Source organism: Salminus brasiliensis, chromosome 4 (genome assembly GCF_030463535.1).
Source record: "Salminus brasiliensis chromosome 4, fSalBra1.hap2, whole genome shotgun sequence".
Classification (NCBI taxonomy): domain Eukaryota; kingdom Metazoa; phylum Chordata; class Actinopteri; order Characiformes; family Bryconidae; genus Salminus; species Salminus brasiliensis.
Window position 1 is genome coordinate 18,372,517 of NC_132881.1, and position 140,943 is coordinate 18,513,459.

The following is a 140,943-nucleotide window of genomic DNA, read 5'->3' on the forward strand; positions in this document are numbered from 1 at the left end:
AAGCTTAGCATCTTTTGTTTAGCCTTCAGGTTCCATTTAAACATCTTTTAATGGATCAGCAAACATCATTCTGATTCAGAAAAGGCTAAAATCCAAAATTTCAAACTGCTTCCTCTCACTTTTCACAAATACATGCAGAATCTTCTGCAGCACAAATATGTTTCAATACCCCAACATCAAACAGAATATTTCTGAAAGTTTGAAATTGCTATTAATTAGGTAAAAAGACTAGACAAAATCTTGTAAATAAAAGTACAAAAAGGTAGTAGACAGAGCTATAAAGAAGAGGAAACACTCTCGACTCCGGTGGGACTCGAACCCACAACCTTTGAATTGCCCCAGCTATTTATCTAGAAGTCCAATGCACTATCCATTGCACCACAGAGCCCAGGTTAAGAAACTGGTTCCTTGGCCAACCTTCCTATAAAATAACAGTAGTGCTGCTAATATTTGAGGCAAATAATGAATTTACTATGCATATGTAAATCCCAGTGGTCTGATGATTATCTGCAAGTCTAAGCACACACCAAAGCTCTGCATACTGTTAGTCATAGTCTGACGCCAATAAAAAAAAGGGTTGATTTACTCATTGTAGCAGTTACTGATTAAAGATTACCCAAGGAAAAGGCACAGCTGGGATTCAAACCCAGGACCTCCTGTTTACTAGACAGGCGCTATAACCAACTAAGCCACGGCGCCCTACCTCACTAGTTTTCTATATCAATACAATATAGCTTCAGGCAAACTCAAAAACATTCTCTTGCACATAAACTTCACAAAGACAGCAAAAACAACTTCCCTGATTAGGAACCTCTGCATTTTCCAGAAACAAATAACATCAACTCTGATAGCTTGTCTCATTTGCTTAAACCTATCATATACATGTACAGAGTACTAGATCTTGTCACACAGAATGTACACACAAAACTTAGCATCTTTGGTTTACCCTTCAGGTTCTGTTTTAACATCTTTTAATGGATCAGCAAACATCATTATGATTCAGAAAAGGTTAAAATCCAACATTTCAAACTGCTTCATCTGTCTTTTCACAAATACATGCAGAATCTTCTGCAGCACAAATATGTTCCAATACCCCAACATCAAACAGAATATTTCTAAAAGTTTGAAATTGCTATTAATTAGGTAAAAAGACTAGAGAAAATCTTGTAAATAAAAGTACAAAAAGGTAGTAGACAGAGGTATAAAGAAGAGGAAACACTCTCGACTCTGGTGGGACTCAAACCCACAACCTTTGATTTTCTCCAGGGATTTACCTAGACGTCCAATACGCTATCCATTGCACCACAGAGCCCAGGTGAAGAAATTGCTCTAGCTATTCATCTAGAAGTCCAATGCGCTATCCACTGCTACACAGAGCCCAGGTGAAAAAACTGGTTCCTTGGCCAACCTTCCTATAAAATAACAGTAGTGCTGCTAATTTTTGAGGCAAATAATGAATTTACTATGCATATGTAAATCCCAGTGGTCTGATGATTATCTGCAAGTCTAAGCACACACCAAAGCTCTGTATACTGTTAGTCATAGTCTGACGCCAATAAAAAAAGGGTTGATTTACTCATTGTAGCAGTTACTGATTAAAGATTACCCAAGGAAAAGGCACCGCTGGGATTCGAACCCAGGATCTCCTGTTTACTAGACAGGCACTATAACCAACTAAGCCACGGCGCCCTACCTGACTGGTTTTCAATATCAACACAATAAAGCTTCAGGCAAACTCAAAAACATTCTCTTGCATACAAACTTCACACAGACAGCAAAAACAACTTCCCTGATAAGGAACCTCTGCATTTTCCAGAAACAAATAACATCAACTCTGAAAGCTTGTCTCAATTGCTTAAACCTATCATATACATGTACAGAGTACTAGACCTTGTCATGCAGAATGTACACACAAAACTTAGCATCTTTTGTGTACCCTTCAGGTTCCATTTAAACATCTTTTAATGGATCAGTAAACATCATTCTGATTCAGCAAAGGCTAAAATCCAACCTTTCAAACTGCTTCATCTCACTTTTCACAAATACATGCAGAATCTTCTGCAGCACAAATATGTTCCAATACCCCAACATCAAACAGAATATTTCTGAAAGTTTGAAATTGCTATTAATTAGGTAAAAAGACTAGAGAAAATCTTGCAAATAAAAGTACAAAAAGGTAGTAGACAGAGCTATAAAGAAGAGGAAACACTCTTGACTCTGGTGGGACTCGATCCCACAACCTTTGAATTGCTCCAGCTATTTATCTAGAAGTCCAATGCGCTACCCACTGCTACACAGAGCCCAGGTGATGAAACTGGTTCCTTGGCCAACCTTCCTATAAAATAACAGTAGTGCTGCTAATATTTGGGGCAAATAATGAATTTACTACGCATATGTAAATCCCAGTGGTCTGATGATTATCTCTAAGTCTAAGCACACACCAAAGCTCTGCATACTGTTAGTCATAGTCTGACGCCAATAAAAAAAGGGTTGATTTACTCATTGTAGCAGTTACTGATTAAAGATTACCCAAGGAAAAGGCACCGCTGAGATTCTAACCCAGGATCTCCTGTTTACTAGAAAGGCGCTATAACCAACTAAGCCACGGCGCCCTACCTGACTGGTTTTCAATATCAACACAATAAAGCTTCAGGCAAACTCAAAAACATTCTCTGGCATACAAACTTCACACAGACAGCAAAAACAACTTCCCTGATTAGGAACCTCTGCATTTTCCAGAAACAAATAACATCAACTCTGAAAGCTTGTCTCAATTGCTTAAACCTATCATATACATGTACAGAGTACTAGACTTTGTCACGCAGAATGTACACACAAAACTTAGCATCTTTTGTGTACCCTTCAGGTTCCGTTTAAACATCTTTTAATGGATCAGTAAATATCATTCTGATTCAGAAAAGGCTAAAATCCAACATTTCAAACTGCTTCATCTCACTTTTCACAAATACATGCAGAATCTTCTGCAGCACAAATATGTTCCAATACCCCAACATCAAACAGAATATTTCTGAAAGTTTGAAATTGCTATTAATTAGGTAAAAAGACTAGAGAAAATCTTGCAAATAAAAGTACAAAAAGGTAGTAGACAGAGCTATAAAGAAGAGGAAACACTCTTGACTCTGGTGGGACTCGATCCCACAACCTTTGAATTGCTCCAGCTATTTATCTAGAAGTCCAATGCGCTACCCACTGCTACACAGAGCCCAGGTGATGAAACTGGTTCCTTGGCCAACCTTCCTATAAAATAACAGTAGTGCTGCTAATATTTGGGGCAAATAATGAATTTACTACGCATATGTAAATCCCAGTGGTCTGATGATTATCTGCAAGTCTAAGCACACACCAAAGCTCTGCATACTGTTAGTCATAGTCTGACGCGAATAAAAAAAGAGTTGATTTACTCATTGTAGCAGTTACTGATTAAAGATTACCCAAGGAAAAGGCACCGCAGGGATTCGAAACTAGGATCTCCTGTTTACTAGACAGGCGCTATAACCAACTAAGCCACGGCGCCCTACCTGACTGGATTTCGATATCAACACAATAAAGCTTCAGGCAAACTCAAAAACATTCTCTTGCATACAAACTTCACACAGACAACAAAAACAACTTCCCTGATTAGGAACCTCTGCATTTTCCAGAAACAAATAACATCAACTCTGAAAGCTTGTCTCAATTGCTTAAACCTATCATATACATGTACAGAGTACTAGACCTTGTAATGCAGAATGTACACACAAAACTTAGCATCTTTTGTGTACCCTTCAGGTTCCATTTAAACATCTTTTAATGGATCAGCAAACATCATTCTGATTCAGAAAAGGCTAAAATCCAACATTTCAAACTGCTTCATCTCACTTTTCACAAATACATGCAGAATCTTCTGAAGCACAAATATGTTCCAATACCCCAACATCAAACAGAATATTTCTGAAAGTTTGAAATTGCTATTAATTAGGTAAAAAGAATAGAGAAAATCTTGCAAATAAAAGTACAAAAAGGTAGTAGACAGAGCTATAAAGAAGAGGAAACACTCTCAACTCTGGTGGGACTCAAACACACAACCTTTGAATTGCTTCAGCTATTTATCTAGAAGTCCAATGCGCGACCCACTGCTACACAGAGCCCAGGTGAAGAAACTGGTTCCTTGGCCAACCTTCCTATAAAATAACAGTAGTGCTGCTAATATTTGAGGCAAATAATGAATTTACTATGCATATGTAAATCCCAGTGGTCTGATGATTATCTCTAAGTCTAAGCACACACCAAAGCTCTGCATACTGTTAGTCATAGTCTGATGCCAATAAAAAAAGGTTTGATTTACTCATTGTAGCAGTTACTGATTAAAGATTACCCAAGGAAAAGGTACCGCTGGGATTTGAACAAAGGATCTCCTGTTTACTAGACAGGCGCTATAACCAACTAAGCGACGGCACCCTACCTGACTGTTTTCTATATCAACACAATATAGCTTCAGGCAAACTCAAAAACATTCTCTTGCATACAAACTTCACACAGACAGCAAAAACAACTTCCCTGATTAGGAACCTCTGCATTTTCCAGAAACAAATAACATCAACTCTGAAAGCTTGTCTCAATTGCTTAAACCTATCATATACATGTACAGAGTACTAGACCTTGTCACGCAGAATGTACACACAAAACTTAGCATCTTTTGTTTACCCTTCAGGTTCCGTTTAAACATCTTTTAATGGATCAGCAAACATCATTCTGATTCAGAAAAGGCTAAAATGCAACATTTCAAACTGCTTCATCTCACTTTTCACAAATACATGCAGAATCTTCTGCAGCACAAATATGTTCCAATACCCCAACATCAAACAGAATATTTCTGAAAGTTTGAAATTGCTATTAATTAGGTAAAAAGACTAGAGAAAATCTTGCAAATAAAAGTACAAAAAGGTAGTAGACAGAGCTATAAAGAAGAGGAAACACTCTCGACTCTGGTGGAACTCGAACCCACAACCGTTGAATTGCTCCAGCCATTTATCTAGAAGTCCAATGCGCTATCCATTGCGCTACAGAGCCCAGGTGAAGAAACTGGTTCCTTGGCCAACCTTCCTATAAAATAACAGTAGTGCTGCTAATATTTGAGGCAAATAATAAATTTACTATCCATATGTAAATCCCAGTGGTCTGATGATTACCTGCAAGTCTAAGCACACACCAAAGCTCTGCATACTGTTAGTCATAGACTGACGCCAATAAAAAAAGGGTTGATTTACTCATTGTAGCAGTTACTGATTAAAGATCACCCAAGGAAAAGGCACCGCTGGGATTCGAACCCAGGATCTCCTGTTTACTAGACAGGCGCTATAAACAACTAATCCAGAGCGCCCTACATCACAGGTCTTTTATATCAATACAATATAGCTTCAGGCAAACTCAAAAACATTCTCTTGCATACAAACTTCACACAGACAGCAAAAACAACTTCCCTGATTAGGAACCTCTGAATTTTCCAAAAACAAAAAACATCAACTCTGAAAGCTTGTCTCGATTGCTTAAACCTATCATATACATGTACAGAGGACCAGACCTTGTCACACAGAATGTACACACAAAACGTAGCATCTTTTGTTTACCCTTCAGGTTCCGTTTAAACATCTTTTAATGGATCAGCAAACATCATTCTGATTCAGAAAAGGCTAAAATCCAACATTTCAAACTGCTTCATCTCACTTTTCACAAATACATGCAGAATCTTCTGCAGCACAAATATGTTCCAATACCCCAACATCAAACAGAATATTTCTGAAAGTTTGAAATTGCTATTACTTAGGTAAAAAGACTAGAGAAAATCTTGCAAATAAAAGTACAAAAAGGTAGTAGACAGAGCTATAAAGAAGAGGAAACACTCTTGACTCTGGTGGGACTCGAACCCACAACCTTTGAATTGCTCCAGCTATTTATCTAGAAGTCCAATGCGCTATCCATTGCGCTACAGAGCCCAGGTGAAGAAACTGGTTCCTTGGCCAACCTTCCTATAAAATAACAGTAGTGCTGCTAATATTTGAGGCAAATAATGAATTTACTATGCATATGTAAATCCCAGTGGTCTGATGATTATCTGCAAGTCTAAGCACACACCAAAGCTCTGCATACTGTTAGTCATAGTCTGACGCCAATAAAAAAAGGGTTGATTTACTCATTGTAGCAGTTACCGATTAAAGATTACCCAAGGAAAAGGCACCGCTGGGATTTGACCCCAGGATCTCCTGTTTACTAGACAGGCGCTATAACCAACTAAGCCACGGAGCCCTACCTGACAGGTTTTCAATATCAACAAAATATAGCTTCAGGCAAACTCAAAAACATTCTCTTGCATGCAAACTTCACACAGACAGCAAAAACAACTTCCCTGATTAGGAACCTCTGCATTTTCCAGAAACAAATAATATCAACTCTGAAAGCTTGTCTCAATTGCTTAAACCTATCATATACATGTACAGAGTACTAGACCTTGTCACGCAGAATGTACACACAAAACTTAGCATCTTTTGTTTACCCTTCAGGTTCCGTTTAAACATCTTTTAATGGATCAGCAAACATCATTCTGATTCAGAAAATGCTAAAATCCTACATTTCAAACTGCTTCATCTCACTTTTCACAAATACATGCAGAATCTTCTGCAGCACAAATATGTTCCAATACCCCAACATCAAACAGAATATTTCTGAAAGTTTGAAATTGCTATTAATTAGGTAAAAAGACTAGAGAAAATCTTGCAAATAAAAGTACAAAAAGGTAGTAGACAGAGCTATAAAGAAGAGGAAACACTCTCGACTCTGGTTGAACTTGAACCCACAACCTTTGAATTGCTACAGCTATTTATCTAGAAGTCCAATGCTCTATCCATTGCGCTACAGAGCCCAGGTGAAGAAACTGGTTCCTTGGCCAACCTTCCTATAAAATAACAGTAGTGCTGCTAATATTTGAGGCAAATAATAAATTTACTATGCATATGTAAATCCCAGTGGTCTGATGATTACCTGCAAGTCTAAGAACACACTAAAGCTCTGCATACTGTTAGTCATAGTCTGACGCCAATAAAAAAAGGTTTGATTTACTCATTGTAGCAGTTACTGATTAAAGATTACCCAAGGAAAAGGCACCGCTGGGATTTGAACAAAGGATCTCCTGTTTACTAGACAGGCGCTATAACCAACTAAGCGACGGCACCCTACCTGACTGGTTTTCTATATCAACACAATATAGCTTCAGGCAAACTCAAAAACATTCTCTTGCATACAAACTTCACACAGACAGCAAAAACAACTTCCCTGATTAGGAACCTCTGCATTTTCCAGAAACAAATAACATCAACTCTGAAAGCTTGTCTCAATTGCTTAAACCTATCATATACATGTACAGAGTACTAGACCTTGTCACGCAGAATGTACACACAAAACTTAGCATCTTTTGTTTACCCTTCAGGTTCCGTTTAAACATCGTTTAATGGATCAGCAAACATCATTCTGATTCAGAAAAGGCTAAAATCCAACATTTCAAACTGCTTCATCTCACTTTTCACAAATACATGCAGAATCTTCTGCAGCACAAATATGTTCCAATACCCCAACATCAAACAGAATATTTCTGAAAGTTTGAAATTGCTATTAATTAGGTAAAAAGACTAGAGAAAATCTTGCAAATAAAAGTACAAAAAGGTAGTAGACAGAGCTATAAAGAAGAGGAAACACTCTCGACTCTGGTGGAACTCGAACCCACAACCTTTGAATTGCTCCAGCTATTTATCTAGAAGTCCAATGCTCTATCCATTGCGCTACAGAGCCCAGGTGAAGAAATTGGTTCCTTGGCCAACCTTCCTATAAAATAACAGTAGTGCTGCTAATATTTGAGGCAAATAATAAATTTACTATGCATATGTAAATCCCAGTGGTCTGATGATTACCTGCAAGTCTAAGAACACACTAAAGCTCTGCATACTGTTAGTCATAGTCTGACGCCAATAAAAAAAGGTTTGATTTACTCATTGTAGCAGTTACTGATTAAAGATTACCCAAGGAAAAGGCACCGCTGGGATTTGAACAAAGGATCTCCTGTTTACTAGACAGGCGCTATAACCAACTAAGCGACGGCACCCTACCTGACTGGTTTTCTATATCAACACAATATAGCTTCAGGCAAACTCAAAAACATTCTCTTGCATACAAACTTCACACAGACAGCAAAAACAACTTCCCTGATTAGGAACCTCTGCATTTTCCAGAAACAAATAACATCAACTCTGAAAGCTTGTCACAATTGCTTAAACCTATCATATACATGTACAGAGTACTAGACCTTGTCACGCAGAATGTACACACAAAACTTAGCATCTTTTGTTTACCCTTCAGGTTCCGTTTAAACATCGTTTAATGGATCAGCAAACATCATTCTGATTCAGAAAAGGCTAAAATCCAACATTTCAAACTGCTTCATCTCACTTTTCACAAATACATGCAGAATCTTCTGCAGCACAAATATGTTCCAATACCCCAACATCAAACAGAATATTTCTGAAAGTTTGAAATTGCTATTAATTAGGTAAAAAGACTAGAGAAAATCTTGCAAATAAAAGTACAAAAAGGTAGTAGACAGAGCTATAAAGAAGAGGAAACACTCTTGATTCTGGTGGGACTCGAACCCACAACCTTTGAATTGCTCCAGCAATTTATCTAGAAGTCCAATGCGCTATCCATTGCGCCACAGAGCCCAGGTGAAGGAGCTGGTTCCTTGGCCAACCTTCCTATAAAATAACAGTAGTGCTGCTAATATTTGAGGCAAATAATGAATTTACAATGCATATGTAAATCCCAGTGGTCTGATGATTATCTGCAAATCTAAGCACATACCAAAGCTTTGCATACTGTTAGTCATAGTCTGACGGCAATAAAAAAAGGGTTGATTTACTGATTGTAGCAGTTACTGATTAAAGATTACCCAAGGAAAAGGCACCGCTGGGATTCCAACCGATGATCTTCTGTTTACTAGACAGGCGCTATAACCAACTAAGCCACGGCGCCTGACGGATTATTTGTGTGTAAGAATGCATTATGTACTCATAAACATGTTTAGATGTGTATTCTGCTATAATGACCATGCCTGAGACAGTCAGCATTTCTGTACTCAAGATTAGTGTAATGCCCTTGGGGGGCTAGGCAGAGCCCACTTGGGGTGAATTAGAGGTAAACTGATTGGAAAAACCCAATCGTGAGATATTATGATAAAAAAATATGCGTGGGGGTAGCCACAGCTAGATAAGGACAGTATATAAGGCCCAAGAGGAGCCCCACTTTTTAGACTGCTTTGGGAGAGTGCTGGCTGTCTCAGGCTAACGCATTACATGTAGTGCCTTAGTCTTGACTTATTTTATATACTTTATACAGAAATAAAGGTTGCGCTCTGCCTTTCTATTGACTACGGAGCTGGATTCTTTTATGCACCATTTCTAAATGCTTATTAGCTGATTGGGGGATTTATAGAGAAAAAGAGCCGACATTTTGGTGGCCCGTTGGTTGGCTTCGCTCTACGCGCCTTGCGTCCTGTTTGACTGACGCCGCACCTGTGCCTGGCCTGTTCCTGTCCTCCTGTCCTTCAGCGCGCCCGTTTCAACTTTAAGGTAAGCCGATCTTTGTATTCAAAAATCTGCTTAAGGGGGGATAGGGCCTGGCTGTCCACAGGCCTCAGTGGTGTTCAGCTTCCAGTATATCTGGCTCCGAGTCAATGAGAAATGCTGATAACTGTTATTAGAAAACCAAATAAAAAGTAAATAACTTCTAGAAAACCACAGAAAAAGGAGTAACATTCAGAAAAACAAATAAAAAAGTGATGATAAAATGGCATAGAGAAAAGCCAGGAGAGAGAAAAAAGGGTTAAGGGAATAACCCTCAGAGATAAAGCCATTAAAGAAAAAGGCCTAGAGAAAAAAGGAAACAGTGCACAAGTAATAGTGGTACCAAAGTATATGTTACACGGGTTTGTCTTGTTTTATTCTGCTAAGTGCTTGCTATTCTTGAAGTTTCGTGTTTAAAATGTCTAATGAAGTTTAAAAGATAATGGGAGGCACAGGCAATGGTATTATTATCTCTCATACTGTGGTCTCTATTGATATAAGACCTTTGAGGACATTTGTCCGTGTTGTTATTAAGATCCTAACATGTATTAGGAGAGGGAATAAAGTGACAGAGCATACCTTGAAGTGTACTGGATATAGGTAATTAGAGATATACGGAACTAGAGCTGACCTTGCGGGCCCACAGGCCTAGGCCTGCAAGAGTAGTGTGTATCCTATATCAATTGATAGTTGAAAAGCCTTAGAAGGTGTGTTGATGGATATATGGTAAAGTGTGTTGATGGTTAATGAACACCAATGAACACCAAGAATCAACTGCAACCCAGTGCCCACTGCAAGTGACCACGTGGACCGAGGCTGACATGGAGATGGAAATGCCAGGTATGGTCAAGTTCAAAGTCAAAGATCAACCAGATTCCACAAGCACACCTGCAGTCCCTGAGAGTCACTATAAGACTCCAACCCCATGTCCATCCAGAGAAGAGGTGAGGCAGCCCGAGAGGGGGGCTGAGAGACCCACAGCAGTTTCTCCAAGTCCACCCAAGCTGACACTACACAGCCTGTGCACAAGAGATGACTCACTAAAGAATGACACCCCAGCAATAACTCTGAATGCACCTGATGACGAATGGCTGTATAACAATGGAGGTTCTCATCAAAAGCCTTCAATGCAGAGCACACCTCATGAACAAGAAGACACAGCAAGTGGCTGGATGACCAAATTAATGCAAGACAACACTGACATCATGATCCCTCGACGAGTGCATGGTGAACTGATGATTGAGTCAGAGCAGCATGCAAGACACAGACGTGAGGATGAACAAACACATTTCAACACATTGATGAGGGAGACAGAAGAACTGGCAAAACAGACTGAAGCAGAACTGAAGCTCCTGCAAAAACAAAAAGACCAGATCCAGAGACCACATAAAACCAGCTCACTACCCCGAGACATGAGAAGAGAAAGACAAGAGATGAACTACCAAGAAGAACAACAGAGTGACACGGCTGAAAGCTTATCAGAAGATGAAGAAGTAAGAAAACTAATAGATGACACCTATGTACCAAGACGATCAAGACGTATCAAGGACAAGAAGGGCAAGAAAGACAAAGCTTTCCTATATCCCATTCTTTACAAGGGATCTGAACAAACCTATGTCCCATGGTCCTTCCTAGATCTTAAAGGCCTGATTGACCAACTACCCAGCATGCATGATGGAGGCCAAAAGTGGATCACAGCCTTTGAAGAACGCACTACAGGTCATAAACTGGCTGTAGGAGACCTGAAGGCAATTCTCTCCTAAACCATAGGGAAAGCAAAGATGGAAGAAATCTTCACATTGGCAAGAGAACCAGACCTGGTAAAAAGAAATTACTATGATGAAACCTCAGCTGACAGGTACAGAAACCTTATCTGGAATGCCATCAGAAAAGAATACCCATCCAACATGGACCCAGGACAACTGAAAGCCATGGAACTGAAACCTGACACATGCATAAACGAACACATCAGTAACTTTCAGAGAAAATGGCTGGAAGAAACAGGAACTGCCTGGAATCACAATCAGACCAATCGCAAATTTTTCCAGATGATGCTGAAAAAGAGCCTTCCCCAAGAAGTACAAGAAGCCCTAGAAGGCGTCGTGGGATTAAGCAGCATGCCGTGGCAAACCTTTAAAGATCATGTGGTTCACCATGTGGAAAGACACAGAAAAAAGAAGGAACAAGACAAAGAAAGCCTGGAGAAGTTGACTGCCCTATTACAAAAAGCGCAATTGACTGAATTAAAGAAAAAAGAAAAACCAAAGAAAGAAGACAAAGCTGACCCAGCCTATCAAGCTGCAGTGCTAACCCAACCAGCCATGATTCAACCCAATCCAGTTCCAGTAGCTAGCACCACGCAGACTGTAGTGGCTACTCAACAGCCTCAAATAGTGACTACATCCCAGCCTCAAGTAATTTCACCAGCTGTGACAATGCCAAACCAGCAACTGATGACAACACCAAACCAGCAAATAAACATACCTCCAAATATTAGCACACCTTTCATGGCCCCCATCAACTTCTATGTTGGTGGAGCGAACCGGGGTCACAGAGGAAGAGGAAGAGGTCGAGGAGGCAGAGGAGCAAGAGGAGGTAGGCCACCCTACTATGCACCAATGACAGGTGGTGGACCTGAAGCTGCTGAACACCCAGTACAACAACCTCTTCAAACCGCTGCTCCATACTCAACTGCCCCACCAAGACAATCCCAGGTTGAATGCTGGACATGTGGACAACCAGGTCACATAAGCCATGTCTGCCCAAACGGGGCAGTGCCAACTCAAGATTGGTATTGACGAGGCCTAGAGAATCCTAAGGGGGAGTATCAGCCCTGCAACTGGAGAACCAAGAGTAAAACTCTCAATAAATGGTCAACAAAAGACGTCATTTCTAGTGGACACTGGAGCTACATACTCGGTGATTGGCCATGAAGGAGCTCAACTCCCCCTGTCCAACAAAAAGATCAGGACTCAAGGATTCTCTGGGAAAACACAAGTCTTAACCTTCACTGAACCACTAGAATTGACCCTAGACACCAAAACCATTGTTATGCCAATGTTATTTTCACATTCAACTCCAGTAAATTAAATTAAATGCCGACATCAAATGCACCCCGGACGGGGTGAAGATTGAATTACCACCAACTGCGTTGCAAATGCTGATGACTGAAATTGAGCAAGGCCCTGAACAACCCACCGTGTACTGGCTCAAATTAATGGAACCAAACCTGATGAATAGCTTCAACAGCTGGAAAACCTGGATCAAAGCAGTATGGCCAAACATGACTGATGTGATGGATGACCTCCACTGCACTCTATATTATGACCCAACAAACACCAACACAGAATATGATGCAGCATGGACACAAAGTATGCAGGACTCCAACGTCCTCCTCACTACAGGAGACATCTTTATCGGTCCTCAAGGGGTGGCAGCTGCAGCGGAGCTAGACTCCCAAACTGCCCAATGGTACAGAGTGGACAATGCAGTTCCACATGTTTCCTTGATGACTGCACAAGACAGCCAACCCCAAGACCTAGGACCCATGATGAAGGCATGCAGAGAAATCAATTGGGTGAAAACTGACAATAGGTTCATACATAGGTCAGCCGATGGTTCCTATTATAGGATAGCTGTAAAATCAGTAGATAGAACAGTTGCAGAAAAGGTCCTTGTTGACAGAACACTCACAGTTGGCCAATACAGACTCACTCAAGAGCAGGAAGACATTCTAGCTAAAGTACCACAGAAATTGTGGACAACACATGACACTGACATAGGCCTAGTGACATCAGGAGGTGAAGTCGAAATTCAAGTCAAACCAAATGCTCGTCTACTGTATCAACACCAATATCCACTCAGTAATGCAGCCTACACTGGAATCAAGCCAACCATAGAAGGTTTGATTAAAGCAGGGGTATTAGTTGAGACCAAAAGTCCATGTAATACACCTATTTTTCCGGTTCGCAAACCTAACTCTGACAAATGGCGATTAGTACACGACCTTCGTGCTATAAATGCAATAGTAGACGCTGAAACACCAGTAGTACCTGACCCTCACACCTTACTCAGCAATATACCACCCAACACAGAGTGGTATACTGTTATTGATTTATGCTCAGCCTTTTTCAGTATTCCACTGAATGAAAAGTCCAGGTCTTTGTTTGCATTTACTTATGGCGGAAGACAGTTAACATACACCCGCCTACCACAGGGATTCAATGAGTCCCCTTCTGTATTTAACAGAGTATTGGCCATGGATTTGGCTGATATAAACGTAACAAGCACTGTCTTACAGTACTGTGATGACATTTTACTAACTTCTCGGAGTAAAGAACAGTGTGAAGCAGATTCACTAACAATCCTAACAGCGCTGGCGGAAAAAGGGCATAAGGTAAGCAAATCAAAATTACAGTTCTGTCAGAAAGAGGTAGAATACCTAGGCAGAAAGCTAAGCGGAAGCCAGAAAGCCATCACCACGGCTCACATCACAGCAGTAAAAAATGCACCTAGACCCACCACAGTCTCTGAAATGCTAACCTTTTTAGGTATGGCAGGCTACAGTAGACAATGGATTTGTGACTTTGCACTAAAGACATCTCCTCTTAGGAGGTTAATTCGAGCAGCAGGCCAGCAAAATTTGAAAGGGCAGTTAGAGTGGGATGAGGAAGCATTGCAAGCCTTTGAGGCCATAAAAGTGGACTTATGTACTGCTCCAGCACTAGCAAACCCAGATTATTCTAAACCATTTCAACTGTTTGTAGCAACCAAGAGTGGGTATGCAAATGCCGTATTGACACAGGCATCTGATGGAGGGTATCAGCCAGTTGCATACTTTAGTTCCCAGCTTGATAAAATTGAACAGGGTATGCCCCCTTGTTACCAAGGCTTGGCTGCAGCAGCCTTTGCCTATGAAAAAGCTACTTCTATCACCCAAGGGCACAAGGTTGATTTGTATACCAACCATGCATTGCATTCATTGTTAACATCCAATTCATTTGTTTTAACTAATGCCAGACGAACTGGGTATCACATTATACTTTCTGCACCCGAATTGACCATCCACAAGTGTAATAGGGTCAACCCAGCAGAAAGACTGACCACACCAGACGAGGGAACCCCACATGACTGCGAGGTACTGACCTCCAACTTCCTGAAACCAAGGGAAAACATGTACAGTGATCCTCTCCCAGACACAGAGCAAACCCTATTTGTTGATGGTTCCAGTTTCAAGGGCCCAGACGGTAATTTAGCAGGGTTTGCAGTTGTACAGTACAACCAGAATACTGATAATTTTGAGACTCTATATCAAGCCTCTATCCCACAGCCATGTTCAGCTCAAGTAGCTGAGATCAAGGCACTTACCACAGCCTGCCAACTAGCAGGTGGCAAAAAGTGCACTATATTTACAGACTCAGCTTATGCCTATGGAGTCTGTCATTTGTATGGGTCAATATGGGCCCAAAGGGGTTTTGTAAGAGCTGATGGGACTCAAATAGCACATGGGGAAGCCATTTCTGATCTGTTAGCGGCCATTCAATTGCCTGCAAAACTGGCTATTGTCAAGTGTGCAGGCCACAAGACAGACCATTCCATAGTCACTAGAGGCAACAATTTTGCAGATCAACAGGCTAAAGAGGCAGCCTCATCCGTCCTACAGTGCCTAGTAGGCCCACTTGGCAGGGAATACAGTATCCCTGATGACCAGCAGGCCTATATTGCTGATCTCACTAGCCTAAAAGAAGCCCAAGATAGTGCTAGTGTATTGGAAAAAAGTGCCTGGAAAAAAAGGGGTGCCATGTGCATCCATGGTCTATGGTACGGTCCTAACGGACTGTTTCTGGCCCCTTGTAAGTTATTAACAACACTCATTTCAGACGCCCATGGGCCAGCCCACAAACAAAGAAAAGACATTCTGAAAGAAATTAAAAGGGACTGGTGGTCACCTTACTTGGTCCCAACGGTAGATCACTTTTTATCCAATTGTGCAGTCTGTATTGCTTACAACTACAGGAAATCATTCACAGCACCTTTAGGGCACATTCCCACTCCCGATGGTCCATTCAGACACATCATGATGGATTATGTGGACATGGGAACCAAAATTAGAAAATGCAGGTACATCATCATGATCATTGATGTTTTCAGTCGGTGGGCAGAAGCCACTGCCACACGTCATGCTTCAGCAGCAGCATTCGCCAAATTTTTACTTAGGGATGTGATCCCCAGATTTGGAATCCCAGACAAAATCAGCTCAGACAATGGGCCTCATTTTGTCAACTCCACTATCCATTACCTTACTCAAGCTTTACGAGTAAAGCAGAGACTAGGATGTGTCTATCATCCTCAGAGTCAAGGCCTTGTAGAAAGATACAATGGCATGTTGAAAGACAAAATAGCCAAGATCATCATGGACAGCGGGGACAAAATTAATTGGCTAGATGCATTGCCACTAGCTTTGATGGCTATGCGGAGTACCACAAACCGCATCACACATTTAACCCCTCATGAAATGATGACGGGTCGGCCAATGCCTGTTCCATACCTGAGAGCCCCTCAAACTTTTGATGTGGCATGTGACCAGTTGCAGGCAGATTTGGCGCAGTATACTAGGGCCCTAACACGAATTCACAGAGAAATCTACCAAGACGTGAAAGGGGCCACAATCAATAGGAAAGGACTTTCCTTAGATGATGACATCAAGGAGGTACTTCCTGGTGATCTGGTGTACATTAAAACTTTCAAAAGAAAGTGGAGTACACCTAGGCGTGAGGGACCGTTCAAGGTAATAATAACTACCCCAACAGCCCTGAAAGTAGAAGGACGTCCTCACTGGTATCACATGAATCATTGTTCCAGAGCACCTGAATTGACCATATCGGACCAGCCAGCTGAGCCTGCCTCACCACAAGCCGAAGCACAACCAGGTGACACTCCTACGAAGACACCCTCACCAACTGACGAAAGTGAGAAAGCAGGACCAAGTGGTGTGTCCAGACCGGTCACTAGAAGCATGACCAGACAGCAGTCACAATCTGAAGACTCAGACAGCAGTTAAGTAATTGTGCACTTACATCTACTCACAATTCTCTAAGAAGTCCCCTTCTCATCAGTCCTGATTAAAGCGGGGTCGGGCCATAAATAGGGGCCCTCGTCGCTTTCCAGGTGAAGAAATTGGGCAGCATCCAAAAACTTTGAGAGTTGAGTAGAAAACAGAACAAACATGTATATATGGATTGTCTTGCTGTACTTACTAGCGGGAGATTTTGCTGACATATCAATCACGACACTCCACGATGACCACAACAAGTCAAGCCAGGAACCTGACTGGTTCCCTGGGCAAGAAATCTGGTTAAACAGAACCGAAGTTGTGACCAATGACACCAAGGTTATCTTACATGGAAGAAAATACAATATGTTATATCAATACCTTCTATTTTCTGCTAAATCATTTACTAACCAACCTTGTATAGCTTGTCATAATGTAGGACTAAAACCTCAAATAGCACCGCTAAGTAGCATTAGTATGTGTAGAGATCGGAGACACTTAGAGAAAAAGTGTATCCTACGTTGTCTGTTGCATTACATGGATCCTCGTCAAATGGATGACAATTTACAAAAGTGTGATCCATTTCTGTTAACAAGACCAGCTACAACACTGCCAAGTACTATTGTAGCACCTGACCAATCTTACCCACTTTGTTTCTGTTCTACCTTGGGTAGCACTCAGATGGCCAAACTTTGTAAAACAAGATATGATGCAGTAGGCAGAAAGATCATTGTCAAAGCAAACCGCACTTTAGTAGCTGGCACTAGTTTTATGTTAGATTTCACTGAAGGTACTTTACCTGTCACAGATATCTTCTGGGTTTGTGACAAAACAGGACTCATACAAACCATCCCACCTAATTGGTATGGTTGTTGTGCCCCGGTAGTACTAACAGGAAGCGTTATCCTGTTTAACTCTGACTTCTTAATTGATTATGATGTTGCCCCCACAGCTAGCCCAACCATCAATATTCCTCAGAACACACCTGTAGATTCTGTCAAATTTTTGGAGTTACTTTTTGCCAGTAACCCACTTGTATCACCAGAACAATTTTCATGGGCACAAGTCATAAATAATTCCTTATTGCATTATCTGTGGTATAATCAACAGCATTTCTTAAACTACACCATTGACTCATTGCAGGAAAACGGACAGCTGAGTGACATTGAGAAGCTTGATCTCTCAAAACGATTTACTAATGATGTATCCAAGGCCAATAATGCAGATACCTGTGTAATGTTTGGCAACCATTGTTGTACCTACATCCACCCGAGGGGGATAGTAGATAACCTCACAAGTATACTGAATATATTGACTAAGCGTCGTGATCAATACCTAGCCAGTATTGATCCACAAGATAGCTCTTGGTGGGCCTGGATGAAATCGCAGCATTGGCAAACAATGCTGCCTCAAATTCTCGTCACAATTGTCACTATTCTCATACTGCTTAGTTGTATTGTTCCTACTGTTAAGCATTTCTATGAGAAAGCTAGATTAACGTATCCTGGTCAGTGCATTGTTATGCAATATACTGAGGTGTAGCCCTATTTTCACCAGTTGAATCACCATATTTTCTTTTTCATTTATGTCTGGACAGTGTTTGTTTTCTTATTTAAGGTACAGCCGGCAAGGCAGGAAGTGAGCCACACCAAAGAACAATAAGCTGAACACACTCTCTATAACCAGTATAACAAGGAGGTGGTTGAATACCCCCTCCACCACCTAAGTGACCCTGGAGTTCAAGTGTGATTTTAACGTATTTGAAGGAGTAGACTGTGCAGCAGTCTCTCCCATATCCACCCCGGGAAGGCCTACGGAAGGGGGTTTGCCGGTCCAGTGGCCACAACCTCATAGCTTCGGCCCAGCATCACACGACTTCCCTAGCTATATCAGAACCTTCGCCAAACCCAGTACTGCTGCCCGCCTGCTGAAGAGAATAAGGCTAATCCTGGGTGATCAGCCTACTAAAGAAGGGTTCGAGATCCATACCAGGCTCCCAGGTAAATCTATCTGGTTGAATTACACTGTCACCAAAAGTAGTGGAGCTGTCCTCTACACCTGGACTTCGTGTGCTTGGATGCCGGAGTGTGGACTGGTTCTATATCGCAACACCCGCCCTGTGAGTTGCAAACATTCAAGATTCCCTGTTCAGCAGACCGAAGCCTTGTTTGATCTGAATTATCACCCGTATTCTGATCCGTCCACGTCATCTTACCAGTCCCCTCCAGGAGCATCTGCGGTCTGTGAATCCTCAACCCCTTTCCAGCATCTTTGTGGCCTAAGATGGACATTGTTGATTTTAACTGTCATTTCAATTCTTGTTGTCCTGCCTATCATTTTGTCAACCGAAAGGAAAGAATTGACAAATTATCCCTACCAGCCGCACAAAAATTTCACCAACGTGTCTCTCAAAATCATGTCATTCCGGTTGCCCAGAAGTGTGACAAATAGTCTTTATACATTATTGAACACGCTCAAGACACAGCCTAATGTAGACGCCTCTGTTCAGGTCACAAATGTTTGGATGTCTTATATGTCCTTCATGGCCTGCTCCCTCACAAAAGACAATTGTGTGGTGTGTGCAAGAGGACGCACACACCCTTTAATTTGGCCTGTCCCATTTAACTCTACTGAATGTAATAATAATCTTGATGTCTCATCCCGTGACCTGTGCCCATTTTGGTGTCTGATGTATAAGGGTAACTCATGGTACCATAACTTTCAGAGTGAGGCCCTTTGTTCTAAATACCAAAACATGCCCACCCCAGTTGTTACTGGTAATCAAACCAATGTACTGGCATCTTGGCTTAACAATACTGTTTTCCCTGATTGTTTTTATGCACCGACTGGCACAGGTCCCGAGCTGAAAAACTTCACAGGACAATGTGAAAGAATTTGGATGGTAGACAGGACTGTCTCACCTTCACAGACTGGATCTCGTATGTTTGAGACGCCCACCAACACATTTGTTGAGTTTGTGCAACCCAATTGCCCTCATTGTCATCTCTGGGGATTTTAATCATGTGTCACTCTCAACCACGCTGCCTAAGTTCCACCAGTATGTTGACTGTGCTACCAGGGAGAACAGAGTACTGGATCTTCTGTATGCAAATGTTAAGGATGCATACAGGTCCTCTGCCCTACCTCCACTGGGGAGATCAGATCACAACCTGGTTCTGCTGACACCCACATACCGCCCAGTGGTTTTAAGACAGCCTGTGACAAGGAAGGTGATCAGGAAGTGGTCACCAGAGGCTGAGGAGGCTCTGCAGGTCTGTTTTGAGACCACAGACTGGGAGGTGTTGTGTGAATCAGCTGGTGAGGACATTGACAACAGGACAGATTGTATCACGGACTACATCAATTTCTGCACTGACACTATTGTTCCAGTCAGGAGGGTGCGTTGTTTTCCTAACAACAAGCCTTGGATCACCAAGGACTTGAAGGAACTTCTAAACAAGAAGAGACACGCATTCCAATCAAAAGACAAGGAACAACTGAAGAGTGTGCAGAAGGAGCTGAAGGTGAGACTGAGAGAGAGCAAGGAAGCCTACAGGAGAAAACTGGAGGGTAGGCTCCAGCAAAACAATTCAAAGGAGGTGTGGACTGGGATGAGGCAGATCACTGGCTTCAAAGGGAAGCAGCAGACTGTTGGGGGCAGTTTGGACAAAGCCAACGAGCTGAATGTGTTCTTTAACAGATTTAGCATGACACCCTCCCCCTCCACCAGCAGTGGCGGCGTCTCCCCCACCCCCTCACCATCATCACCGCCTCTCCTTGCTCACTCACGTCTACCCCCCCTCACCCCACAAACACAAACACTGTCTGAGGAATCACAGCAATCACCCACCCACTTAGAAGTGACAACTGGCCAGGTGAAGAGACAGTTGGAGAAGCTGAAACTGGGAAAAGCTTCAGGACCTGATGGGATCAGCACAAGGGTACTGAAGGTCTGTGCTACCCAGTTATGTGGGATCCTACAGCACCTCTTCAACCTGAGCCTCAAACAGGAGAAGGTGCCAGTGCTGTGGAAAACATCATGCCTGGTTCCTGTTCCAAAGAAGTCTACCACCTCCTCCTTGAACGACTATAGACCTGTGGCCCTCACATCACACGTCATGAAGGTCCTGGAAAGGATTATGTTGACACACCTCAGTCCTCAGGTCAGCCCTTTCCTGGACCCCCTCCAGTTCGCTTGCCAGCAACAGGTCGGAGTGGATGATGCTATCATCTATCTACTGCAGAAGGTGCACGCCCATCTGGACCACAACAACTCCTCAGTGAGAATCACTTTCTTTGATTTCTCAAGTGCATTCAACACCATCCAACCTCTGATGCTGGGGGGAAAGATGGACAGAATGCAGGTGGACAGGTCCACTGTTGCCTGGGTCATGGACTACCTGTCTGACAGACCCCAGTATGTGCAGCTAGGATCCAACCGGTCTGAGTGCTTAGTCAGCAGCACTGGAGCACCACAGGGAACTGTTCTCTCTCCCTTCCTCTTTACCCTGTACACCACTGACTTCCAGTACAGGTCAGAACTCTGCCACCAGAAATTCTCTGATGACTCTGTGGTAGTCGGATGCATCAGGGATGATGAGGATGGAGAATACAGGGACCTGGTTAACAGCTTTGTCGTGTGGAGTGAGAGGAATCACCTGATTCTCAATGTGGCCAAGACCAAGGAAATGGTGGTGGACTTCAGGAGGAAGAGGACCACGACTGGTCCCATTACCGTCACGGGTCAGGATGTGGAGCGGGTAGACACCTATAAATACCTGGGTGTCCTCCTGGACAGCAAACTGGACTGGAAGGCCAACACAGAGGCTGTGTACAGGAAGTGGATGAGCAGACTCTACTTTCTGAGGAAGCTCAGGTCCTTTAATGTGTGCAGCAATATGCTGGAGACCTTCTACCAGTCTGTTGTTGCTAGTGCTGTCTTTTTTGCTGCAATCTGCTGGGGAGGCAGCATCAGGAGTGGAGATGCCAGAAAGCTCAACAAACTGATCAGGAAAGCTGGATCAGTCCTGGGCTGCTCTCTGGAAGGCTTTGAGGTGGTTGTGGAAAGGAGGACTCTGAGCAAACTCACTGCCATTCTGGAGAACACTTCCCACCCCCTCCATGATCTACTGGTCAAGCAGCGGAGCACTTTCAGTAACAGGCTCCTTCAGCTCCGCAGCAGTAAGGAACGGTACAGGAGATCGTTTCTCCCAACAGCGATCTTGCTGTACAACGCCTCGTCACTGTGCCGGGACATTATTGTGCACTGAGTGTACTAATAGAACAGTCCCGCTGTTTCTCAATCGGACACTATTCTGTTCATTAGTATGTACTGCCACACAGCTCTGTCATCTGCACTGCCACTTTAAAACTCTATACTGTAATGATACCCCAGGATGCCTTACATCACTACATTATATTAATGTAGTTACTGCACTGTTACATTACACATAATTCATTCTGTATATTACATTATATTAATGTAATTATTACTGCACTACAATCACTTTTTACGCTTTTATGCCTCTATCATGCTGCTCTCTTGTTTGATTTTGCTGCTGTAAAAACTGACTTTCCCTGTGGGATAAATAAAGTAATCTATCTATCTATCTATCAATCACCCCTTTATTTGCCCTTAAAGATAATACAGTCTCTGTCCCAGACGTATACTGGGTATGTGGAGATCCTTGGCTGTATGTTACCCTAGATGATGGCTGGACAGGTCTATGTGTTAGAGTAATGTTAATTGTTCCTTTCACACTAGTTCCAGTTTCACAAGAGGAGCTGGACAAAGGCATTTTGAACCCAGCATCCACTCCCGATAAACATAGAGTTCGACGTGATACCCCTCTATCCAGCTTTGATGACAAAGTTTATATTGACGCTATAAGTGTCCCAAGGGGGGTCCCTGATGAGTTTAAGGCAAGAAATCCAATTGCTGCAGGCTTTGAATCCATATTATGGTGGGTTACTCTCAACAAGAATGTTGATTGGATAAATTATATCTATTATAATCAACAGCGTTTTGTCAGCTACACTCATGATGCCCTGTCCGCCATTGCTGAACAATCCATGCTTCCTCTTTAATGTCATGGCAAAATCGTGTTGCTCTTGACATGTTGCTAGCTGAAAGAGGTGGAGTATGTGCTATGTTTGGAGACTCGTGTTGTACAATCATTCCAAATCATACTGCCAGTGATGGAAGCATCACCAGAGCCCTATCATATCTCAAGAGTCTCCGCAACAAACTAGCTGAGAATTCTGGCGTCGACTCCAGTTTAACTGGCTGGCTGGAATCTATGTTTGGCAGATGGAAGGCCTTTGCCATTGCCATTCTGTCAAGTCTGATTGTGGGCATCTCATTGTTGGCTTTGTGCGGCTGTTGTGTCATCCCCTGCATTCGAGGCCTTATAGTCAGGGCAGTAGACAAATCTGTGTCCAAAGAAATGTATGCAGGCCTTTACAATCTGCGTCCCAGCCCCAATTATTATTTGTCAAGACCTATCCTCCAGACCATATCATCCTCTGACGATCTCTTTGCGGATGATTTTCAGCCACCTGATCCCTCTGACTATGTTCCCATGTCTTCCCTTCATAAGTCCTAAACTCCCCCACCTTATTGTTTGTTGTTATCCTTCGTCTGATAGTTCCTAGGGGGAAATGATATAATGTTGTTTTATGTGTTGTGTGAAATTGTGTTTTTGCCTAATGTCAAGTGTTGTGTTGTGTGAAATTGTGTTTTTGCCTAATGTCAAGTGTCCATATTATATCAATATCAATAATATCAACATTATAATCACAATTTGATATAATCATGTAGCAAGAAACTAGCTAAGCTATGTGCATTGAACCTCTCTGGGAAGTTATCAACCAGGGATGAATAAGCTTTAGCAGTCACAACATTTTGAGGTGACTTTTTACTTTTTACAATATAATGTTTTTGTTTAAATCATTATATCCACTTGATACATATATCCACCTGGTGTGTTTTCCACAACCTTGTACGCATATAAGCATATATCCTACTGTGTTCACATATATTCATATTCGTACCCTGATATATTGTTCGTAACATAAAGTTACGAAAGGGGGGAAATGATGGATTATTTGTGTGTAAGAATACATTATGTACTCATAAACATGTTTAGATGTGTATTCTGCTATAATGACCATGCCTGAGACAGTCAGCATTTCTGTACTCAAGATTAGTGTAATGCCCTTGGGGGGCTAGGCAGAGCCCACTTGGGGTGAATCAGAGGTAAACTGATTGGAAAAAACCCAAAATTCTGCAGTAGTGTGATCGTCAGCACAAATGGCCTTGCAGGTGTTAGCACTCTTTTAAAAAACAAAGTCGTAAGAACGAAGGACATAAGCGAATACAAAAGTGACAGGATTAAGGGGTAAGGGGCTTCCCATAGTAATATAAGCGGACCCAATCGTGAGATATTATGATAAAAAAATATGTGTGGGGGTAGCCACAGCTAGATAAGGACAGTATATAAGGCCCAAGAGGAGCCCCACTTTTTAGACTGCTTTGGGAGAGTGCTGGCTGTCTCAGGCTAACGCAACGTGCCTTAGTCTTCACTTATTTTGTATACTTTATACAGAAATAAAGGTTGCGCTCTGCCTTTCTATTGACTACGGAGCTGGATTCTTTTAAGCACCATTTCTAAATGCTTATTAGCTGATTGGGGGATTTATAGAGAAAAAGAGCCGACACGCCCTACCTGACTGGTTTTCTATATCAACACAATATAGCTTCAGGCAAACTCAAAAACATTCTCTTGCATACAAACTTCACACAGACAGCAAAAACAACTTCCCTGATTAGGAACCTCTGCATTTTCCAGAAACAAATAACATCAACTCTGAAAGTTTGTCTCAATTGCTTAAATCTATGATATACATGTACAGAGTACTAGACCTTGTCACGCAGAATGTACACACAAAACTTAGCATCTTTTGTTTACCCTTCAGGTTCCGTTTAAACATCTTTTAATGGATCAGTAAACATCATTCTGATTCAGAAAAGGCTAAAATTTCAAACTGCTTCATCTCACTTTTCACAAATACATGCAGAATCTTCTGCAGCACAAATATGTTCCAATACCCCAACATCAAACAGAATATTTCTTAAAGTTTGAAATTGGTATTAATTAGGTAAAAAGACTAGAGAAAATCTTGCAAATAAAAGTACAAAAAGGTAGTAGACAGAGGTATAAAGAAGAGGAAAAACTCTCGACTCTGGCGGGACTCAAACCTACAACCTTTGAATTGCTCCAGCTATTTATCTAGAAGTCCGATACACTATCCATTGCGCCACGGAGCCCCGATGAAGAAACTGGTTCCGTGGCCAAACTTCCTATAAAATAACAGTAGTGCTGCTAATATTTGAGGCAAATAATAAATTTACTATGCATATGTAAATCCCAGTGGTCTGATGATTATCTGCAAGTCTAAGCACACACCAAAGCTCTGCATACTGTTAGTCATAGGCTGACGCCAATAAAAAAAGGGTTGATTTACTCATGTAGCAGTTACTGATTAAAGATTACCCAAGGAAAAGGCACCGTAGGGATTCGAACCCAAGATCTCCTGTTTACTAGACAGGCGCTATAACCAACTAAGCCACAGCGCCCTACCTGATAGGTTTTTTACATCAATGCAATATAGCTTCAGGCAAACTCAAAAACATTCTCTTGCATACAAACTTCACACAGACAACAAAAACAACTTTCCTGATTAGGAACCTCTTCTTTTTCCAGAACCTCTTCTTTTTCCATGTACAGAGTACTAGACCTTGTCACACGGAATGTACACACAAAATTTAGCATCTTTTGTTTACCCTTCAGGTTCCGTTTAAACATCTTTTAATGGATCATTAAACATCATTCTGATTCAGAAAAGGCTAAAATCCAACATTTCAAACTGCTTCATCTCACTTTTCACAAATACATGCAGAATCTTCTGCAGCACAAATATGTTCCAATACCCCAACATCAAACAGAATATTTCTGAAGGTTTGAAATTGCTATTAATTAGGTAAAATGACTAGAGAAAATGTTGCAAATAAAAGTACAAAAGGGTAGTAGACAGAGCTATAAAGAAGAGGAAACACTCTTGACTCTGGTGGGACTCGAACCCACAACCTTTGAATTGCTCCACCTACTCATCAGAAGTCCGATGCGCTATCCAATGCGCCACAGAGCCCAGGCAAAGAAACTGGTTCCTTGGCCAACCTTCCTATAAAATAACAGTAGTGCTGCTAATATTTGAGGCAAATAATAAATTTACTATGCATATGTAAATCCCAGTGGTCTGATGATTATCTGCAAGTCTAAGCACACACCAAAGCTCTGCATACTGTTAGTCATAGTCTGACGCAAATAAAAAAAGGGTTGATTTACTCATTGTAGCAGTTACTGATTAAAGATTACCCAAGGAAAAGGCACCGCTGGGATTCGAACCCAGGATCTCCTGTTTACTAGACAGGCGCTATAACCAACTAAGCCACGGCACCCTACCTGACTGGTTTTCTATATCAACACAATATAGCTTCAGGCAAACTCAAAAACATTCTCTTGCATACAAACTTCACACAGACAGCAAAAACAACTTCCCTGATTAGGAACCTCTGCATTTTCCAGAAACAAATAACAACAAATGTGAAAGCTTGTCTCAATTTCTTAAACCTATCATATACATGTACAGAGTACTAGACCTTGTCACACAGAATGTACACACAAAATTTAGCATCTTTTGTTTACCCTTCAGGTTCAGTTTAAACATCTTTTAATGGATCAGCAAACATCATTCTGATTCAGAAAAGGCTAAAATCCAACATTTCAAACTGCTTCATCTCACTTTTCACAAATACATGCAGAATCTTCTGCAGCACAAATATGTTCCAATACCCCAACATCAAACAGAATATTTCTGAAAGTTTGAAATTGCTATTAATTAGGTAAAAAGACTAGAGAAAATCTTGCAAATAAAAGTACAAAAAGGTAGTGGACAGAGCTATAAAGAAGAGGAAACACTCTCGACTCTGGTGAGACTCGAACCCACAACCTTTGAATTGCTCCAGCTATTTATCTAGAAGTCCAATGCGCTATCCATTGCACCACAGAGCCCAGATGAAGAAACTGCTTCCTTGGCCAACCTTCCTATGAAATAACAGTAGTGCTGCTAATATTTGAGGCAAATAATAAATTTACTATGCATATGTAAATCCCAGTGGTCTGATGATTATCTGCAAGTCTAAGCACACACCAAAGCTCTGCATACTGTTAGTCATAGTCTGACGCCAATAAAAAAAGGGTTGATTTACTCATTGTAGCAGTTACTGATTAAAGATTACCCAAGGAAAAGGTACCGCTGGAATTTGAACCCAGGATCTCCTGTTTCCTAGACAGGCGCTATAAACAACTACGTCACAGCGCCCTACCTGACTGTTCTTCTATATCAACACAATATAGCTTCAGGCAAACTCAAAAACATTCTCTTGCATACAAACTTCACACAGACAGCAAAAACAACTTCCCTGATTAGGAACCTCTGCATTTTCTAGAAACAAATAACATCAACTCTGAAAGCCTGTCTCAATTGCTTAAACCTATCATATACATGTACAGAGTACTAGACCTTGTCACACGGAATGTACACACAAAATTTAGCATCTTTTGTTTACCCTTCAGGTTCCGTTTAAACATCTTTTAATGGATCATTAAACATCATTCTGATTCAGAAAAGGCTAAAATCCAACATTTCAAACTGCTTCATCTCACTTTTCACAAATACATGCAGAATCTTCTGCAGCACAAATATGTTCCAATACCCCAACATCAAACAGAATATTTCTGAAGGTTTGAAATTGCTATTAATTAGGTAAAATGACTAGAGAAAATGTTGCAAATAAAAGTACAAAAGGGTAGTAGACAGAGCTATAAAGAAGAGGAAACACTCTTGACTCTGGTGGGACTCGAACCCACAACCTTTGAATTGCTCCACCTACTCATCTAGAAGTCCGATGCGCTATCCAATGCGCCACAGAGCCCAGGCAAAGAAACTGGTTCCTTGGCCAACCTTCCTATAAAATAACAGTAGTGCTGCTAATATTTGAGGCAAATAATGAATTTACTATGCATATGTAAATCCCAGTGGTCTGATGATTATCTGTAAGTCTAAGCACACACCAAAGCTCTGCATACTGTTAGTCATAGTCTGACGCCAATAAAAAAAGGGTTGATTTACTCATTGTAGCAGTTACTGATTAAAGATTACCCAAGAAAAAGGCACTGCTGGGATTCGAACCCAGGATCTCCTGTTTATTAGACACGCGCTATAACCAACTAAGCCAAGGCACCCTAACTGACTGGTTTTCTATATCAACACAATATAGCTTCAGGCAAACTCAAAAACATCCTCTTGCATAAAAACTTCACACAGACAGCAAAAACAACTTCCCTGATTAGGAACCTCTGCATTTTCCAGAAACAAATAACATCAACTCTGAAAGCTTGTCTCAATTGCTTAAACCTATCATATACATGTACAGAGTACTAGACCTTGTCACACAGAATGTACACACAAAACTTAGCATCTTTTGTTTACCCTTCAGGTTCCGTTTAAACATCTTTTAATGGATCAGCAAACATCATTCTGATTCAGAAAAGGCTAAAATCCTACATTTCAAACTGCTTCATCTCGCTTTTCACAAATACATGCAGAATCTTCTGCAGCACAAATATGTTCCAATACCCCAACATGAAACAGAATATTTCTGAAAGTTTGAAATTGCTATTAATTAGGTAAAAAGACTAGAGAAAATCTTGCAAATAAAAGTACAAAAAGGTAGTGGACAGAGCTATAAAGAAGGGGAAACACTCTCAACTCTGGTGGGACTTGAACCCACAACCTTTGAAATGCTCCAGCTTTTTATCTAGAAGTCCAATGCACTATCCATTGCGCCACAGAGCACAGGTGAAGAAACTGGTTCCTTGGCCAATCTTCCTATAAAATAACAGTAGTGCTGCTAATATTTGAGGCAAATAATAAATTTACTATGCATATGTAAATCCCAGTGGTCTGATGATTATCTGCAAGTCTAAGCACACACCAAAGCTCTGCATACTGTTAGTCATAGTCTGACGCCAATAAAAAAAGGGTTGATTTACTCATTGTAGCAGTTACTGATTAAAGATTACCCAAGGAAAAGGTACCGCTGGAATTCGAACCCAGGATCTCTTGTTTCCCAGACAGGCGCTATAACCAACTAAGCCACGGCACCCTACCTGACTGGTTTTCTATATCAACACAATATAGCTTCAGGCAAACTCAAAAACATTCTCTTGCATACAAACTTCACACAAACAGCAAAAACAACTTCCCTGATTAGGAACCTCTGCATTTTCCAGAAACAAATAACATCAACTCTGAAAGTTTGTCTCAATTGCTTAAACCTATCATATACATGTACAGAGTACTAGAACTTGTCACGCAGAATGTACACACAAAACTTAGCATCTTTTGTTTACCCTTCAGGTTCCGTTTAAACATCTTTTAATGGATCAGCAAACATCATTCTGATTCAGAAAAGGCTAAAATCCTACATTTCAAACTGCTTCATCTCGCTTTTCACAAATACATGCAGAATCTTCTGCAGCACAAATATGTTCCAATACCCCAACATCAAACAGAATATTTCTGAAAGTTTGAAATTGCTATTAATTAGGTAAAAAGACTAGAGAAAATCTTGCAAATAAAAGTACAAAAAGGTAGTGGACAGAGCTATAAAGAAGAGGAAACACTCTCGACTCTGGTGAGACTCGAACCCACAACCTTTGAATTGCTCCAGCTATTTATCTAGAAGTCCAATGCGCTATCCATTGCGCCACAGAGCCCAGATGAAGAAACTGCTTCCTTGGCCAACCTTCCTATGAAATAACAGTAGTGCTGCTAATATTTGAGGCAAATAATAAATTTACTATGCATATGTAAATCCCAGTGGTCTGATGATTATCTGCAAGTCTAAGCACACACCAAAGCTCTGCATACTGTTAGTCATAGTCTGACGCCAATAAAAAAAGGGTTGATTTACTCATTGTAGCAGTTACTGATTAAAGATTACCCAAGGAAAAGGTACCGCTGGAATTCGAACCCAGGATCTCCTGTTTCCCAGACAGGCGCTATAACCAACTAAGCCACGGCACCCTACCTGACTGGTTTTCTATATCAACACAATATAGCTTCAGGCAAACTCAAAAACATTCTCTTGCATACAAACTTCACACAAACAGCAAAAACAACTTCCCTGATTAGGAACCTCTGCATTTTCTAGAAACAAATAACATCAACTCTGAAAGCTTGTCTTAATTGCTTACACCTATCATATACATGTACAGAGTATTAGACCTTGTCACACAGAATGTACACACAAAACTTAGCATCTTTTGTTTACCCTTCAGGTTCCGTTTAAACATCTTTTAATGGATCAGCAAACATCATTCTGATTCAGAAAAGGCTAAAATCCAACATTTCAAACTGCTTCATCTCACTTTTCACAAATACATGCAGAATCTTCTGCAGCACAAATATGTTCCAATACCCCAACATCAAACAGAATATTTCTGAAAGTTTGAAATTGCTATTAGTTAGGTAAAAAGACTAGAGAAAATCTTGCAAATAAAAGTACAAAAAGGTAGTGGACAGAGCTATAAAGAAGAGGAAACACTCTCGACTCTGGTGAGACTCGAACCCACAACCTTTGAATTGCTCCAGCTATTTATCTAGAAGTCCAATGCGCTATCCATTGCGCCACAGAGCCCAGATGAAGAAACTGCTTCCTTGGCCAACCTTCCTATGAAATAACAGTAGTGCTGCTAATATTTGAGGCAAATAATAAATTTACTATGCATATGTAAATCCCAGTGGTCTGATGATTATCTGCAAGTCTAAGCACACACCAAAGCTCTGCATACTGTTAGTCATAGTCTGACGCCAATAAAAAAAGGGTTGATTTACTCAATGTAGCAGTTACTGATTAAAGATTACCCAAGGAAAAGGTACCGCTGGAATTCAAACCCAGGATCTCCTGTTTCCCAGACAGGCGCTATAACCAACTAAGCCACGGCACCCTACCTGACTGGTTTTCTATATCAACACAATATAGCTTCAGGCAAACTCAAAAACATTCTCTTGCATACAAACTTCACACAAACAGCAAAAACAACTTCCCTGATTAGGAACCTCTGCATTTTCCAGAAACAAATAACATCAACTCTGAAAGTTTGTCTCAATTGCTTAAACCTATCATATACATGTACAGAGTACTAGAACTTGTCACGCAGAATGTACACACAAAACTTAGCATCTTTTGTTTACCCTTCAGGTTCCGTTTAAACATCTTTTAATGGATCAGCAAACATCATTCTGATTCAGAAAAGGCTAAAATCCTACATTTCAAACTGCTTCATCTCGCTTTTCACAAATACATGCAGAATCTTCTGCAGCACAAATATGTTCCAATACCCCAACATCAAACAGAATATTTCTGAAAGTTTGAAATTGCTATTAATTAGGTAAAAAGACTAGAGAAAATCTTGCAAATAAAAGTACAAAAAGGTAGTGGACAGAGCTATAAAGAAGAGGAAACACTCTCGACTCTGGTGAGACTCGAACCCACAACCTTTGAATTGCTCCAGCTATTTATCTAGAAGTCCAATGCGCTATCCATTGCGCCACAGAGCCCAGATGAAGAAACTGCTTCCTTGGCCAACCTTCCTATGAAATAACAGTAGTGCTGCTAATATTTGAGGCAAATAATAAATTTACTATGCATATGTAAATCCCAGTGGTCTGATGATTATCTGCAAGTCTAAGCACACACCAAAGCTCTGCATACTGTTAGTCATAGTCTGACGCAAATAAAAAAAGGGTTGATTTACTCATTGTAGCAGTTACTGATTAAAGATTACCCAAGGAAAAGGCACCGCTGGGATTCAAACCCAGGATCTCCTGTTTACTAGACATGCGCTATAACCAACTAAGCCACGGCACCCTACCTGACTGGTTTTCTATATCAACACAATATAGCTTCAGGCAAACTCAAAAACATTCTCTTGCATACAAACTTCACACAAACAGCAAAAACAACTTCCCTGATTAGGAACCTCTGCATTTTCTAGAAACAAATAACATCAACTCTGAAAGCTTGTCTTAATTGCTTACACCTATCATATACATGTACAGAGTATTAGACCTTGTCACACAGAATGTACACACAAAACTTAGCATCTTTTGTTTACCCTTCAGGTTCCGTTTAAACATCTTTTAATGGATCAGCAAACATCATTCTGATTCAGAAAAGGCTAAAATCCAACATTTCAAACTGCTTCATCTCACTTTTCACAAATACATGCAGAATCTTCTGCAGCACAAATATGTTCCAATACCCCAACATCAAACAGAATATTTCTGAAAGTTTGAAATTGCTATTAATTAGGTAAAAAGACTAGAGAAAATCTTGCAAATAAAAGTACAAAAAGGTAGTGGACAGAGCTATAAAGAAGAGGAAACACTCTCGACTCTGGTGAGACTCGAACCCACAACCTTTGAATTGCTCCAGCTATTTATCTAGAAGTCCAATGCGCTATCCATTGCACCACAGAGCCCAGATGAAGAAACTGCTTCCTTTGCCAATCTTCCTATAAAATAACAGTAGTGCTGCTAATATTTGAGGCAAATAATGAATTTACTATGCATATGTAAATCCCAGTGGTCTGATGATTATCTGCAAGTCTAAGCACACACCAAAGCTCTGCATACTGTTAGTCATAGTCTGACGCCAATAAAAAAAGGGTTGATTTACTCATTGTAGCAGTTACTGATTAAAGATTACCCAAGGAAAAGGCACCGCTGGGGTTCGAACCCAGCATCTCCTGTTTACTAGAAAGGCACTATAACCAACTAAACCACGTCACCCTACCTGACAGGTTTTCTATATCAATACAATATAGCTTCAGGCAAACTCAAAAACATTCTCTTGCATACAAACTTCACACAGACAGCAAAAACAACTTCCCTGATTAGGAACCTCTGCATTTTCCAGAAACAAATAACAACAAACGTGAAAGCTTGTCTCAATTTCTTAAACCTATCATATACATGTACAGAGTACTAGACCTTGTCACACAGAATGTACACACAAAACTTAGCATCTTTTGTTTACCCTTCAGGTTCCGTTTAAACATCTTTTAATGGATCAGCAAACATCATTCTGATTCAGAAAAGGCTAAAATCCAACATTTCAAACTGCTTCATCTCACTTTTCACAAATACATGCAGAATCTTCTGCAGCACAAATATGTTCCAATACCCCAACATCAAACAGAATATTTCTGAAAGTTTGAAATTGCTATTAATTAGGTAAAAAGACTAGAGAAAATCTTGCAAATAAAAGTACAAAAAGGTAGTAGACAGAGATATGAAGAAGAGGAAACACTTTCGACTCTGGTGGGACTCAAACCCACAATCTTTGAATTGCTCCAGCTATTTATCTAGAAGTCCAATGCGCTATCCATTGCGACACAGAGCCCAGATGAAGAAACTGGTTCCTTGGCCAATCTTCCTATAAAATAACAGTAGTGCTGCTAATATTTGAGGCAAATAATGAATTTACTATGCATATGTAAATCCCAGTGGTCTGACGATTATCTGCAAGTCTAAGCACACACCAAAGCTCTGCATACTGTTAGTCATAGTCTGACGCCAATAAAAAAAGGGTTGATTTACTCATTGTAGCAGTTACTGATTAAAGATTACCCAAGGAAAAGGAACCGCTGGGATTCGAACCCAGGATCTCCTGTTTACTAGACAGGCGCTATAACCAACTAAGCCACTGCACCCTACCTGACTGGTTTTCTATATCAACACAATATAGCTTCAGGCAAACTCAAAAACATTCTCTTGCATACAAACTTCACACAGACAGCAAAAACAACTTCCCTGATTAGGAACCTCTACATTTTCCAGAAACAAATAACATCAACTCTGAAACTTTGTCTCAATTGCTTAAACCCATCATATACATGTACAGAGTACTAGAACTTGTCACGCAGAATGTACACACAAAACTTAGCATCTTTTGTTTACCCTTCAGGTTCCATTTAAACATCTTTTAATGGATCAGCAAACATCATTCTGATTCAGAAAAGGCTAAAATCCTACATTTCAAACTGCTTCATCTCGCTTTTCACAAATACATGCAGAATCTTCTGCAGCACAAATATGTTCCAATACCCCAACATCAAACAGAATATTTCTGAAAGTTTGAAATTGCTATTAATTAGGTAAAAAGACTAGAGAAAATCTTGCAAATAAAAGTACAAAAAGGTAGTAGACAGAGCTATGAAGAAGAGGAAACACTCTCGACTCTGGTGAGACTCGAACCCACAACCTTTGAATTGCTCCAGCTATTTATCTAGAAGTCCAATGTGCTATCCATTGCTCCACAGAGCCCAGATGAAGAAACTGCTTCCTTGGCCAACCTTCCTATAAAATAACAGTAGTGCTGCTAATATTTGAGGCAAATAATAAATTTACTATGCATATGTAAATCCCAGTGGTCTGATGATTATCTGCAAGTCTAAGCACACACCAAAGCTCTGCATACTGTTAGTCATAGTCTGACGCAAATAAAAAAAGGGTTGATTTACTCATTGTAGCAGTTACTGATTAAAGATTACCCAAGGAAAAGGCACCGCTGGGATTCGAACCCAGGATCTCCTGTTTACTAGACAGGCGCTATAACCAACTAAGCCACGGCACCCTACCTGACTGGGTTGCTATATCAACACAATATAGCTTCAGGCAAACTCAAAAACATTCTCTTGCATACAAACTTCACACAGACAGCAAAAACAACTTCCCTGATTAGGAACCTCTGCATTTTCCAGAAACAAATAACATCAACTCTGAAAGCTTGTCTTAATTGCTTACACCTATCATATACATGTACAGAGTATTAGACCTTGTCACACAGAATGTACACACAAAATTTAGCATCTTTTGTTTACCCTTCAGGTTCCGTTTAAACATCTTTTAATGGATCAGCAAACATCATTCTGATTCACAAAAGGCTAAAGTCCAACATTTCAAACTGCTTCATCTCACTTTTCACAAATACATGCAGAATCTTCTGCAGCACAAATATGTTCCAATACCCCAACATCAAACAGAATATTTCTGAAAGTTTGAAATTGCTATTAATTAGGTAAAAAGACTAGAGAAAATCTTGCAAATAAAAGTACAAAAAGGTAGTAGACAGAGCTATGAAGAAGAGGAATCACTCTTGACTCTGGTGAGACTCGAACCCACAACCTTTGAATTGCTCCAGCTATTTATCTAGAAGTCCAATGCGCTATCCATTGCGCCACAGAGCTCAGATGAAGAAACCGCTTCCTTGGCCAACCTTCCTATAAAATAACAGTAGTGCTGCTAATATTTGAGGCAAATAATAAATTTACTATGCATATGTAAATCTCAGTGGTCTGATGATTATCTGCAAGTCTAAGCACACACCAAAGCTCTGCATACTGTTAGTCATAGTCTGACGCAAATAAAAAAAGGGTTGATTTACTCATTGTAGCAGTTTCTGATTAAAGATTACCCAAGGAAAAGGCACCGCTGGGATTCGAACCCAGGATCTCCTGCTTACTAGACAGGCGCTATAACCAACTAAGCCACGGCACCCTACCTGACTGGTTTTCTATATCAACACAATATAGCTTCAGGCAAACTCAAAAACATTCTCTTGCATACAAACTTCACGCAGACAGCAAAAACAACTTCCCTGATTAGGAACCTCTGCATTTTCCAGAAACAAATAACATCAACTCTGAAAGGTTGTCTCAATTGCTTAAACCTATCATATACATGTACAGAGTATTAGAACTTGTCACGCAGAATGTACACACAAAACTTAGCATCTTTTGTTTACCCTTCAGGTTCCGTTTAAACATCTTTTAATGGATCAGCAAACATCATTCTGATTCAGAAAAGGCTAAAATCCTACATTTCAAACTGCTTCATCTCGCTTTTCACAAATACATGCAGAATCTTCTGCAGCACAAATATGTTCCAATACCCCAACATCAAACAGAATATTTCTGAAAGTTTGAAATTGCTATTAATTAGGTAAAAAGACTAGAGAAAATCTTGCAAACAAAAGTACAAAAAGGTAGTAGACAGAGCTATAAAGAAGAGGAAACTCTCTCGACTCTGGTGAGACTCGAACCCACAACCTTTGCATTGCTCCAGCTATTTATCTAGAAGTCCAATGCGCTATCCATTGCGCCACAGAGCCCAGATGAAGAAACTGCTTCCTTGGCCAACCTTCCTATGAAATAACAGTAGTGCTGCTAATATTTGAGGCAAATAATAAATTTACTATGCATATGTAAATCCCAGTGGTCTGATGATTATCTGCAAGTCTAAGCACACACCAAAGCTCTGCATACTGTTAGTCATAGTCTGACGCCAATAAAAAAAGGGTTGATTTACTCATTGTAGCAGTTACTGATTAAAGATTACCCAAGGAAAAGGCACCGCTGGGATTCGAACCCAGGATCTCCTGTTTAATAGACAGGCGCTATAACCAACTAAGCCACGGCGCCCTACCTGCCTGGTTTTCTATATCAATACAATATAGCTTCAGGCAAACTCAAAAACATTCTCTTGCATACAAACTTCACACAGACAGCAAAAACAACTTCCCTGATTAGGAACCTCTGCATTTTCCAGAAACAAATAACAACAAATGTGAAAGCTTGTCTCAATTTCTTAAACCCATCATATACATGTACAGAGTACTAGACCTTGTCACACAGAATGTACACACAAAATTTAGCATCTTTTGTTTACCCTTCAGGTTCCTTTTAAACATCTTTTAATGGATCAGCAAACATCATTCTGATTCACAAAAGGCTAAAATCCAACATTTCAAACTGCTTCATCTCACTTTTCACAAATACATGCAGAATCTTCTGCAGCACAAATATGTTCCAATACCCCAACATCAAACAGAATATTTCTGAAAGTTTGAAATTGCTATTAATTAGGTAAAAAGACTAGAGAAAATCTTGCAAATAAAAGTACAAAAAGGTAGTAGACAGAGCTATGAAGAAGAGGAAACACTTTCGACTCTGGTGAGACTCGAACCCACAACCTTTGAATTGCTCCAGCTACTTATCTAGAAGTCCAATGCGCTATCCATTGCACCACAGAGCCCAGATGAAGAAACTGCTTCCTTGGCCAACCTTCCTATAAAATAACAGTAGTGCTGCTAATATTTGAGGCAAATAATAAATTTACTATGCATATGTAAATCCCAGTGGTCTGATGATTATCTGCAAGTCTAAGCACACACCAAAGCTCTGCATACTGTTAGTCATAGTCTGACGCAAATAAAAAAAGGGTTGATTTACTCATTGTAGCAGTTACTGATTAAAGATTACCCAAGGAAAAGGCACCGCTGGGATTCGAACCCAGGATCTCCTGTTTAATAGACAGGCGCTATAACCAACTAAGCCACGGCACCCTACCTGACTGGTTTCCTATATCAACAAAACATAGCTTCAGGCAAACTCAAAAACATTCTCTTGCATACAAACTTCACACAGACAGCAAAAACAACTTCCCTGATTAGGAACCTCTGCATTTTCCAGAAACAAATAACAACAAATGTGAAAGCTTGTCTCAATTTCTTAAACCTATCATATACATGTACAGAGTACTAGACCTTGTCACACAGAATGTACACACAAAACTTAGCATCTTTTGTTTACCCTTCAGGTTCAGTTTAAACATCTTTTAATGGATCAGCAAACATCATTCTGATTCAGAAAAGGCTAAAATCCAACATTTCAAACTGCTTCATCTCACTTTTCACAAATACATGCAGAATCTTCTGCAGCACAAATATGTTCCAATACCCCAACATCAAACAGAATATTTCTGAAAGTTTGAAATTGCTATTAATTATGTAAAAAGACTAGAGAAAATCTTGCAAATAAAAGTACAAAAAGGTAGTAGACAGAGCTATAAAGAAGAGGAAACTCTCTCGACTCTGGTGAGACTCGAACCCACAACCTTTGAATTGCTCCAGCTATTTATCTAGAAGTCCAATGCGCTATCCATTGCGCCACAGAGCCCAGATGAAGAAACTGCTTCCTTGGCCAACCTTCCTATGAAATAACAGTAGTGCTGCTAATATTTGAGGCAAATAATAAATTTACTATGCATATGTAAATCCCAGTGGTCTGATGATTATCTGCAAGTCTAAGCACACACCAAAGCTCTGCATACTGTTAGTCATAGTCTGACGCCAATAAAAAAAGGGTTGATTTACTCATTGTAGCAGTTACTGATTAAAGATTACCCAAGGAAAAGGCACCGCTGGGATTCGAACCCAGGATCTCCTGTTTAATAGACAGGCGCTATAACCAACTAAGACACGGCGCCGTACCTGCCTGGTTTTCTATATCAATACAATATAGCTTCAGGCAAACTCAAAAACATTCTCTTGCATACAAACTTCACACAGACAGCAAAAACAACTTCCCTGATTAGGAACCTCTGCATTTTCCAGAAACAAATAACAACAAATGTGAAAGCTTGTCTCAATTTCTTAAACCCATCATATACATGTACAGAGTACTAGACCTTGTCACACAGAATGTACACACAAAATTTAGCATCTTTTGTTTACCCTTCAGGTTCCTTTTAAACATCTTTTAATGGATCAGCAAACATCATTCTGATTCACAAAAGGCTAAAATCCAACATTTCAAACTGCTTCATCTCACTTTTCACAAATACATGCAGAATCTTCTGCAGCACAAATATGTTCCAATACCCCAACATCAAACAGAATATTTCTGAAAGTTTGAAATTGCTATTAATTAGGTAAAAAGACTAGAGAAAATCTTGCAAATAAAAGTACAAAAAGGTAGTAGACAGAGCTATGAAGAAGAGGTAACACTTTCGACTCTAGTGAGACTCAAACCCACAACCTTTGAATTGCTCCAGCTACTTATCTAGCAGTCCAATGCGCTATCCATTGCACCACAGAGCCCAGATGAAGAAACTGCTTCCTTGGCCAACCTTCCTATAAAATAACAGTAGTGCTGCTAATATTTGAGGCAAATAATAAATTTACTATGCATATGTAAATCCCAGTGGTCTGATGATTATCTGCAAGTCTAAGCACACACCAAAGCTCTGCATACTGTTAGTCATAGTCTGACGCAAATAAAAAAAGGGTTGATTTACTCATTGTAGCAGTTACTGATTAAAGATTACCCAAGGAAAAGGCACCGCTGGGATTCGAACCCAGGATCTCCTGCTTACTAGACAGGCGCTATAACCAACTAAGCCACGGCACCCTACCTGACTGGTTTTCTATATCAACACAATATAGCTTCAGGCAAACTCAAAAACATTCTCTTGCATACAAACTTCACGCAGACAGCAAAAACAACTTCCCTGATTAGGAACCTCTGCATTTTCCAGAAACAAATAACAACAAATGTAAAAGCTTGTCTCAATTTCTTAAACCTATCATATACATGTACAGAGTACTAGACCTTGTCACACAGAATGTACACACAAAACTTAGCATCTTTTGTTTACCCTTCAGGTTCAGTTTAAACATCTTTTAATGGATCAGCAAACATCATTCTGATTCAGAAAAGGCTAAAATCCAACATTTCAAACTGCTTCATCTCACTTTTCACAAATACATGCAGAATCTTCTGCAGCACAAATATGTTCCAATACCCCAACATCAAACAGAATATTTCTGAAAGTTTGAAATTGCTATTAATTATGTAAAAAGACTAGAGAAAATCTTGCAAATAAAAGTACAAAAAGGTAGTAGACAGAGCTATAAAGAAGAGGAAACTCTCTCGACTCTGGTGAGACTCGAACCCACAACCTTTGAATTGCTCCAGCTATTTATCTAGAAGTCCAATGCGCTATCCATTGCGCCACAGAGCCCAGATGAAGAAACTGCTTCCTTGGCCAACCTTCCTATGAAATAACAGTAGTGCTGCTAATATTTGAGGCAAATAATAAATTTACTATGCATATGTAAATCCCAGTGGTCTGATGATTATCTGCAAGTCTAAGCACACACCAAAGCTCTGCATACTGTTAGTCATAGTCTGACGCCAATAAAAAAAGGGTTGATTTACTCATTGTAGCAGTTACTGATTAAAGATTACCCAAGGAAAAGGCACCGCTGGGATTCGAACCCAGGATCTCCTGTTTAATAGACAGGCGCTATAACCAACTAAGACACGGCGCCGTACCTGCCTGGTTTTCTATATCAATACAATATAGCTTCAGGCAAACTCAAAAACATTCTCTTGCATACAAACTTCACACAGACAGCAAAAACAACTTCCCTGATTAGGAACCTCTGCATTTTCCAGAAACAAATAACAACAAATGTGAAAGCTTGTCTCAATTTCTTAAACCCATCATATACATGTACAGAGTACTAGACCTTGTCACACAGAATGTACACACAAAATTTAGCATCTTTTGTTTACCCTTCAGGTTCCTTTTAAACATCTTTTAATGGATCAGCAAACATCATTCTGATTCACAAAAGGCTAAAATCCAACATTTCAAACTGCTTCATCTCACTTTTCACAAATACATGCAGAATCTTCTGCAGCACAAATATGTTCCAATACCCCAACATCAAACAGAATATTTCTGAAAGTTTGAAATTGCTATTAATTAGGTAAAAAGACTAGAGAAAATCTTGCAAATAAAAGTACAAAAAGGTAGTAGACAGAGCTATGAAGAAGAGGAAACACTTTCGACTCTAGTGAGACTCAAACCCACAACCTTTGAATTGCTCCAGCTACTTATCTAGCAGTCCAATGCGCTATCCATTGCACCACAGAGCCCAGATGAAGAAACTGCTTCCTTGGCCAACCTTCCTATAAAATAACAGTAGTGCTGCTAATATTTGAGGCAAATAATAAATTTACTATGCATATGTAAATCCCAGTGGTCTGATGATTATCTGCAAGTCTAAGCACACACCAAAGCTCTGCATACTGTTAGTCATAGTCTGACGCAAATAAAAAAAGGGTTGATTTACTCATTGTAGCAGTTACTGATTAAAGATTACCCAAGGAAAAGGCACCGCTGGGATTCGAACCCAGGATCTCCTGCTTACTAGACAGGCGCTATAACCAACTAAGCCACGGCACCCTACCTGACTGGTTTTCTATATCAACACAATATAGCTTCAGGCAAACTCAAAAACATTCTCTTGCATACAAACTTCACGCAGACAGCAAAAACAACTTCCCTGATTAGGAACCTCTGCATTTTCCAGAAACAAATAACAACAAATGTGAAAGCTTGTCTCAATTTCTTAAACCTATCATATACATGTACAGAGTACTAGACCTTGTCACACAGAATGTACACACAACACTTAGCATCTTTTGTTTACCCTTCAGGTTCAGTTTAAACATCTTTTAATGGATCAGCAAACATCATTCTGATTCAGAAAAGGCTAAAATCCAACATTTCAAACTGCTTCATCTCACTTTTCACAAATACATGCAGAATCTTCTGCAGCACAATTATGTTCCAATACCCCAACATCAAACAGAATATTTCTGAAAGTTTGAAATTGCTATTAATTAGGTAAAAAGACTAGAGAAAATCTTGCAAATAAAAGTACAAAAAGGTAGTAGACAGAGCTATAAAGAAGAAGAAACACTCTCGACTCTGGTGAGACTCGAACCCACAACCTTTGAATTGCTCCAGCTATTTATCTAGAAGTCCAATGCGCTATCCATTGCGCCACAGAGCCCAGATGAAGAAACAGCTTCCTTGGCCAACCTTCCTATAAAATAACAGTAGTGCTGCTAATATTTGAGGCAAATAATAAATTTACTATGCATATGTAAATCCCAGTGGTCTGATGATTATCTGCAAGTCTAAGCACAACCAAAAGCTCTGCATACTGTTAGTCATAGTCTGACGCCAATAAAAAAAGGGTTGATTTACTCATTGTAGCAGTTACTGATTAAAGATTACCCAAGGAAAAGGCACCGCTGGGATTCGAACCCAGGATCTCCTGTTTACTAGACAGGCGCTATAACCAACTAAGCCACGGCGCCCTACCTGCCTGGTTTTCTATATCAATACAATATAGCTTCAGGCAAACTCAAAAACATTCTCTTACATACAAACTTCACACAGACAGGAAAAACAACTTCCCTGATTAGGAACCTCTGCATTTTCCAGAAACAAATAACAAAAAATGTGAAAGCTTGTCTCAATTTCTTAAACCCATCATATACATGTACAGAGTACTAGACCTTGTCACACAGAATGTACACACAAAATTTAGCATCTTTTGTTTACCCTTCAGGTTCCGTTTAAACATCTTTTAATGGATCAGCAAACATCATTCTGATTCACAAAAGGCTAAAATCCAACATTTCAAACTGCTTCATCTCACTTTTCACAAATACATGCAGAATCTTCTGCAGCACAAATATGTTCCAATACCCCAACATCAAACAGAATATTTCTGAAAGTTTGAAATTGCTATTAATTAGGTAAAAAGACTAGAGAAAATCTTGCAAATAAAAGTACAAAAAGGTAGTAGATAGAGCTATAAAGAAGAGGAAACACTCTCGACTCTGGTGAGACTCAAACCCACAACCTTTGAATTGCTCCAGCTATTTATCTAGAAGTCCAATGCGCTATCCATTGCACCACATAGCCCAGATGAAAAAACTGCTTCCTTGGCCAACCTTCCTATAAAATAACAGTAGTGCTGCTAATATTTGAGGCAAATAATAAATTTACTATGCATATGTAAATCCCAGTGGTCTGATGATTATCTGCAAGTCTAAGCACACACCAAAGCTCTGCATACTGTTAGTCATAGTCTGACACCAATAAAAAAAGGGTTGATTTACTCATTGTAGCAGTTACTGATTAAAGATTACCCAAGGAAAAGGCACCGCTGGGACTCGAACCCAGGATCTCCTGTTTACTAGACAGGCGCTATAACCAACTAAGCCACGGCGCCCTACCTACCTGGTTTTCTATATCAATACAATATAGCTTCAGGCAAACTCAAAAACATTCTCTTACATACAAACTTCACACAGACAGCAAAAACAACTTCCCTGATTAGGAACCTCTGCATTTTCCAGAAACAAATAACAACAAATGTGAAAGCTTGTCTCAATTTCTTAAACCCATCATATACATGTACAGAGTACTAGACCTTGTCACACAGAATGTACACACAAAATTTAGCATCTTTTGTTTACCCTTCAGGTTCCGTTTAAACATCTTTTAATGGATCAGCAAACATCATTCTGATTCACAAAAGGCTAAAATCCAACATTTCAAACTGCTTCATCTCACTTTTCACAAATACATGCAGAATCTTCTGCAGCACAAATATGTTCCAATACCCCAACATCAAACAGAATATTTCTGAAAGTTTGAAATTGCTATTAATTAGGTAAAAAGACTAGAGAAAATCTTGCAAATAAAAGTACAAAAAGGTAGTAGATAGAGCTATAAAGAAGAGGAAACACTCTCGACTCTGGTGAGACTCAAACCCACAACCTTTGAATTGCTCCAGCTATTTATCTAGAAGTCCAATGCGCTATCCATTGCACCACATAGCCCAGATGAAAAAACTGCTTCCTTGGCCAACCTTCCTATAAAATAACAGTAGTGCTGCTAATATTTGAGGCAAATAATAAATTTACTATGCATATGTAAATCCCAGTGGTCTGATGATTATCTGCAAGTCTAAGCACACACCAAAGCTCTGCATACTGTTAGTCATAGTCTGACACCAATAAAAAAAGGGTTGATTTACTCATTGTAGCAGTTACTGATTAAAGATTACCCAAGGAAAAGGCACCGCTGGGACTCGAACCCAGGATCTCCTGTTTACTAGACAGGCACTATAACCAACTAAGCCACGGCGCCCTACCTACCTGGTTTTCTATATCAATACAATATAGCTTCAGGCAAACTCAAAAACATTCTCTTACATACAAACTTCACACAGACAGCAAAAACAACTTCCCTGATTAGGAACCTCTGCATTTTCCAGAAACAAATAACAACAAATGTGAAAGCTTGTCTCAATTTCTTAAACCCATCATATACATGTACAGAGTACTAGACCTTGTCACACAGAATGTACACACAAAATTTAGCATCTTTTGTTTACCCTTCAGGTTCCGTTTAAACATCTTTTAATGGATCAGCAAACATCATTCTGATTCACAAAAGGCTAAAATCCAACATTTCAAACTGCTTCATCTCACTTTTCACAAATACATGCAGAATCTTCTGCAGCACAAATATGTTCCAATACCCCAACATCAAACAGAATATTTCTGAAAGTTTGAAATTGCTATTAATTAGGTAAAAAGACTAGAGAAAATCTTGCAAATAAAAGTACAAAAAGGTAGTAGATAGAGCTATAAAGAAGAGGAAACACTCTCGACTCTGGTGAGACTCAAACCCACAACCTTTGAATTGCTCCAGCTATTTATCTAGAAGTCCAATGCGCTATCCATTGCACCACATAGCCCAGATGAAAAAACTGCTTCCTTGGCCAACCTTCCTATAAAATAACAGTAGTGCTGCTAATATTTGAGGCAAATAATAAATTTACTATGCATATGTAAATCCCAGTGGTCTGATGATTATCTGCAAGTCTAAGCACACACCAAAGCTCTGCATACTGTTAGTCATAGTCTGACACCAATAAAAAAAGGGTTGATTTACTCATTGTAGCAGTTACTGATTAAAGATTACCCAAGGAAAAGGCACCGCTGGGACTCGAACCCAGGATCTCCTGTTTACTAGACAGGCGCTATAACCAACTAAGCCACGGCGCCCTACCTACCTGGTTTTCTATATCAATACAATATAGCTTCAGGCAAACTCAAAAACATTCTCTTACATACAAACTTCACACAGACAGCAAAAACAACTTCCCTGATTAGGAACCTCTGCATTTTCCAGAAACAAATAACAACAAATGTGAAAGCTTGTCTCAATTTCTTAAACCCATCATATACATGTACAGAGTACTAGACCTTGTCACACAGAATGTACACACAAAATTTAGCATCTTTTGTTTACCCTTCAGGTTCCGTTTAAACATCTTTTAATGGATCAGCAAACATCATTCTGATTCACAAAAGGCTAAAATCCAACATTTCAAACTGCTTCATCTCGCTTTTCACAAATACATGCAGAATCTTCTGCAGCACAAATATGTTCCAATACCCCAACATCAAACAGAATATTTCTGAAAGTTTGAAATTGCTATTAATTAGGTAAAAAGACTAGAGAAAATCTTGCAAATAAAAGTACAAAAAGGTAGTAGACAGAGCTATAAAGAAGAAGAAACACTCTCGACTCTGGTGAGACTCGAACCCACAACCTTTGAATTGCTCCAGCTATTTATCTAGAAGTCCAATGCGCTATCCATTGCGCCACAGAGCCCAGATGAAGAAACGGCTTCCTTGGCCAACCTTCCTATAAAATAACAGTAGTGCTGCTAATATTTGAGGCAAATAATAAATTTACTATGCATATGTAAATCCCAGTGGTCTGATGATTATCTGCAAGTCTAAGCACAACCAAAAGCTCTGCATACTGTTAGTCATAGTCTGACGCCAATAAAAAAAGGGTTGATTTACTCATTGTAGCAGTTACTGATTAAAGATTACCCAAGGAAAAGGCACCGCTGGGATTCGAACCCAGGATCTCCTGTTTACTAGACAGGCGCTATAACCAACTAAGCCACGGCGCCCTACCTGCCTGGTTTTCTATATCAATACAATATAGCTTCAGGCAAACTCAAAAACATTCTCTTACATACAAACTTCACACAGACAGGAAAAACAACTTCCCTGATTAGGAACCTCTGCATTTTCCAGAAACAAATAACAAAAAATGTGAAAGCTTGTCTCAATTTCTTAAACCCATCATATACATGTACAGAGTACTAGACCTTGTCACACAGAATGTACACACAAAATTTAGCATCTTTTGTTTACCCTTCAGGTTCCGTTTAAACATCTTTTAATGGATCAGCAAACATCATTCTGATTCACAAAAGGCTAAAATCCAACATTTCAAACTGCTTCATCTCACTTTTCACAAATACATGCAGAATCTTCTGCAGCACAAATATGTTCCAATACCCCAACATCAAACAGAATATTTCTGAAAGTTTGAAATTGCTATTAATTAGGTAAAAAGACTAGAGAAAATCTTGCAAATAAAAGTACAAAAAGGTAGTAGATAGAGCTATAAAGAAGAGGAAACACTCTCGACTCTGGTGAGACTCAAACCCACAACCTTTGAATTGCTCCAGCTATTTATCTAGAAGTCCAATGCGCTATCCATTGCACCACATAGCCCAGATGAAAAAACTGCTTCCTTGGCCAACCTTCCTATAAAATAACAGTAGTGCTGCTAATATTTGAGGCAAATAATAAATTTACTATGCATATGTAAATCCCAGTGGTCTGATGATTATCTGCAAGTCTAAGCACACACCAAAGCTCTGCATACTGTTAGTCATAGTCTGACACCAATAAAAAAAGGGTTGATTTACTCATTGTAGCAGTTACTGATTAAAGATTACCCAAGGAAAAGGCACCGCTGGGACTCGAACCCAGGATCTCCTGTTTACTAGACAGGCGCTATAACCAACTAAGCCACGGCGCCCTACCTACCTGGTTTTCTATATCAATACAATATAGCTTCAGGCAAACTCAAAAACATTCTCTTACATACAAACTTCACACAGACAGCAAAAACAACTTCCCTGATTAGGAACCTCTGCATTTTCCAGAAACAAATAACAACAAATGTGAAAGCTTGTCTCAATTTCTTAAACCCATCATATACATGTACAGAGTACTAGACCTTGTCACACAGAATGTACACACAAAATTTAGCATCTTTTGTTTACCCTTCAGGTTCCGTTTAAACATCTTTTAATGGATCAGCAAACATCATTCTGATTCACAAAAGGCTAAAATCCAACATTTCAAACTGCTTCATCTCACTTTTCACAAATACATGCAGAATCTTCTGCAGCACAAATATGTTCCAATACCCCAACATCAAACAGAATATTTCTGAAAGTTTGAAATTGCTATTAATTAGGTAAAAAGACTAGAGAAAATCTTGCAAATAAAAGTACAAAAAGGTAGTAGATAGAGCTATAAAGAAGAGGAAACACTCTCGACTCTGGTGAGACTCAAACCCACAACCTTTGAATTGCTCCAGCTATTTATCTAGAAGTCCAATGCGCTATCCATTGCACCACATAGCCCAGATGAAAAAACTGCTTCCTTGGCCAACCTTCCTATAAAATAACAGTAGTGCTGCTAATATTTGAGGCAAATAATAAATTTACTATGCATATGTAAATCCCAGTGGTCTGATGATTATCTGCAAGTCTAAGCACACACCAAAGCTCTGCATACTGTTAGTCATAGTCTGACACCAATAAAAAAAGGGTTGATTTACTCATTGTAGCAGTTACTGATTAAAGATTACCCAAGGAAAAGGCACCGCTGGGACTCGAACCCAGGATCTCCTGTTTACTAGACAGGCGCTATAACCAACTAAGCCACGGCGCCCTACCTACCTGGTTTTCTATATCAATACAATATAGCTTCAGGCAAACTCAAAAACATTCTCTTACATACAAACTTCACACAGACAGCAAAAACAACTTCCCTGATTAGGAACCTCTGCATTTTCCAGAAACAAATAACAACAAATGTGAAAGCTTGTCTCAATTTCTTAAACCCATCATATACATGTACAGAGTACTAGACCTTGTCACACAGAATGTACACACAAAATTTAGCATCTTTTGTTTACCCTTCAGGTTCCGTTTAAACATCTTTTAATGGATCAGCAAACATCATTCTGATTCACAAAAGGCTAAAATCCAACATTTCAAACTGCTTCATCTCGCTTTTCACAAATACATGCAGAATCTTCTGCAGCACAAATATGTTCCAATACCCCAACATCAAACAGAATATTTCTGAAAGTTTGAAATTGCTATTAATTAGGTAAAAAGACTAGAGAAAATCTTGCAAATAAAAGTACAAAAAGGTAGTAGACAGAGCTATAAAGAAGAAGAAACACTCTCGACTCTGGTGAGACTCGAACCCACAACCTTTGAATTGCTCCAGCTATTTATCTAGAAGTCCAATGCGCTATCCATTGCGCCACAGAGCCCAGATGAAGAAACGGCTTCCTTGGCCAACCTTCCTATAAAATAACAGTAGTGCTGCTAATATTTGAGGCAAATAATAAATTTACTATGCATATGTAAATCCCAGTGGTCTGATGATTATCTGCAAGTCTAAGCACAACCAAAAGCTCTGCATACTGTTAGTCATAGTCTGACGCCAATAAAAAAAGGGTTGATTTACTCATTGTAGCAGTTACTGATTAAAGATTACCCAAGGAAAAGGCACCGCTGGGATTCGAACCCAGGATCTCCTGTTTACTAGACAGGCGCTATAACCAACTAAGCCACGGCGCCCTACCTGCCTGGTTTTCTATATCAATACAATATAGCTTCAGGCAAACTCAAAAACATTCTCTTACATACAAACTTCACACAGACAGGAAAAACAACTTCCCTGATTAGGAACCTCTGCATTTTCCAGAAACAAATAACAAAAAATGTGAAAGCTTGTCTCAATTTCTTAAACCCATCATATACATGTACAGAGTACTAGACCTTGTCACACAGAATGTACACACAAAATTTAGCATCTTTTGTTTACCCTTCAGGTTCCGTTTAAACATCTTTTAATGGATCAGCAAACATCATTCTGATTCACAAAAGGCTAAAATCCAACATTTCAAACTGCTTCATCTCACTTTTCACAAATACATGCAGAATCTTCTGCAGCACAAATATGTTCCAATACCCCAACATCAAACAGAATATTTCTGAAAGTTTGAAATTGCTATTAATTAGGTAAAAAGACTAGAGAAAATCTTGCAAATAAAAGTACAAAAAGGTAGTAGATAGAGCTATAAAGAAGAGGAAACACTCTCGACTCTGGTGAGACTCAAACCCACAACCTTTGAATTGCTCCAGCTATTTATCTAGAAGTCCAATGCGCTATCCATTGCACCACATAGCCCAGATGAAAAAACTGCTTCCTTGGCCAACCTTCCTATAAAATAACAGTAGTGCTGCTAATATTTGAGGCAAATAATAAATTTACTATGCATATGTAAATCCCAGTGGTCTGATGATTATCTGCAAGTCTAAGCACACACCAAAGCTCTGCATACTGTTAGTCATAGTCTGACACCAATAAAAAAAGGGTTGATTTACTCATTGTAGCAGTTACTGATTAAAGATTACCCAAGGAAAAGGCACCGCTGGGACTCGAACCCAGGATCTCCTGTTTACTAGACAGGCGCTATAACCAACTAAGCCACGGCGCCCTACCTACCTGGTTTTCTATATCAATACAATATAGCTTCAGGCAAACTCAAAAACATTCTCTTACATACAAACTTCACACAGACAGCAAAAACAACTTCCCTGATTAGGAACCTCTGCATTTTCCAGAAACAAATAACAACAAATGTGAAAGCTTGTCTCAATTTCTTAAACCCATCATATACATGTACAGAGTACTAGACCTTGTCACACAGAATGTACACACAAAATTTAGCATCTTTTGTTTACCCTTCAGGTTCCGTTTAAACATCTTTTAATGGATCAGCAAACATCATTCTGATTCACAAAAGGCTAAAATCCAACATTTCAAACTGCTTCATCTCACTTTTCACAAATACATGCAGAATCTTCTGCAGCACAAATATGTTCCAATACCCCAACATCAAACAGAATATTTCTGAAAGTTTGAAATTGCTATTAATTAGGTAAAAAGACTAGAGAAAATCTTGCAAATAAAAGTACAAAAAGGTAGTAGATAGAGCTATAAAGAAGAGGAAACACTCTCGACTCTGGTGAGACTCAAACCCACAACCTTTGAATTGCTCCAGCTATTTATCTAGAAGTCCAATGCGCTATCCATTGCACCACATAGCCCAGATGAAAAAACTGCTTCCTTGGCCAACCTTCCTATAAAATAACAGTAGTGCTGCTAATATTTGAGGCAAATAATAAATTTACTATGCATATGTAAATCCCAGTGGTCTGATGATTATCTGCAAGTCTAAGCACACACCAAAGCTCTGCATACTGTTAGTCATAGTCTGACACCAATAAAAAAAGGGTTGATTTACTCATTGTAGCAGTTACTGATTAAAGATTACCCAAGGAAAAGGCACCGCTGGGACTCGAACCCAGGATCTCCTGTTTACTAGACAGGCGCTATAACCAACTAAGCCACGGCGCCCTACCTACCTGGTTTTCTATATCAATACAATATAGCTTCAGGCAAACTCAAAAACATTCTCTTACATACAAACTTCACACAGACAGCAAAAACAACTTCCCTGATTAGGAACCTCTGCATTTTCCAGAAACAAATAACAACAAATGTGAAAGCTTGTCTCAATTTCTTAAACCCATCATATACATGTACAGAGTACTAGACCTTGTCACACAGAATGTACACACAAAATTTAGCATCTTTTGTTTACCCTTCAGGTTCCGTTTAAACATCTTTTAATGGATCAGCAAACATCATTCTGATTCACAAAAGGCTAAAATCCAACATTTCAAACTGCTTCATCTCGCTTTTCACAAATACATGCAGAATCTTCTGCAGCACAAATATGTTCCAATACCCCAACATCAAACAGAATATTTCTGAAAGTTTGAAATTGCTATTAATTAGGTAAAAAGACTAGAGAAAATCTTGCAAATAAAAGTACAAAAAGGTAGTAGACAGAGCTATAAAGAAGAAGAAACACTCTCGACTCTGGTGAGACTCGAACCCACAACCTTTGAATTGCTCCAGCTATTTATCTAGAAGTCCAACGCGCTATCCATTGCGCCACAGAGCCCAGATGAAGAAACGGCTTCCTTGGCCAACCTTCCTATAAAATAACAGTAGTGCTGCTAATATTTGAGGCAAATAATAAATTTACTATGCATATGTAAATCCCAGTGGTCTGATGATTATCTGCAAGTCTAAGCACAACCAAAAGCTCTGCATACTGTTAGTCATAGTCTGACGCCAATAAAAAAAGGGTTGATTTACTCATTGTAGCAGTTACTGATTAAAGATTACCCAAGGAAAAGGCACCGCTGGGATTCGAACCCAGGATCTCCTGTTTACTAGACAGGCGCTATAACCAACTAAGCCACGGCGCCCTACCTGCCTGGTTTTCTATATCAATACAATATAGCTTCAGGCAAACTCAAAAACATTCTCTTACATACAAACTTCACACAGACAGGAAAAACAACTTCCCTGATTAGGAACCTCTGCATTTTCCAGAAACAAATAACAAAAAATGTGAAAGCTTGTCTCAATTTCTTAAACCCATCATATACATGTACAGAGTACTAGACCTTGTCACACAGAATGTACACACAAAATTTAGCATCTTTTGTTTACCCTTCAGGTTCCGTTTAAACATCTTTTAATGGATCAGCAAACATCATTCTGATTCACAAAAGGCTAAAATCCAACATTTCAAACTGCTTCATCTCACTTTTCACAAATACATGCAGAATCTTCTGCAGCACAAATATGTTCCAATACCCCAACATCAAACAGAATATTTCTGAAAGTTTGAAATTGCTATTAATTAGGTAAAAAGACTAGAGAAAATCTTGCAAATAAAAGTACAAAAAGGTAGTAGACAGAGCTATGAAGAAGAGGAAACACTCTCGACTCTGGTGAGACTCGAACCCACAACCTTTGAATTGCTCCAGCTATTTATCTAGAAGTCCAATGCGCTATCCATTGCGCCACAGAGCCCAGATGAAGAAACTGCTTCCTTGGCCAACCTTCCTATAAAATAACAGTAGTGCTGCTAATATTTGAGGCAAATAATAAATTTACTATGCATATGTAAATCCCAGTGGTCTGATGATTATCTGCAAGTCTAAGCACACACCAAAGCTCTGCATACTGTTAGTCATAGTCTGACACCAATAAAAAAAGGGTTGATTTACTCATTGTAGCAGTTACTGATTAAAGATTACCCAAGGAAAAGGCACCGCTGGGATTCGAACCCAGGATCTCCTGTTTACTAGACAGGCGCTATAACCAACTAAGCCACGGCGCCCTACCTACCTGGTTTTCTATATCAATACAATATAGCTTCAGGCAAACTCAAAAACATTCTCTTACATACAAACTTCACACAGACAGCAAAAACAACTTCCCTGATTAGGAACCTCTGCATTTTCCAGAAACAAATAACAACAAATGTGAAAGCTTGTCTCAATTTCTTAAACCCATCATATACATGTACAGAGTACTAGACCTTGTCACACAGAATGTACACACAAAATTTAGCATCTTTTATTTACCCTTCAGGTTCCGTTTAAACATCTTTTAATGGATCAGCAAACATCATTCTGATTCACAAAAGGCTAAAATCCAACATTTCAAACTGCTTCATCTCACTTTTCACAAATACATGCAGAATCTTCTGCAGCACAAATATGTTCCAATACCCCAACATCAAACAGAATATTTCTGAAAGTTTGAAATTGCTATTAATTAGGTAAAAAGACTAGAGAAAATCTTGCAAATAAAAGTACAAAAAGGTAGTAGACAGAGCTATGAAGAAGGGGAAACACTCTCGACTCTGGTGAGACTCGAGCCCACAACCTTTGAATTGCTCCAGCTATTTATCTAGAAGTCCAATGCGCTATCCATTGCGCCACAGAGCCCAGATGAAGAAACTGCTTCCTTGGCCAACCTTCCTATAAAAGAACAGTAGTGCTGCTAATATTTGAGGCAAATAATAAATTTACTATGCATATGTAAATCCCAGTGGTCTGATGATTATCTGCAAGTCTAAGCACACACCAAAGCTCTGCATACTGTTAGTCATAGTCTGACGCAAATAAAAAAAGGGTTGATTTACTCATTGTAGCAGTTACTGATTAAAGATTACCCAAGGAAAAGGCACCGCTGGGATTCGAACCCAGGATCTCCTGTTTACTAGACAGGCGCCATAACCAACTAAGCCACGGCACCCTACCTGACTGGTTCTCTATATCAACACAATATAGCTTCAGGCAAACTCAAAAACATTCTCTTGCATACAAACTTCACACAAAAAGCAAAAACAACTTCCCTGATTAGGAACCTCTGCATTTTCCAGAAACAAATAACATCAACTCTGAAAGTTTGTCTCAATTGCTTAAACCTATCATATACATGTACAGAGTACTAGAAATTGTCACGCAGAATGTACACACAAAACTTAGCATCTTTTGTTTACCCTTCAGGTTCCGTTTAAACATCTTTTAATGGATCAGCAAACATCATTCTGATTCAGAAAAGGCTAAAATCCTACATTTCAAACTGCTTCATCTCGCTTTTCACAAATACATGCAGAATCTTCTGCAGCACAAATATGTTCCAATACCCCAACATCAAACAGAATATTTCTGAAAGTTTGAAATTGCTATTAATTAGGTAAAAAGACTAGAGAAAATCTTGCAAATAAAAGTACAAAAAGGTAGTAGACAGAGCTATAAAGAAGAAGAAACACTCTCGACTCTGGTGAGACTCGAACCCACAACCTTTGAATTGCTCCAGCTATTTATCTAGAAGTCCAACGCGCTATCCATTGCGCCACAGAGCCCAGATGAAGAAACGGCTTCCTTGGCCAACCTTCCTATAAAATAACAGTAGTGCTGCTAATATTTGAGGCAAATAATAAATTTACTATGCATATGTAAATCCCAGTGGTCTGATGATTATCTGCAAGTCTAAGCACACACCAAAGCTCTGCATACTGTTAGTCATAGTCTGACACCAATAAAAAAAGGGTTGATTTACTCATTGTAGCAGTTACTGATTAAAGATTACCCAAGGAAAAGGCACCGCTGGGACTCGAACCCAGGATCTCCTGTTTACTAGACAGGCGCTATAACCAACTAAGCCACGGCGCCCTACCTACCTGGTTTTCTATATCAATACAATATAGCTTCAGGCAAACTCAAAAACATTCTCTTACATACAAACTTCACACAGACAGCAAAAACAACTTCCCTGATTAGGAACCTCTGCATTTTCCAGAAACAAATAACAACAAATGTGAAAGCTTGTCTCAATTTCTTAAACCCATCATATACATGTACAGAGTACTAGACCTTGTCACACAGAATGTACACACAAAATTTAGCATCTTTTGTTTACCCTTCAGGTTCCGTTTAAACATCTTTTAATGGATCAGCAAACATCATTCTGATTCACAAAAGGCTAAAATCCAACATTTCAAACTGCTTCATCTCACTTTTCACAAATACATGCAGAATCTTCTGCAGCACAAATATGTTCCAATACCCCAACATCAAACAGAATATTTCTGAAAGTTTGAAATTGCTATTAATTAGGTAAAAAGACTAGAGAAAATCTTGCAAATAAAAGTACAAAAAGGTAGTAGATAGAGCTATAAAGAAGAGGAAACACTCTCGACTCTGGTGAGACTCAAACCCACAACCTTTGAATTGCTCCAGCTATTTATCTAGAAGTCCAATGCGCTATCCATTGCACCACATAGCCCAGATGAAAAAACTGCTTCCTTGGCCAACCTTCCTATAAAATAACAGTAGTGCTGCTAATATTTGAGGCAAATAATAAATTTACTATGCATATGTAAATCCCAGTGGTCTGATGATTATCTGCAAGTCTAAGCACACACCAAAGCTCTGCATACTGTTAGTCATAGTCTGACACCAATAAAAAAAGGGTTGATTTACTCATTGTAGCAGTTACTGATTAAAGATTACCCAAGGAAAAGGCACCGCTGGGACTCGAACCCAGGATCTCCTGTTTACTAGACAGGCGCTATAACCAACTAAGCCACGGCGCCCTACCTACCTGGTTTTCTATATCAATACAATATAGCTTCAGGCAAACTCAAAAACATTCTCTTACATACAAACTTCACACAGACAGCAAAAACAACTTCCCTGATTAGGAACCTCTGCATTTTCCAGAAACAAATAACAACAAATGTGAAAGCTTGTCTCAATTTCTTAAACCCATCATATACATGTACAGAGTACTAGACCTTGTCACACAGAATGTACACACAAAATTTAGCATCTTTTGTTTACCCTTCAGGTTCCGTTTAAACATCTTTTAATGGATCAGCAAACATCATTCTGATTCACAAAAGGCTAAAATCCAACATTTCAAACTGCTTCATCTCGCTTTTCACAAATACATGCAGAATCTTCTGCAGCACAAATATGTTCCAATACCCCAACATCAAACAGAATATTTCTGAAAGTTTGAAATTGCTATTAATTAGGTAAAAAGACTAGAGAAAATCTTGCAAATAAAAGTACAAAAAGGTAGTAGACAGAGCTATAAAGAAGAAGAAACACTCTCGACTCTGGTGAGACTCGAACCCACAACCTTTGAATTGCTCCAGCTATTTATCTAGAAGTCCAACTCGCTATCCATTGCGCCACAGAGCCCAGATGAAGAAACGGCTTCCTTGGCCAACCTTCCTATAAAATAACAGTAGTGCTGCTAATATTTGAGGCAAATAATAAATTTACTATGCATATGTAAATCCCAGTGGTCTGATGATTATCTGCAAGTCTAAGCACAACCAAAAGCTCTGCATACTGTTAGTCATAGTCTGACGCCAATAAAAAAAGGGTTGATTTACTCATTGTAGCAGTTACTGATTAAAGATTACCCAAGGAAAAGGCACCGCTGGGATTCGAACCCAGGATCTCCTGTTTACTAGACAGGCGCTATAACCAACTAAGCCACGGCGCCCTACCTGCCTGGTTTTCTATATCAATACAATATAGCTTCAGGCAAACTCAAAAACATTCTCTTACATACAAACTTCACACAGACAGGAAAAACAACTTCCCTGATTAGGAACCTCTGCATTTTCCAGAAACAAATAACAAAAAATGTGAAAGCTTGTCTCAATTTCTTAAACCCATCATATACATGTACAGAGTACTAGACCTTGTCACACAGAATGTACACACAAAATTTAGCATCTTTTGTTTACCCTTCAGGTTCCGTTTAAACATCTTTTAATGGATCAGCAAACATCATTCTGATTCACAAAAGGCTAAAATCCAACATTTCAAACTGCTTCATCTCACTTTTCACAAATACATGCAGAATCTTCTGCAGCACAAATATGTTCCAATACCCCAACATCAAACAGAATATTTCTGAAAGTTTGAAATTGCTATTAATTAGGTAAAAAGACTAGAGAAAATCTTGCAAATAAAAGTACAAAAAGGTAGTAGACAGAGCTATGAAGAAGAGGAAACACTCTCGACTCTGGTGAGCCTCGAACCCACAACCTTTGAATTGCTCCAGCTATTTATCTAGAAGTCCAATGCGCTATCCATTGCGCCACAGAGCCCAGATGAAGAAACTGCTTCCTTGGCCAACCTTCCTATAAAATAACAGTAGTGCTGCTAATATTTGAGGCAAATAATAAATTTACTATGCATATGTAAATCCCAGTGGTCTGATGATTATCTGCAAGTCTAAGCACACACCAAAGCTCTGCATACTGTTAGTCATAGTCTGACGCAAATAAAAAAAGGGTTGATTTACTCATTGTAGCAGTTACTGATTAAAGATTACCCAAGGAAAAGGCACCGCTGGGATTCGAACCCAGGATCTCCTGTTTACTAGACAGGCGCTATAACCAACTAAGCCACGGCACCCTACCTGACTGGTTTGCTATATCAACACAATATAGCTTCAGGCAAACTCAAAAACATTCTCTTGCATACAAACTTCACACAGACAGCAAAAACAACTTCCCTGATTAGGAACCTCTGCATTTTCCAGAAACAAATAACAACAAATGTGAAAGCTTGTCTCAATTTCTTAAACCTATCATATACATGTACAGAGTACTAGACCTTGTCACACAGAATGTACACACAAAACTTAGCATCTTTTGTTTACCCTTCAGGTTCAGTTTAAACATCTTTTAATGGATCAGCAAACATCATTCTGATTCAGAAAAGGCTAAAATCCAACATTTCAAACTGCTTCATCTCACTTTTCACAAATACATGCAGAATCTTCTGCAGCACAAATATGTTCCAATACCCCAACATCAAACAGAATATTTCTGAAAGTTTGAAATTGCTATTAATTAGGTAAAAAGACTAGAGAAAATCTTGCAAATAAAAGTACAAAAAGGTAGTAGACAGAGCTATAAAGAAGAGGAAACACTCTCGACTCTGGTGAGACTCAAACCCACAACCTTTGAATTGCTCCAGCTATTTATCTAGAAGTCCAATGCGCTATCCATTGCGCCACATAGCCCAGATGAAGAAACTGCTTCCTTGGCCAACCTTCCTATAAAATAACAGTAGTGCTGCTAATATTTGAGGCAAATAATAAATTTACTATGCATATGTAAATCCCAGTGGTCTGATGATTATCTGCAAGTCTAAGCACACACCAAAGCTCTGCATACTGTTAGTCATAGTCTGACACCAATAAAAAAAGGGTTGATTTACTCATTGTAGCAGTTACTGATTAAAGATTACCCAAGGAAAAGGCACCGCTGGGATTCGAACCTAGGATCTCCTGTTTACTAGACAGGCGCTATAACCAACTAAGCCACGGCGCCCTACCTACCTGGTTTTCTATATCAATACAATATAGCTTCAGGCAAACTCAAAAACATTCTCTTACATACAAACTTCACACAGACAGCAAAAACAACTTCCCTGATTAGGAACCTCTGCATTTTCCAGAAACAAATAACAACAAATGTGAAAGCTTGTCTCAATTTCTTAAACCCATCATATACATGTACAGAGTACTAGACCTTGTCACACAGAATGTACACACAAAATTTAGCATCTTTTGTTTACCCTTCAGGTTCCGTTTAAACATCTTTTAATGGATCAGCAAACATCATTCTGATTCACAAAAGGCTAAAATCCAACATTTCAAACTGCTTCATCTCACTTTTCACAAATACATGCAGAATCTTCTGCAGCACAAATATGTTCCAATACCCCAACATCAAACAGAATATTTCTGAAAGTTTGAAATTGCTATTAATTAGGTAAAAAGACTAGAGAAAATCTTGCAAATAAAAGTACAAAAAGGTAGTAGACAGAGCTATGAAGAAGGGGAAACACGCTCGACTCTGGTGAGACTCGAGCCCACAACCTTTGAATTGCTCCAGCTATTTATCTAGAAGTCCAATGCGCTATCCATTGCGCCACAGAGCCCAGATGAAGAAACTGCTTCCTTGGCCAACCTTCCTATAAAAGAACAGTAGTGCTGCTAATATTTGAGGCAAATAATAAATTTACTATGCATATGTAAATCCCAGTGGTCTGATGATTATCTGCAAGTCTAAGCACACACCAAAGCTCTGCATACTGTTAGTCATAGTCTGACGCAAATAAAAAATGGGTTGATTTACTCATTGTAGCAGTTACTGATTAAAGATTACCCAAGGAAAAGGCACCGCTGGGATTCGAACCCAGGATCTCCTGTTTACTAGACAGGCGCTATAACCAACTAAGCCACGGCACCCTACCTGACTGGTTTGCTATATCAACACAATATAGCTTCAGGCAAACTCAAAAACATTCTCTTGCATACAAACTTCACACAGACAGCAAAAACAACTTCCCTGATTAGGAACCTCTGCATTTTCCAGAAACAAATAACAACAAATGTGAAAGCTTGTCTCAATTTCTTAAACCCATCATATACATGTACAGAGTACTAGACCTTGTCACACAGAATGTACACACAAAATTTATCATCTTTTGTTTACCCTTCAGGTTCAGTTTAAACATCTTTTAATGGATCAGTAAACATCATTCTGATTCAGAAAGGGCTAAAATCCAACATTTCAAACTGCTTCATCTCACTTTTCACAAATACATGCAGAATCTTCTGCAGCACAAATATGTTCCAATACCCCAACATCAAACAGAATATTTCTGAAAGTTTGAAATTGCTATTAATTAGGTAAAAAGACTAGAGAAAATCTTGCAAATAAAAGTACAAAAAGGTAGTAGACAGAGCTATGAAGAAGAGGAAACACTTTCGACTCTGGTGAGACTCGAACCCACAACCTTTGAATTGCTCCAGCTACTTATTTAGAAGTCCAATGCGCTATCCATTGCACCACAGAGCCCAGATGAAGAAACTGCTTCCTTGGCCAACCTTCCTATAAAATAACAGTAGTGCTGCTAATATTTGAGGCAAATAATAAATTTACTATGCATATGTAAATCCCAGTGGTCTGATGATTATCTGCAAGTCTAAGCACACACCAAAGCTCTGCATACTGTTAGTCATAGTCTGACGCAAATAAAAAAAGGGTTGATTTACTCATTGTAGCAGTTACTGATTAAAGATTACCCAAGGAAAAGGCACCGCTGGGATTCGAACCCAGGATCTCCTGTTTAATAGACAGGCGCTATAACCAACTAAGCCACGGCACCCTACCTGACTGGTTTCCTATATCAACACAATATAGCTTCAGGCAAACTCAAAAACATTCTCTTGCATACAAACTTCACACAGACAGCAAAAACAACTTCCCTGATTAGGAACCTCTGCATTTTCCAGAAACAAATAACAACAAATGTGAAAGCTTGTCTCAATTTCTTAAACCTATCATATACATGTACAGAGTACTAGACCTTGTCACACAGAATGTACACACAAAACTTAGCATCTTTTGTTTACCCTTCAGGTTCAGTTTAAACATCTTTTAATGGATCAGCAAACATCATTCTGATTCAGAAAAGGCTAAAATCCAACATTTCAAACTGCTTCATCTCACTTTTCACAAATACATGCAGAATCTTCTGCAGCACAAATATGTTCCAATACCCCAACATCAAACAGAATATTTCTGAAAGTTTGAAATTGCTATTAATTATGTAAAAAGACTAGAGAAAATCTTGCAAATAAAAGTACAAAAAGGTAGTAGACAGAGCTATAAAGAAGAGGAAACACTCTCGACTCTGGTGAGACTCGAACCCACAACCTTTGAATTGCTCCAGCTATTTATCTAGAAGTCCAATGCGCTATCCATTGCACCACAGAGCCCAGACGAAGAAACTGCTTCCTTGGCCAACCTTCCTATAAAAGAACAGTAGTGCTGCTAATATTTGAGGCAAATAATAAATTTACTATGCATATGTAAATCCCAGTGGTCTGATGATTATCTGCAAGTCTAAGCACACACCAAAGCTCTGCATACTGTTAGTCATAGTCTGACGCAAATAAAAAAAGGGTTGATTTACTCATTGTAGCAGTTACTGATTAAAGATTACCCAAGGAAAAGGCACCGCTGGGATTCGAACCCAGGATCTCCTGTTTACTAGACAGGCGCCATAACCAACTAAGCCACGGCACCCTACCTGACTGGTTTTCTATATCAACACAATATAGCTTCAGGCAAACTCAAAAACATTCTCTTGCATACAAACTTCACACAAACAGCAAAAACAACTTCCCTGATTAGGAACCTCTGCATTTTCCAGAAACAAATAACATCAACTCTGAAAGTTTGTCTCAATTGCTTAAACCTATCATATACATGTACAGAGTACTAGAAATTGTCACGCAGAATGTACACACAAAACTTAGCATCTTTTGTTTACCCTTCAGGTTCCGTTTAAACATCTTTTAATGGATCAGCAAACATCATTCTGATTCAGAAAAGGCTAAAATCCTACATTTCAAACTGCTTCATCTCGCTTTTCACAAATACATGCAGAATCTTCTGCAGCACAAATATGTTCCAATACCCCAACATCAAACAGAATATTTCTGAAAGTTTGAAATTGCTATTAATTAGGTAAAAAGACTAGAGAAAATCTTGCAAATAAAAGTACAAAAAGGTAGTAGACAGAGCTATGAAGAAGAGGAAACACTCTCGACTCTGGTGAGACTCGAACCCACAACCTTTGAATTGCTCCAGCTATTTATCTAGAAGTCCAATGCGCTATCCATTGCGCCACAGAGCCCAGATGAAGAAACTGCTTCCTTGGCCAACCTTCCTATAAAATAACAGTAGTGCTGCTAATATTTGAGGCAAATAATAAATTTACTATGCATATGTAAATCCCAGTGGTCTGATGATTATCTGCAAGTCTAAGCACACACCAAAGCTCTGCATACTGTTAGTCATAGTCTGACGCAAATAAAAAAAGGGTTGATTTACTCATTGTAGCAGTTACTGATTAAAGATTACCCAAGGAAAAGGCACCGCTGGGATTCGAACCCAGGATCTCCTGTTTACTAGACAGGCGCTATAACCAACTAAGCCACGGCACCCTACCTGACTGGTTTTCTATATCAACACAATATAGCTTCAGGCAAACTCAAAAACATTCTCTTGCATACAAACTTCACACAGACAGCAAAAACAACTTCCCTGATTAGGAACCTCTGCATTTTCCAGAAACAAATAACAACAAATGTGAAAGCTTGTCTCAATTTCTTAAACCTATCATATACATGTACAGAGTACTAGACCTTGTCACACAGAATGTACACACAAAATTTAGCATCTTTTGTTTACCCTTCAGGTTCAGTTTAAACATCTTTTAATGGATCAGCAAACATCATTCTGATTCAGAAAAGGCTAAAATCCAACATTTCAAACTGCTTCATCTCACTTTTCACAAATACATGCAGAATCTTCTGCAGCACAAATATGTTCCAATACCCCAACATCAAACAGAATATTTCTGAAAGTTTGAAATTGCTATTAATTAGGTAAAAAGACTAGAGAAAATCTTGCAAATAAAAGTACAAAAAGGTAGTAGACAGAGCTATGAGGAAGAGGAAACACTCTCGACTCTGGTGAGACTCGAACCCACAACCTTTGAATTGCTCCAGCTATTTATCTAGAAGTCCAATGCGCTATCCATTGCGCCACAGAGCCCAGATGAACAAACTGCTTACTTGGCCAACCTTCCTATGAAATAACAGTAGTGCTGCTAATATTTGAGGCAAATAATAAATTTACTATGCATATGTAAATCCCAGTGGTCTGATGATTATCTGCAAGTCTAAGCACACACCAAAGCTCTGCATACTGTTAGTCATAGTCTGACGCAAATAAAAAAAGGGTTGATTTACTCATTGTAGCAGTTACTGATTAAAGATTACCCAAGGAAAAGGCACCGCTGGGATTCGAACCCAGGATCTCCTGTTTACTAGACAGGCGCTATAACCAACTAAGCCACGGCACCCTACCTGACTGGTTTTCTATATCAACACAATATAGCTTCAGGCAAACTCAAAAACATTCTCTTGCATACAAACTTCACACAGACAGCAAAAACAACTTCCCTGATTAGGAACCTCTGCATTTTCCAGAAACAAATAACAACAAATGTGAAAGCTTGTCTCAATTTCTTAAACCTATCATATACATGTACAGAGTACTAGACCTTGTCACACAGAATGTACACACAAAATTTAGCATCTTTTGTTTACCCTTCAGGTTCAGTTTAAACATCTTTTAATGGATCAGCAAACATCATTCTGATTCAGAAAAGGCTAAAATCCAACATTTCAAACTGCTTCATCTCACTTTTCACAAATACATGCAGAATCTTCTGCAGCACAAATATGTTCCAATACCCCAACATCAAACAGAATATTTCTGAAAGTTTGAAATTGCTATTAATTAGGTAAAAAGACTAGAGAAAATCTTGCAAATAAAAGTACAAAAAGGTAGTAGACAGAGCTATGAGGAAGAGGAAACACTCTCGACTCTGGTGAGACTCGAACCCACAACCTTTGAATTGCTCCAGCTATTTATCTAGAAGTCCAATGCGCTATCCATTGCGCCACAGAACCCAGATGAAGAAACTGCTTCCTTGGCCAACCTTCCTATAAAATAACAGTAGTGCTGCTAATATTTGAGGCAAATAATAAATTTACTATGCATATGTAAATCCCAGTGGTCTGATGATTATCTGCAAGTCTAAGCACACACCAAAGCTCTGCATACTGTTAGTCATAGTCTGACGCAAATAAAAAAAGGGTTGATTTACTCATTGTAGCAGTTACTGATTAAAGATTACCCAAGGAAAAGGCACCGCTCGGATTCGAACCCAGGATCCCCTGTTTACTAGACAGGCGCTATAACCAACTAAGCCACGGCACCCTACCTGACTGGTTTTCTATATCAACACAATATAGCTTCAGGCAAACTCAAAAACATTCTCTTGCATACAAACTTCACACAAACAGCAAAAACAACTTCCCTGATTAGGAACCTCTGCATTTTCCAGAAACAAATAACATCAACTCTGAAAGTTTGTCTCAATTGTTTAAACCTATCATATACATGTACAGAGTACTAGAACTTGTCACGCAGAATGTACACACAAAATTTAGCATCTTTTGTTTACCCTTCAGGTTCCGTTTAAACATCTTTTAATGGATCAGCAAACATCATTCTGATTCAGAAAAGGCTAAAATCCTACATTTCAAACTGCTTCATCTCGCTTTTCACAAATACATGCAGAATCTTCTGCAGCACAAATATGTTCCAATACCCCAACATCAAACAGAATATTTCTGAAAGTTTGAAATTGCTATTAATTAGGTAAAAAGACTAGAGAAAATCTTGCAAATAAAAGTACAAAAAGGTAGTAGACAGAGCTATGAAGAAGGGGAAACACTCTCGACTCTGGTGAGACTCGAGCCCACAACCTTTGAATTGCTCCAGCTATTTATCTAGAAGTCCAATGCGCTATCCATTGCGCCACAGAGCCCAGATGAAGAAACTGCTTCCTTGGCCAACCTTCCTATAAAAGAACAGTAGTGCTGCTAATATTTGAGGCAAATAATAAATTTACTATGCATATGTAAATCCCAGTGGTCTGATGATTATCTGCAAGTCTAAGCACACACCAAAGCTCTGCATACTGTTAGTCATAGTCTGACGCAAATAAAAAAAGGGTTGATTTACTCATTGTAGCAGTTACTGATTAAAGATTACCCAAGGAAAAGGCACCGCTGGGATTCGAACCCAGGATCTCCTGTTTACTAGACAGGCGCCATAACCAACTAAGCCACGGCACCCTACCTGACTGGTTCTCTATATCAACACAATATAGCTTCAGGCAAACTCAAAAACATTCTCTTGCATACAAACTTCACACAAAAAGCAAAAACAACTTCCCTGATTAGGAACCTCTGCATTTTCCAGAAACAAATAACATCAACTCTGAAAGTTTGTCTCAATTGCTTAAACCTATCATATACATGTACAGAGTACTAGAAATTGTCACGCAGAATGTACACACAAAACTTAGCATCTTTTGTTTACCCTTCAGGTTCCGTTTAAACATCTTTTAATGGATCAGCAAACATCATTCTGATTCAGAAAAGGCTAAAATCCTACATTTCAAACTGCTTCATCTCGCTTTTCACAAATACATGCAGAATCTTCTGCAGCACAAATATGTTCCAATACCCCAACATCAAACAGAATATTTCTGAAAGTTTGAAATTGCTATTAATTAGGTAAAAAGACTAGAGAAAATCTTGCAAATAAAAGTACAAAAAGGTAGTAGACAGAGCTATAAAGAAGAAGAAACACTCTCGACTCTGGTGAGACTCGAACCCACAACCTTTGAATTGCTCCAGCTATTTATCTAGAAGTCCAACGCGCTATCCATTGCGCCACAGAGCCCAGATGAAGAAACGGCTTCCTTGGCCAACCTTCCTATAAAATAACAGTAGTGCTGCTAATATTTGAGGCAAATAATAAATTTACTATGCATATGTAAATCCCAGTGGTCTGATGATTATCTGCAAGTCTAAGCACACACCAAAGCTCTGCATACTGTTAGTCATAGTCTGACACCAATAAAAAAAGGGTTGATTTACTCATTGTAGCAGTTACTGATTAAAGATTACCCAAGGAAAAGGCACCGCTGGGACTCGAACCCAGGATCTCCTGTTTACTAGACAGGCGCTATAACCAACTAAGCCACGGCGCCCTACCTACCTGGTTTTCTATATCAATACAATATAGCTTCAGGCAAACTCAAAAACATTCTCTTACATACAAACTTCACACAGACAGCAAAAACAACTTCCCTGATTAGGAACCTCTGCATTTTCCAGAAACAAATAACAACAAATGTGAAAGCTTGTCTCAATTTCTTAAACCCATCATATACATGTACAGAGTACTAGACCTTGTCACACAGAATGTACACACAAAATTTAGCATCTTTTGTTTACCCTTCAGGTTCCGTTTAAACATCTTTTAATGGATCAGCAAACATCATTCTGATTCACAAAAGGCTAAAATCCAACATTTCAAACTGCTTCATCTCACTTTTCACAAATACATGCAGAATCTTCTGCAGCACAAATATGTTCCAATACCCCAACATCAAACAGAATATTTCTGAAAGTTTGAAATTGCTATTAATTAGGTAAAAAGACTAGAGAAAATCTTGCAAATAAAAGTACAAAAAGGTAGTAGATAGAGCTATAAAGAAGAGGAAACACTCTCGACTCTGGTGAGACTCAAACCCACAACCTTTGAATTGCTCCAGCTATTTATCTAGAAGTCCAATGCGCTATCCATTGCACCACATAGCCCAGATGAAAAAACTGCTTCCTTGGCCAACCTTCCTATAAAATAACAGTAGTGCTGCTAATATTTGAGGCAAATAATAAATTTACTATGCATATGTAAATCCCAGTGGTCTGATGATTATCTGCAAGTCTAAGCACACACCAAAGCTCTGCATACTGTTAGTCATAGTCTGACACCAATAAAAAAAGGGTTGATTTACTCATTGTAGCAGTTACTGATTAAAGATTACCCAAGGAAAAGGCACCGCTGGGACTCGAACCCAGGATCTCCTGTTTACTAGACAGGCGCTATAACCAACTAAGCCACGGCGCCCTACCTACCTGGTTTTCTATATCAATACAATATAGCTTCAGGCAAACTCAAAAACATTCTCTTACATACAAACTTCACACAGACAGCAAAAACAACTTCCCTGATTAGGAACCTCTGCATTTTCCAGAAACAAATAACAACAAATGTGAAAGCTTGTCTCAATTTCTTAAACCCATCATATACATGTACAGAGTACTAGACCTTGTCACACAGAATGTACACACAAAATTTAGCATCTTTTGTTTACCCTTCAGGTTCCGTTTAAACATCTTTTAATGGATCAGCAAACATCATTCTGATTCACAAAAGGCTAAAATCCAACATTTCAAACTGCTTCATCTCGCTTTTCACAAATACATGCAGAATCTTCTGCAGCACAAATATGTTCCAATACCCCAACATCAAACAGAATATTTCTGAAAGTTTGAAATTGCTATTAATTAGGTAAAAAGACTAGAGAAAATCTTGCAAATAAAAGTACAAAAAGGTAGTAGACAGAGCTATAAAGAAGAAGAAACACTCTCGACTCTGGTGAGACTCGAACCCACAACCTTTGAATTGCTCCAGCTATTTATCTAGAAGTCCAACTCGCTATCCATTGCGCCACAGAGCCCAGATGAAGAAACGGCTTCCTTGGCCAACCTTCCTATAAAATAACAGTAGTGCTGCTAATATTTGAGGCAAATAATAAATTTACTATGCATATGTAAATCCCAGTGGTCTGATGATTATCTGCAAGTCTAAGCACAACCAAAAGCTCTGCATACTGTTAGTCATAGTCTGACGCCAATAAAAAAAGGGTTGATTTACTCATTGTAGCAGTTACTGATTAAAGATTACCCAAGGAAAAGGCACCGCTGGGATTCGAACCCAGGATCTCCTGTTTACTAGACAGGCGCTATAACCAACTAAGCCACGGCGCCCTACCTGCCTGGTTTTCTATATCAATACAATATAGCTTCAGGCAAACTCAAAAACATTCTCTTACATACAAACTTCACACAGACAGGAAAAACAACTTCCCTGATTAGGAACCTCTGCATTTTCCAGAAACAAATAACAAAAAATGTGAAAGCTTGTCTCAATTTCTTAAACCCATCATATACATGTACAGAGTACTAGACCTTGTCACACAGAATGTACACACAAAATTTAGCATCTTTTGTTTACCCTTCAGGTTCCGTTTAAACATCTTTTAATGGATCAGCAAACATCATTCTGATTCACAAAAGGCTAAAATCCAACATTTCAAACTGCTTCATCTCACTTTTCACAAATACATGCAGAATCTTCTGCAGCACAAATATGTTCCAATACCCCAACATCAAACAGAATATTTCTGAAAGTTTGAAATTGCTATTAATTAGGTAAAAAGACTAGAGAAAATCTTGCAAATAAAAGTACAAAAAGGTAGTAGACAGAGCTATGAAGAAGAGGAAACACTCTCGACTCTGGTGAGCCTCGAACCCACAACCTTTGAATTGCTCCAGCTATTTATCTAGAAGTCCAATGCGCTATCCATTGCGCCACAGAGCCCAGATGAAGAAACTGCTTCCTTGGCCAACCTTCCTATAAAATAACAGTAGTGCTGCTAATATTTGAGGCAAATAATAAATTTACTATGCATATGTAAATCCCAGTGGTCTGATGATTATCTGCAAGTCTAAGCACACACCAAAGCTCTGCATACTGTTAGTCATAGTCTGACGCAAATAAAAAAAGGGTTGATTTACTCATTGTAGCAGTTACTGATTAAAGATTACCCAAGGAAAAGGCACCGCTGGGATTCGAACCCAGGATCTCCTGTTTACTAGACAGGCGCTATAACCAACTAAGCCACGGCACCCTACCTGACTGGTTTGCTATATCAACACAATATAGCTTCAGGCAAACTCAAAAACATTCTCTTGCATACAAACTTCACACAGACAGCAAAAACAACTTCCCTGATTAGGAACCTCTGCATTTTCCAGAAACAAATAACAACAAATGTGAAAGCTTGTCTCAATTTCTTAAACCTATCATATACATGTACAGAGTACTAGACCTTGTCACACAGAATGTACACACAAAACTTAGCATCTTTTGTTTACCCTTCAGGTTCAGTTTAAACATCTTTTAATGGATCAGCAAACATCATTCTGATTCAGAAAAGGCTAAAATCCAACATTTCAAACTGCTTCATCTCACTTTTCACAAATACATGCAGAATCTTCTGCAGCACAAATATGTTCCAATACCCCAACATCAAACAGAATATTTCTGAAAGTTTGAAATTGCTATTAATTAGGTAAAAAGACTAGAGAAAATCTTGCAAATAAAAGTACAAAAAGGTAGTAGACAGAGCTATAAAGAAGAGGAAACACTCTCGACTCTGGTGAGACTCAAACCCACAACCTTTGAATTGCTCCAGCTATTTATCTAGAAGTCCAATGCGCTATCCATTGCGCCACATAGCCCAGATGAAGAAACTGCTTCCTTGGCCAACCTTCCTATAAAATAACAGTAGTGCTGCTAATATTTGAGGCAAATAATAAATTTACTATGCATATGTAAATCCCAGTGGTCTGATGATTATCTGCAAGTCTAAGCACACACCAAAGCTCTGCATACTGTTAGTCATAGTCTGACACCAATAAAAAAAGGGTTGATTTACTCATTGTAGCAGTTACTGATTAAAGATTACCCAAGGAAAAGGCACCGCTGGGATTCGAACCTAGGATCTCCTGTTTACTAGACAGGCGCTATAACCAACTAAGCCACGGCGCCCTACCTACCTGGTTTTCTATATCAATACAATATAGCTTCAGGCAAACTCAAAAACATTCTCTTACATACAAACTTCACACAGACAGCAAAAACAACTTCCCTGATTAGGAACCTCTGCATTTTCCAGAAACAAATAACAACAAATGTGAAAGCTTGTCTCAATTTCTTAAACCCATCATATACATGTACAGAGTACTAGACCTTGTCACACAGAATGTACACACAAAATTTAGCATCTTTTGTTTACCCTTCAGGTTCCGTTTAAACATCTTTTAATGGATCAGCAAACATCATTCTGATTCACAAAAGGCTAAAATCCAACATTTCAAACTGCTTCATCTCACTTTTCACAAATACATGCAGAATCTTCTGCAGCACAAATATGTTCCAATACCCCAACATCAAACAGAATATTTCTGAAAGTTTGAAATTGCTATTAATTAGGTAAAAAGACTAGAGAAAATCTTGCAAATAAAAGTACAAAAAGGTAGTAGACAGAGCTATGAAGAAGGGGAAACACGCTCGACTCTGGTGAGACTCGAGCCCACAACCTTTGAATTGCTCCAGCTATTTATCTAGAAGTCCAATGCGCTATCCATTGCGCCACAGAGCCCAGATGAAGAAACTGCTTCCTTGGCCAACCTTCCTATAAAAGAACAGTAGTGCTGCTAATATTTGAGGCAAATAATAAATTTACTATGCATATGTAAATCCCAGTGGTCTGATGATTATCTGCAAGTCTAAGCACACACCAAAGCTCTGCATACTGTTAGTCATAGTCTGACGCAAATAAAAAATGGGTTGATTTACTCATTGTAGCAGTTACTGATTAAAGATTACCCAAGGAAAAGGCACCGCTGGGATTCGAACCCAGGATCTCCTGTTTACTAGACAGGCGCTATAACCAACTAAGCCACGGCACCCTACCTGACTGGTTTGCTATATCAACACAATATAGCTTCAGGCAAACTCAAAAACATTCTCTTGCATACAAACTTCACACAGACAGCAAAAACAACTTCCCTGATTAGGAACCTCTGCATTTTCCAGAAACAAATAACAACAAATGTGAAAGCTTGTCTCAATTTCTTAAACCCATCATATACATGTACAGAGTACTAGACCTTGTCACACAGAATGTACACACAAAATTTATCATCTTTTGTTTACCCTTCAGGTTCAGTTTAAACATCTTTTAATGGATCAGTAAACATCATTCTGATTCAGAAAGGGCTAAAATCCAACATTTCAAACTGCTTCATCTCACTTTTCACAAATACATGCAGAATCTTCTGCAGCACAAATATGTTCCAATACCCCAACATCAAACAGAATATTTCTGAAAGTTTGAAATTGCTATTAATTAGGTAAAAAGACTAGAGAAAATCTTGCAAATAAAAGTACAAAAAGGTAGTAGACAGAGCTATGAAGAAGAGGAAACACTTTCGACTCTGGTGAGACTCGAACCCACAACCTTTGAATTGCTCCAGCTACTTATTTAGAAGTCCAATGCGCTATCCATTGCACCACAGAGCCCAGATGAAGAAACTGCTTCCTTGGCCAACCTTCCTATAAAATAACAGTAGTGCTGCTAATATTTGAGGCAAATAATAAATTTACTATGCATATGTAAATCCCAGTGGTCTGATGATTATCTGCAAGTCTAAGCACACACCAAAGCTCTGCATACTGTTAGTCATAGTCTGACGCAAATAAAAAAAGGGTTGATTTACTCATTGTAGCAGTTACTGATTAAAGATTACCCAAGGAAAAGGCACCGCTGGGATTCGAACCCAGGATCTCCTGTTTAATAGACAGGCGCTATAACCAACTAAGCCACGGCACCCTACCTGACTGGTTTCCTATATCAACACAATATAGCTTCAGGCAAACTCAAAAACATTCTCTTGCATACAAACTTCACACAGACAGCAAAAACAACTTCCCTGATTAGGAACCTCTGCATTTTCCAGAAACAAATAACAACAAATGTGAAAGCTTGTCTCAATTTCTTAAACCTATCATATACATGTACAGAGTACTAGACCTTGTCACACAGAATGTACACACAAAACTTAGCATCTTTTGTTTACCCTTCAGGTTCAGTTTAAACATCTTTTAATGGATCAGCAAACATCATTCTGATTCAGAAAAGGCTAAAATCCAACATTTCAAACTGCTTCATCTCACTTTTCACAAATACATGCAGAATCTTCTGCAGCACAAATATGTTCCAATACCCCAACATCAAACAGAATATTTCTGAAAGTTTGAAATTGCTATTAATTATGTAAAAAGACTAGAGAAAATCTTGCAAATAAAAGTACAAAAAGGTAGTAGACAGAGCTATAAAGAAGAGGAAACACTCTCGACTCTGGTGAGACTCGAACCCACAACCTTTGAATTGCTCCAGCTATTTATCTAGAAGTCCAATGCGCTATCCATTGCACCACAGAGCCCAGACGAAGAAACTGCTTCCTTGGCCAACCTTCCTATAAAAGAACAGTAGTGCTGCTAATATTTGAGGCAAATAATAAATTTACTATGCATATGTAAATCCCAGTGGTCTGATGATTATCTGCAAGTCTAAGCACACACCAAAGCTCTGCATACTGTTAGTCATAGTCTGACGCAAATAAAAAAAGGGTTGATTTACTCATTGTAGCAGTTACTGATTAAAGATTACCCAAGGAAAAGGCACCGCTGGGATTCGAACCCAGGATCTCCTGTTTACTAGACAGGCGCCATAACCAACTAAGCCACGGCACCCTACCTGACTGGTTTTCTATATCAACACAATATAGCTTCAGGCAAACTCAAAAACATTCTCTTGCATACAAACTTCACACAAACAGCAAAAACAACTTCCCTGATTAGGAACCTCTGCATTTTCCAGAAACAAATAACATCAACTCTGAAAGTTTGTCTCAATTGCTTAAACCTATCATATACATGTACAGAGTACTAGAAATTGTCACGCAGAATGTACACACAAAACTTAGCATCTTTTGTTTACCCTTCAGGTTCCGTTTAAACATCTTTTAATGGATCAGCAAACATCATTCTGATTCAGAAAAGGCTAAAATCCTACATTTCAAACTGCTTCATCTCGCTTTTCACAAATACATGCAGAATCTTCTGCAGCACAAATATGTTCCAATACCCCAACATCAAACAGAATATTTCTGAAAGTTTGAAATTGCTATTAATTAGGTAAAAAGACTAGAGAAAATCTTGCAAATAAAAGTACAAAAAGGTAGTAGACAGAGCTATGAAGAAGAGGAAACACTCTCGACTCTGGTGAGACTCGAACCCACAACCTTTGAATTGCTCCAGCTATTTATCTAGAAGTCCAATGCGCTATCCATTGCGCCACAGAGCCCAGATGAAGAAACTGCTTCCTTGGCCAACCTTCCTATAAAATAACAGTAGTGCTGCTAATATTTGAGGCAAATAATAAATTTACTATGCATATGTAAATCCCAGTGGTCTGATGATTATCTGCAAGTCTAAGCACACACCAAAGCTCTGCATACTGTTAGTCATAGTCTGACGCAAATAAAAAAAGGGTTGATTTACTCATTGTAGCAGTTACTGATTAAAGATTACCCAAGGAAAAGGCACCGCTGGGATTCGAACCCAGGATCTCCTGTTTACTAGACAGGCGCTATAACCAACTAAGCCACGGCACCCTACCTGACTGGTTTTCTATATCAACACAATATAGCTTCAGGCAAACTCAAAAACATTCTCTTGCATACAAACTTCACACAGACAGCAAAAACAACTTCCCTGATTAGGAACCTCTGCATTTTCCAGAAACAAATAACAACAAATGTGAAAGCTTGTCTCAATTTCTTAAACCTATCATATACATGTACAGAGTACTAGACCTTGTCACACAGAATGTACACACAAAATTTAGCATCTTTTGTTTACCCTTCAGGTTCAGTTTAAACATCTTTTAATGGATCAGCAAACATCATTCTGATTCAGAAAAGGCTAAAATCCAACATTTCAAACTGCTTCATCTCACTTTTCACAAATACATGCAGAATCTTCTGCAGCACAAATATGTTCCAATACCCCAACATCAAACAGAATATTTCTGAAAGTTTGAAATTGCTATTAATTAGGTAAAAAGACTAGAGAAAATCTTGCAAATAAAAGTACAAAAAGGTAGTAGACAGAGCTATGAGGAAGAGGAAACACTCTCGACTCTGGTGAGACTCGAACCCACAACCTTTGAATTGCTCCAGCTATTTATCTAGAAGTCCAATGCGCTATCCATTGCGCCACAGAGCCCAGATGAACAAACTGCTTACTTGGCCAACCTTCCTATGAAATAACAGTAGTGCTGCTAATATTTGAGGCAAATAATAAATTTACTATGCATATGTAAATCCCAGTGGTCTGATGATTATCTGCAAGTCTAAGCACACACCAAAGCTCTGCATACTGTTAGTCATAGTCTGACGCAAATAAAAAAAGGGTTGATTTACTCATTGTAGCAGTTACTGATTAAAGATTACCCAAGGAAAAGGCACCGCTGGGATTCGAACCCAGGATCTCCTGTTTACTAGACAGGCGCTATAACCAACTAAGCCACGGCACCCTACCTGACTGGTTTTCTATATCAACACAATATAGCTTCAGGCAAACTCAAAAACATTCTCTTGCATACAAACTTCACACAGACAGCAAAAACAACTTCCCTGATTAGGAACCTCTGCATTTTCCAGAAACAAATAACAACAAATGTGAAAGCTTGTCTCAATTTCTTAAACCTATCATATACATGTACAGAGTACTAGACCTTGTCACACAGAATGTACACACAAAATTTAGCATCTTTTGTTTACCCTTCAGGTTCAGTTTAAACATCTTTTAATGGATCAGCAAACATCATTCTGATTCAGAAAAGGCTAAAATCCAACATTTCAAACTGCTTCATCTCACTTTTCACAAATACATGCAGAATCTTCTGCAGCACAAATATGTTCCAATACCCCAACATCAAACAGAATATTTCTGAAAGTTTGAAATTGCTATTAATTAGGTAAAAAGACTAGAGAAAATCTTGCAAATAAAAGTACAAAAAGGTAGTAGACAGAGCTATGAGGAAGAGGAAACACTCTCGACTCTGGTGAGACTCGAACCCACAACCTTTGAATTGCTCCAGCTATTTATCTAGAAGTCCAATGCGCTATCCATTGCGCCACAGAGCCCAGATGAAGAAACTGCTTCCTTGGCCAACCTTCCTATAAAATAACAGTAGTGCTGCTAATATTTGAGGCAAATAATAAATTTACTATGCATATGTAAATCCCAGTGGTCTGATGATTATCTGCAAGTCTAAGCACACACCAAAGCTCTGCATACTGTTAGTCATAGTCTGACGCAAATAAAAAAAGGGTTGATTTACTCATTGTAGCAGTTACTGATTAAAGATTACCCAAGGAAAAGGCACCGCTCGGATTCGAACCCAGGATCCCCTGTTTACTAGACAGGCGCTATAACCAACTAAGCCACGGCACCCTACCTGACTGGTTTTCTATATCAACACAATATAGCTTCAGGCAAACTCAAAAACATTCTCTTGCATACAAACTTCACACAAACAGCAAAAACAACTTCCCTGATTAGGAACCTCTGCATTTTCCAGAAACAAATAACATCAACTCTGAAAGTTTGTCTCAATTGTTTAAACCTATCATATACATGTACAGAGTACTAGAACTTGTCACGCAGAATGTACACACAAAATTTAGCATCTTTTGTTTACCCTTCAGGTTCCGTTTAAACATCTTTTAATGGATCAGCAAACATCATTCTGATTCAGAAAAGGCTAAAATCCTACATTTCAAACTGCTTCATCTCGCTTTTCACAAATACATGCAGAATCTTCTGCAGCACAAATATGTTCCAATACCCCAACATCAAACAGAATATTTCTGAAAGTTTGAAATTGCTATTAATTAGGTAAAAAGACTAGAGAAAATCTTGCAAATAAAAGTACAAAAAGGTAGTAGACAGAGCTATAAAGAAGAGGAAACACTCTTGACTCTGGTGAGACTCGAACCCACAACCTTCGAATTGCTCCAGCTATTTATCTAGAAGTCCAACGCGCTATCCATTGCGCCACAGAGCCCAGATGAAGAAACTGCTTCCTTGGCCAACCTTCCTATAAAATAACAGTAGTGCTGCTAATATTTGAGGCAAATAATAAATTTACTATGCATATGTAAATCCCAGTGGTCTGATGATTATCTGCAAGTCTAAGCACAACCAAAAGCTCTGCATACTGTTAGTCATAGTCTGACGCCAATAAAAAAAGGGTTGATTTACTCATTGTAGCAGTTACTGATTAAAGATTACCCAAGGAAAAAGCACCGCTGGGATTCGAACCCAGGATCTCCTGTTTACTAGACAGGCGCTATAACCAACTAAGCCACGGCGCCCTACCTGCCTGGTTTTCTATATCAATACAATATAGCTTCAGGCAAACTCAAAAACATTCTCTTACATACAAACTTCACACAGACAGGAAAAACAACTTCCCTGATTAGGAACCTCTGCATTTTCAAGAAACAAATAACAAAAAATGTGAAAGCTTGTCTCAATTTCTTAAACCCATCATATACATGTACAGAGTACTAGACCTTGTCACACAGAATGTACACACAAAATTTAGCATCTTTTGTTTACCCTTCAGGTTCCGTTTAAACATCTTTTAATGGATCAGCAAACATCATTCTGATTCACAAAAGGCTAAAATCCAACATTTCAAACTGCTTCATCTCACTTTTCACAAATACATGCAGAATCTTCTGCAGCACAAATATGTTCCAATACCCCAACATCAAACAGAATATTTCTGAAAGTTTGAAATTGCTATTAATTAGGTAAAAAGACTAGAGAAAATCTTGCAAATAAAAGTACAAAAAGGTAGTAGACAGAGCTATGAAGAAGAAGAAACACTCTCGACTCTGGTGAGACTCGAACCCACAACCTTTGAATTGCTCCAGCTATTTATCTAGAAGTCCAATGCGCTATCCATTGCGCCACAGAGCCCAGATGAAGAAACTGCTTCCTTGGCCAACCTTCCTATAAAATAACAGTAGTGCTGCTAATATTTGAGGCAAATAATAAATTTACTATGCATATGTAAATCCCAGTGGTCTGTTGATTATCTGCAAGTCTAAGCACACACCAAAGCCCTGCATACTGTTAGTCATAGTCTGACGCAAATAAAAAAAGGGTTGATTTACTCATTGTAGCAGTTACTGATTAAAGATTACCCAAGGAAAAGGCACCGCTGGGATTCGAACCCAGGATCTCCTGTTTACTAGACAGGCGCTATAACCAACTAAGCCACGGCACCCTACCTGACTGGTTTGCTATATCAACACAATATAGCTTCAGGCAAACTCAAAAACATTCTCTTGCATACAAACTTCACACAGACAGCAAAAACAACTTCCCTGATTAGGAACCTCTGCATTTTCCAGAAACAAATAACAACAAATGTGAAAGCTTGTCTCAATTTCTTAAACCTATCATATACATGTACAGAGTACTAGACCTTGTCACACAGAATGTACACACAAAACTTAGCATCTTTTGTTTACCCTTCAGGTTCAGTTTAAACATCTTTTAATGGATCAGCAAACATCATTCTGATTCAGAAAAGGCTAAAATCCAACATTTCAAACTGCTTCATCTCACTTTTCACAAATACATGCAGAATCTTCTGCAGCACAAATATGTTCCAATACCCCAACATCAAACAGAATATTTCTGAAAGTTTGAAATTGCTATTAATTAGGTAAAAAGACTAGAGAAAATCTTGCAAATAAAAGTACAAAAAGGTAGTAGATAGAGCAATGAAGTAGAGGAAACACTTTCGACACTAGCGGAACTCGAACCCACAATCTTTGAATTGCTCCAGCTATTTATCTAGAAGCCCAATGGGCTATCCATTGCGCCACAGAGCCCAGATGAAGAAACTGCTTCCTTGGCCAACCTTCCTATAAAATAACAGTAGTGCTGCTAATATTTGAGGCAAATAATAAATTTACTATGCATATGTAAATCCCAGTGGTCTGATGATTATCTGCAAGTCTAAGCACACACCAAAGCTCTGCATACTGTTAGTCATAGTCTGACGCCAATAAAAAAAGGGTTGATTTACTCATTGTAGCAGTTACTGATTAAAGATTACCCAAGGAAAAGGCACCGTTGGCATTCGAACCCAGGATCTCCTGTTTACTAGACAGGCGCTATAACCAACTAAGCCACGGCGCCCTACCTGACTGGTTTTCTATATCAATACAATATAGCTTCAGGCAAACTCAAAAACATTCTCTTACATACAAACTTCACACAGACAGCAAAAACAACTTCCCTGATTAGGAACCTCTGCATTTTCCAGAAACAAATAACAACAAATGTGAAAGCTGGTCTCAATTTCTTAAACCCATCATATACATGTACAGAGTACTAGACCTTGTCACACAGAATGTACACACAAAATTTAGCATCTTTTGTTTACCCTTCAGGTTCCGTTTAAACATCTTTTAATGGATCAGCAAACATCATTCTGATTCACAAAAGGCTAAAATCCAACATTTCAAACTGCTTCATCTCACTTTTCACAAATACATGCAGAATCTTCTGCAGCACAAATATGTTCCAATACCCCAACATCAAACAGAATATTTCTGAAAGTTTGAAATTGCTATTAATTAGGTAAAAAGACTAGAGAAAATCTTGCAAATAAAAGTACAAAAAGGTAGTAGACAGAGCTATGAAGAAGAAGAAACACTCTCGACTCTGGTGAGACTCGAACCCACAACCTTTGAATTGCTCCAGCTATTTATCTAGAAGTCCAATGCGCTATCCATTGCGCCACAGAGCCCAGATGAAGAAACTGCTTCCTTGGCCAACCTTCCTATAAAATAACAGTAGTGCTGCTAATATTTGAGGCAAATAATAAATTTACTATGCATATGTAAATCCCAGTGGTCTGTTGATTATCTGCAAGTCTAAGCACACACCAAAGCTCTGCATACTGTTAGTCATAGTCTGACGCAAATAAAAAAAGGGTTGATTTACTCATTGTAGCAGTTACTGATTAAAGATTACCCAAGGAAAAGGCACCGCTGGGATTCGAACCCAGGATCTCCTGTTTACTAGACAGGCGCTATAACCAACTAAGCCACGGCACCCTACCTGACTGGTTTGCTATATCAACACAATATAGCTTCAGGCAAACTCAAAAACATTCTCTTGCATACAAACTTCACACAGACAGCAAAAACAACTTCCCTGATTAGGAACCTCTGCATTTTCCAGAAACAAATAACAACAAATGTGAAAGCTTGTCTCAATTTCTTAAACCTATCATATACATGTACAGAGTACTAGACCTTGTCACACAGAATGTACACACAAAACTTAGCATCTTTTGTTTACCCTTCAGGTTCAGTTTAAACATCTTTTAATGGATCAGCAAACATCATTCTGATTCAGAAAAGGCTAAAATCCAACATTTCAAACTGCTTCATCTCACTTTTCACAAATACATGCAGAATCTTCTGCAGCACAAATATGTTCCAATACCCCAACATCAAACAGAATATTTCTGAAAGTTTGAAATTGCTATTAATTAGGTAAAAAGACTAGAGAAAATCTTGCAAATAAAAGTACAAAAAGGTAGTAGATAGAGCAATGAAGTAGAGGAAACACTTTCGACACTAGCGGAACTCGAACCCACAATCTTTGAATTGCTCCAGCTATTTATCTAGAAGCCCAATGGGCTATCCATTGCGCCACAGAGCCCAGATGAAGAAACTGCTTCCTTGGCCAACCTTCCTATAAAATAACAGTAGTGCTGCTAATATTTGAGGCAAATAATAAATTTACTATGCATATGTAAATCCCAGTGGTCTGATGATTATCTGCAAGTCTAAGCACACACCAAAGCTCTGCATACTGTTAGTCATAGTCTGACGCCAATAAAAAAAGGGTTGATTTACTCATTGTAGCAGTTACTGATTAAAGATTACCCAAGGAAAAGGCACCGTTGGCATTCGAACCCAGGATCTCCTGTTTACTAGACAGGCGCTATAACCAACTAAGCCACGGCGCCCTACCTGACTGGTTTTCTATATCAATACAATATAGCTTCAGGCAAACTCAAAAACATTCTCTTACATACAAACTTCACACAGACAGCAAAAACAACTTCCCTGATTAGGAACCTCTGCATTTTCCAGAAACAAATAACAACAAATGTGAAAGCTTGTCTCAATTTCTTAAACCCATCATATACATGTACAGAGTACTAGACCTTGTCACACAGAATGTACACACAAAATTTAGCATCTTTTGTTTACCCTTCAGGTTCCGTTTAAACATCTTTTAATGGATCAGCAAACATCATTCTGATTCACAAAAGGCTAAAATCCAACATTTCAAACTGCTTCATCTCACTTTTCACAAATACATGCAGAATCTTCTGCAGCACAAATATGTTCCAATACCCCAACATCAAACAGAATATTTCTGAAAGTTTGAAATTGCTATTAATTAGGTAAAAAGACTAGAGAAAATCTTGCAAATAAAAGTACAAAAAGGTAGTAGACAGAGCTATGATGAAGAGGAAACACTCTCGACTCTGGTGAGACTCGAACCCACAACCTTTGAATTGTTCCAGCTATTTATCTAGAAGTCCAATGCGCTATCCATTGCGCCACAGAGCCCAGATGAAGAAATTGCTTCCTTGGCCAACCTTCCTATAAAATAACAGTAGTGCTGCTAATATTTGAGGCAAATAATAAATTTACTATGCATTTGTAAATCCCAGTGGTCTGATGATTATCTGCAAGTCTAAGCACACACCAAAGCTCTGCATACTGTTAGTCATAGTCTGACGCAATTAAAAAAAGGGTTGATTTACTCATTGTAGCAGTTACTGATTAAAGATTACCCAAGGAAAAGGCACCGCTGGGATTCGAACCCAGGATCTCCTGTTTACTAGAGAGGCGCTATAACCAACTAAGCCACGGCACCCTACCTGACTGGTTTTCTATATCAACACAATATAGCTTCAGGCAAACTCAAAAACATTCTCTTGCATACAAACTTCACACAAACAGCAAAAACAACTTCCCTGATTAGGAACCTCTGCATTTTCCAGAAACAAATAACATCAACTCTGAAAGTTTGTCTCAATTGCTTAAACCTATCATATACATGTACAGAGTACTAGAACTTGTCACGCAGAATGTACACACAAAACTTAGCATCTTTTGTTTACCCTTCAGGTTCCGTTTAAACATCTTTTAATGGATCAGCAAACATCATTCTGATTCAGAAAAGGCTAAAATCCTACATTTCAAACTGCTTCATCTCGCTTTTCACAAATACATGCAGAATCTTCTGCAGCACAAATATGTTCCAATACCCCAACATCAAACTGAATATTTCTGAAAGTTTGAAATTGCTATTAATTAGGTAAAAAGACTAGAGAAAATCTTGCAAATAAAAGTACAAAAAGGTAGTGGACAGAGCTATGAGGAAGAGGAAACACTCTCGACTCTGGTGAGACTCGAACCCACAACCTTTGAATTGCTCCAGCTATTTATCTAGAAGGCCAATGCGCTATCCATAGCACCACAGAGCCCAGATGAAGAAACTGCTTCCTTGGCCAACCTTCCTTTAAAATAACAGTAGTGCTGCTAATATTTGAGGCAAATAATAAATTTACTATGCATATGTAAATCCCAGTGGTCTGATGATTATCTGCAAGTCTAAGCACACACCAAAGCTCTGCATACTGTTAGTCATAGTCTGACGCAAATAAAAAAAGGGTTGATATACTCATTGTAGCAGTTACTGATTAAAGATTACCCAAGGAAAACCAACTAAGCCACGACACCCTACCTGACTGGTTTTTTATATCAACACAATATAGCTTCAGGCAAACTCAAAAACATTCTCTTGCATAAAAACTTCACACAGACAGCAAAAACAACTTCCCTGATTAGGAACCTCTGCATTTTCCAGAAACAAATAACATCAACTCTGAAAGCTTGTCTTAATTGCTTACACCTATCTTATACATGTACAGAGTATTAGACCTTGTCACACAGAATGTACACACAAAACTTAGCATCTTTTGTTTACCCTTCAGGTTCCGTTTAAACATCTTTTAATGGATCAGCAAACATCATTCTGATTCAGAAAAGGCTAAAATCCAACATTTCAAACTGCTTCATCTCACTTTTCACAAATACATGCAGAATCTTCTGCAGCACAAATATGTTCCAATACCCCAACAACAAACAGAATATTTCTGAAAGTTTGAAATTGCTATTAATTAGGTAAAAAGACTAGAGAAAATCTTGCAAATAAAAGCATAAAAAGGTAGTAGACAGAGCTATAAAGAAGAGGAAAAACTTTCGACTCTGGTGGGACTCAAACCTACAACCTTTGAATTGCTCCAGCTTTTTATCTAGAAGTCCAATGCGCTATGCATTGCGCCACGGAGCCCAGATGAAGAAACTGGTTCCTTGGCCAATCTTCCTATAAAATAACAGTAGTGCTGCTAATATTTGAGGCAAATAATGAATTTACTATGCATATGTAAATCCCAGTGGTCTGATGATTATCTGCAAGTCTAAGCACACACCAAAGCTCTGCATACTGTTAGTCATAGTCTGACGCCAATAAAAATAGAGTTGATTTACTCATTGTAGCAGTTACTGATTAAAGATTATCCAAGGAAAAGGCACCGCTGGGATTCGAACCCAGGATCTCCTGTTTCCTAGACAGGCGCTATAAACAACTACGCCACAGCACCCTACCTGACTGTTCTTCTATATCAATACAATATAGCTTTAGGCAAACTCAAAAACATTCTCTTGCATAAAAACTTCACACAGACAGCAAAAACAACTTCCCTGATTAGGAACCTCTGCATTTTCCAGAAACAAATAACATCAACTCTGAAAGCTTGTCTCAATTGCTTAAACCTATCATATACATGTACAGAGTACTAGACCTTGTAACGCAGAATGTACACACAAAATTTAGCATCTTTTGTTTACCCTTCAGGTTCCGTTTAAACATCTTTTAATGGATCAGCAAACATCATTCTGATTCAGAAAAGTCTAAAATCCTACATTTCAAACTGCTTCATCTCACTTTTCACAAATACATGCAGAATCTTCTGCAACACAAATATGGTCCAATACCCCAACATCAAACTGAATATTTCTGAAAGTTTGAAATTGCTATTAATTAGGTAAAAAGACTAGAGAAAATCTTGCAAATAAAAGTACAAAAAGGTAGTAGACAGAGCTATAAAGAAGAGGAAACACTCTCGACTCTGGTGAGACTTGAACCCACAACCTTTGAATTGCTCCAGCTATTTATCTAGAAGTCCAATGCGCTATCCATTGCGCCACAAAGCCCAGATGAAGAAACTGCTTCCTTGGCCAACCTTCCTATAAAATAACAGTAGTGCTGCTAATATTTGAGGCAAATAATAAATTTACTATGCATATGTAAATCCCAGTGGTCTGATGATTATCTGCAAGTCTAAGCACACACCAAAGCTCTGCATACTGTTAGTCATAGTCTGACGCCAATAAAAAAAGGGTTGATATACTCATTGTAGCAGTTATTGATTAAAGATTACCCAAGGAAAAGGCACCGCTGGGATTCGAACCCAGAATCTCCTGTTTACTAGACAGGCACTATAACCAACTAAGCCGCGGCACCCTACCTGACTGTTTTTTTTATATCAACACAATATAGCTTCAGGCAAACTCAAAAACATTCTCTTGCATACAAACTTCACACAGACAGCAAAAACAACTTCCCTGATTAGGAACCTCTGCATTTTCCAGAAACAAATAACATCAACTCTGAAAGCTTGTCTCAATTGCTTAAACCTATCATATACATGTACAGAGTATTAGACCTTGTCACACAGAATGTACACACAAAACTTAGCATCTTTTGTTTACCCTTCAGGTTCCGTTTAAACATCTTTTAATGGATCAGTAAACATCATTCTGATGCAGAAAAGGCTAAAATCCAACATTTCAAACTGCTTCATCTCACTTTTCACAAATACATGCAGAATCTTCTGCAGCACAAATATGTTCCAATACCTCAACATCAAACAGAATATTTCTTAAAGTTTGAAATTGCTATTAATTAGGTAAAAAGACTAGAGAAAATCTTGCAAATAAAAGTACAAAAAGGTAGTAGACAGAGCTATAAAGAAGAGAAAACACTCTGAACTCTGGTGGGACTTGAACCCACAACCTTTGAAATGCTCCAGCTATTTATCGAGAAGTCTTATGCGCTATCCATTGCGCCACAGAGCTCAGCTGAAAAAACTGGTTCCTTGGCCAATCTTCCTATAAAATAACAGTAGTGCTGCTAATATTTGAGGCAAATAATAAATTTACTATGCATATGTAAATCCCAGTGGTCTGATGATTATCTACAAGTCTAAGCACACACCAAAGCTCTGCATACTGTTAGTCATAGTCTGACGCCAATAAAAAAAGGGTTGATATACTCATTGTAGCAGTTATTGATTAAAGATTACCCAAGGAAAAGGCACCGCTGGGATTCGAACCCAGAATCTCCTGTTTACTAGACAGGCACTATAACCAACTAAGCCGCGGCACCCTACCTGACTGGTTTTTTTATATCAACACAATATAGCTTCAGGCAAACTCAAAAACATTCTCTTGCATACAAACTTCACACAGACAGCAAAAACAACTTCCCTGATTAGGAACCTTTGCATTTTCCAGAAACAAATAACATAAACTCTGAAAGCTTGTCTCAATTGCTTAAACCTAACATATACATGTACAGAGTACTAGACCTTGTCACACAGAATGTACACACAAAACTTAGCATCTTTTGTTTACCCTTCAGGTTCCGTTTAAACATCTTTTAATGGATCAGCAAACATCATTCTGATTCACAAAAGGCTAAAATCCAACATTTCAAACTGCTTCATCTCACTTTTCACAAATACATGCAGAATCTTCTGCAGCACAAATATGTTCCAATACCCCAACATCAAACAGAATATTTCAGAAAGTTTGAAATTGCTATTAATTAGGTAAAAAGACTAGAGAAAATCTTACAAATAAAAGTTAGTAGACAGAGCTATGAAGAAGAGGAAACACTTTCGACTCTAGTGGGACTCAAATCCACAATCTTTGAATTGCTCCAGCTATTTATCTAGAAGTCCAATGCACTATCCATTGCGCCACAGAGCCCAGGTGAAGAAACTGGTTCCTTGGCCAACCTTCCTATAAAATAACAGTAGTGCTGCTAATATTTGAGGCAAATAATGAATTTACTATGCATATGTAAATCCCAGTGGTCTGATGATTATCTGCAAGTCTAAGCACACACCAAAGCTCTGCATACTGTTAGTCATAGTCTGACGCCAATAAAAAAAGGGTTGATTTACTCATTGTAGCAGTTACTGATTAAAGATTACCAAAGAAAAAGGCACTGCTGGGATTCGAACCCAGTATCTCCTGTTTACTAGACAGGCGCTATAACCAACTAAGCCACGGCACCCTACCTGACTGGTTTTCTATATCAATACAATATAGCTTCAGGCAAACTCAAAAACATCCTCTTTCATAAAAACTTCACACAGACAGCAAAAACAACTTCCCTGATTAGGAACCTTTGCATTTTCCAGAAACAAATAACATCAACTCTTAAAGCTTGTCTCAATAGCTTAAACCTAACATATACATGTACAGAGTACTAGACCTTGTCACACAGAATGTACACACAAAATTTAGCATCTTTTGTTTACCCTTCAGGTTCCGTTTAAACATCTTTTAATGGATCAGCAAACATCATTCTGATTCACAAAAGGCTAAAATCCAACATTTCAAACTGCTTCATCTCACTTTTCACAAATACATGCAGAATCTTCTGCAGCACAAATATGTTCCAATACCCCAACATCAAACAGAATATTTCTGAAAGTTTGAAATTGCTATTAATTAGGTAAAAAGACTAGAGAAAATCTTGCAAATAAAAGTACAAAAAGGTAGTAGACAGAGCTATGAAGAAGACTAAACACTCTCGACTCTGGTGGGACTCAAACCCACAACCTTTGAATTGCTCCAGCTGTTTATCGAGAAGTCCAATGCGCTATCCATTGCGCCAAGGAGCCCAGATGAAGAAACTGGTTCCTTGGCCAACCTTCCTATAAAATAAAAGTAGTGCTGCTAATATTTGAGACAAATAATGAATTTACTATGCATATGTAAATCCCAGTGGTCTGATGATTATCTGCAAGTCTAAGCACACACCAAAGCTCTGCATACTGTTAGTCATAGTCTGACGCCAATAAAAAAAGGGTTGATTTACTCATTGTAGCAGTTACTGATTAAAGATTACCCAAGGAAAAGGCACCGCTGGGATTTGAATCCAGGATCTCCTGTTTACTAGACAGGCGCTATAACCAACTAAGCCAAGGCACCCTACCTGACTGGTTTTCTATATCAATACAATATAGCTTCAGGCAAACTCAAAAACATCCTCTTGCATAAAAACTTCACACAGACAGCAAAAACAACTTCCCTGATTAGGAACCTCTGCATTTTCCAGAAACAAATAACATCAACTCTGAAAGCTTGTCTCAATTGCTTAAACCTATCATACACATGTACAGAGTACTAGACCTTGTCACACAGAATGTACACACAAAATTTAGCATCTTTTGTTTACCCTTCAGGTTCCGTTTAAACATCTTTTAATGGATCAGCAAACATCATTCTGATTCAGAAAAGGCTAAAATCCAACATTTCAAACTGCTTCATCTCACTTTTCACAAATACATGCAGAATCTTCTGCAGCACAAATATGTTCCAATACCCCAACATCAAACAGAATATTTCTGAAAGTTTGAAATTGCTATTAATTAGGTAAAAAGACTAGAGAAAATCTTGCAAATAAAAGTACAAAAAGGTAGTAGACAGAGCTATACATAAGAGGAAACACTCTCAACTCTGGTGGGATTCAAACCCACAACCTTTGAATTGCTCCAGGTATTTATCTAGAAGTCCAATGCGCTATCCATTGCGCCACAGAGCCCAGGTGAAGATTCTGGTTCCTTGGCCAACCTTCCTATAAAATAACAGTAGTGCTGCTAATATTTGAGGCAAATAATGAATTTACTATGCATATGTAAATCTCAGTGGTCTGATGATTATCTGCAAGTCTAAGCACACACCAAAGCTCTGCATACTGTTAGTCATAGTCTGACGCCAATAAAAAAAGGGTTGATTTACTCATTGTAGCAGTTACTGATTAAAGATTACCCAAGAAAAAGGAACTGCTGGGATTTGAACCCAGGATCTCCTGTTTTCTAGAAAGGCGCTATAACCAACTAAGCCAAGGCACCCTACCTGACTGGTTTTCTATATCAATACAATATAGCTTCAGGCAAACTCAAAAACATCCTCTTGCATAAAAACTTCACACAGACAGCAAAAACAACTTCCCTGATTAGGAACCTCTGCATTTTCCAGAAACAAATAACATCAACTCTGAAAGCTTGTCTCAATTGCTTAAACCTATCATACACATGTACAGAGTACTAGACCTTGTCACACAGAATGTACACACAAAACTTAGCATCTTTTGTTTACCCTTCAGGTTCCGTTTAAACATCTTTTAATGGATCAGCAAACATCATTCTGATTCAGAAAAGGCTAAAATCCAACATTTCAAACTGCTTCATCTCACTTTTCACAAATACATGCAGAATCTTCTGCAGCACAAATATGTTCCAATACCCCAACATCAAACAGAATATTTCTGAAAGTTTGAAATTGCTATTAATTAGGTAAAAAGACTAGAGAAAATCTTGCAAATAAAAGTACAAAAAGGTAGTAGACAGAGCTATGAAGAAGAGGAAACACTTTCAACTCTAGTGGGACTCAAACCCACGTTCTTTGAATTGCTCCAGCTATTTATCTAGAAGTCCAATGCGCTATCCATTGCGCCACAGAGCCCAGATGAGAAACTGGTTCCTTGGCCAATCTTCCTATAAAATAACAGTAGTGCTGCTAATATTTGAGGCAAATAATGAATTTACTATGCATATGTAAATCCCAGTGGTCTGATGATTATCTGCAAGTCAAAGCACACACCGAAGCTCTGCATACTGTTAGTCATAGTCTGACGCCAATAAAAAAAGGGTTGATTTACTCATTGTAGCAGTTACTGATTAAAGATTACCCAAGGAAAAGGCACCGCTGGGATTCGAACTCAGGATCTCCTGTTTACTAAACAGGCACTATAACCAACTAAGCCACGGCGCCCTACCTGACTGGTTTTCTATATCAATACAATATAGCTTCAGGCAAACTCAAAAACATCCTCTTGCATAAAAACTTCACACAGACAGCAAAAACAACTTCCCTGATTAGGAACCTCTGCATTTTCCAGAAACAAATAACATCAACTCTGAAAGCTTGTCTCAATTGCTTAAACCTATCATATACATGTACAGAGTACTAGACCTTGTCACACAGAATGTACACACAAAACTTAGCATCTTTTGTTTACCCTTCAGGTTCCGTTTAAACATCTTTTAATGGATCAGCAAACATCATTCTGATTCAGAAAAGGCTAAAATCCAACATTTCAAACTGCTTCATCTCACTTTTCACAAATACATGCAGAATCTTCTGCAGCACAAATATGTTCCAATACCCCAACATCAAACAGAATATTTCTGAAAGTTTGAAATTGCTGTTAATTAGGTAAAAAGACTAGAGAAAATCTTGCAAATAAAAGTACAAAAAGGTGGTAGACAGAGCTATGAAGAAGAGGAAATACTTTTGACTCTGGTGGGACTCGAACCCACGTTCTTTGAATTGTTCCAGCTATTTATCTAGAAGTCCAATGCGCTATCCATTGCGCCACAGAGCCAAGGTGAAGAAACTGGTTTCTTGGCCAACCTTCCTATAAAATAACAGTAGTGCTGCTAATATTTGAGGCAAATAATGAATTTACTATGCATATGTAAATCCCAGTGGTCTGATGATTATCTGCAAGTCTAAGCACACACCAAAGCTCTGCATACTGTTAGTCATAGTCTGACGCCAATAAAAAAAGGGTTGATTTACTCATTGTAGCAGTTACTGATTAAAAATTACCCAAGAAAAAGGCACTGCTGGGATTTGAACCCAGGATCTCCTGTTTACTAGACAGGCGCTATAACCAACTAAGCCAAGGCACCCTACCTGACTGGATTTCTATATCAATACAATATAGCTTCAGGCAAACTCAAAAACATCCTCTTGCATAAAAACTTCACACAGACAGCAAAAACAACTTCCTGATTAGGAACCTCTGCATTTTCCAGAAACAAATAACATCAACTCTGAAAGCTTGTCTCAATTGCTTAAACCTATCATATACATGTACAGAGTACTAGACCTTGTCACACAGAATGTACACACAAAACTTAGCATCTTTTGTTTACCCTTCAGGTTCCGTTTAAACATCTTTTAATGGATCAGCAAACATCATTCTGATTCACAAAAGGCTAAAATCCAACATTTCAAACTGCTTCATCTCACTTTTCACAAATACATGCAGAATCTTCTGCAGCACAAATATGTTCCAATACCCCAACATCAAACAGAATATTTCTGAAAGTTTGAAATTGCTATTAATTAGGTAAAAAGACTAGAGAAAATCTTGCAAAAAAAAGTACAAAAAGGTAGTAGACAGAGCTTTGAAGAAGGGGAAACAGTTTTGATTCTGGTGGGACTCAAACCCACAACCTTTGAATTGCTCCAGCTAATTATCTAGAGGTCCAATGCGCTATCCATTGCGCCACAGAGCCAAGGTGAAGAAGCTGGTTTCTTGGCCAACCTTCCTATAAAATAACAGTAGTGCTGCTAATATTTGAGGCAAATAATGAGTTTACTATGCATATGTAAATCCCAGTGGTCTGATGATTATCTGCAAGTCTAAGCACACACCAAAGCTCTGCATACTGTTACTCATAGTCTGACGCCAATAAAAAAAGGGTTGATTTACTCATTGTAGCAGTTACTGATTAAAGATTATCCAAGGAAAAGGCACCGCTGGGGTTCGAACCCAGCATCTCCTGTTTACTAGACAGGCACTATAACCAACTAAGCCACATCACCCTACCTGACTGGTTTTCTATATCAATACAATATAGCTTCAGGCAAACTCAAAAACATTCTCTTGCATACAAACTTCACACAGACAGCAAAAACAACTTCCCTGATTAGGAACCTCTGCATTTTCCAGAAACAAATAACAACAAACGTGAAAGCTTGTCTCAATTTCTTAAACCTATCATATACATGTACAGAGTACTAGACCTTGTCACACAGAATGTACACACAAAACCTAGCATCTTTTGTTTACCCTTCAGGTTCCGTTTAAACATCTTTTAATGGATCAGCAAACATCATTCTGATTCAGAAAAGGCTAAAATCCAACATTTCAAACTGCTTCATCTCACTTTTCACAAATACATGCAGAATCTTCTGCAGCACAAATATGTTCCAATACCCCAACATCAAACAGAATATTTCTGAAAGTTTGAAATTGCTATTAATTAGGTAAAAAGACTAGAGAAAATCTTGCAAATAAAAGTACAAAAAGGTAGCAGACAGAGCTATGAAGAAGAGGAAACACTCTCGACTCTGGTGAGACTCGAACCCACAACCTTTGAATTGCTCCAGCTATTTATCTAGAAGTCCAATGCGCTATCCATTGTGCCACAGAGCCCAGATGAAAAAACTGCTTCCTTGGCCAACCTTCCTATAAAATAACAGTAGTGCTGCTAATATTTGAGGCAAATAATAAATTTACTATGCATATGTAAATCCCAGTGGTCTGATGATTATCTGCAAGTCTAAGCACACACCAAAGCTCTGCATACTGTTAGTCATAGTCTGACGCCAATAAAAAAAGGGTTGATTTACTCATTGTAGCAGTTACTGATTAAAGATTACCCAAGGAAAAGGCACCGCTGGGATTCGAACCCAGGATCTCCTGTTTACTAGACAGGCGCTATAACCAACTAAGCCACGGCGCCCTACCTGCCTGGTTTTCTATGTCAATACAATATAGCTTCAGGCAAACTCAAAAACATTCTCTTACATACAAACTTCACACAGACAGAAAAAACAACTTCCCTGATTAGGAACCTCTGCATTTTCCAGAAACAAATAACAACAAATGTGAAAGCTTGTCTCAATTTCTTAAACCCATCATATACATGTACAGAGTACTAGACCTTGTCACACAGAATGTACACACAAAATCTAGCATCTTTTGTTTACCCTTCAGGTTCCGTTTAAACATCTTTTATTGGATCAGCAAACATCATTCTGATTCACAAAAGGCTAAAATCCAACATTTCAAACTGCTTCATCACACTTTTCACAAATACATGCAGAATCTTCTGCAGCACAAATATGTTCCAATACCCCAACATCAAACAGAATATTTCTGAAAGTTTGAAATTGCTATTAATTAGGTAAAAAGACTAGAGAAAATCTTGCAAATAAAAGTACAAAAAGGTAGTAGACAGAGCTATGAAGAAGAGGAAACACTCTCGACTCTGGTGAGACTTGAGCCCACAACCTTTGAATTGCTCCAGCTATTTATCTAGAAGTCCAATGCGCTATCCATTGCGCCACAGAGCCCAGGTAAAGAAACTGGTTCCTTGGCCAATCTTCCTATAAAATAACAGTAGTGCTGCTAATATTTGAGGAAAATAATGAATTTACTATGCATATGTAAATCCCAGTGGTCTGATGATTATCTGCAAGTCTAAGCACACACCAAAGCTCTGCATACTGTTAGTCATAGTCTGACACCAATAAAAAAAGGGTTGATTTACTCATTGTAGAAGGTACTGATTAAAGATTACCCAAGGAAAAGACACTGCTGGAATTCAAACCCAGGATCTCCTGTTTACTAGACAGGCGCTATAACCAACTAAGCCACAGCTCCCTACCTGACTGGTTTTCTATATCAACACAATATAGCTTCAGGCAAACTCAAAAACATTCTCTTACATACAAACTTCACACAGACAGCAAAAACAACTTCCCTGATTAGGAACCTCTGCATTTTCCAGAAACAAATAACAACAAATGTGAAAGCTTGTCTCAATTGCTTAAACCTATCATATACATGTACAGAGTACTAGACCTTGTCACACAGAATGTACACACAAAACTTTGCATCTTTTGTTTACCCTTCAGGTTCCATTTAAACATCTTTTAATGGATCAGCAAACATCATTCTGATTCAGAAAAGGCTAAAATCCACCATTTCAAACTGCGTTATCTCACTTTTCACAAATACATGCAGAATCTTCTGCAGCACAAATATGTTCCAATACCCCAACATCAAACAGAATATTTCTGAAAGTTTGAAATTGCTATTAATTAGGTAAAAAGACTAGAGAAAATCTTGCAAATAAAAGTACAACAAGGTAGTAGACAAAGCTATAGAGAAGAGGAAACACTCTTGACTCTGGTGGGACTCGAACCCACAACCCTTTAATTGCTCCCTACCTTACTGTTAGTCATAGTCTGACGCCAATAAAAAAAGGGTTGATTTACTCATTGTAGCAGTTACTGATTAAAGATTACCCAAGGAAAAGGCACTGCTGGGATTCGAACCCAGGATCTCCTGCTTACTAGACAGGCGCTACAACCAACTAAGCAACAGCGCCCTACCTTACTGGTCTTCTATATCAATACAATATAGCTTCAGGCAAACTTAAAAACAGTCTCTTGCATACAAACTTCACACCGACAGCAAAAACAACTTCCCTGATTAGGAACCTCTGCATTTTCCAGAAACAAATAACATCAACTCTGAAAGCTTGTCTCAATTGCTTAAACCTATCATATACATGTACAGAGTACTAGACCTTGTCACACAGAATGTACACACAAAACTTAGCATCTTTTGTTTACTCTTCAGGTTCCGTTTAAACATCTTTTAATGGATCAGTAAACATCATTCTGATTCAGAAAAGGCTAAAATCCAACATTCCAACATTTCAAACTACTTCATCTCACTTTTCACAAATACATGCAGAATCTTCTGCAGCACAAATATGTTCCAATACCCCAACATCAAACAGAATATTTCTGAAAGTTTGAAATTGCTATTAATTAGGTAAAAAGACTAGAGAAAATCTTGCAAATAAAATTACAAAAAGGTAGTAGACAGAGCTAGATCGAAGAGAAAACACTCTCGACTCTGGCGAGACTCGAACCCACAACCTTTGAACTGCTCCAGCTACTTATCTAGAAGTCCAATGCGCTATCCATTGCGCCACAGAGCCCAGGTGAAGAAACTGGTTCCTTGGCCAACCTTCCTATAAAATAACAGTAGTGCTGCTAATATTTGAGGCAAATAATAAATTTACTATGCATATGTAAATCCCAGTGGTCTGATGATTATCTGCAAGTCTAAGCACACACCAAAGCTCTGCATACTGTTAGTCATAGTCTGACGCCAATAAAAAAAGGGTTGATTTACTCATTGTAGCAGTTACTGATTAAAGATTACCCAAGGAAAAGGCACCGCTGGGATTCCAACCCAGGATCTCCTGTTTACTAGACAGGCGCTATAACCAACTAAGCCACGGCGCCTGATGGATTATTTGTGTGTAAGAATGCATTATGTACTCATAAACATGTTTAGATGTGTATTCTGCTATAATGACCATGCCTGAGACAGTCAGCATTTCTGTACTCAAGATTAGTGTATTGCCCTTGGGGGGCTAGGCAGAGCCCACTTGGGGTGAATCAGAGGTAAACTGATTGGAAAAACCCAATCGTGAGATATTATGATAAAAAAATATGCGTGGGGGTAGCCACAGCTAGATAAGGACAGTATATAAGGCCCAAGAGGAGCCCCACTTTTTAGACTGCTTTGGGAGAGTGCTGGCTGTCTCAGGCTAACGCATTACATGTAGTGCCTTAGTCTTCACTTATTTTATATACTTTATACAGAAATAAAGGTTGCGCTCTGCCTTTCTATTGACTACGGAGCTGGATTCTTTTATGCACCATTTCTAAATGCTTATTAGGTGATTGGGGGATTTATAGAGAAAAAGAGCCGACATTTTGGTGGCCCGTTGGTTGGCTTCGCTCTACGCGCCTTGTGTCCTGTTTGACTGACGCCGCACCTGTGCCTGGCCTGTTCCTGTCCTCCTGTCCTTCAGCGCGCCCGTTTCAACTTTAAGGTAAGCCGATCTTTGTATTCAAAAATCTGCTTAAGGGGGGATAGGGCCTGGCTGTCCACAGGCCTCAGTGGTGTTCAGCTTCCAGTATATCTGGCTCCGAGTCAATGAGAAATGCTGATAACTGTTATTAGAAAACCAAATAAAAAGTAAATAACTTCTAGAAAACCACAGAAAAAGGAGTAACATTCAGAAAAACAAATAAAAAAGTGATGATAAAATGGCATAGAGAAAAGCCGGCAGAGAGAAAAAAGGGTTAAGGGAATAACCCTCAGAGATAAAGCCATTAAAGAAAAAGGCCTAGAGAAAAAAGGAAACAGTGCACAAGTAATAGTGGTACCAAAGTATATGTTACACGGGTTTGTCTGTCTTAAATGTTGTTTAATACATGTTTTAGCTGTGTTTTATTCTGCTAAGTGCTTGCTATTCTTGAAGTTTCGTGTTTAAAATGTCTAATGAAGTTTAAAAGATAATGGGAGGCACAGGCAATGGTATTATTATCTCTCATACTGTGGTCTCTATTGATATAAGACCTTTGAGGACATTTGTCCGTGTTGTTATTAAGATCCTAACATGTATTAGGAGAGGGAATAAAGTGACAGAGCATACCTTGAAGTGTACTGGATATAGGTAATTAGAGATATACGGAACTAGAGCTGACCTTGCGGGCCCACAGGCCTAGGCCTGCAAGAGTAGTGTGTATCCTATATCAATTGATAGTTGAAAAGCCTTAGAAGGTGTGTTGATGGATATATGGTAAAGTGTGTTGATGGTTAATGAACACCAGGTTGTGTTAAAGAATATTGGCTGTTGTATGTTAAAGTAGCAAAAGATATAGCTGTAGGAGCAATACGTAGCTGTGACCTACACCGGTTACAGAGGTGACTGTAGAGGGTATTATTGCATGTGTTTGCTTGGATAGGGGCTCTATGAAGGAATATTAGTAGCTAGACGTTGTTGGAACACACAAGGTGGTGTGTGTAAAATTGTATTTGTCTTGTAGAGAAGAGCAGCAATCATGGACAGTGAGTTGCTTTTAGCTGAAACGCAGGGGATCAGAACTCATTTCTGGTTAGAGAGAGCATACAAGAATGTGCAAGGCATTGAGCGTTGGCAATCAGCGCAGCTTGTCAATCATAAGTTGTGGTTGTTAACTGATTGGTATAACCTGGACCTTGCCGAAGAGGTCTTTCCACACCTCAGATTAACTGAGAGAATTAGGTGTTTTTGGACCTCAAGACTATTGACTCCTGTCTTAAACCTACTCTTGACTAGTTCTAGTGCAACAGGAGTCACATTGGGGTTAGAGAACCTGCCATGGGGATCATTTGAACCATTATCTGTGGCAGCAGACATTCAGGATAGACAGTGTAGGGAGCTACAAGTCTACCTGTCCATCACTACACGCTCTGTTTTGTGGGAGCGTAGCTCCGCGACTATGATTTTGGCAGATGGCTTCAATCCAATAGGGATGGAGTTTCACACAGAGGCGCTGAAGCGCACTGCTGAAACAGTACATAAGATCCATGCTGAGGTTAGTTGGAATGGGGCAGCCTCTCTGGACCCCAGAATAGCAGAAAGGAAAGTCAATAAAGGGACATATGCCTTAGTCATCCAACCAAGCGCAAAAGACCAATAAAGTATATAAGGTGTGAAGGCCAGGCAACTACATAAATTATCCCAGCAACATTTTCTTAGTAATTCACGTACTCTATTAACATGATAAAAGAATAGGTAGGGATTGAAACAGTAGAACTAACCAAAGCTATTCTATATTCAAATAAAGTAAATGAAAGGAAAAAAGAAGCATGCTAAACCTAATGTTTTATTAGGTCTTTGTCTCCAGTGATCCACAGGGGACAGAGAGAGAGCAGATAGCAAACTCTTTCCTGGCTGAAACCAAGGAGGGGACGAGAGAGAGAAAACTCCACCCAGAGGCGGTGACCATTGGACTGACTCACCTCACACCCAACCACAGGTCAACTCGCACCCACCTAATACACACACACACTCACACAGTCTGTTAGCAACCCTTTAATAGCACCCAAATTATTTTTAGATTACACAAGACACTATCACTTAAGTAACACACATGATGGGATCACGAGCTTCAAAGACAGAAAAAAGGGAACCATCACCCATAGACTTAGTGGCAGCCTCAGGAATAGCTCCAGAGGTAGAATTAAAGAGGACTATGCGGAAGTGGAACAAACTGACCAAGAACCTCACACATCAGTGGCCCAAGAGAGGAACCTTTGATGAAGACCTGTGTCAAACTGTTGCAGACCTAGAAGGGAAAAAGGTGGCGACGTCCAAGAAAAAGCACATCAAGCAGCAAAGACGTATGATCATTCTCAAAGCCTTCATGGAGCAAGCCACAATTCTGAAAGAAAAAGAGAAGCTGTACAAGCAACATGGGGACCAATCAGAACGACCCCGACTATACCCCAAACTCAAGAGTGAACGACCACCTCCATATGTTCCAGGCTCCAAGGACAAAGAATCAACTGCAACCCAGTGCCCACTGCAAGTGATCACGTGGACCGAGGCTGACATGGAGATGGAAATGCAAGGTATGGTCAAGTTCAAAGTCAAAGATCAACCAGATTCCACAAGCACACCTGCAGTCCCTGAGAGTCACTATAAGACTCCAACCCCATGTCCATCCAGAGAAGAGGTGAGGCAGCCCGAGAGGGGGGCTGAGAGACCCACAGCAGTTTCTCCGAGTCCACCCAAGCTGACACTACACAGCCTGTGCACAAGAGATGACTCACTAAAGAATGACACCCCAGCAATAACTCTGAATGCACCTGATGACGATGGAGGTTCTCATCAAAAGCCTTCAATGCAGAGCACACCTCATGAACAAGAAGACACAGCAAGTGGCTGGATGACCAAATTAAGGCAAGACAACACTGACATCATGATCCCTCGACGAGTGCATGGTGAACTGATGATTGAGTCAGAGCAGCATGCAAGACACAGACGTGAGGATGAACAAACACATTTCAACACATTGATGAGGGAGACAGAAGAACTGGCAAAACAGACTGAAGCAGAACTGAAGCTCCTGCAAAAACAAAAAGACCAGATCCAGAGACCACATAAAACCAGCTCACTACCCCGAGACATGAGAAGAGAAAGACAAGAGATGAACTACCAAGAAGAACAACAGAGTGACACGGCTGAAAGCTCATCAGAAGATGAAGAAGTAAGAAAACTAATAGATGACACCTATGTACCAAGACGATCAAGACGTATCAAGGACAAGAAGGGCAAGAAAGACAAAGCTTCCCTATATCCTTTTCTTTACAAGGGATCTGAACAAACCTATGTCCCATGGTCCTTCCTAGATCTTAAAGGCCTGATTGACCAACTACCCAGCATGCATGATGGAGGCCAAAAGTGGATCACAGCCTTTGAAGAACGCACTACAGGTCATAAACTGGCTGTAGGAGACCTGAAGGCAATTCTCTCCTAAACCATAGGGAAAGCAAAGATGGAAGAAATCTTCACATTGGCAGGAGAACCAGACCTGGTAAAAAGAAATTACTATGATGAAACCTCAGCTGACGGGTACAGAAACCTTATCTGGAATGCCATCAGAAAAGAATACCCATCCAACATGGACCCAGGACAACTGGAAGCCATGGAACTGAAACCTGACACATGCATAAACGAACACATCAGTAACTTTCAGAGAAAATGGCTGGAAGAAACAGGAACTGCCTGGAATCACAATCAGACCAATCGCAAATTTTTCCAGATGATGCTGAAAAAGAGCCTTCCCCAAGAAGTACAAGAAGCCCTAGAAGGCGTCGTGGGATTAAGCAGCATGCCGTGGCAAACCTTTAAAGATCATGTGGTTCACCATGTGGAAAGACACAGAAAAAAGAAGGAACAAGACAAAGAAAGCCTGGAGAAGTTGACTGCCCTATTACAAAAAGCGCAATTGACTGAATTAAAGAAAAAAGAAAAACCAAAGAAAGAAGACAAAGCTGACCCAGCCTACCAAGCTGTAGTGCTAACCCAACCAGCCATGATTCAACCCAAACCAGTTCCAGTAGCTAGCACCACGCAGACTGTAGTGGCTACTCAACAGCCTCAAATAGTGACTACATCCCAGCCTCAAGTAATTTCACCAGCTGTAACAATGCCAAACCAGCAACTGATGACAACACCAAACCAGCAAATAAACATACCTCCAAATATTAGCACACCTTTCATGGCCCCCATCAACTTCTATGTTGGTGGAGCGAACCGGGGTCACAGAGGAAGAGGAAGAGGTCGAGGAGGCAGAGGAGCAAGAGGAGGTAGGCCACCCTACTATGCACCAATGACAGGTGGTGGACCTGAAGCTGCTGAACACCCAGTACAACAACCTCTTCAAACCGCTGCTCCATACTCAACTGCCCCACCAAGACAATCCCAGGTTGAATGCTGGACATGTGGACAACCAGGTCACATAAGCCGTGTCTGCCCAAACAGGGCAGTGCCAACTCAAGATTGGTATTGACGAGGCCTAGAGAATCCTAAGGGGGAGTATCTGCGTACACGACCTTCGTGCTATAAATGCAATAGTAGACGCTGAAACACCAGTAGTACCTGACCCTCACACCTTACTCAGCAATATACCACCCGAAAAAGAGTGGTATACTGTTATTGATTTATGCTCAGCCTTTTTCAGTATTCCACTGAATGAAAAGTCCAGGTCTTTGTTTGCATTTACTTATGGCGGAAGACAGTTAACATACACCCGCCTACCACAGGGATTCAATGAGTCCCCTTCTGTATATAACAGAGTATTGGCCATGGATTTGGCTGATATAAACGTAACAAGCACTGTCTTACAGTACTGTGATGACATTTTACTAACTTCTCGGAGTAAAGAACAGTGTGAAGCAGATTCACTAACAATCCTAACAGCGCTGGCGGAAAAAGGGCATGAGGTAAGCAAATCAAAATTACAGTTCTGTCAGAAAGAGGTAGAATACCTAGGCAGAAAGCTAAGCGGAAGCCAGAAAGCCATCACCACGGCTCACATCACAGCAGTAAAAAATGCACCTAGACCCACCACAGTCTCTGAAATGCTAACCTTTTTAGGTATGGCAGGCTACAGTAGACAATGGATTTGTGACTTTGCACTAAAGACATCTCCTCTTAGGAGGTTAATTCAAGCAGCAGGCCAGCAAAATTTGAAAGGGCAGTTAGAGTGGGATGAGGAAGCATTGCAAGCCTTTGAGGCCATAAAAGTGGACTTATGTACTGCTCCAGCACTAGCAAACCCAGATTATTCTAAACCATTTCAACTGTTTGTAGCAACCAAGAGTGGGTATGCAAATGCCGTATTGACACAGGCATCTGATGGAGGGTATCAGCCAGTTGCATACTTTAGTTCCCAGCTTGATAAAATTGAACAGGGTATGCCCCCTTGTTACCAAGGCTTGGCTGCAGCAGCCTTTGCCTATGAAAAAGCTACTTCTATCACCCAAGGGCACAAGGTTGATTTGTATACCAACCATGCATTGCATTCATTGTTAACATCCAATTCATTTGTTTTAACTAATGCCAGACGAACTGGGTATCACATTATACTTTCTGCACCCGAATTGACCATCCACAAGTGTAATAGGGTCAACCCAGCAGAAAGACTGACCACACCAGACGAGGGAACCCCACATGACTGCGAGGTACTGACCTCCAACTTCCTGAAACCAAGGGAAAACATGTACAGTGATCCTCTCCCAGACACAGAGCAAACCCTATTTGTTGATGGTTCCTGTTTCAAGGGCCCAGACGGTAATTTAGCAGGGTTTGCAGTTGTACAGTACAACCAGAATACTGATAATTTTGAGACTCTATATCAAGCCTCTATCCCACAGCCATGTTCAGCTCAAGTAGCTGAGATCAAGGCACTTACCACAGCCTGCCAACTAGCGGGTGGCAAAAAGTGCACTATATTTACAGACTCAGCTTATGCCTATGGAGTCTGTCATTTGTATGGGTCAATATGGGCCCAAAGGGGTTTTGTAAGAGCTGATGGGACTCAAATAGCACATGGGGAAGCCATTTCTGATCTGTTAGCGGCCATTCAATTGCCTGCAAAACTGGCTATTGTCAAGTGTGCAGGCCACAAGACAGACCATTCCATAGTCACTAGAGGCAACAATTTTGCAGATCAACAGGCTAAAGAGGCAGCCTCATCCGTCCTACAGTGCCTAGTAGGCCCACTTGGCAGGGAATACAGTATCCCTGATGACCAGCAGGCCTATATTGCTGATCTCACTAGCCTAAAAGAAGCCCAAGATAGTGCTAGTGTATTGGAAAAAAGTGCCTGGAAAAAAAGGGGTGCCATGTGCATCCATGGTCTATGGTACGGTCCTAACGGACTGTTTCTGGCCCCTTGTAAGTTATTAACAACACTCATTTCAGACGCCCATGGGCCAGCCCACAAACAAAGAAAAGACATTCTGAAAGAAATTAAAAGGGACTGGTGGTCACCTTACTTGGTCCCAACGGTAGATCACTTTTTATCCAATTGTGCAGTCTGAATTGCTTACAACTACAGGAAATCATTCACAGCACCTTTAGGGCACATTCCCACTCCCGATGGTCCATTCAGACACATCATGATGGATTATGTGGACATGGGAACCAAAATTAGAAAATGCAGGTACATCATCATGATCATTGATGTTTTCAGTCGGTGGGCAGAAGCCACTGCCACACGTCATGCTTCAGCAGCAGCATTCGCCAAATTTTTACTTAGGGATGTGATCCCCAGATTTGGAATCCCAGACAAAATCAGCTCAGACAATGGGCCTCATTTTGTCAACTCCACTATCCATTACCTTACTCAAGCTTTACGAGTAAAGCAGAGACTAGGATGTGTCTATCATCCTCAGAGTCAAGGCCTTGTAGAAAGATACAATGGCATGTTGAAAGACAAAATAGCCAAGATCATCATGGACAGCGGGGACAAAATTAATTGGCTAGATGCATTGCCACTAGCTTTGATGGCTATGCGGAGTACCACAAACCGCATCACACATTTAACCCCTCATGAAATGATGACGGGTCGGCCAATTTCTGTTCCATACCTGAGAGCCCCTCAAACTTTTGATGTGGCATGTGATCAGTTGCAGGCAGATTTGGCGCAGTATACTAGGGCCCTAACACGAATTCACAGAGAAATCTACCAAGACGTGAAAGGGGCCACAATCAATAGGAAAGGACTTTCCTTAGATGATGACATCAAGGAGGTACTTCCTGGTGATCTGGTGTACATTAAAACTTTCAAAAGAAAGTGGAGTACACCTAGGCGTGAGGGACCGTTCAAGGTAATAATAACTACCCCAACAGCCCTGAAAGTAGAAGGACGCCCTCACTGGTATCACATGAATCATTGTTCCAGAGCACCTGAATTGACCAAATCGGACCAGCCAGCTGAGCCTGCCTCACCACAAGCCGAAGCACAACCAGGTGACACTCCTACGAAGACACCCTCACCAACTGACGGAAGTGAGAAAGCAGGACCAAGTGGTGTGTCCAGACCGGTCACTAGAAGCATGACCAGACAGCAGTCACAATCTGAAGACTCAGACAGCAGTTAAGTAATTGTGCACTTACATCTACTCACAATTCTCTAAGAAGTCCCCCTCTCATCAGTCCTGATTAAAGCAGGGTCGGGCCATAAATAGGGGCCCTCGTCGCTTTCCAGGTGAAGAAATTGGGCAGCATCCAAAAACTTTGAGATTAGGAGGGTTGAGAGTTGAGTAGAAAACAGAACAAACATGTATATATGGATTGTCTTGCTGTACTTACTAGCGGGAGATTTTGCTGACATATCAATCACGACACTCCACGATGACCACAACAAGTCAAGCCAGGAACCTGACTGATAATGCAGATACCTGTGTAATGTTTGGCAACCATTGTTGTACCTACATCCACCCGAGGGGGATAGTAGATAACCTCACAAGTATACTGAATATATTGACTAAGCGTCGTGATCAATACCTAGCCAGTATTGATCCACAGGATAGCTCTTGGTGGGCCTGGATGAAATCGCAGCATTGGCAAACAATGCTGCCTCAAATTCTCGTCACAGTTGTCACTATTCTCATACTGCTTAGTTGTATTGTTCCTACTGTTAAGCATTTCTATGAGAAAGCTAGATTAACGTATCCTGGTCAGTGCATTGTTATGCAATATACTGAGGTGTAGCCCTATTTTCACCAGTTGAATCACCATATTTTCTTTTTCATTTATGTCTGGACAGTGTTAGTTTTCTTATTTAAGGTACAGCCGGCAAGGCAGGAAGTGAGCCACACCAAAGAACAATAAGCTGAACACACTCTCTATAACCAGTATAACAAGGAGGCGGTTGAATACCCCCTCCACCACCTAAGTGACCCTGGAGTTCAAGTGTGATTTTAACGTATTTGAAGGAGTAGACTGTGCAGCAGTCTCTCCCATATCCACCCCGGGAAGGCCTACGGAAGGGGGTTTGCCGGTCCAGTGGCCACAACCTCATAGCTTCAGCCCAGCATCACACGACTTCCCTAGCTATATCAGAACCTTCGCCAAACCCAGTACTGCTGCCCGCCTGCTGAAGAGAATAAGGCTAATCCTGGGTGATCAGCCTACTAAAGAAGGGTTCGAGATCCATACCAGGCTCCCAGGTAAATCTATCTGGTTGAATTACACTGTCACCAAAAGTAGTGGAGCTGTCCTCTACACCTGGGCTTCGTGTGCTTGGATGCCGGAGTGTGGACTGGTTCTATATCGCAACACCCGCCCTGTGAGTTGCAAACATTCAAGATTCCCTGTTCAGCAGACCGAAGCCTTGTTTGATCTGAATTATCACCCGTATTCTGATCCGTCCACGTCATCTTACCAGTCCCCTCCAGGAGCATCTGCGGTCTGTGAATCCTCAACCCCTTTCCAGCATCTTTGTGGCCTAAGATGGACATTGTTGATTTTAACTGTCATTTCAATTCTTGTTGTCCTGCCTATCATTTTGTCAACCGAAAGGAAAGAATTGACAAATTATCCCTACCAGCCGCACAAAAATTTCACCAACGTGTCTCTCAAAATCATGTCATTCCGGTTGCCCAGAAGTATGACAAATAGTCTTTATACATTATTGAACACGCTCAAGACACAGCCTAATGTAGACGCCTCTGTTCAGGTCACAAATGTTTGGATGTCTTATATATCTTTCACGGCCCGCTCCCTCACAAAAGAAAATTGTGTGGTGTGTGCAAAAGGACGCACACACCCTTTAATTTGGCCTGTCCCATTTAACTCTACTGAATGTAATAATAATCTTGATGTCTCATCCCGTGACCTGTGCCCATTTTGGTGTCTGATGTATAAGGGTAACTCATGGTACCATAACTTTCAGAGTGAGGCCCTTTGTTCTAAATACCAAAACATGACAATCTTCTCTCCCATGCCCACCCCAGTTGTTACTGGTAATCAAACCAATGTACTGGCATCTTGGCTTAACAATACTGTTTTCCCTGATTGTTTTTATGCACCGACTGGCACAGGTCCCGAGCTGAAAAACTTCACAGGACAATGTGAAAGAATTTGGATGGTAGACAGGACTGTCTCACCTTCACAGACTGGATCTCGTATGTTTGAGACGCCCACCAACACATTTGTTGAGTTTGTGCAACCCAATCACCCCTTATTTGCCCTTAAAGATAATACAGTCTCTGTCCCAGACGTATACTGGGTATGTGGAGATCCTTGGCTGTATGTTACCCTAGATGATGGCTGGACAGGTCTATGTGTTAGAGTAATATTAATTGTTCCTTTCACACTAGTTCCAGTTTCACAAGAGGAACTGGACAAAGGCATTTTGAACCCAGCATCCACTCCCGATAAACATAGAGTTCGACGTGATACCCCTCTATCCAGCTTTGATGACAAAGTTTATATTGACGCTATAGGTGTCCCAAGGGGGGTCCCTGATGAGTTTAAGGCAAGAAATCCAATTGCTGCAGGCTTTGAATCCATATTATGGTGGGTTACTCTCAACAAGAATGTTGATTGGATAAATTATATCTATTATAATCAACAGCGTTTTGTCAACTACACTCATGATGCCCTGTCCGCCATTGCTGAACAACTCCATGCTTCCTCTTTAATGTCATGGCAAAATCATGTTGCTCTTGACATGTTGCTAGCTGAACGAGGTGGAGTATGTGCTATGTTTGGAGACTCGTGTTGTACAATCATTCCAAATCATACTGCCAGTGATGGAAGCATCACCAGAGCCCTATCATATCTCAAGAGTCTCCGCAACGAACTAGCTGAGAATTCTGGCGTCGACTCCAGTTTAACTGGCTGGCTGGAATCTATGTTTGGCAGATGGAAGGCCTTTGCCATTGCCATTCTGTCAAGTCTGATTGTGGGCATCTCATTGTTGGCTTTGTGCGGCTGTTGTGTCATCCCCTGCATTCGAGGCCTTATAGTCAGGGCAGTAGACAAATCTGTGTCCAAAGAAATGTATGCAGGCCTTTACAATCTGCGTCCCAGCCCCAATTATTGTTTGTCAAGACCTATCCTCCAGACCATATCATCCTCTGACGATCTCTTTGCGGATGATTTTCAGCCACCTGATCACTCTGACTATGTTCCCATGTCTTCCCTTCATAAGTCCTAAACTCCCCCACCTTATTGTTTGTTGTTATCCTTCGTCTGATAGTTCCTAGGGGGAAATGATATAATGTTGTTTTATGTGTTGTGTGAAATTGTGTTTTTGCCTAATGTCAAGTGTCCATATTATATCAATATCAATAATATCAACATTATAATCACAATTTGATATAATCATGTAGCAAGAAACTAGCTAAGCTATGTGCATGGAACCTCTCTGGGAAGTTATCAACCAGGGATGAATAAGCTTTCAGTCACAACATTTTGAGGTGACTTTTTACTTTTTACAATGTTTTTGTTTAAATCATTATATCCACTTGATACATATATCCACCTGGTGTGTTTTCCACAACCTTGTACGCATATAAGCATATATCCTACTGTGTTCACATGTATTGATATTCGTACCCTGATATATTGTTCGTAACATAAAGTTACGAAAGGGGGGAAATGATGGATTATTTGTGTGTAAGAATACATGTTTAGATGTGTATTCTGCTATAATGACCATGCCTGAGACAGTCAGCATTTCTGTACTCAAGATTAGTGTAATGCCCTTGGGGGGCTAGGCAGAGCCCACTTGGGGTGAATCAGAGGTAAACTGATTGGAAAAAACCCAAACTTCTGCAGTAGTGTGATCGTCAGCACAAATGGCCTTGCAGGTGTTAGCACTCTTTTAAAAAACAAAGTCGTAAGAACGAAGGACATAAGCGAATACAAAAGTGACAGGATTAAGGGGTAAGGGGCTTCCCCTAGTAATATAAGCGGACCAAATCGTGAGATATTATGATAAAAAAATATGTGTGGGGGTAGCCACAGCTAGATAAGGACAGTATATAAGGCCCAAGAGGAGCCCCACTTTTTAGACTGCTTTGGGAGAGTGCTGGCTGTCTCAGGCTAACGCAACGTGCCTTAGTCTTCACTTATTTTATATACTTTATACAGAAATAAAGGTTGCGCTCTGCATTTCTATTGACTACGGAGCTGGATTCTTTTAAGCACCATTTCTAAATGCTTATTAGCTGATTGGGGGATTTATAGAGAAAAAGAGCCGACACGCCCTACCTGACTGGTTTTCTATATCAACACAATATAGCTTCAGGCAAACTCAAAAACATTCTCTTGCATACAAACTTCACACAGACAGCAAAAACAACTTCCCTGATTAGGAACCTCTGCATTTTCCAGAAACAAATAACATCAACTCTGAACGTTTGTCTCAATTGCTTAAACCTATCATATACATGTACAGAGTACTAGACCTTGTCACGCAGAATGTACACACAAAACTTAGCATCTTTTGTTTACCCTTCAGGATCCGTTTAAACATCTTTTAATGGATCAGCAAACATCATTCTGATTCAGAAAAGGCTAAAATCCTACATTTCAAACTGCTTCATCTCGCTTTTCACAAATACATGCAGAATCTTCTGCAGCACAAATATGTTCCAATACCCCAACATCAAACAGAATATTTCTGAAAGTTTGAAATTGCTATTAATTAGGTAAAAAGACTAGAGAAAATCTTGCAAATAAAAGTACAAAAAGGTAGTAGACAGAGCTATAAAGAAGAGGAAACACTCTCGACTCTGAGGGGACTCGAACCCACACCCTTTGAATTGCTCCAGCTATTTATCTAGGCCAAGGAATAAGTATTTACCCCTGGGCTCTGTGGCGCAATGGATAGCGCATTGGACTTCTAGATAAATAGCTGGAGCAATTCAAAGGTTGTGGGTTTGAGTCCCACCAGAGTCAAGAGTGTTTCCTCTTCTTTATAGCTCTGTCTACTACCTTTTTGTACTTTTATTTGCAAGATTTTCTCTATTCTTTTTACGTAATTAATACCAATTTCAAACTTTAAGAAATATTCTGTTTGATGTTGGGGTATTGGAACATATTTGTGCTGCAGAAGATTCTGCTTGTATTTGTGAAAAGTGAGATGAAGCAGTTTGAAATGTTGGATTTTAGCTTTTTCTGAATCAGAATGATGTTTACTGATCCATTAAAAGATGTTTAAACGGAACCTGAAGGGTAAACAAAAGATGCTAAGTTTTGTGAGTACATTCTGTGTGACAAGGTGTAGTACTCTGTACATGTATATGATAGGTTTAAGCAATTTAGACAAGCTTTCAGAGTTGATGTTATTTGTTTCTGGAAAATGCAGAGGTTCCTAATCAGGGAAGTTGTTTTTGCTGTCTGTGTGAAGTTTGTATGCAAGAGAATGTTTTTGAGTTTGCCTGAAGCTATATTGTGTTGATATAGAAAACCAGTCAGGTAGGGTGCCGTGGCTTAGTTGGTTATAGTGTCTGTCTAGTAAACAGGAGATCTTGGGTTCGAATCCCAGTGGTGCCTTTTCCTTGGGTAATCTTTAATCAGTAACTGCTACAATGAGTATATCAACCCTTTTTTTATTGGCGTGAGACTATGACTAACAGTATGCAGAGCTTTTGTGTGTGCTTAGACGTACAGATAATCATCAGACCACTGGGATTTACCTATGCATAGTAAATTTATTATTTGCCTCAAATATTAGCAGCACTACTGTTATTTTATAGGAAGGTTGGCCAAGGAACCAGTTTCTTCATCTGGGCTCTGTGGCGCAATGGATAGCGCATTGGACTTCTAGCTAAATAGCTGGAGCAATTCAAAGGTTTTGGGTTCGAGTCCCACCAGAGTCGAGAGGGTTTCCTCTTCTTTATAGCTCTGTCTACTACCTTTTTGTACTTTTATTTGCAAGATTTTCTCTAGTCTTTTTACCTAATTAGTAGCAATTTCAAACTTTCAGAAATATTCTGTTTGATGTTTGGGTATTGGAACATATTTGTGCTGCAGAAGATTCTGCATGTATTTGTGAAAAGTGAGATGAAGCAGTTTGAAATGTAGGATTTTAGCCTTTTCTGAATCAGAATGATGTTTGCTGATCCATTAAAAGATGTTTAAACGGAACCTGAAGTGTAAACAAAAGATGCTAAGTTTTGTGTGTACATTCTGCGTGACAAGGTCTAGTACTCTGTACATGTATATGATAGGTTTAAGCAATTGAGACAAACTTTCAGAGTTGATGTTATTTGTTTCTGGAAAATGCAGAGGTTCCTAATCAGGGAAGTTGTTTTTGCTGTCTGTGTGAAGTTTGTATGCAAGAGAATGTTTTTGAGTTTGCCTGAAGCTATATTGTGTTGATATAGAAAACCAGTCAGGTAGGGCGCCGTGGCTTAGTTGGTTATAGCGCCTGTCTAGTAAACAGGAGATCCTGGGTTTGAATCCCAGCGGTGCCTTTTCCTTGGGTAATCTTTAATCAGTAACTGCTACAATGAGTAAATCAACCCTTTTTTTATTAGCGTCAGACTATGACTAACAGTATGCAGAGCTTTGGTGTGTGCTTAGACTTGCAGATAATCATCAGACCACTGGGATTTACATATGCATAGTAAATTCATTATTTGCCTCAAATATTAGCAGCACTAGATAAACGGCGCCCTACATGACTGTCCTTCTATATCAATACAATATAGCTTCAGGCAAACTCAAAAACATTCTCTTGCATACAAAATTCACACAGACAGCAAAAACAACTTCCCTGATTAGGAACCTCTGCATTTTCCAGAAACAAATAACATCAACTCTGAAAGCTTGTCTCAATTGCTTAAACCTATCATATACATGTACAGAGTACTAGACCTTGTCACGCAGAATGTACACACAAAACTTAGCTTCTTTTGTTTACACTTCAGGTTCCGTTTAAACATCTTTTAATGGATCAGCAAACATCATTCTGATTCAGAAAAGGCTAAAATCCTACATTTCAAACTGCTTCATCTCACTTTTCACATATACATGCAGAATCTTCTGCAGCACAAATATGTTCCAATACCCCAACATCAAACAGAATATTTCTGAAAGTTTGAAATTGCTATTAATTAGGTAAAAAGACTAGAGAAAATCTTGCAAATAAAAGTACAAAAAGGTAGTAGACAGAGCTATAAAGAAGAGGAAACACTCTCAACTCTGGTGGGACTTGAGCCCACGACCTTTGAATTGCTCCAGCTATTTATCTAGAAGTCCAATGCGCTATCCATTGCACCACGGAGCCCAGATGAAGAAACTGGTTCCTTGGCCAATCTTCCTATAAAATAACAGTAGTGCTGCTAATATTTGAGGCAAATAATGAATTTACTATGCATATGTAAATCCCAGTGGTCTGATGATTATCTGCAAGTCTAAGCACACACCAAAGCTCTGCATACTGTTAGTCATAATCTGATGCCAATAAAAAAAAGGGTTAATTTACTCATTGTAGCAGTTACTGATTAAAGATTACCCAAGGAAAAGGCACCGCAGGGATTCGAACCTAGGATCTCCTATTTACTAGGCAAGCGATATAACCAACTAAGCCACTGCACCCTACCTGACTGGTCTTCTATATCAATACAATATAGCTTCAGGAAAACTCAAAAACATTCTCTTGCATACAAACTTCACACAGACAGCAAAAACAACTTCCCTGATTAGGAACCTCTGCATTTTCCAGAAACAAATAACATCAACGCTGAAAGCTTGTCTCAATTGCTTAAACCTATCATATACATGTATAGAGTACTAGACCTTGTCACACAGAATGTACACACAAAACGTAGAATCTTTTGTTTACCCTTCAGGTTCCATTTAAACATCTTTTAATGGATCAGCAAACACCATTCTGATTCAGAAAAGGCTAAAATCCAACATTTCAAACTGCTTCATCTCACTTTTCACAAATATTGCAGAATCTTCTGCAGCACAAATATGTTCCAATACCCCAACATCAAACAGAATATTTCTGAAAGTTTGAAATTGCTTTTAATTAGGTAAAAAGACTAGAGAAAATCTTGCAAATAAAAGTACAAAAAGGTAGTAGACAGAGCTATAAAGAAGAGGAAACATTCTCGACACTGGTGGGACTCGAACCCACAACCTTTGAACTGCTCCAGCTATTTATCTAGAAGTCCAATGTCAAGTTAAGTCAAGTCAAATTTATTTGTATAGCGCTTTTTACAACTGTTGTCGTCACAAAGCAGCTTTACATAATTATTACTTAATAAAGAACAGAGACAGAGAAGAAAGAAGAAATAACATGAAGCGTCAAAGACCCCCGTGAGCAAGCCAACGGCGACAGTGGCAAGGAAAAACTCCCTCAGAGCTGGAGGAAGAAACCTTGGGAGGAACCAAGACTCACAAGGGGGACCCATCCTCCTCTGGCCAGACTGTTTTAAACATTAATGATAAAAATTACCAAACCAGATACAACAGAAAGTTAATAGTTGTGATATTAATAGTGGCAGACAGCCACGAGTCCATCTAGGTTTCAGCACGGCCACCAAACAGGCAGCAGCGGCTGGCGGGTGAGCCATGGGTGGTGGTGGGTTGGGGGGGGGGACCCGCTGGCTGGACTGGTAGGTGGCAGCTGGTTAGATGCAGGTAGAGGGGACCTCAGCGGGCATTCTTCCTGCAGATCGGGCTGGGTGGCCATTTACTCGGGGAAGGTAAAGAGAGAGAAGTTAGTTCTAAGAGGAATTTTATGGAGTGCAGAGAATGTTGATCATCAGCATCTGGGTATGTCTGATGACTCCGGCAGGTCTGATTATCACAGCATAATTAAAAGGAGAGAGCCAGAAGGTAACACGGACACGGGCGTACCCTGAGAACACCAGCATCTATCTGCTCCACCGTCAACAAACCTGAGTGATCGCGTGTAAGCAGCGAGACGACAGCTCCAGCATCTCAGAGTACTACAATTCCCTGGGTCTGCGAACCCCTGGACCTGCAGCCCTTATCTAAGAAACATTAATTACCAAAAGCTAAACTAAACATATAAGTTTTCAGTTTAGATTTAAAGATTGAGACTGTGTCTGAGTCCCGAACATTATCTGGAAGGTTATTCCAGAGCTGGGGGGCTTTATAGGAAAAGGCTCTTCCCCCTGCTGAGGTTTTCTGAATTTTGGGAACGCGTAAGAGGCCAGCACCCTGAGATCTAAGTAGTCTTGATGGTTCGTAATATACTATAAGATCCTGCAGGTACTCAGGAGCGAGGCCATGTAGGGCTTTATATGTTAATAAAAGAATTTTGTATTCAATACGGAATTTAACTGGGAGCCAATGAAGTGCTGATAGAACTGGACTGATATGGTCAAATTTTCTAGTTTTAGTAAGGACCCTGGCTGCAGCATTTTGCACCAGCTGAAGTTTATTGAGGTTCCTGCTGGAACAACCTGACAGTAATGCATTACAGTAATCTAGCCTTGAGGTAATAAAAGCATGTACTAGCTTTTCTGCGTCTTGTAGTGATAAGGAGTTTCTTAGTTTGGAGATGTTCCTAAGCTGCATAAAGGCTGTTCTACTAATATTAGCTATATGTTGCTCAAATGATAAATCTGAGTCGAATGTGATGCCAAGATTTTTAGCTGCTAAACCAGGAATGATGGGAGAATCTGCCAAGTCTAACATTAAGTCTGATAGTTTATTTCTAGAGTCTTTTGGACCTAAAAGGAGAACTTCGGTTTTGTCACTGTTAAGGAGAAGGAAGTTATGTGACATCCAGAGGTTTATATCCTTTACACAGTCCTCCATTTTCTGTAATCTAAATTTATCGTCAGGTTTGGCTGATATATAGAGCTGTGTGTCATCTGCATAGAAGTGGAAATTAACGCCATGTCTGCTTATAACTGAGCCCAGTGGTAACATGTATAATGTAAATAATAGTGGTCCTAAAATTGAGCCTTGCGGAACTCCATATTTTACTTCTGCGTAGTTTGAAGATAAATCGTTTATCTTTACAAATTGGAAGCGTCCCGTTAGATATGATTGGAACCATGATAGGGCTGTCCCTGTGATTCCAACCATTTTCTCTAATCTTTCTAGTAATATAGAATGATCTATTGTATCAAAGGCTGCACTAAGGTCTAGTTGGACTAATAAAGATACGTAGCCTTGATCAGAGGCAAGAAGGAGATCATTCGTAATCTTCACTAGGGCTGTCTCTGTGCTGTGATTGAGTCTAAATCCAGACTGGAATTTCTCATACATGTCATTTTTACTCAGGTATAAGCAGAGTTGTTGGGCCACAGCTTTTTCTAATATCTTAGATACGAATGTTAAGTTTGAGATGGGTCTATAATTAGATAATACGCTAGGATCAAGATTTGGTTTTTTGATTAAAGGTTTTATAACTGCTATTTTAAAGGTTTGGGGTACATGCCCAAGGCTAAGGGATGAATTTACAATTGTTAGAAGAGGTCCGATTATAATTGGGAGAATTTCTTTTAGCAATTTAGAGGGAATCGGGTCGAGTGTACATGTTGTACAATTAGCTGAGGGGTCGAGTGTACATGTTGTACAATTAGCTGAGGACTATGGACAATGCACTATCCATTGCCCCACAGAGCCCAGGTGAAGAAACTGGTTCCTTGGCCAACCTTCCTATAAAATAACAGTAGTGCTGCTAATATTTGAGGCAAATAATGAATTTACTATGCATATGGAAATCCCAGTGGTCTAATGATTATCTGCAAGTCTAAGCACACACCAAAGCTCTGCATACTGTTAGTCATAGTCTGACACCAATAAAAAAAGGGTTGATTTACTCATTGTAGCAGTTACTGATTAAAGATTACCCAAGGAAAAGGCACCGCTGGGATTCGAACCCAGGAACTCCTGTTTACTAGACAGGCGCTATAACCAAATAAGCCATGGCACCCTACCTGACTGGTATTCTATATCAATACAATATAGCTTCAGGCAAACTCAAAAACATTCTCTTGCATATAAACTTCACACAGACAGCAAAAACAACTTCCTTGATTAGGAACCTCTGCATTTTCCAGAAACAAAAAACATCAACTCTGAAATCTTGTCTCAATTGCTTAAACCTATCATATACATGTACAGAGTACTAGACCTTGTCACACAGAATGTACACACAAAACTTAGCATCTTTTGTTAACCCTTCAGGTTCCGTTTAAACATCTTTTAATGGATCAGCAAACACCATTCTGATTCAGAAAAGGCTAAAATCCAACATTTCAAACTGCTTCATCTCACTTTTCACAAATACATGCAGAATCTTCTGCAGCACAAATATGTTCCAATACCCCAACATCAAACAGAATATTTCTGAAAGTTTGAAACTGCTATTAATTAGGTAAAAGGACTAGAGAAAATCTTGCAAATAAAAGTACAAAAAGGCAGTAGACAGAGCTATAAAGAGGAGGAAACACTCTCGACTCTGGTGGGACTCAAGCCCACAACCTCTGAATTGTTCCAGCTACTCATCTAGAAGTCCAACACCCTATCCATTGCGCCACAGAGCCAAGGCGAAGAAACTGGTTCCTTGGCCAACCTTCCTATAAAATAACAGTAGTGCTGCTAATATTTGAGGCAAATAATGAATTTACTATGCATATGTAAATCCCAGTGGTCTGATGATTATCTGCAAGTCTAAGCACACACCAAAGCTCTGCATACTGTTAGTCATAGTCTGATGCCAATAAATAAAGGCTGATTTACTCAGTGTAGCAGTTACTGATTAAAGATTACCCAAGGAAAAGGCACCGCTGGGATTCGAAGCCAGGATCTCCTGTTTACTAGACAGGCGCTTTAACCAACTAAGGCACGGCACCCAACGTGACTCGTACTCTATATTAATACGATACAGCTTCAGGCAAAGTGAAAAACATTCTCTTGTATACAAACTTCACAAAAACAGCAAAATCAACTTCCCTGTTTAGAAACCTCTGCATTATCCAGAAACAAAAAGCATCAACTCACATGAAACCTCATCTCAATTGCTTAAACCTATCATATACATGTATAGAGTACTAGACCTTGTCACACAGAATGTACACACAAAAGCTTAGCTCCTGACCTAACCTTCATTCAAATCAATGGTAGAAGCGCTCATCAATAATATTTCAATCCCAAAGAAACAGCTGAGAGTTGGATGCAGCATCTTTTGTTTACCCTTCAGGTTCCATTTAAACATCTTTTAATGGATCAGCAAACATCATTCTGATTCACAAAAGGCTAAAATCCAACATTTCAATCTGCTTCATCTCACTTTTCACAAATACATGCAGAATCTTCTGCAGCACAAATATGTTCCAATACCCCAACATCAAACAGAATGTTACTGAAAGTTTGAAATTGCTATTAATTATGTAAAAAGACCTCTGAATGAATTATTATAATCTCAAGAATATAACGCTGCACCAAATTCCAAAGATTTTAACTTTGATATGCATCACGCATATCATCATTATTCCCACTGTACACCTGAACAGCCTGAACATTCCCTCCAAAGCACTGATCCCACATGCATGTTGTATGTATTTTATATATTGGACTGGTTGGTGAATGGTTGTGTGAGGTTTCCTTAGACATAAGGCCAAGATTAAGTTAATTTTTTATCTACTAATATTGTATACATTACACACAGTGCATCAATTGAAACCCATAAAATGTGTATCTTTTTTATTCTTGACTGAAATGCATCATGTTCAAATTCTTTTGTTAAAAATAACCAAAGTAAAAGCAGCAGATTACCTCAGTCAAGAAGCTGTAATGCCTCCCTCTGCTGGCGTCAGTGGTCATATAACATGCCTCTGAAGTTTGACTTTTTGCACCATTACAATACTTATAGGCAACTACCATATCATATATAATACTCATCATATTTTGCTCTTTATATATATATATATATATATATATATATATATATATATATATATATATATATATATATATATATATGCCAAAATAGGGTTGAAAGATTTTGCTAGTAACATATTAACATATTGCTAGTATTTCCACTCTAGAAATGCGCATTTTATTAAAAATAAGTTTTCAGTTTACATCACAGTTGTGGCATGATGGCTTGATATGAGAGGTAAATCAGCAATAAATGTTGTAAAACAATGTTTTCGCTAGTAGCTGTACAAAAATCTTCACAGAAAAACCCTGGTGAGCAAGCCAAAAGCCACAGTGGCAAGGAAAAACTGGAGGCAGAAACCTTGGGAGGAACCAAGACTCCAATGCAGTTGGTAATGAAGGGTGGGCAACTAGTTCAAGGCAGGTAGCAGTAGCTGGAGGGTGAGCAGCTGTTCTATGGCAGGCAAGAGACCTACAGTCAAATTTCCACCAGACTACACAAGATTAGATTTCTTTTTAATTTGACTTTTTAATGCCAACATTCATTGAATTTATTAATATTTAGATTCTACAGTATTTTTATATCATTAATATAATTATAATATAATATAATTTTAAGAAATTATGTTTACATTACATTTATGTTTTGTTTAAAAGTCTTCTGATTTATAATGTCAACTATACTTCTGGGTTTCCCTCTCAGCGCAAATGGCAGGTGTTAAATGGTAGTGAGAGCATCACATTAAACACCAAAGGTGTCAAAAGTATTTACATTCATTACTCAGGAAAAAGTGTAGATACTAGGGTTTAAAAAAATGTCTATAGAAGGTGAAGTATCAACGTAATTAAAAACAAATGCTAAAAGCTTTTTTTTTATAAGGTATTGAGTATAATGTTATATTAAAATGTTAATGTTGAAAAATGTTGGGATGCACTAGGCTCCTGTTTCAGCTGCATATATGTCCATTGAAAATGAATGCATTTCAGTAATATCAAACATATTAATGGACCCTCTATATGTACTACTGGGAATTGCATGTGTTTCATGGAGCAGAAAGTATGATGAGTAGTTGCCTATAAGTATTGTAATGGTGCAAAAAGTCAATATTGTTATCAATAACCTTTATTGGAATGTAAATGTAGAGCTTTGTCGGGGCGTTTCACTCGAGTTCTTTGAGTCTCTGCCACAAACATCTTCATACTAGGCTACATATGTCTGCTATATGCTGCCTGGAGTTTGACGTGACATGTGCAGGTGTGATGGATCGCTTACAAACCAATGTCAGAATGGTATGAATGGAAGGTTTCTGGATAGCGCGAGTTATCTAAATAAGAGTTTTTGTTTTTGTTGACTTGTTGAAGATAAGTTGGAATGAAAACAAACGTTTTCAAAAGTCATCTGAAAAATAATTACTCCAGTAAATTGATAACCAAAAATTCTACTTAAGTAAAGTAACAAAGTATTTGTAATTCGTTATTTGACACCTCTGTTAAATACTCTCTCTACCGTTTAAAATGATCCTAATACCGTGAAGCTGTTAAGAAACTGAGCTGGGGTCAGTCAGCTACTCTGATTAACCTCACACTCAGCATTTGTTTTTACTGCTGTATTACTGGGAAATAACTAGTCACAAGCAAAGAGGATTAATTCTGATGTGATTTTAGCAACCATGCATCTTTTCAGTTGTGGCTGTTGCTACAATCAATGCATTTCTAGTGCACATGACTGTACTTCTCGATACACGTGCTGTGTGCACCGAACAGTAACAGCCACGACTCCTTCTTGTTGTTTCAAACAATGTACAGTGTATGTAATTCTTAAATTAAGGGTGATTCAAATGATTCTTTGAATGAAGAACCACGTTGGTTCTTATAGAGACATACTTATAGAGATGTGTGTGTAAAAGTTTTTTACAATTGAATGGTCACATCTCTATTCGAAAATGATATTTGATGGAACCAAAGTGGGTCTTCTGTGGCATCACTCTGAGAACCTTTTGATGCACCTTATTTTTTAGAGTGTAGACATGGAATTCGACGTCATGACAGGCTTTTGCACTAGATCACTGAAGTCTATTGTCCGTCATTATGTAGTCGCTGTTATGTCCATATTTGGCACCCAGGGTTTAAGCTTGATTTTTAATGGCAAAACTGAAAATCGCCTTCATGATGTTCGGAAATAAACATGTTCAGAGCTTCTTCTGTGTGCATTCGCTACTATACATCTCTGGATTCTCTGAGTATAAGCAGGTCAACTTGTAGGGCTTGACCAAAGAAGCTAAAAGAAAGCTCTGTGGTGTTCAGTGATTATTGATGAAGATGAGATAACTGATAACTGCTTCTCTGAAAAAAAAAATCCTGCTAATTGGTTGATCTTATGTTGATCAGATGATCTTAGCTGGTCCCTAATAGTCAGGGTGGTTGAAAAGCTGGTCATTTTATGGTTAAGCGTTTCTGTCAGCAGGTGGTTGACTACTTTGCTATAGCTGGTTACACTGATGGACCAGTGCGGTCAACAACTGCTATTCAAAGAACTTGCTAATACCATTTGACTACTGCACTGGCAAAGCATGTCTGTGTATGGACATTTGATATTTGGTGGCACAACCTTTTGGCACATCTGTACTAGTGATTTCGCCCAACACAGAGATAGTGTGCTTTAATATATAAGCTTATAATAATTGTTTTAGGAAAAGTTGTTAAAAGCAGAGAAGAAACCAAAATATCAATAATGTATGAAATATTGCAGTCTGATGTTAATGCACAGGATGGTAAACTGGCTTTTATTTTTTCTACCTTAAAGAATATACCCTAAACATGATTTTATTATTCAGATTTGGTTTACAAAATACATTTAAAGTGGCCTTAAAAAGTATTTAAAAAGACGCAATTTAACCTGAGGATTGTTATTCTGGTATTCATTCGTCTTTTTTTACCCTGTATTTTTGTTTTATTATATTTCCTAGAGTTGTTTCTAAAAGCTGGAAGCCAGAGTGTGATGGGCTGAACATTATATTATATACAGGAAAAAAAAAACTCTAGACATTAATAACAAAAAAAAGGAGATAACCTAAGCTGTAAGTGTATAAGTGGGCTGTTGTTTGGGGTTAGTGAAGACTGAAGACTGCATCATATCTACATTTTTTGTTAATTGCTCTTGTTTAATAAATGATCATACACATGTGGAAAACAAAATAGTCATTACATAAGTTATCTTCTAACATCTCCATTCTTCTTGACTTATGAGAATGAGACCGTGCGATGGGCAGAGTGACAGGTTCATCAAGATCTTATTATGGTGTCTGGAGGTAACTCCAAAGAAGGGTCTCACCATGCTTTATTTCACCCTCTCTCTAACATCCTTGAGGGTGCTATTCCTCCCTCTCTCTAACATCCTTGAGGGTGCAGGTTGGGATGAGGCCATATGAACCTCTTCACTGGGGCACTGGGTTCAAGTTTAGTCTTTTGGACAGCTGAGGCAATGCTGAATTCCACACATTCAAGCCTGTAGGCTTTCTTGTGTATAGGTTTTTTTTATGTGGTTGGCAGTGTATTGTTGCTGCAGCTTGGGGGCACTATTTCGCTTCCAATTGCTAAATATCACAAACTGCACTTGAGTGTGCTTCTACCTCTCAGGGAAAATGATGCAAAGATGAATGTGTCTCCTACATTTTAACCAACAACTTTCATCAGTGGTATGTGCTATTAAAAAAATTCTGAAGAATTTGTTTAATAAGGCACGCTTCAAAAATGAATAAAATATGAGTGTGTATTTTAACCTCGGTTTTACTCTCCTTACTCTGATTTGCCAAGGCTCTGCATGTGACCTCTGCTCTAACAGCAGACTGACCACAAACCATGTGCGATTGTCCATCAGACCAACATATATCACTTAAACCACAAGCTTTGGCACTAAGTGTTGGTCATATCTTCAGGAGATCAACATTTCTGACCCCTGTGAGGCAACAGCCATCTGTAAATGGGAGTCCAAGAGAGCACTAGTTCAAGAGAAAGTAAAAATAAAAACATAAAAGATGAGGGAGTCGTTCTTTATTATGTTAGACAAGAAAAGGTAGCGTTTCATATTCAGTGATCAGGCACGAGTTTCAGAAACTGCAAGCAACCAGTCAAGTATTCATGAACACAGTTAAGGTCTTATTTCAGATGTTTGTACTGTTTGTACATTTGTGCCCATAATTAAACTAACTTATTGCATGCAATGTATTGTCTAAGACTGCCAGTATCAACATTAGTGTTACCATGGTGGCAGCTATTCATTCAGGAACGTACAGAGGAATAGAAGTGTTTTAACACTAGAAGACTGTTAGGTTTTTAGGAAGTTTTGATTCCATATCTGGAGAAGCCAGTGTCACATCACCTTTCTGTTTTCTTTGTATTCTTAAACCATTAACCATGAATTGCATCAAAAATCACTTCGACAATGTAATATTTCACTTATTCCCATTCCTCCTTTCCTCCTTCTCCCCTCCTTCTATGTAAATTGTACCAGGGTTGTGCAAAGGTAAGGGAAGTTATTGTGTCTGTAAATGCCATTCTAGTGCCTTAGGCCTGAAGGCTTATAGTCAGTGAAGAGGAAAATGTTTGTGCACACACTCCAGGACTTTGTCAAAGTTTCCACTGGGTCCAGGTTGGGTATTGTCAGGGCTGGGCTTCGTAACTGTGGCTCAACTTGGAAGAAGAGGTGTTAGGCCTCCTGGTGTTCTCATCCAGAGGAGTGTTATGCACACACATGCATGCAAATGCATACAGCACTAAACAGACAATGCACCAAAAATTTGCAACATTGGACAAGTGGCGTGGGGTTAATTATTAAGTAATTTCCTGGAATTTATTTCTTAAATAATAATTACTTTTATAATTACATCAGGTTCCAACTTATTAGTCTACATTTGGCATATTTCAGTTTATACACATTATCTAAATGTGTAGCTGTCAGGCCCTCATTATTGCACCCTACCCCTGGGTATTACCGATACGGCGCCCACAGGCCCAAATAAGGACTTCCCCTTCAGTTCCGGCTCATTTGAGTTTATTTGTGATTACTCCTGTTCATTTTTGTTGATTACATTGTACACATTGTTCATGTGTTGAACCTGGGACTGGGAGTACTTAAGGAGCGTACCCTTTGTTCACTGCCATGAATTGACTGAGACGCTCGCAGATTCCTCATGTTTTACCGACGTGTTCAGGTCGGCTCCAGGTTGCGGTCCACATTCGGGAGAAGGTCTCCCCCCCACTCTAGAGGCAAGCGAGGTACATTCGCTTCCTGTTCCAAGGCGATTCACACTCAGGGCAGTATGCTGCTAAGTCAGGTTTGGTCGGCCTTGCCTTTTTGGTGTAGCAGCTGGTTCCCCAGCCTCCGCCCTTGTTGTTAACAGAGCGAGTCTCTGCCCCTTGTTCAGTTATTCTCTGACGCCTATACCCGGCTTGTGGCTTTCTGTTCAGACCCTGTCCTTAGTTTCCCCTTGCTCTGTTCTCCTCACGTTCAGCTCCCTGCTCCAACCAGACCCAGGTTTGTTGTATTCGCTATTTTGTTTGCTACGGTTTGAGTTTGTTTACTGTTTTGCCCTTAGTTGCTGCACCCCATGTTTCATGCCCCTTTGTGTTGTACTTGTTTTAGTTAATAAACTTTCTTGCTTTGAACCCATCATACACGCCATGACAGAAGCCAGCTAACTAGCTAGCTATGCCAGTGCAACCACTGCAAATACTTAACTATAAGGTTGTTAGGGGGGCCATATTTGGTAAAAGAAAAGAGAACACTGGGGACACATGAGCGTTAGGATGTTGTGGCTGTGGGGCTTCTGCTTGGCTTAAGATGAAGGACTGTTGTGCCGTGTATGTATGAGGGTGAGTTAAATACCTCTCGAACCATCTTAAAACTATGTTAATCTGAGGATCACTGATTTGAATCCTGGGCCATGCTGCATGCCATCAGCAGTTGGAGCTTGAGAGAGCACAACTGGCGGGTATGGTGGGTAGATGGCTCCTTCTCTCCACATCACTTCAGTGTGATGCCAGTCAGACCTTGGTGAGCTAGATGCCTGGCGTTTTCCTCAGAGCGTGTTGGTTGCTGATGGTGTAATGGCAGCAGTTTCAAAATGTGTCAGAGTAGCATTGTGTTATTTCTTGCCCTCTCAGTGTCGGGAGCATTATATGCTAGCATTACTACCTAAAATTGTGGAGAAAAAAATGTTAAATCACTTGCAACATTAATACATTTACTAATGTAGCAAGCCTAATAAAATGCCTTAATTGCCTCTAATTCCACATGATCTATTTACATTAAAGTCATGTGTTTTACAAAACAAAACCCATCAACACCAACATATAGACCTCTCAGATTATTTAGTCCAACTGGTTATATAACAGATTTGTGTATTTACCTTACCATTTAGACAGAGTCTCCCACCATCTTCTGCTGTCTCGCTCTGAAAATCAGTTTGACCAATGATTGCAAGTACATATAGCCCTATAAAGAGATGTGGACATTTTATGCAATTTAGAAATTTTGGCCAGATGCATTTCTTACACCTAAAATAAACATCTGGGAAATAAGAATGCATAGTTGCTGTATTTTATATTGGTTAGTTATTGAATCCTTGAGTGTAGATTTTACACAGCAAGCTCAGCACACAGCCAGTATGGCAAAGACAAAGCAAAGACAAAAAGATTTCACTATGCCAGCTGAACATTAATGCTAGCTCAGATCTAGGTTTCCTGAAAACAAATACAAATGGCTGCATTCTGACACAAATTTAGGATTTATTTATTTACTTACTTACTTTTTTAAGCAAGTTTCCTATGGGTTATTCGTCCATAATGGCCTAATAACTGTTATGACTATTTTGCAGTTCTAAATCTGGCTATTGTCAATTGTGCCTTTCCTGCTGCACTCAGTACGTTCCTGTTGCAGTTCTTGTGTTTGTCTTTTTGTGCAATTGGCTACTTGCATCCGGGTACAAATAGACAATCTGTACACTTTTGCCCCACCCCTTAATTTATAGCTATGATATATTTATGGATCTGCATTAACAGACAATGCTGCAACAGTTCTGAGGAGTGAAAACAGCAGGTGAACAAGTGAATCAAATGGTGTCATGTGATTGGATTATTCTGATAAATAACCAAGACTGACCTAAACACTAAATATCCCACCTCTACTTGGCAAGCCATAATGCTGATCATTATTTTTGTTTCACAAACAATATATACAGTAAAGTCTTGGCTCCCAATGGCCCTTCCTGTTTTGATAAAGGGCCATGGGTGTGTAAATATGCCTAGAACCCTTTTGGCAAGTGGATGTGAGTGCTAATGGCTTCCAGAAGGCATTGGACAAAGAGCTAGGAATGTTAACAAATTCCCATTTAGCATCATGAATACAAGGCCTGCAGAGAAAGCATGTTTAAACTCAGACCAATCTGAAAACGAAAGCTATTAATACCATGGGATCCCCTTGTCTTGTCTTGTTTGTGCTCGCATTGTTTTGCTAACAATGTAAATGACAAAAGAGTAACTGACTAGATGTGGGAAAAGTGTCAAAAAGGTACACACATAAAGGAAAATCACTGCAATGTGAAACAGGGTTAGAGCATGCCGGATAGTCAATCAAATGACTTGCTGGCTGCAAACAATAAGCCAAATGTAATGTTTCCTACACGTTACACTCCTTAAAAATGCTGTGCATTTCTTTTTTCAAATGTTTTTTTCTCAATCACCAATGAAAGAATCACAATGTCTGTTATTACGTTCTTTTTTTAAATGACCATACTGTTTTATGACATTGTTTTCTAACAGTTGTGGAACATTAGCAGTGTGTGCTACTTCTTGTGCTTTGACCCACTGCTCTGTCTCCAAACACTGTTTGACTGGGATGTGGCATGTTAATGAAGGCCAGCTTAACACAGGAGAACGGAGGCATAAGCTGTGGCCTAATGACGAGGGAGCTCCCTGATCTCTTTGATCTCACAGGGCCCTTTGCCATTGACAGAGAAAGCCGAGTGCTATACTGCAAAGCTACCTAATCTTTTTAGGTCTCTGCTCCACATTCCACTGAATGTTTTGCAGTGGGGGAAAAGGAGAAAACGTTTTTTTCCCCCTCCCTTTTCTTTTTGACAGTGGGGGTGCATAATAGAAAACAGCCTCCCTTACAGAGCTTTTGTCCACATCCGCTTCTGTTTGGGTTTTTGCATGTCCAAGAGGACTCAAAGCACTTTGCCTCCTGGGTATCTTAGTGGCTGAGGGTTGGATTTGCGGGACGATGAGTATGTATGGCAACTATTGGCAGAGCAGTAACTCATGTATTTTGAGGAGCAAAATATGTAATACTTTTGGGCACCTGTGGTCAAGATTTCTGTTACTGAATTAACAAGTAAAGATAAACCCATGCAATAGAGCTCATTACCCATCCTGTCAGTTTTATAGCATTTGACTGAGCATATAAGCAGAATTTGTAGGTCTACACGTACAATTTATGCTTCTACTTCTATCAACACTAACATCATTAATAATGATGACCACTGCCGTCACCGTCACCATATGCCGTTTGACATATGATGTGGTACTCTTTGAATCATGAACCCTGTCTTTAATTCTCTTTTCTCAATTTAATATTGGTTTCATATGTTCATATAATATTGTTCCAAAGCTGGGCAGCTTTTCTATCAGTGTTATCTGGCCTTTCTGTTTTTGAGCGTTACCAGTGGTTTGCATCTTAATGTAAAACATCTGTATTTATATCTCATGAAAGAATTTCTTGATTGTAGACTTTGACAATGATCTATACCTCCTCAAAAATCTCATTGACTTGACTAAGTTTAGTGGCCTTCTTTGGCCTTCTTCCTTTTTGGTGTTGCTGAGCTTGCTAGTGCATTGTCTCTTTTTAAGAACTCCCAAAGTTGCTTTCTTTCTTTTTGTTATTATCGTTGTTCACTTGCATCAACATCTCTTTGTACTGCATATTGAAAGTTTCTAAGAACAGCTACCAAATATAAATTTTAACTCATGTAATCAACTCCATAATATGTGATAACATATATAACATAATAACATTAAAATATCAGTACCTCCATAATATGTCATAAATTGACACACTTGACCATAAAACACTTAAAATAGTCAGTTAATTGTGAGATTATTTATGAGAATGTGAAAATGTAGGCACTAAGTGAAACAATGGCAGTAATTGCTAAAACATAAATGCAACAATTTTTAGAATTTTTTTCTGACTTCCACAGTACCGTATGCCCTCTATCTTTATGAAAGACCTTTGAGGCGGTAAAATGGCCACTGACTCAGCTTACAAGCTTTATTTTGCAGGGTCATGTTTGCTGTAAATGTGTACACAGTACTTCCCAGCCTCACTAAACAGTGCAGCTATAGAGCGTCTGGTCTTGGCCCTGGCCCTGGCCAGTGGGGCCCGTGATAAGGCAGGCATTAGCCAGCTGTGGGGCCTTATAGAGCTCAAACATGACGCCACTGAGTAAACCCAACACAGGGCCTCTCTCCGAACGCCACATTGTTGTTCTGGCTCGAGTCGAGCAGGGTTTATATTTGTAGAAGGGGGAGGCTCTGTTCATGTGGCCAAGCTTATCACAAGATCCAGAGACAACTCTGTCGGTTTCTGCGTTGGTATTGAGATCATGGCTTTGACTTTATGGCAAGTAAATAATTAGAACTCTTTGCACTGAATTGAGAAGTTGGAGGGTGAAACACACCAGTGCACACATACACCGATCTGCCATAACATCAACATCACCTCCATGTCTCCACATTCACTGTCAATTTGATCAGCTCCACTTACCATATAGGAGCACCCTGTTCTGCAATGGTCAGGACCATGCCATGGTGGTGGCGTGTTAGTGTGTACAGTATTGCTTCATTAAAAAAAGCACAGCAAAGTGCATTGTGTTTAGAGCCTGGTTTCACCCAAAGAGTTCACCTGCCTTTTGGCGCCACCTAGTGGTAAGAATCAGTTGTTGTTTTTTTTTGACAGGACCACACTCATGGACTACATGGAAAATGACAAATTAGATCTCTAATTGCCCACTTACATAGTTAGTAGTGTCTAACATGCGGCCAGTAAAGATACATGTTTAAAATCCTCAGCAACATTACTGTGTTTATTATTAATAATAATAATAATCATAATATTGTCAGGTGAGTGGTGGTCATATGAAGATCTCAGGAACAGATTGGCTTCAGTCAGTAAATCTGCATATGGTAGGTAGGTCCATGACATTATACTTCCCATCATTTTTTAGTTTTGATGCCACGACCACAGACCTTATTTTAGTTAGTATTTCCTTTGTTTCCTTTATTATTTAGTACTTAATATGTGGGTAAAGTTTGGAACAGGACCCAATGACAATGAATTTTTTTAAAATAAGCATATGACTAAAGAGCATTCTGTTCACATTTTATGTTAAAAAAAAACAAGTCTTCACATATTGTAAACACAAAGGAAAAGAACGTTCAGCTTTTCCACACAGCCTTTTTTGCAGTGCAGCATTAGCTGAACAGCGAGGCTCTCTAGGCTCGATGAGTTACAGTGGGAAGCATGGACAGTAAACACATTTAAACAACTGTCAGACAGTTCCTGTGCTTTACCATAGACCTGCTGGCGAGACACGCTATTGTACACATGGCACTGTTACCACAGCGATGACAGCAAGCTCTGGGTTCTATCGCAATAGGCTCTGTTCGGTCTCCGCAGTGACCGCGAGCCAATGGAGAGTAATGGGGCGTTGGGGGACATGGAACGGATGGTATCCGGCACTGCAGCCCCTGTGCATGGTTAATTAAAGTCGTGTAGCGGCCAGAAAACAAAGAGACGGCAGGGCTTTTGGAAAGGCCGTAGATTTAGGGCCTGGCTTACACCAGACCCTGAAAATGGCACTGGGGCTGGTGAGTGCAGAAGTGTAAATGTTTAAATTGTGATCGCTTGTGGTAGTACTTCAGATACCAGTCATCTCTCTCAAAACTGACTGGCAGGATCATCTTTGGCCTAAAAATACATTATATCAAATGGAAAGACATGCATTCCACAATCCACGCTAATTCCACTCCATCTCGCCTTTCTTATGCTGTAACTCCTCACAAATTGAGTAGGAAACGTTCCAGCTTTAGTAGATAGCAAGCTCTGCTTGCCATGTGACCCTAAATGCAGAAAGTATAACCAGCCTTTTTTGAAGTTGTAACCAGTCCAATACAGCATTTCTATAAAATATTATATTATGCCTGCAAACATTTACAAATCATTTTTAAGTTGTGAGTTTTGGATTTTAGTATCTTAATTATTTATTCAAAATTGACCAGTGATTCAAAATATAACAATCTGGGTGGTCTGAGAGTGCCTCAGCAGTTGTATGACTAGCAATCAGCGGGGTGATGCTAGTGGACCAACAAAAGATTGCTATCTGAGAGCCAACAGCTCTTAACCAACTTAAATGCTCTGAGCTAAGCGACATGTTTACTTTCAACGGTAACAGAAATATGTTCCTCTGCTTCCCTCTATGGTCTATTTCAGACAGACAGACTTTTTTCGGACGAGCCAAGCTGAAATCAGGCAGTACTTCTACAGATTTAAGCAGCTAGTTTAGCTAGTTTAGAAAAGCAGGTCATCACTGGCGTGCAAAAACCTAGCTCTCTTTTTTTTGCAGTTTTAAACTTTGACAAATGTTGCATCTGCCATTTCAATTTCAAGTAAAAATATTTTTACATTGACTTCCATTGAAACGTAAAGGTGTTGCAAATTGTATTTACTAGCCCTATACAGGTTGGATTAGTTTATCAGTCTGGGGGAAAACCACCAAAACATATCATTAGTGATAAAACTCTAGCATTCAGGTGGCAATAAACTTACCACAGAATCTGCAAGTTACATACCCTAATGTATATATCCCATGGTCTTATGATCACAGCTGCATACAAATGGTCATAGAGACACTCCTTCATTCAGTTTGGGCCAAAGCAATGTTCCTTCAACAATTTAGTTTCATTTTTAATTTAGCAATTCTGAAAGTTTTTGTTTTTAAAAGTTGTTATTTTAGTTTTGTAAATCTACTGGATGTCTACTGGACACATGTGGTCAGTGACTAAATACCACCAAAAATAGTTTTTGCAATATGTGGTGAAATCTGCCTGGAAAACCACAGAGATATGTATCCAGCATGGACTCAAATGATCAGACCACCACTGTAGATCAGAAGATAATTCCACCTATAATTTTCACAGAGGACAATGGAGAAAAAAAAAAAGTCAGCATGGGGTGCAGTTAGCTAGCTGAAAAGGTTACGGAAGTGTTTGGAAGGGATAACATTTATCCTAGCAACCTGCTAGCCCTCGCTTGCTTCACCAGCCTCCACCAGCGTTGCACTCTTTTGATTTTGTATCAAGTCAGTTGTGATTGGTTGTTCTTTAGGTCACATGATAAAACAGCAAAACCCTGCTGACACCAGCACAGTGAATTTATCAGCTATTTTGTCTGGTGCAGACTTTATTAAAAGTGTTCCTTAGTTTGGTCAGTTTTGACACATGGGTACACTCCCCCGTATTCAGGTGTGCACCAAACAAGAGAATAGCCCAAAATAGCGGGTCTCGCTCCACTTTGAAGTAAACCCTGGTTCAGCTGGTGGGAACACATTTCTCTAAAGGTCAGCAACAAACTAGTGTATTTAATATTAGAGTGTGCTTTTCTCAGAGCACATCAGTGCTGTACTGTGTGGATGTGTACTGTTACTTTACTTTGCCTCATATCTGTCTGGAAGCAGAAGCTAATGCTCATAACATGATCTATCAAACAATGTATCATGAAGAACTACTAATGAAATACTCAATGTTTTGGACACAATAGAGACAACACTGAATCATCATTGTAACAAGTGAAACAGAGCAGCCCCACCATGACTGATCATTTATATAGCCTCCAAAAGGCTTGAGTAACAGCCCTGAAAAATAGAAGCACTTGTACAATACAATCTGGAAACATATATTCATTTGACAAGTACCTCCGCTTTTAGACCGCAAAACACAAGCACTGATATTATGAAATGTGCATGTAGATCTGACAGATAAGTCAACACCCCTGAGATAAGGTCATGTGGATTCCAGGCTGTAGTATTTTCTCTTTCCAAAAAATGGAATTGCAAAACATTGTGAACTCAGGGTTGCCGAAAGCGGTCACATTAGAATGATAAGCGAATAAACACTGATTGTGGATGCAAACAAATCCAAACACACCAGTTTCACATGCTCGACAATTGACAGGTTAAGGTCAAGTACACATTCATTAAAGACATGAGACCACAAAAATGAGACCTAAATTACACTTCCATGAGGAAAACTTTCCACTAAAAACTGCAATGCAAAAAATCCTAGCCACCTGATCCCCCACAAACGTAGATAGTGATGATAATTTGGCATCAACTGTTTTTTTCCCAAGCTGTCAAAACATCACTGCATCGGTATGGCAGCTATTTTCTGGGAAGCAGGAGAAAGCTCCTACTCGTAGGCCCTGCTTTGTATGTCTGGACAAATTGACATGTCAAATCTCCACTTTATCTCAGTGGGCTGTCTCTTCCCCCCTAAAATGTGATGAAGGCTTTCTGCTTAGCACCCCAGTTAGAAATAAAAAAAGATTTTGCTTGTGCAAATTCAATTATATTATTTTATGTTTTTATGCTTATGGCAAAACTAAATTGGAGTAATCTTTTGCAATATTGCATATTCACTTTTGCACATTTTGCATTTTGCACTTTATTTTGTGTTGTCAGGACCTCCGCCCAAGAGCCCTGTCAGCAGCCAAGCTTCTGGAGAGTGGCTGAGCATGCGCACTGCAGCCGCTTCCCCCCTCGTTAACCTCATGTACAACACCTGGGACGGTGGCTACAAAAGCCTTAGGCCTTTATGAACAGGTTGCTGTGAGTTCCCTGAAATGTCCAAGGTCCGGAGAGTTCCACAGCCTGCTCAAGTAGTGTCCTTCTTTGCCATGACTCTTGTGCTCTGTTTATCTTAGGTAAACCAGCTTTTGTTGTTATTGTTTGGTTTCTGTGTTAGCTGTGCTTGTTAGCACTTAGCTTTTCCCTGGGTGTCCTGGTGTTTTGTTTGTGTATGGCTTGTGGCTTTTTGTTGTTATTGATATCCTGGCCCTGTTTAGCACCTAGGTGCCTGTAGGTGGTTTTCTGTTCTCCTTATGCCCCTGTCCCCTCCTGAGCTAGGCTCAGTACTTTTTCGTTATTCTGCCCTGTTTTGGTCTTGGTTTATCCCATCGTGCGTGTGTTCATAGATGACAAGTTATCAATGCATTTCACTGCTAATTGTATCATGTATGACTGTCTATGTGACTTTGGCAAGAGCAAAGTGTGGGGACAAAATAGAAGTGCACATGAGCCAAAGCATACCACTTCATAGGGGTGCAGTAACATTGTTTGGGCATGTATGGCTGCCACAAATACTGGTGCCCTTATCCTTATTGATATAACTGCTGAAAACAGTAGCACAATACATTTTGAGGTGTACATTAACATATCTGTTGCAACTCACTGGGTAGCACTTTATCCTACTGCAAGATAATGATCCTAAACACAGATGTTTTTAGTACAAAGTTAAAAAAAGGAATGTTTTTGAATATCCAAGCTAGTCACCTGATGTACTTCAACTGAGTATGCATCTTATATGCTGAAGAGTAAACCGAGAGAACGATGCCCTGAAAAAAGCAAAAGCTAAAAATGGCTACATTAGAGCATCCCCAGTGAATGCACTACCTGTTTTTTTTTTTTTTTTTTTTTTTTTTATTAATCCCTTAAACAGCCCATGACCCACCAGCTATACAAATGTCTATTACCAAAGAATAGCCCCAACAGTGTGCCCTATAGTTACTGAAGAAATATGCCTTAGTGTGTAGTAATGCCTCCCTTCTGCATTAAGGGGTTAAGGTTTTTTGGAAAACAGTTTTTAGAGCTGATGAAAGTAACTAAATGTGTAGTTGGTGTGCTTGCACAGTCATAATGAAAATGATAGTGTTATGTGAGCTAGTTTTGTGAAAACTTGTATGATTCATTAGGTTAGAAATATTCAATATTTGTAATGGCATAAGAAGCAACATGGGTTAATAAGTGTTGGTGTATGTTACATATTGTATTCACTATGTATATGATATACTCAAAGAGAGGGCAGATAAAGCAGTTGCATACCTTAAAATTGAACTCATCTTTCCTGTTTGTCCCTCTTTGCATTTTCCTAAACTGGGTTTCTAATCGCTTAGCTTTTTATACATTGGTGGTTTTGATTTGATATTCAAGCATTTGACACTCTAACAGTGTCAACCAAGAGGCCCTTGGTGGTGTACCAACTGAAGACTGGTTTAATGAAATTCTTTGCACAAACCAGGAAAAATACAATACACTGACTCATTTTGATTAAGTTAGAGCTAATTAACCCACAAGGTGACATCATGATATTGTGGTTTAGTAGTGTTCCCTTGATGCTTTGGGGTTTCTGTAGGATTTGTATGTAGTTAATAAGAAGGTCGCCTTATATACCCTCTTTCTTCAATCAGATTTGATTTTGGTGATGTAAAAAACACCCACACATTTAATTGTTCTGCAACATTACACCCATTTCTAAATTTGCCACTGCAGGTGAAGACTTTCTTTGGGAAGGCTTTCTAGAAGATTTTGAGATGTATCTGTGGAAAGTTTTGCCCATTCATCTAGAAGAGCATTTGTGAGGTCGGACGCTGATGTTGGACAAGAGTGCCAGCAGACTCTGCTGTAGTTTAATCCAAAGGTGTTTGATGGGGTTGAGAACAGGGCTCTGTGCAAGCCAGTCAAGTTCTTCCACACCAAACTCACTGAACCACGCCTTTAAAGAACTTTGTGCACTGGGGCACAGACATGCTGGACCAGAAAAATACCTCCCCCAAACTTTTGTTTCCACAAAGTTGGAAGCATGGCTTTGGTATGCGAAAGCATTAAGATTTCCCTTCACTGGTATTAAGGGACCTAGACCAACCCCTGAAAACAACCCTAAAGCATTACAGTTGGCACAATGCAGTCAAGCAGGTAACATTCTGCTGACATTCGCCAAATCCAGCCTTGTATAACCCATGCCATGAAGAACCCATGCCATGAAGCTCCTAGTTTTTGTTTTTAATGTCAGAGGAACTCTGGAACTCTGCAGTTATTGATTTAGCGGAGCGTTGGCGACCCTTATTTATTAAGTGTTTCAGCACTTGGCTTTACATGGATATTTAACTTTACATGGTTGGCCACTTCGTGGCTGAGTTACTGTGGTTCATAAACGCTCCCCCTTTTCAATAGTGGCGCTCCCAGTGGATATTGGATTATCTATGAAGGACGAAAGGGAGAGAGAGAGAGAGAAACACACACACTTTCTGTTTAGCCTGCAATAATAGGCCGCACTTGAGTTTATTTACAAAACTTGCGTACTCTTAAAGGAAGCAACACATGTTGCATAAATGTCCCCCATGTTTTGTATTAAACTTTTTTCTGTTTATTTGCTTATCGTCACTATTGAATATGGGCTTTTTACATTTACATTTAAGGCATTTAGAAGACGCCCTTATCCAGAGCAACAGAAAATACCCTTAGCTAGTTTGTATCAGCTACGATCCAAAAGATACCTCTAAGCTTAAACGCTGCCATAAACCAAAGTCAGTATGAAATCCACAATGCTCGGTACTCCACAACATCCAAGTTCTCTCGAAAGCCGTAGGTCTTCAGTCAACATCAAGAAAGCAAGCGACTCTTCTGTGGCTCTTAAGGGATGGTGGGTCAAACCGAACCATACTTGAAGCTCAAGGGCTCTTGGTACTGATTGACATGTGACCATTGTCATCAAGTACAGAGGAGCTGGTCCATTCTTGGTTTTGCAGGCCAGCATCAGGGTTTTGAATCTGATGCGGGCAGTGAAGAGAACGCAGCAGAGGAGTTACATGGCTACATTTGGTGGGCGTATTTAAAAACATAGTTCAGTCTAAACATAATCAGTATAAATTCAGAAAATTTTCTCTTTTGTGTTTCAATAAATGCATTTGAAATAAATACATTAATGAAACATTATTCATCAGTGCGTTATCAATGTTTTTATTGAATTGTATTTTATTTCTTGTATTTTTAGTTTTGGGTAAGTTACTTCAGATGTTTTGGCAGCAATAATATAAAAAAAACTAAAATGGATTTTAATTATATTACTATTCCAAAAATAAATATAAAGTACAAGATATTTCAGATTTCACAACTTTTTTGGACATGAAAAAAGAAATGGAATCAAAATTGTTTGTATTTGCTCGAACCACTTGTGAAGTGCTTGTAGCTTTTCCTATTCATTAAGCATGAGATCTATGTATCTATCAAACCCACATATAAATGCATTTTGCAGCCATTTAGGATATGCTACTTACTCCAGATGTTGAGAGCAGTCATGCAACAAGAAAAACTTTTTAATTAAGTGGACGGATACCAAAATGCTAAATTGTATTTAGTTGGAAGGATCTGTAAGTGTGCTTTCACACAACAGTAAATATCACCCAAACAGTGAGGATGATATCAAATGGCAAACTGCAATTTGGGCACCTTTCTTTGAAATCGCAGCCTAAACCAATGGCACAGTTGCTGCTTTGTACATACAGTGGAATCTACCTTGATTTTCCAGACTACAACTTGTGAGATGTCTCAAACATGTATTAAGGCCACTGTTTCAGAGACATTTACTGACTCTTGTCTGGTTGAAAACTACTTTAACTACACAGATCTGACACCACACAAAACCTATGGGGTTTACCAACCAGCTTTTCATTGTCCTTACTTCTAAATCCCAAAAAAGCCTTCTTGTGTGCAAGTGGAACCTTTGCCATTTAAAATCCAGAAATAAAGACACGTTGTCCATTTCCTCCAAACACACACACAGTCTGCTGGACTTTCTTTTCCGCTAAATGTTACACAGCCTTCTATCTTCCATTTTTTCCTTCTCTGTTTTGGCACACCTGGTCTCTTATTTACTTCCTAGCAGTGGAAATGTTTGCTTGCCTGGGGCAGGTAATGTTCCAGCAAAAGCTCTGGGTGTGGAGGCAGGTTAAGTGTGGCTTCAGGCCAATGCACAGGAGCTTAAGTGACTGGGGTGCAATTGACAGCTCGGTAAGACACTTGGCCCTGAAGCTCAACCAGGTGCAAGAGGCTCAAGGTCAGAGGAGTTCCTGAATTTGGAGTTCAGTGGTGTTAAACGGTGTTCACAGTTTTTCATTGCAGGCACCCAATGCTTCTTTAAATGCTTCTTTAAGCATAAAAAGCAAAATGTTGTGACTAAAATTAAGATATTCAGTGGAAATCACGGTTAATTAAGATTCAGCCCATTTGTAGCTTCCCTTTAATATGACTTAATGAGCAGAGGCAAGTATTGGCTTTGACACTGTACCACATTCTAAATACCATTTTCTAAATGAACTGATGATTACCACACAGCAACTTATAAAATCATACACTTTACTCTGACAGTGTGAGGTGATGGTGCACTCATAAAAGATCTGTTAATGAGTGATAATAGGGGTTGCTAAACTGATTGGGGCTTGTCAAAGTTGCTCAGATCTTCATGACTTCCCATTTCACCCACACCCCAACTCAGCAGCAGTGGGAACCTGTGAGTAATCATAATGTTTTGGTTTCTCTGTGAATATCTCACTGCATTATAACACTCTCAAAACAAACACAAAAAAGGTGGCATATTGTGAAGTGTCATAGCTGCTAACGCAGGGCTCAGCTGCCCACTGCACTACTATTACAAGGTTTATACCCACTGACATTATCAATGGGTTACTAAAATTTGGGTTTCACTGTTAATACATGTGAGTGACAGCCAACAGTGCGTTGCCCCGATCATGAAATCAACTTAAGCCTATGATTCTTCCACAAAGAAACAGCTCCTAACGATTAGAAGTGGTTGTGTTATTCATTTAAAGGGCCTAAATTCTACTCTCTTCTATACTCTGTACACTCCATTATAACATTTCCGTGGCTTCATGCAACAAAGAGCAGTTGCAATGCATTTCTATATAACCAAGCTATCATATGTAAATATGTTCTTGATTGTTCCTAATTATTATACATTTAAAATATGCTATTTATCTGGCTATTATTTTCAGAGGGCTGAAAATGACATATAAAGTTCAAATGTTCTCAACTTTTGTGTGACATGCATCGGCCGAGTCTCAGATTAGTGGGGACTGGTAGTTCCCTCCAACATGGAGGAAAGACTAGTGTTTAGCTGTATCTGAACACAGGCTGTACAATTATAAAATGTTTTGGCATGGAAGCAGGTGCCGGCCCAAGCCAGTCTTCCTGGTTTGTACTTGCCAGCTTTAAAACTAGCTAAGAAAAAAGAGCCTCTGAAATAAACTTGCAAGCTAAAATGCTGTCCAGAGAACTAGCCAGAGAGTGCCCACTGAGAGTACCTCCCAAGTGGTGTGGACAGCAGCTTGCGCAGACTTTAGCTGAATGCTTTTGAACTCCTTCAGGAGTGCTTTCCCTACAAAACATTCCCTACAATGTAGGAACAAAGGTTCTCTCATCATTGATGTGAGATAGTGTGACGTGAAAGTCACTTAACTGTACTCTAAAATGTGTAATGGCAGCAGTGGTTTGAGTTCATCACAGGCTTGTCAGGCGCTATTAACTTGGTTCTAAAAACAGTGGCACATGTGAGTAACACAGCTGGCAGTCATAGAGACCACAAGCTTTAGTGAAGTATCCTTAACTCAGAATTATGTTCTTTCAAACATACTCCAAGACTGCTGTCAATTCAGCAGAGTATGAAATGAAAGACATTTAAACATTAACTATGATAGAATAACTCCAGTTACTAAGCAACCAATCATTTTTAAGAAAACACTTAAGATTATTTTTCATTTAAGATTCAGATAAAAAAACAGTCACACTTTGAATTCTGTAGAAACATGTCAGAGAACGGTGAAGAGGTCGTCTGTTCGGTTATGCTTTAATTGTGCAGATCTTAGCAAGATAACAAGTGTTGACAGATTATTAGTCCGTCACCATCACCTCTTGGACTCATTTGAATCAAATCTGAACTGGAAAGAGCTAGCCGCCTCAGGCGCTTCAAATACACTAATATTCTCATTCAACCTCAAAGTCATGATTGATTTCACTAATAGTGAAATGGAGAAGTGAAAAGTATACTTTAATGTGGTGATTAATGTGGTGGTATTCAATTACTGTTTTTTTCATTATTCAGGAACACCTTGCATTTAATCACAGCACAATGGTGAAACAGGTTAAATTATGATTTTAGGTCTGTATATTGTTGTTGACCCTGAAAGTGCACTAACATGAATGCATAGTTGAGGGTACTATTATAAGACACTCTAATAACTATGGCTGTAATTACACTACTTGATATTAGCTATGTGGGGGATGAGGATAAGGAGTTTCTAAAGACAATTCTAGGGGCCCGTGACTGGGTATTGAGTATTTTGGCACAATTTGTAAAGTCGTGGTGCAACTGTGTAATGTAGTGTAACATATTTTTAACATCTTTTCATCCCTGGCAGCGCCCCTGTCAAGAAAATATGGCAAGAACAATGTAAAAATATATTTTTTCTAAGCTTTTCTAAGGTTGCAACCATTTTGCCAATAATATAATGGCAGTGTATGACTGGTAAAGTATTTTTTTTGTTTTTTATGTCATCAAGTCAAGTCAAGTCAAGTCAAGTCAAGTGGGTTTATTTCAACTACATACAGAGTACACAGTGAAACGAAACAACGTTCCTCCAGGACCATGGTGCAACATAGACAGTGCATACAAGACACATAATGATTACAATTATAAATGGGAATTAGTGACCAGTAGAGGTTTTAAACCACATCGGAAAGATATCTAAAGTTGAGAAGACTGAGAATTTCCTCAAAATAAATAAATAATTAACATATATTCATTAAAGTTTGAGTTAGATATCAGTTAAAGTATATCCACCCTATCTTCTGATTACTTGCTTAGCCACAGAGATTTTCATTTATCAACTTTGTGTACATGAAACTGACTGGGGAGCAGCTATTTATTTCCAGTATCAGTGCTTGATTGCTATTTTTGTCATCACACAGAACAGTAAAACAACCCAAACAGACTTATTTGTACATAACTTGTCATGCGCTCCATTTATTTTTGTCTGTGTCTTTTTTGCTATTATAATTTTTACCCAGCTAAAACCAAATATTCCCAAACTACAGAAAGCAAACAAACTGAGACATTTTCACACAAATTCTGCTTTCATGTAGAATAAATTATTATAACTTTATGTGTCTTTTCAGGCCCATTTAGCTGCTCTTGGCAAAAGTAAATAAAAATATTTCAATATTTTTCAGCACTATGTGGTTAATTTCACTGCTACAACGACTGAAGGCTCATTTTCAAACTTTTGTTTAGGCATCCTTCAAATTCAACTGCTGTGAGTGGAAAGAGTTCAGGAAGCTCTTGAGGATACGTGGTCAAATTTGGCTTTTTTGATTTTGAACGTCTGTTTACAACTGACAGTCTATAATTTCCCTAAATCTTTTCCATAGATTCATGCACAAATCTTTATATACTGCATGTAAAATGATATTAAATTAGGTTAACATTATCGCTAACCTTCTGGGCTACTGTTGCTACTGTTAAATCACTTCTAGTAAAAACAGCAACACCCAGTAGCTAATTTGTCAGCACAATTTGTTACTAGGTAAATACTGAATATAACAGGTACTTCTCATGCGACTGGATTAATAAGCATCTAACAATAAAGTGTCGCTTTCCTTGTGACAACAGAAAAGGTTTATAAGTTACCATCAATGCCCTAGTGATGCTGAATCCTGTAATTGACTTCAGATGCAAGTGGGATTGCCCCGGCCCTGGAGAGCTACACACCCACTGTGTCACTGTCAGCATTAACTGATAAGCAGTTAGGGTTTGGCAGATCAGAGCAGGAACTGACACTAGATACCCTGGTAGAGGAATCACAGGCAGTCCACAGGCTCTGACTGCATGGAGGGATTGAAGCAGTTGCAGTGTCAATAGTGCTCCTGCAGCCAGGCTTTATTTCCATTGGCAATTAAAAGGCATCCATTGAAGGCCATGTGCGCTATATAATAAAGGTCTAATTGAACGGGTTGTGCAAATGAAGACATGGAAGCAAGAAAACAAGTCAGTGGACAACAACTGGATTAAAAAATTCTTTATTGGACTACTTCAAGAGCACTGAAGCTTTTGGAACCCAAACTGATGCATTCCTATTTCTAGGCTGTTGAGCATCTCTGAATACAGTTATTATTGTACTTGCTGACCAAGAGGGCGGTTATGCAGTCTGAGAGCAAAAGGGTAGAGCACCTGTGGACATGCCTGCATTTTGGTGTCTCTGCTGCTCACCACTAAATGTTTTGGTCATTGGTTTTATTTTTCCATTAATAGAAGTAAGGCTTATTAAACTGTGCAGCAACATATGAGTTACTTCCTACAAACAGCACATACACTATGTAATAGTATTGAAAAAGGCCAATGAACCATGATGCCACTTTCAACCCTAATTCTCACTAGTAAGCTTTTGATTAAAAGACTGCTGTTAACCAGATATTATATTTGGGTGGTGAATCATTCTTAGCATAGCAGGGACATCAATATGGTAGTGGCATGGTAATGTATGTGCTATGGGCAAGATACCTTTCTTGATTACTACTTCTGAACAAGCACAAAAAGATCAGCAAGAAGCAAGAAGTAACGAAAAAAAAAAAAATCTGCATAAATCCTTGATACATACTGTATATATTTTTACATTTTTATATATAAAACATAGCAACACACAGAAAGCACAATCTCTTCACACAGACCTGTTTTACTGTGTGAAGCTGCAGTCTTTGGGACATAAAAACCTACTTTCTAGCCTACTATTTTGTGTTACTCAAAGAAAACCTTTTGTTTATTCTGTGTTGTTTGAAGGCTGACTGTTCCAGGAGACATGTGAAGCTTTCACTGGTGGTAGGTGTGGCTCAGTGGTTAGAACACTACATTGTTGGTGACAGGGTTGTGTGTTCAATCCCCAGGTTTGCTAAGCTGCCGCTGTTGGGCCTTGACCCTCTGTTCCTGGGCCAAATGCAAATCTGTGCAATGCTTTTTGAAAGTGTATATGCTATCTACTTTTACATAATTTTTACAGCATTACTAAAATGCCTTTACAAGAAAAGGATACTTATAGTTTATTTTATTACAGCATGTGAGTTAAGTTTAAGTATATTTCCAAATATATGTTACATAGTAAGTATTTTATGTATATTCATAAATTAGTGCTATACTTGTAAATGTACTATTTCAGTACTTCTTGGGACTAAACTGGCCCACTTTTTAGTACTTTTGCAGGTATTCATAACTCATACCCTTTTTTTACATTTGTGCTGCAACTATACTATAGGGGAACCTATAGGTGGTAGTTATATACCTTTATCCCAGGGTTTAGTTTCTGAAGTATACTTTAAGTGTTCTTAATTACAGCCATCCATCTTCTCATCCACTTCTCCTGAGGCACTCACACTTGTGGGCAATTTAGCATGGCCAACTCACCTAACATATGCATTTTGGGGAGGCAGGAAACAACCAGACTGCCCAGCTGAGACCCTTGTGGACATTGGGAGAACACACCAAACACCTCACAGGTAGCAAAAAGAATGGGGACTGAACCTGCAACCCCAGGCCTCAAGACCTGTGTAACATAGTGGCCCAACCTTGCCACCCCAATTAGGTTACATCTAAGCTTAATTGTGTACTACAACTAAAAGGGAACTTGGTATGACATTAGTTTATTAGTTATATACTTCAATCACACTTTTTTGTTTATATAAATGCACTTTGAAGTATGCTCATTGTAAACTACTTGTATAATAGTTTTTATACTGCAAGATTTGAACATAATACAAATATACAATATTTGAATGTATATATATATATATATATATATATATATATATATATATATATATATATTGTAATACTAGTTTCTGTTTAGGTATAACTATATTATTATTATATTTGAAATATACATGTAACTGTACTTTAAATGAACTGTCTTTTAACTACCACTGGACTACATTTTAGGACTATTTTAGAAATGTTGACATTTAAAACACATACTCAGGATTAAGCATATACTTGTTTTCTTCATAACATTTCAAACAAATATTGTATTGAATGCCAAAATATAAGAGCATAACTAAAATTGACATTTAAGTTCAAAACTAAACACCACAAATACACAGTCTTTAGGGGATGCTGATATTAGAATTTGTGTCATGTAGCCTCTCTTTGTCCCACTCCAAACCACATGCCAGGTATGGTAAAACTTTGTGTATATGGCAAGAAAGTATATCTGGTTTTCTGAAAGATTAAGTACAAGTATAGACCTAATATACTTAGTCTTTTCTATATACTTGGCAGTACAAGTCAAATATACTTTATAAATATTACTTTATTACTCTGTATGTAAAAAAGTAAACCGAAAGTTCACATACTCACATGTTTGTAATTTAAAAGAAGTTTACTAATAGCATACTTGAATAAACTTGTTTTTTGTAAGGGTGTAAAAGTGCACTATTAACATTTCACCTCAAGCCTCCCCTGTCAGAGAACAATGAGGCATTGTGAAAGAGTCTGTGTTGGTTCTCATTACCCGTAGTATTTCTTCACCCCTTTTCAGTCTTGTCTTTTTCTTTCCTCACACACCATCTTATTTGACATGAACTTATTCAGAAAGAGCGTTTTTTGCAAGCAGGAGGTTAGACGTCCTGAACAAGCGAGTGTATGTGTGTGTGTGTGTCTGTGACCTGCAGGCTACCCTTGCACAGTGAGTCCTTTGTGTATGGTCTGGGCTTATAACACCTCCACACACACCCACACATGGACACAATCCTTCGCCTGCACCCCCCAACCGCCCTTTTACAGTATCCCCTTTCTGTGTCGAGCTTGCAGAATACCGCCCTCCATCACTCTTAAATGCAAACATCAAAACTGGAGCCTGGTTTTTATTGTGTGCTAGGATCGCTCACATTTTCCACCGAGATGAAAATGTCATGCCTCTGAGCACTGGCTGCATGGCAATGCTTTGCAGAGCCACAGATAATTTACATGCCTTATTTTGCGATTTTCTTTACTGCTGGGTTTCTTGACATTTATGAGAAAGGTGTGTTCATAAAGTCAAAAACCCCACTGCCAGTTGCTGAAAGGTCACTCCATACATTCCACGTCTTGGCTCATGTATTTATTGGTCTTCAGGTTTTGCCCCCAGCATGCCTTTTTAATTTCATCAGCATGCAACTTCAAATGATGCCATTTAATTCATGCATCCATTTCTTACACTTGTACTAGCATCTCTTCTTTGACCTAGTCTTTTATATGTCTTTCACAACTTCAGCTTGTGCACTCATGACAAACCATGACTTTTGACCTGGAAATGCTGGAAATGCTATAATATCATTCAATGTGCAGGTCTGAGTCCAATGCTACTGATGGGGACGAGTAATCTACTAGCATTACATAACCAGCTATTTGTCATGTGAAATACTATTCACAATTTACAAATTCTAAATAGGAATAATCCAAACTCTATACATCCAAATCTCCTAAATATCTTTTGAAGATGGGATCCTCTATCTTACAAACAGGAGCGGAAATCAAGTAAAATATTGCCATCTTACAAAGAATATAATGGCAGCTCTCTTTTTGAATTACACTGCTGAAATGAATGAAGCACAGAATAAGTTTGCAGAGTTCGAAACCTGCTTTTAGAGCTGCTATATTTTTGACCATAGAGTGTCTTACCACTACCTTCTGTAGTGCTCCTTCCTACTGCTCCAGGCCAGACTTTCTCTACCCCCATGTCAGACAGCCTGCAAAAATTTCCCTTTACCCCCCACCATCTCAGCACCCCTCTTGCTGACCTCTGGAGCAGGAAGGGCACATGAACCACAGTGACACGGTGATCTATTGGTCAGGTCATCAAAACCAACCAAACTGTTGGCTAGAGACATGCTGATTATGGTTTTGCTTCTAGCAGTAGTGAAACCAAATCGCCTCCAGGAACTCCTGCAAATAAAACCATACTGGACCCCTGTACCCACTGCTCATTTGTAACAACTGAACTCACGGCTGAATGAGCATAAAATACTGGCAGAATAATTAGGTTTGTGCACAAGACTGGAATGGCCACGTCAGCCCATTTCAAAAACATTTTTTAATGAATGGGCTAAAATAGGTTTGATCTAGTTTCAACCATTTCTTCTTCTTTTAATTTTGTATGTTGGTAGAGCAACTTCAAGCCAAATCATCAAGCGGGTCAAACTGGCATCAAACTACATCACAAATCAATATTAAAAACACTGCAATTTCTTTTTTAAAAGTCAAGTCTAAAAACAAATAAAAACAAAATGGCCCAGCTGGTAGTGTGTGTGCCGCACAGCCCCAGGTACGTGGGGCCTTGTGAGTTTAATCCTTGCTCCAGTCACTGTCTGTGAGGGGTTTGATGTGTTCTACCCGCACCATGGACTGGCGCCCTCCAGGGGGCGTTTCTGCCTTGCACCCAAGGATTCTCGGATGGCTTTGGATCCTATCAAGGAAAGACCATATCAGACTCATTATCAGTAGACACAGGCTTTAAAAGAGTCATATTGTTCATATATTAAACAAATTTAGAACAGTGTACTAAGCTAAAAAGATTTTCAGCCAACATCACTTCTATAGTCAGAAACTGATGACTGATGAAGGGCTAGAGAATTGCATAAATAAATGTAAATACACAAAGTAATACACACATTGAAAAGAATTAAGAATTAATTGTCTCTCGACAAATGAATTCAAGTGAAATATACGTTAACACATGCCAGAGTTTGTGGTGTGCACACATTGATCTGATTTCAAAAGCTGATTAAAAAAATATTTTTCTAAATTTCTAAAATTCTAAAATTAAATTGTGAAAAATTTAGAGAAATATTGGGAATGATATGCTCTGACCATCCACAAGAGAAAATCCAACAAGACAGTGTTTGCAAACTTCTAGTTATACAAACTTGTAGTGTGCCTCTTTATGACTAAAAAACTTCAGACGCTCATCCAAATAAAGGAAGTATGCAACAAAATAAAATATGAAACTAAATAAGACACTAACATGCCTAGAGTACACTAAAGTGTGCCCCACTACTGTTTGGGTATATTTACCTGCCTAATTTAAGTATTCATGTAATTACAGGTATTATTTACTTTGTTATGATTTTCTATCAGTATTCAGCTTGTTATTGCTTGTTGTCATGACTTATTCAGAGAGAGTCCCAAGACTACTTCTGAGCACTTTTACTTCTTCTGCAGGTCACTGTCTCTTCTCAGTGTCTGCCCAGCCTGGTTTCAAGAAGAAGCCTGAGCTTTGTGCTTGGCTTTGAAGCCCAAACACTCCTGCCTGTCAACTTCATCACCACTAGCGTTCCCTCTGTTTATTTGTTCAATTTCCA

At 39.2% G+C, this 140,943-nt stretch overlaps 71 non-coding genes across 71 annotated transcripts; 2 read left to right on the forward strand and 69 right to left on the reverse strand.

The window, feature by feature from the left end:
- Positions 1–1,615: 1,615 nt before the first annotated feature.
- Positions 1,616–1,689, reverse strand: trnat-agu (transfer RNA threonine (anticodon AGU)). Its single transcript has one exon. It is a non-coding gene; the product is annotated as a tRNA-Thr (tRNA).
- Positions 1,690–5,903: 4,214 nt separating this feature from the next.
- Positions 5,904–5,993, reverse strand: trnar-ucu (transfer RNA arginine (anticodon UCU)). Its single transcript is given in 2 exon segments — positions 5,904–5,939; positions 5,957–5,993. It is a non-coding gene; the product is annotated as a tRNA-Arg (tRNA).
- A 2,679-nt stretch (positions 5,994–8,672) lies between these two features.
- trnar-ucu (transfer RNA arginine (anticodon UCU)) lies at positions 8,673–8,762 on the reverse strand. The gene is given in 2 exon segments: positions 8,673–8,708; positions 8,726–8,762. It is a non-coding gene; the product is annotated as a tRNA-Arg (tRNA).
- A 17,397-nt stretch (positions 8,763–26,159) lies between these two features.
- trnat-agu (transfer RNA threonine (anticodon AGU)) lies at positions 26,160–26,233 on the reverse strand. The gene has a single exon. It is a non-coding gene; the product is annotated as a tRNA-Thr (tRNA).
- Positions 26,234–28,928: 2,695 nt separating this feature from the next.
- Positions 28,929–29,002, reverse strand: trnap-ggg (transfer RNA proline (anticodon GGG)). Its single transcript has one exon. It is a non-coding gene; the product is annotated as a tRNA-Pro (tRNA).
- A 523-nt stretch (positions 29,003–29,525) lies between these two features.
- On the reverse strand, positions 29,526–29,615 carry trnar-ucu (transfer RNA arginine (anticodon UCU)). Its single transcript is given in 2 exon segments — positions 29,526–29,561; positions 29,579–29,615. It is a non-coding gene; the product is annotated as a tRNA-Arg (tRNA).
- Positions 29,616–29,851: 236 nt separating this feature from the next.
- Positions 29,852–29,925, reverse strand: trnap-ggg (transfer RNA proline (anticodon GGG)). Its single transcript has one exon. It is a non-coding gene; the product is annotated as a tRNA-Pro (tRNA).
- A 523-nt stretch (positions 29,926–30,448) lies between these two features.
- trnar-ucu (transfer RNA arginine (anticodon UCU)) lies at positions 30,449–30,538 on the reverse strand. Its single transcript is given in 2 exon segments — positions 30,449–30,484; positions 30,502–30,538. It is a non-coding gene; the product is annotated as a tRNA-Arg (tRNA).
- Positions 30,539–30,774: 236 nt separating this feature from the next.
- On the reverse strand, positions 30,775–30,848 carry trnap-ggg (transfer RNA proline (anticodon GGG)). The gene has a single exon. It is a non-coding gene; the product is annotated as a tRNA-Pro (tRNA).
- Positions 30,849–31,371: 523 nt separating this feature from the next.
- Positions 31,372–31,461, reverse strand: trnar-ucu (transfer RNA arginine (anticodon UCU)). Its single transcript is given in 2 exon segments — positions 31,372–31,407; positions 31,425–31,461. It is a non-coding gene; the product is annotated as a tRNA-Arg (tRNA).
- A 3,005-nt stretch (positions 31,462–34,466) lies between these two features.
- Positions 34,467–34,540, reverse strand: trnat-agu (transfer RNA threonine (anticodon AGU)). Its single transcript has one exon. It is a non-coding gene; the product is annotated as a tRNA-Thr (tRNA).
- Positions 34,541–35,389: 849 nt separating this feature from the next.
- Positions 35,390–35,463, reverse strand: trnat-agu (transfer RNA threonine (anticodon AGU)). The gene has a single exon. It is a non-coding gene; the product is annotated as a tRNA-Thr (tRNA).
- Positions 35,464–36,312: 849 nt separating this feature from the next.
- trnan-auu (transfer RNA asparagine (anticodon AUU)) lies at positions 36,313–36,386 on the reverse strand. Its single transcript has one exon. It is a non-coding gene; the product is annotated as a tRNA-Asn (tRNA).
- An 849-nt stretch (positions 36,387–37,235) lies between these two features.
- trnan-auu (transfer RNA asparagine (anticodon AUU)) lies at positions 37,236–37,309 on the reverse strand. Its single transcript has one exon. It is a non-coding gene; the product is annotated as a tRNA-Asn (tRNA).
- A 523-nt stretch (positions 37,310–37,832) lies between these two features.
- On the reverse strand, positions 37,833–37,922 carry trnar-ucu (transfer RNA arginine (anticodon UCU)). The gene is given in 2 exon segments: positions 37,833–37,868; positions 37,886–37,922. It is a non-coding gene; the product is annotated as a tRNA-Arg (tRNA).
- A 236-nt stretch (positions 37,923–38,158) lies between these two features.
- trnan-auu (transfer RNA asparagine (anticodon AUU)) lies at positions 38,159–38,232 on the reverse strand. The gene has a single exon. It is a non-coding gene; the product is annotated as a tRNA-Asn (tRNA).
- An 849-nt stretch (positions 38,233–39,081) lies between these two features.
- trnat-agu (transfer RNA threonine (anticodon AGU)) lies at positions 39,082–39,155 on the reverse strand. Its single transcript has one exon. It is a non-coding gene; the product is annotated as a tRNA-Thr (tRNA).
- Positions 39,156–39,678: 523 nt separating this feature from the next.
- trnar-ucu (transfer RNA arginine (anticodon UCU)) lies at positions 39,679–39,768 on the reverse strand. The gene is given in 2 exon segments: positions 39,679–39,714; positions 39,732–39,768. It is a non-coding gene; the product is annotated as a tRNA-Arg (tRNA).
- Positions 39,769–40,004: 236 nt separating this feature from the next.
- On the reverse strand, positions 40,005–40,078 carry trnan-auu (transfer RNA asparagine (anticodon AUU)). Its single transcript has one exon. It is a non-coding gene; the product is annotated as a tRNA-Asn (tRNA).
- Positions 40,079–40,927: 849 nt separating this feature from the next.
- Positions 40,928–41,001, reverse strand: trnat-agu (transfer RNA threonine (anticodon AGU)). Its single transcript has one exon. It is a non-coding gene; the product is annotated as a tRNA-Thr (tRNA).
- Positions 41,002–41,524: 523 nt separating this feature from the next.
- Positions 41,525–41,614, reverse strand: trnar-ucu (transfer RNA arginine (anticodon UCU)). Its single transcript is given in 2 exon segments — positions 41,525–41,560; positions 41,578–41,614. It is a non-coding gene; the product is annotated as a tRNA-Arg (tRNA).
- A 236-nt stretch (positions 41,615–41,850) lies between these two features.
- Positions 41,851–41,924, reverse strand: trnat-agu (transfer RNA threonine (anticodon AGU)). The gene has a single exon. It is a non-coding gene; the product is annotated as a tRNA-Thr (tRNA).
- An 849-nt stretch (positions 41,925–42,773) lies between these two features.
- On the reverse strand, positions 42,774–42,847 carry trnat-agu (transfer RNA threonine (anticodon AGU)). Its single transcript has one exon. It is a non-coding gene; the product is annotated as a tRNA-Thr (tRNA).
- Positions 42,848–43,696: 849 nt separating this feature from the next.
- Positions 43,697–43,770, reverse strand: trnat-agu (transfer RNA threonine (anticodon AGU)). Its single transcript has one exon. It is a non-coding gene; the product is annotated as a tRNA-Thr (tRNA).
- An 849-nt stretch (positions 43,771–44,619) lies between these two features.
- Positions 44,620–44,693, reverse strand: trnat-agu (transfer RNA threonine (anticodon AGU)). Its single transcript has one exon. It is a non-coding gene; the product is annotated as a tRNA-Thr (tRNA).
- Positions 44,694–45,216: 523 nt separating this feature from the next.
- On the reverse strand, positions 45,217–45,306 carry trnar-ucu (transfer RNA arginine (anticodon UCU)). Its single transcript is given in 2 exon segments — positions 45,217–45,252; positions 45,270–45,306. It is a non-coding gene; the product is annotated as a tRNA-Arg (tRNA).
- Positions 45,307–45,542: 236 nt separating this feature from the next.
- trnat-agu (transfer RNA threonine (anticodon AGU)) lies at positions 45,543–45,616 on the reverse strand. Its single transcript has one exon. It is a non-coding gene; the product is annotated as a tRNA-Thr (tRNA).
- An 849-nt stretch (positions 45,617–46,465) lies between these two features.
- On the reverse strand, positions 46,466–46,539 carry trnat-agu (transfer RNA threonine (anticodon AGU)). The gene has a single exon. It is a non-coding gene; the product is annotated as a tRNA-Thr (tRNA).
- Positions 46,540–47,388: 849 nt separating this feature from the next.
- trnat-agu (transfer RNA threonine (anticodon AGU)) lies at positions 47,389–47,462 on the reverse strand. Its single transcript has one exon. It is a non-coding gene; the product is annotated as a tRNA-Thr (tRNA).
- Positions 47,463–47,985: 523 nt separating this feature from the next.
- Positions 47,986–48,075, reverse strand: trnar-ucu (transfer RNA arginine (anticodon UCU)). Its single transcript is given in 2 exon segments — positions 47,986–48,021; positions 48,039–48,075. It is a non-coding gene; the product is annotated as a tRNA-Arg (tRNA).
- Positions 48,076–48,311: 236 nt separating this feature from the next.
- Positions 48,312–48,385, reverse strand: trnat-agu (transfer RNA threonine (anticodon AGU)). The gene has a single exon. It is a non-coding gene; the product is annotated as a tRNA-Thr (tRNA).
- Positions 48,386–49,234: 849 nt separating this feature from the next.
- trnat-agu (transfer RNA threonine (anticodon AGU)) lies at positions 49,235–49,308 on the reverse strand. The gene has a single exon. It is a non-coding gene; the product is annotated as a tRNA-Thr (tRNA).
- An 849-nt stretch (positions 49,309–50,157) lies between these two features.
- On the reverse strand, positions 50,158–50,231 carry trnat-agu (transfer RNA threonine (anticodon AGU)). Its single transcript has one exon. It is a non-coding gene; the product is annotated as a tRNA-Thr (tRNA).
- Positions 50,232–50,754: 523 nt separating this feature from the next.
- trnar-ucu (transfer RNA arginine (anticodon UCU)) lies at positions 50,755–50,844 on the reverse strand. Its single transcript is given in 2 exon segments — positions 50,755–50,790; positions 50,808–50,844. It is a non-coding gene; the product is annotated as a tRNA-Arg (tRNA).
- A 236-nt stretch (positions 50,845–51,080) lies between these two features.
- Positions 51,081–51,154, reverse strand: trnat-agu (transfer RNA threonine (anticodon AGU)). The gene has a single exon. It is a non-coding gene; the product is annotated as a tRNA-Thr (tRNA).
- Positions 51,155–51,677: 523 nt separating this feature from the next.
- trnar-ucu (transfer RNA arginine (anticodon UCU)) lies at positions 51,678–51,767 on the reverse strand. Its single transcript is given in 2 exon segments — positions 51,678–51,713; positions 51,731–51,767. It is a non-coding gene; the product is annotated as a tRNA-Arg (tRNA).
- Positions 51,768–52,003: 236 nt separating this feature from the next.
- Positions 52,004–52,077, reverse strand: trnat-agu (transfer RNA threonine (anticodon AGU)). The gene has a single exon. It is a non-coding gene; the product is annotated as a tRNA-Thr (tRNA).
- A 1,446-nt stretch (positions 52,078–53,523) lies between these two features.
- On the reverse strand, positions 53,524–53,613 carry trnar-ucu (transfer RNA arginine (anticodon UCU)). Its single transcript is given in 2 exon segments — positions 53,524–53,559; positions 53,577–53,613. It is a non-coding gene; the product is annotated as a tRNA-Arg (tRNA).
- Positions 53,614–53,849: 236 nt separating this feature from the next.
- Positions 53,850–53,923, reverse strand: trnat-agu (transfer RNA threonine (anticodon AGU)). Its single transcript has one exon. It is a non-coding gene; the product is annotated as a tRNA-Thr (tRNA).
- Positions 53,924–54,772: 849 nt separating this feature from the next.
- On the reverse strand, positions 54,773–54,846 carry trnat-agu (transfer RNA threonine (anticodon AGU)). The gene has a single exon. It is a non-coding gene; the product is annotated as a tRNA-Thr (tRNA).
- An 849-nt stretch (positions 54,847–55,695) lies between these two features.
- Positions 55,696–55,769, reverse strand: trnat-agu (transfer RNA threonine (anticodon AGU)). Its single transcript has one exon. It is a non-coding gene; the product is annotated as a tRNA-Thr (tRNA).
- An 849-nt stretch (positions 55,770–56,618) lies between these two features.
- trnat-agu (transfer RNA threonine (anticodon AGU)) lies at positions 56,619–56,692 on the reverse strand. Its single transcript has one exon. It is a non-coding gene; the product is annotated as a tRNA-Thr (tRNA).
- A 1,772-nt stretch (positions 56,693–58,464) lies between these two features.
- On the reverse strand, positions 58,465–58,538 carry trnat-agu (transfer RNA threonine (anticodon AGU)). The gene has a single exon. It is a non-coding gene; the product is annotated as a tRNA-Thr (tRNA).
- Positions 58,539–59,387: 849 nt separating this feature from the next.
- Positions 59,388–59,461, reverse strand: trnan-auu (transfer RNA asparagine (anticodon AUU)). Its single transcript has one exon. It is a non-coding gene; the product is annotated as a tRNA-Asn (tRNA).
- Positions 59,462–60,907: 1,446 nt separating this feature from the next.
- trnar-ucu (transfer RNA arginine (anticodon UCU)) lies at positions 60,908–60,997 on the reverse strand. Its single transcript is given in 2 exon segments — positions 60,908–60,943; positions 60,961–60,997. It is a non-coding gene; the product is annotated as a tRNA-Arg (tRNA).
- A 236-nt stretch (positions 60,998–61,233) lies between these two features.
- trnat-agu (transfer RNA threonine (anticodon AGU)) lies at positions 61,234–61,307 on the reverse strand. Its single transcript has one exon. It is a non-coding gene; the product is annotated as a tRNA-Thr (tRNA).
- Positions 61,308–61,830: 523 nt separating this feature from the next.
- trnar-ucu (transfer RNA arginine (anticodon UCU)) lies at positions 61,831–61,920 on the reverse strand. The gene is given in 2 exon segments: positions 61,831–61,866; positions 61,884–61,920. It is a non-coding gene; the product is annotated as a tRNA-Arg (tRNA).
- A 236-nt stretch (positions 61,921–62,156) lies between these two features.
- Positions 62,157–62,230, reverse strand: trnat-agu (transfer RNA threonine (anticodon AGU)). The gene has a single exon. It is a non-coding gene; the product is annotated as a tRNA-Thr (tRNA).
- Positions 62,231–64,599: 2,369 nt separating this feature from the next.
- trnar-ucu (transfer RNA arginine (anticodon UCU)) lies at positions 64,600–64,689 on the reverse strand. The gene is given in 2 exon segments: positions 64,600–64,635; positions 64,653–64,689. It is a non-coding gene; the product is annotated as a tRNA-Arg (tRNA).
- A 236-nt stretch (positions 64,690–64,925) lies between these two features.
- trnat-agu (transfer RNA threonine (anticodon AGU)) lies at positions 64,926–64,999 on the reverse strand. The gene has a single exon. It is a non-coding gene; the product is annotated as a tRNA-Thr (tRNA).
- An 849-nt stretch (positions 65,000–65,848) lies between these two features.
- trnat-agu (transfer RNA threonine (anticodon AGU)) lies at positions 65,849–65,922 on the reverse strand. Its single transcript has one exon. It is a non-coding gene; the product is annotated as a tRNA-Thr (tRNA).
- An 849-nt stretch (positions 65,923–66,771) lies between these two features.
- On the reverse strand, positions 66,772–66,845 carry trnat-agu (transfer RNA threonine (anticodon AGU)). The gene has a single exon. It is a non-coding gene; the product is annotated as a tRNA-Thr (tRNA).
- Positions 66,846–67,694: 849 nt separating this feature from the next.
- trnat-agu (transfer RNA threonine (anticodon AGU)) lies at positions 67,695–67,768 on the reverse strand. Its single transcript has one exon. It is a non-coding gene; the product is annotated as a tRNA-Thr (tRNA).
- A 1,772-nt stretch (positions 67,769–69,540) lies between these two features.
- Positions 69,541–69,614, reverse strand: trnat-agu (transfer RNA threonine (anticodon AGU)). Its single transcript has one exon. It is a non-coding gene; the product is annotated as a tRNA-Thr (tRNA).
- An 849-nt stretch (positions 69,615–70,463) lies between these two features.
- On the reverse strand, positions 70,464–70,537 carry trnan-auu (transfer RNA asparagine (anticodon AUU)). Its single transcript has one exon. It is a non-coding gene; the product is annotated as a tRNA-Asn (tRNA).
- Positions 70,538–71,983: 1,446 nt separating this feature from the next.
- On the reverse strand, positions 71,984–72,073 carry trnar-ucu (transfer RNA arginine (anticodon UCU)). The gene is given in 2 exon segments: positions 71,984–72,019; positions 72,037–72,073. It is a non-coding gene; the product is annotated as a tRNA-Arg (tRNA).
- Positions 72,074–72,309: 236 nt separating this feature from the next.
- trnat-agu (transfer RNA threonine (anticodon AGU)) lies at positions 72,310–72,383 on the reverse strand. The gene has a single exon. It is a non-coding gene; the product is annotated as a tRNA-Thr (tRNA).
- Positions 72,384–72,906: 523 nt separating this feature from the next.
- trnar-ucu (transfer RNA arginine (anticodon UCU)) lies at positions 72,907–72,996 on the reverse strand. The gene is given in 2 exon segments: positions 72,907–72,942; positions 72,960–72,996. It is a non-coding gene; the product is annotated as a tRNA-Arg (tRNA).
- A 236-nt stretch (positions 72,997–73,232) lies between these two features.
- On the reverse strand, positions 73,233–73,306 carry trnat-agu (transfer RNA threonine (anticodon AGU)). Its single transcript has one exon. It is a non-coding gene; the product is annotated as a tRNA-Thr (tRNA).
- Positions 73,307–73,829: 523 nt separating this feature from the next.
- trnar-ucu (transfer RNA arginine (anticodon UCU)) lies at positions 73,830–73,919 on the reverse strand. The gene is given in 2 exon segments: positions 73,830–73,865; positions 73,883–73,919. It is a non-coding gene; the product is annotated as a tRNA-Arg (tRNA).
- Positions 73,920–75,078: 1,159 nt separating this feature from the next.
- On the reverse strand, positions 75,079–75,152 carry trnat-agu (transfer RNA threonine (anticodon AGU)). Its single transcript has one exon. It is a non-coding gene; the product is annotated as a tRNA-Thr (tRNA).
- A 523-nt stretch (positions 75,153–75,675) lies between these two features.
- On the reverse strand, positions 75,676–75,765 carry trnar-ucu (transfer RNA arginine (anticodon UCU)). The gene is given in 2 exon segments: positions 75,676–75,711; positions 75,729–75,765. It is a non-coding gene; the product is annotated as a tRNA-Arg (tRNA).
- Positions 75,766–76,001: 236 nt separating this feature from the next.
- Positions 76,002–76,075, reverse strand: trnat-agu (transfer RNA threonine (anticodon AGU)). Its single transcript has one exon. It is a non-coding gene; the product is annotated as a tRNA-Thr (tRNA).
- A 1,446-nt stretch (positions 76,076–77,521) lies between these two features.
- trnar-ucu (transfer RNA arginine (anticodon UCU)) lies at positions 77,522–77,611 on the reverse strand. The gene is given in 2 exon segments: positions 77,522–77,557; positions 77,575–77,611. It is a non-coding gene; the product is annotated as a tRNA-Arg (tRNA).
- A 236-nt stretch (positions 77,612–77,847) lies between these two features.
- On the reverse strand, positions 77,848–77,921 carry trnat-agu (transfer RNA threonine (anticodon AGU)). Its single transcript has one exon. It is a non-coding gene; the product is annotated as a tRNA-Thr (tRNA).
- Positions 77,922–79,367: 1,446 nt separating this feature from the next.
- Positions 79,368–79,457, reverse strand: trnar-ucu (transfer RNA arginine (anticodon UCU)). Its single transcript is given in 2 exon segments — positions 79,368–79,403; positions 79,421–79,457. It is a non-coding gene; the product is annotated as a tRNA-Arg (tRNA).
- Positions 79,458–81,485: 2,028 nt separating this feature from the next.
- On the reverse strand, positions 81,486–81,559 carry trnap-agg (transfer RNA proline (anticodon AGG)). Its single transcript has one exon. It is a non-coding gene; the product is annotated as a tRNA-Pro (tRNA).
- A 6,053-nt stretch (positions 81,560–87,612) lies between these two features.
- On the reverse strand, positions 87,613–87,702 carry trnar-ucu (transfer RNA arginine (anticodon UCU)). The gene is given in 2 exon segments: positions 87,613–87,648; positions 87,666–87,702. It is a non-coding gene; the product is annotated as a tRNA-Arg (tRNA).
- Positions 87,703–89,783: 2,081 nt separating this feature from the next.
- Positions 89,784–89,857, reverse strand: trnat-agu (transfer RNA threonine (anticodon AGU)). Its single transcript has one exon. It is a non-coding gene; the product is annotated as a tRNA-Thr (tRNA).
- A 15,513-nt stretch (positions 89,858–105,370) lies between these two features.
- trnar-ucu (transfer RNA arginine (anticodon UCU)) lies at positions 105,371–105,460 on the forward strand. The gene is given in 2 exon segments: positions 105,371–105,407; positions 105,425–105,460. It is a non-coding gene; the product is annotated as a tRNA-Arg (tRNA).
- Positions 105,461–106,906: 1,446 nt separating this feature from the next.
- Positions 106,907–106,980, forward strand: trnat-agu (transfer RNA threonine (anticodon AGU)). The gene has a single exon. It is a non-coding gene; the product is annotated as a tRNA-Thr (tRNA).
- The last annotated feature ends 33,963 nt before the right edge of the window (positions 106,981–140,943 follow it).